This window comes from Microcebus murinus, chromosome 1 (assembly GCF_040939455.1).
Source record: "Microcebus murinus isolate Inina chromosome 1, M.murinus_Inina_mat1.0, whole genome shotgun sequence".
NCBI lineage: Eukaryota > Metazoa > Chordata > Mammalia > Primates > Cheirogaleidae > Microcebus > Microcebus murinus.
In genome coordinates this window covers 14874428-15003464 of record NC_134104.1, presented here as the reverse complement: position 1 = coordinate 15003464, position 129037 = coordinate 14874428, and the positions used below count along the sequence as shown (strand labels likewise).

General features: G+C 38.2%; 3 protein-coding genes and 1 non-coding gene across 10 annotated transcripts; 1 reads left to right on the top strand and 3 right to left on the bottom strand.

Annotated features, from left to right (window-relative positions):
* Positions 1–19335: 19335 nt before the first annotated feature.
* On the bottom strand, positions 19336–32426 carry RWDD2B (RWD domain containing 2B). The gene is made up of 6 exons (XM_012764466.3): positions 32307–32426; positions 26990–27161; positions 21772–21998; positions 21254–21321; positions 20770–21132; positions 19336–19819 (listed from the first exon to the last, which is right to left on the bottom strand). Exons 3-6 carry the CDS (start codon positions 21976–21978, stop codon positions 19585–19587), a joined length of 873 nt encoding a protein of 290 aa, XP_012619920.2. The 5' UTR covers positions 21979–21998; positions 26990–27161; positions 32307–32426; the 3' UTR covers positions 19336–19584.
* A 28-nt stretch (positions 32427–32454) lies between these two features.
* USP16 (ubiquitin specific peptidase 16) lies at positions 32455–62726 on the top strand. Of its 6 annotated transcripts, XM_012764472.2 has the most exons (19): positions 36497–36675; positions 37592–37654; positions 40167–40268; positions 42531–42709; positions 45550–45653; positions 46414–46517; positions 47405–47592; positions 48158–48253; positions 48855–48985; positions 49271–49358; positions 50379–50457; positions 51779–51870; positions 52237–52293; positions 53539–53715; positions 55682–56345; positions 57382–57476; positions 58386–58472; positions 62038–62194; positions 62294–62726. In XM_012764472.2, the coding sequence occupies exons 3-19, from the start codon at positions 40208–40210 to the stop codon at positions 62416–62418; spliced, it is 2484 nt and encodes an 827-aa protein (XP_012619926.2). In that variant the 5' UTR covers positions 36497–36675; positions 37592–37654; positions 40167–40207; the 3' UTR covers positions 62419–62726. The 6 variants fall into 6 exon arrangements, with proteins under 6 accessions (XP_075856708.1, XP_012619926.2, XP_012619927.2 ...); XM_012764473.2 differs by lacking the exon at positions 37592–37654 and having other exon boundaries at positions 47408–47592; XM_012764471.2 differs by lacking the exon at positions 37592–37654.
* Positions 40329–40432, bottom strand: LOC142875477 (small nucleolar RNA U13). The gene has a single exon (XR_012922831.1). It is a non-coding gene; the product is annotated as a small nucleolar RNA U13 (small nucleolar RNA).
* Positions 62727–63827: 1101 nt separating the features above from the next.
* On the bottom strand, positions 63828–79149 carry CCT8 (chaperonin containing TCP1 subunit 8). 2 transcript variants are annotated; one of them, XM_012764476.2, is made up of 16 exons: positions 78957–79149; positions 77023–77113; positions 76210–76289; positions 74280–74429; positions 73655–73835; positions 73481–73542; positions 72483–72620; positions 71210–71388; positions 70304–70370; positions 70100–70187; positions 69896–70011; positions 69375–69446; positions 69132–69296; positions 68407–68526; positions 64385–64492; positions 63828–64048 (listed from the first exon to the last, which is right to left on the bottom strand). In XM_012764476.2, the coding sequence occupies exons 1-15, from the start codon at positions 79014–79016 to the stop codon at positions 64397–64399; spliced, it is 1665 nt and encodes a 554-aa protein (XP_012619930.1). In that variant the 5' UTR covers positions 79017–79149; the 3' UTR covers positions 63828–64048; positions 64385–64396. The 2 variants fall into 2 exon arrangements, with proteins under 2 accessions (XP_012619930.1, XP_012619931.1); XM_012764477.2 differs by lacking the exon at positions 64385–64492 and having other exon boundaries at positions 78957–79147.
* Positions 79150–129037: the final 49888 nt, after the last annotated feature.

Here is a 129037-nt window from a genome sequence, read left to right as displayed (position 1 = left end):
ATAATGTCCTCATTCTCAAGAGTTATAGCTAGAAAACAGTTTAACAAATAGGAAACAATGCTAGACCTCATTCAATGCACTGATAATTTGGTATCACATATCAAAAATGCTACAGGAGGGGGGATTAATGTGTACATGAGTAGTTAGAAAGCCTTTCCAAATGACAAGTTCAGCCCAAAGCTTGGACAAAATTGGGAAAAGCAGAATAAAAGGGAGAACATTCAAAACAGGTACTAGAGAGGGATGGATCAGTGAGCTAAGGATTAAGATGGCATTTGGAAAGGACAGTCAAGAAAGTAGCTGACTTCAGTACATATTTATCAAGAAAAAAATAACTTGAAGGACAAGATCAGCATGATTATCTATCCTTCTGTTTACTAACTGGTTCCTAAATTCTGTCCATTCTTGCTTGAAATATGATTTCATTTCTTTCTATTCCAGTGACACTGTTCACCTTTCACAGCTTGGATCCAGCCTCCTTGTAGCCTAGTCCCTCAACTACTCTAGGCCACCCAGATCTCTCTTAGATTTTTCTAGAGCACCATTTTATAACTAGTTTGGGCACTTGAAAATAGTCTAATTTATTTAACAGTGCCTCATGCTTGTATTTTTCAGCAAGACTGTAAATCCTTTGAAGGTGAGACTGTCTTAAATGATGATACTCTAAACAGTGCCAACCAAAGTGGATATTCACAAATTCATTTTAATTGATTTATACAAGGTTTTAGAAATTAGAAAAGAATTATTTATGTCAATACAGTAGGTGATAGAAAGTCAGGGAAGATTTCTGGACAGAAGAATATTAAAAATTATGTTTAATTTTGGTCCAAATGTAAATGTTTTATATAAAGAAGTTTCATTCCTTTTAGGTCAAGATTTGAAACTCTTCCTTCCTCATTCATGATTGCTATAATCTCTTGTTTTTACAAATTAATAGTTATACATTAGAATTATAGCCTTTCCCTCCTTAAGACAACATTGGACATCTCTTATAGAAATCTGATGTTAAAATAATCTTACTCATCCAGACAAGTTTCTGAGGGGGAAAATGAGTACTTAAATCATCCAGTACTTAAAAATATATTTCCACATTCTGCTTCATTTATCTATTGATCCTGCACACCAAAGTACATTTGAAAAACATCACCACATCCTATGGTTTGTTTGTTTGTTTGTTTGTTTTTGAGACAGAGTCTCACTTTGTTGCCCAGGCTAGAGTGAATGCCATGGCATCAGCCTAGCTCACAGCAACCTCAAACTCCTGGGCTCAAGCGATCCTCCTGCCTCAGGCTCCCAAGTAGCTGGGACTACAGGCATGCGCCACCATGCCCAGCTAATTTTTTCTATATATATTTTTTTTTAGTCTGCCAATTCATTTTTTTTTCTATGTTTATAATAGAGAAGGGGTCTCGATCTTGCTCAGGCTGGTTTCAAACTCCTGACCTTGGGCGATCCGCCCGCACACCTCGGCCTCCCAGAGTGCTAGGATTACAGGTGTGAGCCACCACGCTCAGCCCCTAAGGTGTTTTTAAAAATGATACAGCTGGCTGAAATTCACATGCCTTCCTCTGAGTTCATTCACATCAAATATTTTTTCCTCGAAAATTGAAAATTTTCTTTTTTCTTCCATCTCAATGTGAGTGACACCAAGAGGAATGTTTTCTTGATGACAAATTAAAATTTTCTTCCAGATTATTCTTCTGAGTTGGAAAATAAATTATCAAAATAGACATTTTAAAATAAGGTATGTTAAGAAATATTAGAAGTAGTTGAGCTGGATGCAGTGGCGCATGCCTGTAGTCCCAGCTACTTGGGAGGCTGAGGCAGGAAGATCAATTCCAGGAGTTCTGGACTGTAGTGCTCTATGCCGATCAGGTATCCGCACTAAGTTCGGCATCAATATGGCGACCTCCCAGGAGCAGGGCACCACCAGCTTGCCTAAAGAGGGGTGAATCGGCCCAGGTTGAAAATGGAACAGGTCAAAAATAGTGGAATATTTAATCCCCCAATGCTAATAGAAATCTATTTTATTTCATACAAATAACATTTCTATTACCCAATATTATCCAGTTCATAATCTTATTCCAGACTCATCAATATTACTGATAATACTCAATAGTACTTCAGAGTATTCTTGTCCTTGCTTTCCCTTATCAGAAGTTTAGAGGAGTGGAGATGGCTGAACTTCTTCAACAACCTGTCAGTTTCAGGAGAGATAAGACTCCAGATTTGTGATGGTTGGGCTGTCCCTTTGCACAGGATTTTAAGTCAACCACAGGACTTCTAGAAAGGTATCCTTTTATGGGGCACATAACTTAAAACATAAGCTAAGATGAGGAGTCATATTTTGGAGTCCAAGTACATCTCGGAAATCATCTACTTTAGCAGTTTTATAAATCAAAGTAACATTTATCAAACATTTTCCAAGCCTTCTGATTTATAAAGAACCTAGGTCTGGAAATAGCTAAGCAACTGGCATAAGCTCCACAATAACATTCTTAGAACCAGAAGGCACTGACTCCACCTCCATTGTTGCCTTTATGATGGGAAAACCACCTTTGGCTCATAGGCCTGAGTGTGTAATCGCTTGCTTCCCCATCTATTACTCTCTCAGTTAGTACCAAACAGGCCAGTATAGTATAGAAAAGGGAAGGAAAATAAAAAAAGCAAACCTTACCCAGAATTGTTCACATGTGCCCTGTCTGCTTTCCACATGAGTGACACCAGGTTTCCCAGGCAGGTGAAACCCAGACAGGGAAAGCTCCTTTGCTAGCTCTACAGTATCCTTTCTTGTATGTCTGTTGAAGATAAGATGCCTATAGATCCACAGTCTGGTGAGACTGGAATTGTGGGTTTTTGCTGTGCTTTCTTTGGAGATGACATATTCAGAGGCATGTTCCCTAGTCCAACCCATTCTGTAGCATTCAGCATACAGACTTCCCCTCAACAATTGCCCTGCAAGTACACACTCAAATCTGTCTTCAGTGGAATCTGCTGGAATTGTAAGGCTTCTGACTTGATGAGAAAATATTACCGTTTAAATAGATGTAGGAATGGGCAGAGAATTTCTGTAACACACTTGACAGTAATTTCAGGTAAAAATTCAGATTATTTGAAAGGGAATGCACAGCCAGAGAAAATGTTACCTGAAAATATAGCACAGTACTCAAGATTTTTTTTCTTCTACATATCATAGTTTATTGTAAAAACTGAAAAGAGAGTACTATAGATCCATCTGACATCTCCAGATTTATATTTGCAAGAAGATAAAACTTTCGAGGTCTCAGCTCCTCTTTCCAATACAGTCTTCCAGTTCTTCTACAGCTACCTTGTCATTCACAGTGAACTCGTTCCCACCAGGGAACACACTGCCCAGCAGCTCTAACTCAGAGAGCTGGGCCTCTGAGTGCTAAATTTCAATCATTCTGTGGTGATTCATGATATTCTTTTCTTTTTCTTTTTTTGAGACAGAATCTCACTTTGTTGCCCAGGCTAGAGTGAGTGCCGTGGCGTCAGCCCAGCTTACAGCAACCTCAAAGTCCTGGGCTCAAGCAATCCTCCTGTCTCAACCTCCCAAATAGCTGGGACTACAGGCATGCACCACCATGCCCGGCTAATTTTTTCTATATATATATATTAGTTGGCCAATTAATTTCTTTCTATTTATAGTAGAGACGGGGTCTCGCTCTTGCTCAGGCTGGTTTCGAACTCCTGACCTCGAGCAACCCGCCCGCCTCGGCCTCCCAGAGTGCTAGGATTACAGGCGTGAGGATTCATGATTTTCTAAGGAGGCAGGGATAAGAGAATTTATATCCACAAACTTGGGAGAACTCAATGGGATAGAAATGTGGCTACTGGAGAAAATGTACCTGATTGTCAAAATGAATCACAGACTGGCTTTCACCTTTCTTCTACTTTCTGATAGATTTTGTTAAGGTAAGAAACATAGTGAAATCCAGTGACAAACACTGATACAAACTAGGCATTAATTAATCTTTAGTAAAGTTGGTGGCATGTTACCTCTGACTGGCATTAAAATGTATTTTTATATTTTTAAGCAGACTTTTTTATTTAAATAGTTTTAACACTGCAAAAGTAGCATATGCCAGGAGAGCGTTTGTCAACTAGGATCCCAAGGGAGTCAACTAAATAAATAAGATAGTTTGCTAACATTACAAAACAAACATACAATAAGAATAATTTCACTATACATCACCCATAAGTCACAACAATTGTAACTGTTTTTTTCTGTCTCTTCCATTACACATAAACTTCACTGGGCAAGAAATCACATCTGTCCTGTTCACAGGATTTTCCCCAGCACCTAGCAAATGCCTGGCACATAGTGGGTGATCAAATAAATGTCTTTGCAATCAATATATTACTGAATATATGAATTAATCAATGAATTACTGGAAAAAGATTAAGAGAAACTATCCTATTGATAATAGTAATTTTTAAAATATTTTAAAATAATAAGACATGGACATAGCATATATATTTTTCCCAAACTATACGACTTTGTTGAGTGTCATAAGAAACTTTCTAAAAATGGTGAGAAAAATCAGGTTTGGTGAGTGAAAAATTCACATTATAAAAATATACATTAGATACTAGTGAATACCTTTAAATTAATTCCAATAATGTTCCAATGAAGAATTTTTCCAAAATCCTGACAAAACTATTCTAGAGTTTAACTGAAAGTATAAATACATTAAAAATGCCAAGAAATTTGCAAAAACTAAACAGGGAAATTGCCCTATATAGACCAAAATGAATTATAAAGACACAATAATTCATACAGAATACAAATGGATGAATAAAAACTGAATAGGATGCCAAGAAACAAACTTAAATAGTTAACATATATATATTATAATAATGGTGGTGCTTCAAGCCAGTGAAAATAGGGCAGATTATATTAATAGTTCCATAAATTGTTTCAAAATCATTTGAAAATAAGTTAAAGCCTTACTAGACCCTATACACAAAAGTGTATATCAGGCTGTGACTACAGTTTGGTAGATGAATGCATGAATTGGGATTTAAAAGAAAAATATGTAACCATAAAAGGAATAGAGGAATATATAGGTGAATTTGAGTTCAAAATAGCATCTGCTAGCAGCCTCTCCCAAATTCACAGGAAAATATTGAAGAAAACATTGAAAAAGACAAAAGATCATAACAAACTAAAACTAAAACTGATGAATAACCTATTTCCGGAATCTAGAAGGAAACTCTGTTAACAGTAAGTCTGGGCTAATAAAGGCATGATGAAGATATATTAGTGTACACACACACACACACACACACACACACACACACACACACACACATGTATTTCCCTACTTTCCCACATGTCCTTTGGAACTTCAGCTCCCTGATTGTTCAATATCCACTCTCAGCACTTTTTCACACTTTGGCCAGTGACAGTGCTTCCATAGCAATTCTCTCACATGAGGTCTTTTTATTGTCTAAAATCCCATGCACCTCAGGGGCTTCAAGTAAGAACAGGGTCCTCTTTGTTCCCACTTTCCTGAAAACAAGAAATTATTTTTTTCGGGATCCTATCAACCTACTACACCTCCTTACATCTGTCCTCTACCAACTTCCTGGGCACTTCTTTATATTCCCTAAAGACTGGCACTTGGTATTTCCATCATAATTCCAAACATCATCCTGGGTGGTCTTTTTAAGTTCCTAAGTAGATCCACGTGGAATATTTATCCACTGTCCTGGCCTGATCTCAGTTATGAAATCTTTATCTCACATGTCCTTTTTCTCTATTCCACTTCATCAACCACACCATAGTCACAGCCTGATATTACTACGTAAAATTTCTCTACCTCCAATTTTACCCCACTTTTGGGTCACAGTTTCTTCTTTCCAAATTCCTTGTTTAACTGTTAATATTTACACCTAGACAGTCTTCAAACAAGTCTTGACCTTGCATTAGCCCTTAAATTTTCTCCCTAACTCTAAGGATCTTCTGTCTTTATTTTCGTCATTGTTCAGCTTAGATTTCATGATCCTTTGTTTCAATCATTCCCTTGTCAATACCACAAAGTCTCATCTGCTCTTTTAACCCATTCATCTGGAGAAACCAAACACTGCACAAAGCCAATTATTTGTTTTCAGCTTCTTTATCAGAAAAAAGTTGAACACTAACTGGAAAATAAACACTGTAGTCAACAGAGGTTTTGAACCTCTAAGAATTCATGATCCCAAGCCTCAATTGTGTCTTAATTACAGCTCAACAACTTTATTATATTTCTCTAATTTCCTAGGAATCCCAACAATTATTTCAACATTTCTTCAAAACTCTTGCCTTTCTATCTTCCTTCTTGATTTCAGCTCAGGACCTTCCTTCCAGTTTCATAGGGCAAGAAAATTATCAGATGATCTAACTTACCTTTCCAATAGCAAACATATAAATAGGGCTGGTATTCAATTATTACACACTGCTTAGCTACATGGTTGTTAAAATACTAAAATATTCCATACCAGTTGGTATTTAGTGGCATCCCTAAGCCCTCTGAAGTTTTCTCCACTGCCCTTGCTACTTCCCTAGGACTTCTCTGACCTCCCTATGATTCCTGGCTAATGTGTCAATTGCTGACTCTCATTGGGAGGCTTCTAAAACCCTGTTCCAGTGGATGGTGATCATGTCATATTGGTTGTTAAGTATGTTGTATTGCATCCATGCCCACAAACTTTACTCTCGTAGTCCCTTAGTTGACCTTCTTCAACCATAGTCTGCCGGGAGTTGGCCACCCTCCCAGCACAAACAGGTCCCAAGGCAGGATTGTTGCAAGGGATGTGGAAATAATAAGAAATAAAGAGATGATATATTATAGATGGAGAAATGATTTAGATGGAGACAAAGAGCAGTTCAATAAAAGGGGGAATCAAGGGGTTATCAGCTTCCCACTGGCTGAGACCCTGAGTGAAGTCCTGCATCAGTATTTATTGGTACAGCAAATAGTTGTCTTTTGTTAGAGAATTACGTATATAGTTCATTTTTTGAGGTTTCCAAAGGAACCTTACCTAATTCTGTCTACAAGAATAGACGGTTACATAATTTTTCTAAGATAAGCGTGTTAACCTCTAAATTAGCAACAGACCTAGCTGAGCATACAAATTAAAGATAAAATGTATAAAATGAGAACACTGAGTCTGTGTACTACTTTAATCTACTTCTTCTAAACACAGAGACACGTAGTCGGGAGTGAAGCAGGAATAGCCTTGAAGTCTAGGATAGTTCCAGCTGCACATTATCTGCTGGGCAGGCATTTTAATCAGCTTCTCTGCCAAGGGCTGAAAGCTTCTGCTTTGCAAAAAATGCTCGAGGCAATGACCAGCAGCAAGAGAAGAAATATTGCTTTGCAAACGTCCTCTGACAATGCCCCCCTTGTTGGAAGCAGCTTCTACTTTGTGTCCACATATTCCTTCAAGGCAAAGACCTGCAAAACCCCTGAAACTTCTCACATCTCTTAGCCTATTTCCCAACAATAGTCCCTCCATAATTCTATTTTAAAAGAAGCATTAAAAACACACTGGCAAAAATGTAGGGAAAAAATGAACACACAAGACCAGTCACTGCAGCGCTATTCTAAGTCAAAAGATTAGAACAACACTAATATCCATCTATTGGATACCAATTGAAAAAAATACACTACACCCACATAATGTAATACTATGTAGCTATTAAAGGAAATAAGGAATATGTCTATATACTGCTATGGAGTGATCTTTACAATGTATTGTTAACTGAAAGGTGCAGTTCAGTATGCATAGGATATTTTTATCTAAGAAAGGGGGAAAAGAGAGATATATTCACAAATTATACATTTGAATATATATATATTTTTTTCTCATACTTACAATAGAAGAATAAAGAGAAACTAATAAAAAAAAGATTACCTTATAAAAAAGGAAGGAATTGGGTAAAGGGGACATAGAGGGAAGCTAGACTTCTGTGAATATAACTTGTTTTGTAGACTGACATCAGAACCATGTAAACGATTCACATGATTTTACCATAAAATCATGATTAATTAATTAAATTAAAAGATCTCATGTGAAGAAACAGAATTAAAATGAAGCAAGTGCACCTGTTTACAGAATTGATTGATTTGTAGCACAGGGAGGAATTATTGCAACCGACTCTAAAGCACATTTGACTATCTCCAGTGGAAAATGTCATAAAAACAAAAAAGAACTTTAAAAAACCATAAACTATTTTTGGTAATTATAATACTGTAAAAATATTAGTACTGTTATTCTGAGATTAAAGCAAATAATAATTACTATGAAGATACATGAGTAATATTTTTGAGGTGATGAAACTGTTCTATATCTTTATTGAAATAGCAGTTATGACTACATGCATTTGTCGAAACTCATAGAAACCTACACTAAAAAGGATGAATTTTTCTTTATGTAAATTAATCCTTTATTGAAAAAGCAAATATATACTTATGTTAATTTCATTAGTAACTAAGAGAAAAGAAATACAAATGTAAAATCAAAGAGGCTTCAAAAACATGTTTATAAATTTAAACTGGAAGTATCAGTATAAAGTTATTTGTATACACATATATATTTTTAAAAATAGCAATTTCAAGCTTTGTTTCCAGAAATGACCTAGAAACAATGGCAAACCCAGTAGTAATGAGCACCTCTCGTTACAATGCCTAGATTTTTCTGTAAATACCATTTTTCAATAGGACATCATTGGGAAAATTGCTGATACCATGTCTGCTACAGAAAATGTGTAGGATAAGCCTGGAATATTTTATCACGAATAATGCAAGGAAGTTATCCAAAATTACTGCAAACATGTCAAAGGATTCAGGAGACAATTTTAAAGAAGGTCTCACTGTCAAAGATGGAGAAACTTGAGCATAAAAAGGAATAATATCGGCCAGGTGTGGTGGCTCACGCCTGTAATCCTAGCACTCTGGGAGGCGGAGGCGAGTGGATCGCTCAAGGTCAGGAGATCCAGACCAGCCTGAGCAAGAGTGAGACCCCATCTCTACTATAAGTAGAAAGAAATTAATTGGCCAAATAAATATATATAGAAAAAATTATCTGGGCATGGTGGCGCATGCCTGCAGTCCCAGCTACTTGGGAGGCTGAGGCAGGAGGATCGTCTGAGCCTAGGAGTTTGAGATTGCTGTGAGCTAGGCTGATGCCATGGCACTCTAGCCCGGACAATAGAGTGAGACTTTGTCTCAAAAACAAACAAACAAACAAAAGGAATAATATCCACCATTTTTATATTTAAAATAAATCACATATATTAAAATCAACTATTTCATAATGATTTTTAAAAAGAAAAACCAATTAATCAGTCATCTTGGAGACGTCTAGGGAATTAACTCATTCTTTTGAAAACTTCTAAATAAAACTTGTCATTATTTATCCTGCCTTTTTTGTATGAGCCCTACCTGAGGGTAACCCATAGTTGATGAGGGAAAGTCATTCTTACTAGTGAAACTCAAGCTAATAAATGAAGAAATAACTTAGAAAATCACCATTTTGTAACTCCTAATTAAATAATGGCTCTAGGTTATTATCAATAAAGGCAACTAAAATCATTAGGTAAAAAGCTGATGGGGATATTGTGCAGTTACCAGGGGAAAAAGAAAAAAAAGAAAAGAAAAAAAGAATTAAAAAAAAAGCTTTTTTGGGGGGGGAACTTTTATTCAAATGGATCAAGCTGAAAACATCTGATCAATCTTAACAGCATCAAAAGACCAACAATGAAGCATTATGTGCCTCTTGATATGATGACAAAGGAAGTACAAAATAACTATGAGGCCGGGCGTGGTGGCTCACACCTGTATCCTAGCACTCTGGGAGGCTGAGGCAGGAGGATCACTCGAGGTCAGGAGTTCGAAACTAGCCTGAGCAAGAGCAAGACCCCAGTCTCTAATAAAAATAGAAAGAAATTAATTGACCAACTAAAAATATAGAAAAAAATTGGCCAGGCATGGTGGCACATGACTGTAGTCCCAGCTACTTGGGAGGCTGAGACATAAGGATCGCTTGAGCCCAGAAGTTTGAGGTTGTTGTGAACTAGGCTGACACCAAGGCACTCTAGCCCTGGCAACAGAGTGAGACTGTGTCTCAAACAAAACAAAATAGCTATGAAATGTTCTTGCCAAAAAAGTCAAACTTGAATCTAATCAAGCTTTTTTTTTTGAGACAGAGTCTTGCTTTGTTGCCCAGGCTAGAGTGAGTGCCATGGCGTCAGCCTAGCTCACAGCAACCTCAAACTCCTGGGCTCAAGTGATCCCCCTGCCTCAGCCTCCCGAGTAGCTGGGACTACAGGCATGTGCCACCATGCCTGGCTAATTTTTTTTCTATATCTATTAGTTGGCCAATTAGTTTCTTTCTATTTATAGTAGGGACGGGGTCTCGCTCTTGCTCAGGGTAGTTTTGAACTCCTGACCTCAAGCAATCCGCCAACCTCAGCCTCCCAGAGTGCTAGGATTACAGGCGTGAGCCACCGCGCCCGGCCTAATCAAGCTTCTAGATCTAATATTAATAATTCACAAAAAATACAGAGTACAGATGAACATATTACACAATGACACAATCAACAAAATCCAGAATGTAGGAAATTCTAAAGAACAATCAGTTCCACTAACAAATACATTGGGGAATAAAAGACAAAGAAAGAGGAGGAAAAGGAGGAGGAAGGGAGGAAGAAGAAGGAAAACTAACCGATTAAAAAAGACCTAAGACACATATCAGCCAAATGCAATGTGTGGCTCTTGTTTGAATAATAATTCAAACAAACTAACTTAAAAAATATTACAAGACCATTGTGGGAATGTAAACACAAATTGAATTGAATATGACATTTGATGACATTAAAGAATAGTTGTTAATAATATTTAGCTATGACAAAGATATTTTGGTTATATCCTTTGTCTTTTAGAGACACATAGAAGAATTTACAAATGAAAAGATATGATGTCTAGGATTTGCTTCAAAAAAATGCTGTAGTAGAGGGTAGGAGCAAAAGTTTGAGCATATCTACGAAATTCTTTCTAGGCTACTCTGATACCATACTTTCAAACTTTTCCTCCTAATCTTTTTTCTTCAGTTTTCTATGATGACTCACTCACCCCACCCCCATTTTCAAATAATGACTATTGGAGTCCCTCAAGATTTAGTTCAGACCTTTTGTCTCATTCTCATCCACATCCACATTCTCTGCTTAGGCAATTTCATCAATAGTTACAGCTTTTTGGACAAATATATATGGACTACAGACCTCTCTTTTATAATCATGTACACAACTTCTATTAGAAGGCTTAGTTTAAATGTCTTTTAGGCACTCAAATACACATTCACCAACATTGAATAAATTTTTTTTACCTCTAAATTTAATTCTCTTGTATTTTCTAACTGGGTGAAATATCCCACTATCAATCCAGTTGCACAGGCCACATCCCTCATCCTTTCTATCCAATAAATTCTCAAATCCTAACTAGGTAACTCCTACATATCTGTCAGAGTTATCCACCTTTCTTCATCACCACTATCCCAAACAAAAATCATCACTTGGCAGTAGCCTCCTAACTTGTTTGCAAATATGCATTCTCCCACCCATCCAGATGCATGCTGTAGCCAGAAAAATCTTTTTAATAAAAATGGCCAACAAGGGCCGGGCGTGGTGGCTCACGCCTGTAATCCTAGCACTTTGGGAGGCCGAGGCGGGCAGATTGCTCAAGGTCAGGAGTTCGAAGCCAGCCTGAGCGAGACCCCGTCTCTACCAAAAATAGAAATAAATTAATTGACCAACTAAAAATATATATACAAAAAATGAGCCGGGCATGGTGGCGCATGCCTGTAGTCCCAGCTACTCGGGAGGCTGAGGCAGTAGGATCGTTGAGCCCCGGAGATTGAGGTTGCTGTGAGCCAGGCTGATGCCACGGCACTCACTCTAGCCTGGGCAACAAAGTGAGACTCTGTCTCAAAAAAAAAAAAAAAAAAAAAATGGCCAACAAGATCATGCATTACATGGCTGCAGCCTATCATTCCAACTTGCCATGGAATTTCTCTGCTCATTACTTGCTAAATACAAGCTACACTAGCCTTCTTTAGTCTCTTAAGCATGGCACAGACTTTCCAGCTTTAGGGTCTTCACTGAGGTTGTCCTTTTGGAATGAAAAGTTCTTTGTCATTGCCTCTCTCCAAAATCCTCACTTTTCCCGTGCTCAGCTTGGTCAGGTTGCATTGTATGCATTCTCATAGATAGCTCTACTTATCAAAATTGAAAATAAATAATGGTTTCAATGTTTGTCTAATGTTTTCCTCTCCAACTACAATCAAAACTCAATGAGCTGTTCAGCTGTTCCAGGGTGTGTTGTTAAAGTTATTGAATAAACAATGATTATAGGTGTTAAGAATAAATTCAGGGATTATGGTATTCAGTTATCATCATTCTTGAATGTTGTTCTGTAGTTCTAAAACAGAAATATATGGAAAAACAAATAAATGGTATAGATATTGGAAAGGAGACTAGTGGATTATCATTTGCAGATAATGATTGTCTACTTCCAAAACACAAGAATATCAGTAGAGGACATATTCAAAAGAGTTAACCACTAAAAGGTATAAGGTAGTCAGATATTAAATAACTATACAATATAAGTATTGATTAGACCAGCAATAACAGTTATAAAATGTGATAGAAAAGAGTATATTCCCAGTAGCAATAAAATACATTCCATAAGAAGGAAATAATAAAACCTACAGTTCCTATATAAAAACAGAAAGGGGCTTTCCACCCTAACAAAAAAAACTGCAAAACGTTTACTAAAGGGCATAAAAGATAAATATATATTTGGTACTTCTGTACAGAAAAATGAAATAATGGGAAAATGATAAGAGATTGTATATGTCAATGGCTCAGAAGTAGGTTCTGGGTTCATGCCATCTGAGTTTCTGGCCCAGCTCTTCTTCTGATTAACTGCAAATAGGCCATGTTACTTCTCTGATTCTTAGTTTTATCATCTGTTCCATGAGGTAACAATGTATCTCAAAGGATTGTGTAAAGATAAATTAGATAGTCCTTGAAAAAGATTTTGCATAAGTCATGGTAAGCATTGAATACATAATAGCTATTAGCATTATGTCAATTCTAAGACTGCCAAGGAACAAGACTGCAATAAGCGAAAGTACACAAGTGGACTTCAACTACACTGTAAAGGGTTATTTCTTTCTCTTTTTTTTCTTGCTTTTTATTTATTTATTTATTTTTATTTCAGCATATTATGGGGGTACAGATTTTAAGGTTTCAATAAATGCCCATTTTCCCCCTCCCCCCTCCCACCTGCCCAATACTCTATTACTGTAGTACTTATGTGTCCACTTAAGTGCTACTCAGTTAATACCAGTTTGCTGGAGAATATATCTGGTGCTTGTTTTTCTATTCTTGGGATACTTCACTTAGTAGTATGGGTTCCAGCTCTAACCAGGAAAATATAAGATGTGCTATATCACCATTGTTTCTTAGAGCTGAATAGTACTCCATGGTATACATATACCACATTTTATTAATCCATTCTTGGATTGATGGGCACTTGGACTGTTTCCACAGCCTTGCAATTATGAATTGTGCTGCTATAAACATTCGAGTGCAGGTGTCTTTTTTGTAGAGTGTCATTGGATCATTTGGGTAGATGCCTAACAATGGGATTGCTGGATCAAATGGTAGATTCACTTGTATCACTTTAAGGTATCTCCATATTGCTTTCCACAGAGGTTGAACTAGTTTGCAGTCCCACCAGCAGTGTAGGAGTGTTCCTCTCTCTCCGCAACCACGCCAGCATTTATTGTTTGGAGATTTTTTGATAAAGGCCATTCTCACTGGGGTTAAGTAATATATCATTGTGGTTTTGATTTGCATTTCCCTGATGATTAGAGATGTTGAGCATTTTTTCACATGTTTGTTGGCCATTCTTCTGTCTTCTTTAGAAAAGTTTCTGTTCAAGTCCTTTGCCCACTTTTTAATGGGGTTATTTGATTTTTTCTTCCTAATTTTCGTGAGTTCTAAGCATATACTAGTTATCAGTCCCTTATTGGATGCATAGGATGCAAAAATTTTCTCCCATTCTGTAGGTTGTCTGTTTACTTTCATGACTATTTCTTTGGCTGTGCAGAAGCTTTGTAGTTTGATCATGTCCCATTTATTTATTTTTGTTGCTGCTGTGATTGCCTTTGGGGACTTCTTCATAAACTCTTTGCCCAGGCCGATGTCTAGGAGAGTGTTTCCAACTTTTTCCTCTAGAGTTCTAATAGTTTCATACCTTAGGTTTAAGTCTGTTATCCAGCGTGAGTTGGTTTTTGTGAGAGGTGAAAGGTGTGGGTCCTGTTTTAGCCTTCTACAGGTGGCTATCCAGTTTTCCCAGCACCATTTATTGAAAAGGGATTCTTTTCCCCAGCGTATGTTTGGCTGCTCATCCTTTTATTCATTTTACCTTTCTTAACAGGGTAAATATTTCATAGCAAGATAAATAGAATAAATGTTACATGCCTATTTCACACTAAGATTTTTTAAAACAAAAAACAAGGTTATTACAAGGTTATATAGGTACATATCAAAATTACCGTAGAGGAGGGGAAAGCCTTCCCAGTCAATGCTCTATAGCGAGAAAACCATAAAAAAAGAGTGATGGATTTAAATACGTTAAATTAAAAAGTGTTGGATTTTTTTGTCAGGAAAAACAGACACATTTGGGTAATACCTGTAACATTAACTACAGGTTAAAATGCATAATGTCAAAAATATTTTACAAGTATTTTAAGGATACCCATATAAATATAACAAGTAAGGCACACAAGCAGGCAATTCATGACAAAAGAAATGTAATGGACCAGTATATACAAAAAAGTTAACCTCACACTAAAAATCAAATGAAGATAGTATACAATGATGTAACATTTTTTAATTTATTAAATGGGCAAAACAATAATCAATGTTGGAAATAATCTGGGGCAAAAGAAATTTCAGACGCATCTCCATTTTCATTTCTCAACTTTTCACAAGTACAATTTGGCAACGCAATTGCAGGTCTAAGTGCGAATGTTCACTTCTAGAAATCTAACCTAAAGAGATAATAATGGATGCTCACAGCTTTGTTGATGTAAACAAACCAAAAAAAATCGCCCCAAACCGAAATGACCTCATGACCAAAACAGTGACTTGCTGAAGTCAGTTACAGGACACTTATTCAACCAACTACAATGCAATCTTTAAAATGTTCTTGAAAAATTATTTAATGTCATAGAAATGTTTATAATCTAAATGAAAGGCAGATACAAAACAACATGGTCAGTATAATTTCTTTAAAGAAAAGAAAATCCCACGTAAACACGCATGTCAGAGATACTAGAAAATAAAGTGTAAAGCCAAAATTTAGTGTTGTTTTCTTGGACACGGGATTATGGGTAATTTTACAACCCATTTTCTATAATGACCGTCTTTTCTAATGAAAATGTATTATATATATTTATTAATATATAATTTGTTGGGGGTAGGGGCAGTGGAGAGTAGGTTTACAAAATCTGAAATGCCAAATGCTTCCGAAGGGAAAAAATGGTAAGCCTCTATTTCGGTAATTCCCTGGTTAAAATCGGGGTACACCCTGGACGTTGAAGGCACCACCCAGGTCCCAGGAAGCACCATTCCTCTAATTCTCCTACTGCAGCAACGTCTGGGAAATCCCAAGAGATTTCAGACCGCCATTTTCCCAAAAGATAATGTGAGAGAAAAAAAAGTCCATATCGGCATCAAAGCCTCGCACGGGGCGAGTCTGCAACTGAACACTCAAGCCTGGGATCAGAGGCCTTTGCCCAGACTCGAAACCCATCGCTCGCAGCCGCCATAACGCGACCTTCCCAGCAGCCCTTACGCTCACAACACCCAGCTAGCCGACCAGTTAGTGCTTCCGGGTCACGCCGGAAGCGCCTTTTGTCTTATCTCTGAAAGTGCTTGTGGAGCGCGCTGGAGTTTGGGAGCTCCTGAGGGCCCTGGAGAAGTCCTAGCTGTCAGTCACGGCCCTAGAGCACCCTGGAGCCGCACGGCACCAAGTTGTCCGTGAGCAGCCAGGCGACCGGCTTCCACGACGAGTTGGAGTCTTCCCTCGCCCAGCTCTGCGCCGCGCAGGAGTCCGCCTTTGACATTTCGCGGTGATGGCAGAGGACATTAAGACCTACATCCCTCCCCCACCCGATGGCATCAGATTGACAGACTGTGCTCAGGTGGAAGGCTCGTGGTGCACCTTTGCTGAATTTTTATGGACTCGGTTCTAAGTAGTTGTAGTCATTGCTGGGGTGGGGGCAGTGAAGTAATACGTCCATCTGCCGTTAAATGCTATTAACTCTTAGCTGCCTTGCAGCTTTTATGGAATTCCACCAATGATTTATTTTGTTGGCTTTTCCTGATAAACATCTTTCTAAAAAATGGCTGTGCAATAGTTTTTGTTTTTTTTTTTGTGCAATAGTTTTTAAGTGCTTAAAAGTAATCATGAGTTCTGCACTGTAGCAGGTGTTTTTTTTTTTAAAGAAAATGCAGTTTGATTTATCAAGTTAATGTGCGGATGACAAGACTGGCTTTGACTAAAGTTCAGCTAGTTTGGATTTGTGGGAATAACTTTAGATTTTTTTGACTTTTGTTTTTTAAAACTTGAAGAATATTATTTGTATAGCCATTACTTTTACAAATAAAAATTGACATGTGGACAAAGTTTCCTGCCCACACTTTTGTTTTTTTTTTTAGAAAACATAACTTTTAAACATAATTTGACTTGAGACTAATTGTTTTTCAGGATTTTTTTTTTTTTTTTTTGAGACAGAGTCTCGGTTTGTTGCCCAGGCTAGAGTGAGTGCCGTGGCGTCAGCCTAGCTCACAGCAACCTCAAACTCCTGGGCTCAAGCAATCCTACTGCCTCAGCCTCCCGAGTAGCTGGGACTACAGGCACGCGCCACCATGCCCGGCTAATTTTTATATATATATATATATATTTATATATATATATATATATATATGAAATTATATATATATAAAAATATATATAAGAAATTAATTGACCAACTAATATATATATATATTAGTTGGTCAATTAATTTCTTTCTATTTTTATAGTAGAGACAGGGTCTTGCTCAGGCTGGTTTTGAACTCCTGACCTTGAGCAATCCGCCCGCCTCAGCCTCCCAGAGTGCTAGGAATACAGCGTTAGCCACCTCGCCCGGCCTGTTTTTCAGGATTTATCATTATTTTTTTGTGGATGATTCCAGTTCAAAGTATGTATTAGACATTGACAAATAGTCATTGTGGAACAAATACACATGCAATCATACCGAACAATTTTATATTTAAAGATGTCTACATATCAAGTATATAATCATCGATGTCTAAGGAAGCCATATTGCTCCTTGTTAGTATAGTGGTTAGTAAAAAACAAATTTAAAAAGCTATATTGCTTAAACTGTAACATTTAACTACAGTTTATCGATTTTCCAAAGAATTTGCTAATCATGAGATTTGAAAATCTGTACTTCTCTTGCTTACTGTGGCTTAATAATCTTAAGTGTCTAAATTTGACAGGAGGTCTGACTCAAGGGAGAAAATTTATAAAGCTACTTTATTACATTCTGTTTTTATGTTACATTTGAGATCTTATGTATTATACATAGCAATGTGGTTTTTAAGATAATGTACAAAGACTGATAAAGTTATAGCAGTTTATTTCTACTTAAAGTAATACATGCAAAGTTGAAAAATCTTAAGTTGAACCATCCTAAATCCAGATGCACTTGAACTTATGATGGGATTATGCCCTGATAAATCCATTGTAAGTTGAAAATACCATAAGTCAAAAATGCATTGAATATGGTGACAAAATCATTGTAAAATTGAAAAATCCAAGTTGAAGCATTATAAAGCAGGGACTGTCTGTGTATAATTCTTTTATTGGTAAAGCCATTAAATTCCAGGCTTGTAAAAAAAATAAAAATAAAGTAATACATGCATTGTCTGCTCCCTTTGGTGGTCTCTAGGGATGTCAGATACCATGTTCTGTGGGGTATTTAATCCAAATCCGGTGGTAGCTGGAGGAGTCAGAAACTCTAGACACACAGCCAGTCCATCTGGCTGTCGGATGGCAGTCAATGAAGAACTGGGATTTCCAGGGCAACTAACAGAGCCAATGGAGGTGGGCAGAAAATCTAAGGACTTTCATCCAATACAGGCACTGTGCTTTACAAATACCATTCTGATTCTCATTTGTGTTTAAACACCTTATAAGATCTACTACATTGCCTTGTTCCGTTTTACTTTCTGTGACTGCTATAATACACTGTATTACATATCATATGCTCTATTTGACTTATTGATTCACTTAGTGATGGACATAGTTTGCCTCCGACTTTTTACTAAGATAAACAATGTATCATATCTCACCCCAACTTCATTCCCCCAACCAAGTCTGACTCTTTAAGAAGTATCCAACACGTGGTAGGAACCTGAGTGGTAGCCATTAGTAAATATTTAATGAATTCTTTTGGAACTGATTTATGGAGGGCCTCAAAAACCAAGTAGTATTTTGTTTGCCTCTAGGTCAATTTGCCAAAAATAAATTTATAGAAAGCTACTTCCAGAATGAAAAATTTGTCTAAATATAATTTGCCAAAAATGAATTCTCTAAGTTACTAATGTGATGAAATTTTGAGGCCTATTAAAACAAAGTTCATGTTCTACTCATGCCTCATCCTTCTGTGAGGCAAGCCAAAGAACAGGTGTAGAGCATAAGTTCGTAAAAATAGAGATGAAGTGCAAGTTCCATTTAAGAAAAACTTCACATATTTGTATATTAAATGGTACATGCAAAACTAAAGCTTTGAAAAAAAACTATTTGATAAACTACCTTTTAACTAATAAAGAGCTTAGAAATTAAATAAAAACTAGTTTTATTTCCTAATAAGACCTCTAGAGATAGGCAGGGTCAGCAGCTCAACATGTGGGGCCTAGCCACCAAGAATGGTTCTCTTGGCCCTTCCTTCCCTTGTGGTTGAGAGCACTACTCCAGCTCCAGCTGTTACTTCAGAAAGAGCTGGAAGAGGTGGCCTAGCTGCATCTATCACTTTAATCAGGAAGCACAAGTTTTCCCAGAAATCCGGAGGCCACCTGTAGCTGTAAAAGAGACTAAGAGGATGGGCAATTAGTTTTTCCAGGTTGTATAGTGGAGGCAGGTAAGGGATAAGGGGGGTGGGAATGACTGTCAAGTTGGACACCAATGTTACCTTCACAGATAATTTCTCTTTCAAAATGGGTAGTTTATTATGTCAAGAAATTTCTATCAATAATTTTAAGATTGTAATTTGAAACTCAGTTCTGCTTTCAATCATGACGTTTTTAACAGATACATTCCATCTATACTACTTTTTCTTGTTTTTCTCCCCTGCATTCTACAATGGAGCTAAGATAAGATTACTTAATCTTTAAAGAAAAAGTGGGGGAAAAAATCAAAAGGCCAAAATACTTTGAACTACTCTTCTACTCAGTCATTGTCCTTCCACACCAAAGAACATCTGAAAAACATCTCCACATCCTTTGGTATTTAAGAACTGATACAGCTGACCAAAGTCCATGTGGTTTCCTCTGGCTCCACTAACACTGAACACTTTTTCTTCAAAAATGGAAAATTTCCTTTGTCTTTCCATTTCATCATTTGTACCATCAAAAGGAATGTCTTCTCGATGGCGAATTAAAATTCTCTTCCAGTTTAATTTTCTGAGTCTGAAAAGAAATTTTCAAAGAAAAAATTATCAAAATGTGTTATGTATTCTAAAGCACTGAAAGCAGAAGTTATAAAACAGATTTATTCTAGAAGTAAAAAACCTGATTTTATCTCACAGGAATTTATTTTAACCAAATGTGATTCTGGTCATAATCCCATCCCCAAACTCATTTATTACCCTTATTAATGTCTCATATCAGTATATTAAAAATGTAGAAAATGGCTGAATCTCAAATTACTGAAGGACCTTAGCAGAAACTCATGTAGGATATCAGTAGACAAATGAGAAGACTGGCAGCAATTCTAATGCTTCCAGAAAGTCCCTTGTTTCACAGGGTGTACAGTTTATGACATCACTAAGTTGAGGAAGAATCAGATCCATGGAAATAGATGGGATGGTAGACAGGGTCCTGGGCAGAGGCTCCATTCAACATGTATTTACACAATGTCTCCTATGTGCACTTGGCAGGTGAGGGGAAAAATGCTTACCATATAGGATTTATGCCTTACTCACTGACTTGAGATTGAATTCCCATAAAAATATTAATACAACTCCCAGGATATACTTATTTACACATCTCTAGTACAGTCATGCATCACTTAACAACAGGATACATCCTGAGAAATTCATCTTTAGGCTATTTTGTCATTGTGCGAAATTCATAGAGCATACTTACACGGATCTAGATGGTATACATTTTTCACATGGAAAACCCATGTGAAATGCCTCAGCGCCATTACTGAATGTCAATCATTTCCTCTACTTGATCTGCAATGCCAATATCAAGTGCTATATATCAGGTTCCTATGTATGCTCCATTATAATCTTACAGGACCACTGTCATATATGCAGTCCATTGTTGACAAAAACATCTCTATGTAGCACATGACTATGACTTGTTTAGTATTAAAATTATTGACATGATATATAAAAAATGTGAAAGCAAACCTTGACCAGAATTCTTCACAGGCACTTTGTGGGCCTTCCACACAAACAACACCAGGTTTCCCAGGCATGCTAAACCCAGACAGGGAAAGCTCCTTTGCCCATTCCAGAATATTCTTTCTTTTACATTTGTTGTAGATATGATGGCTATAGATCCAGAGTCTGGTGAGGATGAGATCGACTGACTGGACTGTGCTTCCTGTGATGGGGGTAGATGAGATATCTTTGCTGACATAGTCAGAGGCATGTTCTCTCACCCACTCTGTGGCATTCAATATACAGACATCTCCAAGACAGTTCTTTCGCAGGTATGCAGTCAGATCTGTGTTCAGCTGAGTCTGCTGGGATCTATTTAATAATACTGATCTGATGGAAAAGATATGGGAAAAAATTAAATCAATTTTCTTGGAAGAGAAAAACTTGAGCATTGCTTTTACTCTCAGATTAATTTTGACCTCTAAAGTTGGCAAGAGTGCCTATAACATACCTGACAGTAATTTCAGGCAGAACTGCAGGGTACTTAAAGGGAAGAATACAGGCTATAGAAAACATCACCTGATTAAAAAGAAGAAGAAAAATGCCCTAAGTGCTATTTTATTTTATTTATTTATTTATTTATTTTTTTGAGACAGAGTCTCACTTTGTCACCCAGGCTAGCTAGAGTGAGTGCTGTGGTGTCAGCCTAGCTCACAGCAACCTCAAACTCCTGGACTCAAACAATCCTACTGCCTCAGCCTCCCGAGTAGCTGGGACTACAGGCATGCACCACCATGTCTGGCTATTTTTTTCTATATATATTAGTTGTCCAATTAATTTCTTTCTATTTATAGTAGAGACAGGGTCTCGCCCTTGCTCAGGCTGGTTCTGAACTCCTGACCTTGAGCAATCCGCCCGCCTCGGCCTCCCAGAGTGCTAGGATTACAGGCGTGAGCCACCGCGCCCGGCCCTAAGTGCTATTTTAAACCACGACACATTTTAGTTCTTCCAAATATAAAATTGAATTACCATTGCTTCCTCAGACAGGTCCAGGTTCATATTGATAGTAAAGTAAACTTTTGAAGAACGCCCCTCCATTGTCTTCTTTTCAATACAAGCTTTCAGTTCTGCTAAAGCCAGCTGGTCATTCACTACGAGCTCATTCTCACCAGGGAACATACTGGCTAGCAGGTCTAACTCAGAGAGCTGGGCCTCCGCCTGCTCTATCTCAATCATTTTTGGACAACCATAAGTTTCTAAGGAGGTAAAGAGAAAAGAGACAATTTACATACACAATCTTGAAAGAACTTAATAGATTAACATGGATACATAATAAAAATGTAATAGATTTCTTCATAAATTGTGAAAATTACTTAATCTCTTTCCCCATTATTCTACTTTCAGATGTAATATGCTAAGACCAAAAATGTGGGACAATCCTGTGAGAGCCATGAAACCCTAATAATAACTAGGCACCAAATTCCTCTGTATCTAGAGAGTTGATCTGGCATCTTCAGCTACCACAATGAAGAATTTCATTGAAGTAGACCAACTATATAGTCAAAAAGCTATATCACTAATATAGCCAGAAGACAGCATATGACCAACTTACATTGGAAACCTAGAATGAACAGAATAAGAGAATTTAGTTATATGGGTGGTTAATTTCTTCTTAAGTAAATATCAGTGTCTATTAGTTTTTAAGGAGAAGAATGTAAAGAAGGGAAAATAAAGATCAAATTATCCCATAGCTCAAGTAATCCATTAACATTCAAACAAAAAGTACAAGGTTAGAAAATTCAAATAGTAAATGAATGTTAAAAAAGGAAGATAGTCTCCTGCTTGGGGCCTCCTCCCCCACCCATCTGAGTCTCTAATCCAAGGCTAAGAGTTTCTGGTGTTTTATATCAGAAAAAATTTTAAGCATTATACATATACATATATGAAAAATACATGCTGGCATAATATGTAAATATATGGAGTGAGGTATACATAGTATACATATTTAAAGTTTATACAAAGGGGATCATATAAACTCTTTTCCTCCTACTTTCTATTCACCTCCCCACCAAGTATATTTTGGAAATCTATGCATTGTCACCACACAGTGATCTCATTCTCATGGCTGCCTGTCATACTGAATCATATAGACATGCCATAATTTGTTGCACTCTTTACCTACTGATGAGCACTTAGGCTGTTTCCATATTTTTGCTAATATGAACTGTATAATGGAAATTATTTTGATCTATACAGTGTGGTAAAATATAATATTGTATATTCAGGGATAAACTTGTAGAGGTGAATTGTTGGATCAACAGGTACAACATTTCAAATTTTAATAGATATTGCCAAGCTGCCTTCCAGAAAGCTGCCATACTTTAAAATTTGTATTTAGCCCCCTGCTCCTTTTTTTAAAAAAATTCTTAATACATTTCTAGAAGAGATCTTACCTAGCTCTTCTTTTATGGATTTTATGCCCTGATTAGAAAGGACTTCTCTATTCCAAGATTATTTTTAAATTCTTCTATTTTTAACTTGGAATATTACATTTTCTATTTCTACATTTAAATAGATTCAATCCATATGGAATTTGCTTTGGCTTAAAAGGTAGGAGAAGTTCCCAGCCTAACTTTTTCTAGTTGGCTAGCCATTTGTACCAATATACCTTATAATACATTTGAAATGCCTCCTCCTTCAATATATATTAAATGCCTGTATGTGTTTTGTTAAACTGTTCTGTCTGCAATATCATGCCCTACAACTCAATTCTTCAAATCACTATGATGGGTTAGTAAAATGCTCCTACTCCATCTCTTCATAGCCATCACTCTAGAATTTTTAAAAGAATTCTCCTGGTTCTTTTCAGATGTTTATTTTTTTCTACATAAGCATTAGAATAATTTTGTCGAGTTTAGAAAACAAGAAAAATTGGTAATTGCGTTGAAATTAAAGAATGTAGTGAAAATGACATGTTTATAACATAGAATTTTTCTTTAAGTTTTTTTAAAAAAGCTTTTTTAAAGCTCTTTTTTCTTTGTTTTCTTCTCCTCTCCCTCTCCTTCTTCCTCTCTCCCTTTTCCTCTCTACCCTTTCCCCGCTCTTCCCCTCTCTCCCTCTTTCTCTCTTTCTTCTCCACAGAGTCTTGGTCTGTCATCTGGGCTACAGTGCAGTGGCATCATCATAGCTCACTACAACTTCAAACTCCTGGCTAGTTAATCAGGACTATAGGTGTAGAAATGGGGTCTTGCTATGTTGCCCAGGCTGGTCAATCTCAACTCCCAGTCTCAAGTGATCCTCCCGATTGGGCCTCCCAAAGCAGCAGCCACCATGCGTGGCCTGAATTGTCTTCTTTTACAGGTAAGTTTCATTTCTCTCTCACTGCTTTCAAAATTTTTTATTTTTATTTAGTTTCTAGAAGTTTGTTATGATGTGTACTGGTATTGATTTCTTTGGGTTTATCTTGTTTGGAGTTTGCTCAGCTTCTTGAATCTGTAGGTTCATATCTTTTGACAGACTTGAGAAGTCTTCAGCCATTATTTCTACGAGTACTTTTTCAACCCTGTCCTATTTCTTCTCTCCTCCTAAGACTCTGATGACATAAATGTTATATCTTTTATTATAGTCCTGCATATCCCTAAAAATCTGTTTATTTATTTATGGTTTCTATTAAGATTAAGTAATTCATATTATTGTATATTCCAGTTTACTGATTCTTTCCTCTATCCCCTTCCTTCTGTTGTTAAGTCCATCCACTGAGTTTTTAATTTTGGTTATTATATTTTTCATTTCTAACATTTCCATTTGGTTTTTCTCTATATCTTCCATTTCTCTGATGAGACTATATACTTTTTCATTTGTTTCAAGTGTGTTTGTAATTGCTCATTAAAAAATTTTTATGGCTGGGCGTGGTGGCTCACGCCTGTAATCCTAGCACTCTGGGAGGCTGAGGCGGGTGGAATGCTCGAGCATTCAGGAGTTCGAAACCAGCCTGAGCAAGAGCAAGACTCCATCTCTACTATAAACAGAAAGAAATTAATTGGCCAACTAATATATACATATAAAATTAGCTGGGCATGGTGGTGCATCCCTGCAGTCCCAGCTACTCGGGCGGCTGAAGCAGAAGGATTGCTTGAGCCCAGGAGTTTTGGGTTGCTGTGAGCTAGGCTGATGCCACGGCACTCACTCTAGCATGGGCAACAAAGCAAGACTCTGTCTCAAAAAAAAAATTTTTTTTATGATAGGTGTTTTGAGATCTTTGTCAGGTAAACTATATTATTTCTGTCATCCTGGTGCTGGCATGTATTGATTGCTTTCTTCCATTTAGTTTGAGATCTTCCTGGATCTTGGTATGATGAATGACTTTTCATTAAAACTTTACATTTTGGGTATTATGTTAGGAGACTCTGGATATTATTAAATTTTCCCTTTTAGTATGCTTTTCCTGATACTCCAATAGCGGGGAAAGGGGTGCTGCCTTGTTACTGCCAGGTGGGGTAGAAGCACTGCTTCCCTACTTACTCTTTGTTGGCATCTGAGGTAGGGAAGAGGGGGCTCTTCATTATTGCTGGGTGGAGATGGAAGATGTGACTCCACAGTAGGCCTCTAATGTTAACTCCCTAGCAGTAATACCTTGTTATCACTCCCCAGCTGGCCTCCATTGACACCACGGTGGGGGGTTGCCTTGTTAATGCCAGACAGTGGTCAAAGTTCTGACTTTCCACTAGGGTGCCTTTTTACTGCTGCATCAGGGTGGAAGTACTGGCTCCCATGTGGTCTGACATGGACCTGACATGGGTCTGACATTGACACTGTGGTGGGGTCCTTCCTTGTTAGTGCCTTTTGGGAAGGAAAGGCCAGAGTCCTTACTCAGACTTTTCTGATACCATCCTGATTAGGGGGATTGAAGTGCCTCGTAAAGTTCAATGAGGGTGGAATCTGGGTTCCCTTTGCTGGTGTGGATATGTGCAGGACCACAGTATTTTCTGTGGTATTTGCCTGGTATAGAGCAATTGTTGTCTAAATGTTTTCTGTTTTGCTAGGCTGCCTCTTTCGTGGTCCTTTAGTTGCAGAAAGTAGGCTTTTGTTAGGGCTTTATTTTTTTATACTTTGCACCCTTGATGTTTCTGGCTTGCTGTTTCTTTAGTGTCAAGTCTGGGATATCTGAGGCAAAAAGCATACTCAGAAAAGTCACCACCATGTCCTTCCTTTGGTCCCCAAATCTCTAGCCAGTCTGTCCTCCTCTCTCTACATTTTGGAGTCTTCTTGTGTTTGTTTTATGTATAGTGTTCAAAATTCTTAGTTGTACTTAGCAGAAAGAATAGGGAAAAATATGTTATGTCTACACTCCATTTTTGTCCCAAAGTGGAAATTCCTACAACATTTTAACTTAGCAATTTAGCAAAAGAGAAAAAAAAATAATGCCTCGTAAATGCCACAGGGGAAAAAGTTGTTATAAGGAGAGCTGATTTAAAAATCTCAATCATATACAGGTTACCTAAGAAATAAATCAGACAGCATATAGACATGTAAAGATGTTCACTGCATCACTGCTTATAAGAAAAATAACAGAAATAATTTATGGAAGACTAGCTTAATAAATATACATCCAAAAGTAGAATATTATGAGGTCAATAAAAAAAGTACATTGATGCTGAGCATGGTGGCTCATGCCTCCAATCCCAAAGTTTGGGAGGCCAAGGTGGGAGGATCACTTGAGGTCAGGAGTTCAAGACCAGTCTGGGTAACATAGCAAAACCTCATCTCTACAAAAAATGAAAAAAAATTAGGTGTGCATGGTGGTGAGTGCCTGTAGTCCTAGCTATTCAGGTGGGTGAGGTGGGAGGATCATTTGAGCCCAGGAATTTGAGGTTACAGTGAGCTATGATAATACCACAGCACTCCAGCCTAGAGCAACAAAGCAGAACCCTATCTCTATTAAAAAAAATGTATATTGACATTGATGTTCAGGATATATGGCTACCTGAAAAAAGTAGATTGCAGAGAAATATAAATAGTATGATATTACTCTTACATGATCACATATGCATGAAAATACTCAGAAAGTGAATTCACCCAACAACAGTTGGCTAAAAGGGATTGAGGGAACAAGGAAAAGACTTTCACTTTCTAATTTGTGCGCTCTTATATTGTTGGAAGTTTTATCATTAGCATGCAGTACTTCTAAATCCAGTAGGAAAAAAATAAAGAGTACTGTCTCATTGCTGCAAAAGAAAACTTGGCTTACCTTCTTAAAGAGATTTTACTCTGTGAATCAAACACAATTATTTAGGACAGTGGTGTCTTCATGGTATTCCTTCTCATCCTCCATAGGATTTATTGAGCAGTACTATACATGGAGCTTCATCCTTCATGCTTTCCTATAGCTTTCTATTTAGTCTGAGGATCAGGATATATACCTAATAAGACACTGAACAATAACAAAAAAGCTAAGTGTTAAATGAACATTAAAGGTATTATCATGGGGATTAAGATGAGGGCCTGATCAATGAAGTGGGCCGCCAGGAAAGATATGAGGAAGGAAGCAGGATCTGAGGTGAACCTTGAAAGAAGAGAACTTAGATAAGTAGAAGAGGAGGTGTAGTGCAGAGGGCTTCAGAAAGAAAGGTCTTCCAGGCAGAAAAGTGGTATAACTAGTGGTGGGGGCTTTGCCCCCCTGAACATGTGGAAAACAGAATAAACCTGAACCTGCCCCTTTCTCACAATTCCAACTACCAAGGCCTAATTCAGGGGCTCATCATTAGCATTATTTTCTCTTGTGCTAGTTATTTTGTTTGTCCCCTAATCCCATTCTTGGTCCTTTTTCCTGCCCAGGACTCTGGACAGCTGACCTCCATAGCATACAGCACTTGACTCTTCTGCCTTTCTTGTGTTGGGTTCAGACAATGCTCTGGCAGGAAGTAGGAGGATGGGAGGACAAAGAGGCCAGGGTATTTCTTTACTATGACTTCCTTGCTTTGGTGGGATTCTGACAATGGCTATAATCCTTGAAGACCATAGCTTCTGCTGGCAGCCTTTCCTTCTCTGGTTCAAGCAGACCCTAACGACCTAGGGGTAGTAATGGTTCCTTTAAACCTGGCCACACCTTTGTAAACAATCCCTTTATCAAACAGTCTCTTCAAAGTTTCAAAGGTGAATGTGTGTCTTTTTATTGCCAGAATCTTGACTCTTCTTACCTGGACTCTGCCTCTAATGCAGGCGTCCTCAAACTACAGCCCGCGGGCCACATGTGGGTCTTTTGCCTGTTTGTTTTTTTACTTCAAAATAAGATATGTGCAGTGTGCATAGGAATTTGTTCATAGTTTTTTTTAAACTACAGTCCAGCCCTCCAACGGTCTGAGGGACAGTGAACTGGCCCCCTGTTTAAAAAGTTTGAGGACCCCTGCAATGTCTCTTTGTCAATTCACACTCCACACTCATTACAGTGATCATATGTGCTGCTTTAACAGAGGTCTAACGAGGTAGGCAAGAGAGCCCTGACTGTCTATTAGGAAAAAGGTCACACAATCAGTGGTTGGTCACCAGTGTTGCAGCTTGAGAAGGAGTGGGGACGTGTTAGGTTCCTATGGGAAAGGCAAGTTGATCACTCTTAACAGCTACTCAGTCGTGGGAACTTATCCTCAGTTTACAATCTGGCTGTTAAAGACCTGACAGCACAAAATGCCAACACATTGAGAGTGGCTCCGATTCACAAAGGCTGACTTGGATCACCTATTATCAAGTCCTTTAGGAATATGTCTTTCCCTTTATTCAAGTCTTCTTTATTTTATCCCATATAGTTGGATCATTTTTTTAATACCGGGAAATGGTATTTGTTCAACAATTTAGCTAGTTCATTGTATGGAATTTTTGAAAAGCAAACAAAGTTCTTCCACTTAAAACGAAATGCAAATTATCCACAGGTGACAGATCAGTAACTGCAATGAGGTCCTGCCAAAAGCACACTAAGTGTTATGGGAATGAGTAAATGTGGTGGGGTGTTGCATTCATTAGGATTAATGGAACATGAATCAGGAAAATAAACAGCACTCTTGCACACACTCAACTGTCTCCACAGATCCAAGTATAAATCAATGTCAACATTACATCATTCCTAATGCCAGTGTGTTATCAACTGATGTCCTTAAGACACTATTTACTAGGGTGTCAATGCCATGCTGGTGAAAAAAATCACAGAAAACATTTTGTGCTTAAATAAGCTCTTGAAATGGTGAATGACAATGAAGTTAAACAGGTTTCTTTAAGGTAACCATAGGTCCTCCTTAGCCTGCCATGATCCTGGTTTATGGCTGTCATCCTAGTGTCTTGACTAGCTTAGTTTTATCCTAGACAAAAATGACCCTATTTGGACAACAGATTATATGGGCACACTTTTTACATGTCGCTTCTCAAAATCTTGTTAGATGACCAAATGCACTGTGAACTTCCAAGAGGGATGTTCAGTATGCTGAGTATTCCAAACCTACTTGACTCCAGAACATATTTTTCCAGGCCAAATGGTATTAGCTCTCCTCTCCACAGAATAGATCAGGATTCCTTGCTTTGCCATCTAACTTAAGTAGTTTAAATATTACCATCTTCATAGAAGATGGTGGGTAGCCTTGGTGATATTTTTTTATTAACATGTTTATTAATATTTTTAAAAATTTCAAGTTATCATTTTCAAATAACTGTTAGAACTGCAAACATTCCTCCCTCCTTTAATAACAATGTTTTCTCTACTAACCATTGACTTCATATAATTTTACATCCTACTATTTTCACTTGCTATCATAATTTAAATATTGGATGTTACTTTTTTAAAAATTAAAATTCCTAGACTTAGAATTTCATAAACATCTTTTTTAGTCTGTTTTGCAGTTGAGAAATATAGGAACAACTCATTAGGTAATTATTTTTTTTTTATTTTTTTTTTTTGAGACAGAGTTTCGCTTTGTTGTCCAGGCTAGAGTGAGTGCCGTGGCGTCAGCCTAGCTCACAGCAACCTCAAACTCCTGGGCTCAAGCGATCCTCCTGCCTCAGCCTCCCGAGTAGCTGGGACTACAGGCATGTGCCACCATGCCCGGCTAATTTTTTTTTTTTATATATATATCAGTTGGCCAATTAATTTCTTTCTATTTATAGTAGAGACGGGGTCTCACTCTTGCTCAGGCTGGTTTTGAACTCCTGACCTTGAGCAATCCGCCCGCCTCGGCCTCCCAAGAGCTAGGATTACAGGCGTGAGCCACAGCGCCCGGCCACATTAGGTAATTATTAAAGGATGTGAATTTACTTTGTTTTTTATTGCAGTAGTTTAAGGTATGGACTCTGTTACCAGATTGCCAAAGTGCAACTCCTGAGTCTGCCACTTTCCAATTGTGTGACTTTAGGTAAGTGGCTTAATTTATCTATGCCTCAGTCTCCCCATTTCCAGAATGGGAATAAGAGGGTTGCTATGAGGATTAAATGAGAATGTGTGGAAAGTGCCTGACAACAGAGTGGTATACGAGTGCTTTCTGTTGTTGTTATTATTATTATTATTATTGTTAGTCATTCATTCAACAAATGTTTTTCAAGCACACCCAATATACTCAAGTGTTTTCTTTGGCACTAAGAATAAAACAATGAATGAAAGTAATGAAAAATCTCTGCTGTAATAGAGGTTTAATCTAGTGGGAGGAGACCATGAGATCAAAATACAAATATATACACCCAGTGGATAACTGTTATGAAGAAACCTGAAGGATAAGAAACAACAGTGGGGCAGCAGGAATTGAGATTGTAAATAGGGTTGTTAGGAAAGGCCCTCTTCTAAGGTAATTCTGAGGAAGAGACTGAACTGAAAAAAGAAGCTATGTGTTTACCTTGGCCAAGAATGTTCCAAGCAAAGGGGAGAGCATGTTCAAGGGTGCCAGATGATGAGCTGCCTAGAGCAGAGTGAGCTGGGAACAGGGTTATAGAAGAGGTTAGCAAGGAAATGTGGGGCTGTTTACATTGGGACTTGTAAGGCATGGCCAGGACTTTGGATTTTATCCTGACAGATATGGAAGGCCACTGGAGGGTTTTGACTTATGAAGAGACCCACACTTGCTATTATGGCGGATACTGTAGCAGAAAGCAGGAAGGCCAGACAGGCACTGCAATGATTTGAAGAGAGATGATGGTGGCTTGGATAAGGCTTGCAGTGGTCATGGTGGTGAGCAATGTTCAGGTTGTGGACAAAGAGAGCAGAGCCAACAAGGTTTACTGATGAATTATATGAGATATGTAAGAATGACTCCTAGGTTTTAAGATACTGAAATCACACTCCATCTGTAATTTGAAAGAAAAAAAAAGATACTGAAAGAATGGATTTGCCATTTATTTTGATGGGGAAATCTGAAGCCAACCCGAAAAGTATGTATAGGACAGAATGTGGTTAATGCAAAACTTAGGCTTGTAAAACAATAGCTGCAGGAGTCTGGAGAATTCCCAGATGTTGTAAATCTAACAGCCAGCTACGGCCAGTATAGCTGGCCTTACCCCCCCCCTACATAGGGATGAAGTTTATCTCTCCCTCTCTCTCCTGATAAAGAGGCAGCCGGAGCTGAAGGATGGATGTGACTGGGGCAGGTGTCCTAGGAGCTGGTTGTTTGAAAAAGAATTAATTACAAGCAGTCGTTCTGGCCCACTCACTTCCTTACTCCCCCTCCCCTCAGAAACCCTCTATAAAACCCAACCAAGGCTCTCCGCTTTTCTTTTGCGGATGCTTTTTTGCCTCCACCCATCTGCTCCAAAAAATATAAAAACAAAAACAAAGCAAAACACCTAGCATTTTGCTACACATGAGGCCTCCTGTCGCTCGCTCAGTTCCGGACCTAACAATAATGAAGTCTCTTTTAAGACACCTATTAAGTAGAGATGTCCAGCAGGCAGTTAGGTATACCATTATGGAGTGTAAGAGATTTAGCTGGAGATATGTAATTTTGTTTGTCATCAACACTTATTTAAAGCTATGTATTTGTTTAAAGTCACTTAGGGAGTGAGAGAAGTTGGGGGGGGTCCTGTTGAGTGTGGGGTCTGGAAGATGAAATAGAACTACCAAAGAAGTGTGGGATGGAGGAACATTTGAACTGATAACTACGGGAGTCGTGTTATAAGTCACTTATTTGTCAAATTATTTTCGTTGATGAGGTTTCAGTCCCCCAAAAGACCCTCAAGATAATTTTCTGACTCAAGATTTCAGAGAATGCTGTAACAACTTTGACTGAAACTTGAGATTCCTAAGTGAAATAACTCCTTTTCCTCGCTATTTTTTTTTTTTAAAGAACTGCCTAGGGCTGGAGGGACACGCCCCCTAGGTCCCCAGCGCGCAGGCGTCGGCCACCTAACACCTGATAAGGCCTCAGAGAGCGGGCAGGGTGGGCGGGACAACGCCGGGTCAGCTCTCACCAATCAGCGGATGTGTAGCGCGAAGGAAGGCGGTGTCACCACCTCGGCAAGTTCCGGGCATGTGGTACTGGTCGCCACAGCGTCGGAAAATCCTTGTCTCGTTTACCGGTGGTGCCAGCAGTTGGAAGACTCACCTCGAGTCGTACTCCGCTCGCTGCTGTAACTCCTGGTTTCTTGGCTGCACAGACAACTCAATTTTCCCAGGGGAGGAGCCTCAAAATTCCAGGGTCCGGCGACCCGAAGCTTGCAAACCGCCGCGCGGGGCGGGCTAGCGGAACTGAGAAAGCTCACTCTCGGGAGGCGCATGCGCGCGCGCGAGGCTGCAGGGCCCGGAAGTCAGAGCAGCCCGACCTGTAGGCCTGGGAATGCGGCGCTGTGTTTTCATCCGGGTTTGTAGCGACTGAGGGACTTCTTTGGTCGCGCTAGTTGCTTCTCAGTCGCAGAGTTTTCATTCTTACACCTTTCCATCCCAACCCCATCGTCATTTCTCAGCTGCTGCCACTGTCGAGTATAGCAGGCACTGTTCTGGGACAAGGATTGGGCCATTAAAGTGACCCTCCTCAAACTCGGACCCGGAGATCCTATTGAAATGCGGATCACGATTCGGTAGGTAGGGATGGGGTCCCAGATTCTGCATTTTTAATATTTTCCCATACAATGATGATCTTCCTTGTCTCTAAACCGTGGAGCTGGAAGACTTTAGGGACACGTGAGCGTAAATGGCTGGTGGCCTTGGCGGCCTTAGGTATTGTTCAATAACCAAGGAGGGATTAACCGTGTGAATGCACAGACTTATCCCTGGTAATAAAAGGACAGTTTGAAGGAGATTCCAACACAAGAGTAATTAGAAATGTTTTTTTTTTCCCCCAACCCAATTATTTGCAGTACACTCTTCTTTATGTCACAGGTTAATTTTAATGTCATACGATTTGTAAATACTGATGTTCATTGATATTAGGTATCATCACTGCGAACTTTCAAAAAAATGCATCCTCTACTTGGTATTTCATGAGCATTTTTAAAGTCATATAATTTACTTCTTTTTCCTTCAGTTTTTATTCTGAAGAATTTCAAACATAAAGCAAAGTTGAGAGAATTTACAGTGAAGCAGTGGAGCAGTTCTGAATGGAAGAAGAAGAAAAGATTTTCCCCTCTCCATTTTGCAATGTCCGGAGACATTTTGGATTGTCAAAACTGGAAGGATGCTACTGTCATTGAGTAGATAGAGTCCAGGAAGGCTGCTCAACTCTTACAATGCACAGGATATTCCCCTACAACAAAGAATTTGCTGTTTCAGGCCGGGCGCGGTAGCTCACGCTTGTAATCCTGGCACTCTTGGAGGCCGCAGCGGGCAGATCGCTGGAGGCCAGGAGTTCGAAACCAGCTTCAGCAAGAGTGAGACCCTGTCTCTACTATAAATAGAAAGAAATTAATTGGTCAACTAATATATATAGAAAAAATGAGCCGGGCATGGTGGCACATGCCTATAGTGCCAGCTACTTGGGAGGCTGAGGCAGCAGGATTGCTTGAGCCCAGGAGTTTGAGGTTGCTGTGAGCTAGGCTGATGCCACAGCACTCACTCTAGCCTGGGCAACAAAGCAAGACTCTGTCTCAAAAGAAAAACAAAAAACAATTTGCTGTTTCAAAATGTTGACAGTATTGAGATTAAGAAATGTTGATCAAGGCCGAGCACGGTGGCTCACGCCTGTAATCCTAGCATCCTTGGCCTTCCAGAGGCCAAGGCGGGCAGATGGCTCAAAGTCAGAGGAGTTCAAAACCAGCCTGAGCAAGAGTGAGACCCCGTCTCTACTAAAAATTGAAAGAAATTAATTGGCCAACTAAAAATATATAGAAAAAATTAGCTGGGCATGGTGGCACATGCCTATAGGCCCAGCTACTCCCGAGGCTAAGGTAGGAGGATTGCTTGAGCCCAGGAGTTTGAGGTTGCAGTGAGCTAGGATGATGTCATGGCACTCTAGCCCGGGCAACAGAGTGAGACTGTCTCAAAGAAAAAATGCCGATCTAGAGACTATCATAACATTTTACCAGCTTTGTCACATAACCGATCAATCTGTTTTGATATATTTCAAAGTAAATTGCAGACATTAGTACAGTTCTCCCTAGGTACATCATCAGGTATATCATTGCAATTCAAATTAAGTTTTTTTGAGATAAAAATAAAATGCATGTCTTAATATGCATTTGAGTTTTAACAAATGCATACACCTGTGTAACTCAAATCGTATTAAGATGTAGAACATTACCATTACCCCAGAAAGTTTCTTCATGTTCCTTCCTAGTCAGTCCCCACCCAACTCCCACAAGAGACAACCACTGTTCTGATTTTTTCTAACCATAATTAGTTTTGCCTGCTCTAGAACTTCATATGGTTGGATTCATATAGCAGGTAGTTTTGTGTAAGGCTTCTTTTACTTGATATAATATTTAAAAGATTCATCTATGTTATTGTGTGTATCAGTTTCTTTTGATTGTATAGTAATATTTCATAGTATGAATATACCACTTTTTCCATTCTTGTTTTGAGGGGCTGTTTCCAGTTTAGCTGTTATGAATAAAGCTGCTGTGAATATTCTTGCACAGTATTTAATTTCTAATGACTACATTTCTTCAGTAAATATTAAACACTTACTGTGTTCCAGGCACTTCTGGGTAATGGAATTATAGCCACGAACAAGACAAATATGTCTTATATCTCAAAAGAGCTTATATTTGCATATTTCTGTGCATGTATGAGGAGGGAAAATATATAGGTAAAATTGAAATAAAAATACCAGATAGTGATAATTGCTGGGTAAAATGTGATGTGAGTGATCAGATAACTTTTCCTTATATTGCTCTGCAAATAGAATGAAAATAAGATACCGACCATGGAAGATCCAGGGGAAGAGCATTCTAGTCAGAGGAAGTAGGAAAGTACCATGACCCAAAGGCTCTATTTTAGAATAGGGACCCAAACCAAACCAAACCAAAACGAGCCTGTGTGGCTGGAGCTCAGAGAAGAAAGTTTTATTTTTTTATTTTTATTTTTTTGAGACAGAGTCTCACTTTGTTGCCCAGGCTACAGTGAGTGCTGTGGCATCAGCCTAGCTCACAGCAACCTCAAACTCCTGGGCTCAAGCAATCCTCCTGCCTCAGCCTCCTGAGTAGCTGGGACTACAGGCATGCGCCACCACCATGCCCGGCTAATTTTTTCTATATATATTAGTTGGCCAATTAATTTCTTTCTGTTTATAGTAGAGACGGGGGGGGGGGGGGTCTCGCTCTTGGTCAGGCTGGTTTCGAACTCCTGACCTTGAGGAATCTGCCTGCCTTGGCCTCGCAGAGTGCTAGGATTACAGGTGTGAGCCACCGCGCCCATCCAGAAGAAAGTTTTAAATTGTCTCAACAGTAAATGGCAGGAGAGCCAGTTTCCCCCAAATTTAACCAATTGTTACTCTGGCCAATTTGGTGGGTTACTATGCTGCTATCTTAATCTACTTTTATTTGATTACTAGTAAGGATGGGCATTTCTTCATTTATTTGATGACCAATTGTTCTTTTATGATGAATTACCTGTTTACAGCCCTTGCCTGTTTTTCTTCTGAGACCTGATTTTTTTTTTGGTAGCTATTACTGTGTCTTCTCTATTAAATTAAAACTCCAGGGAAGAGAGGTCCATGTGCAATTCATTTCAGAGAGGGCTTGGCACAAAGTGTGCACTTAAATATTTTCATTTATTTTTTATTTTTCTTACTTTTCTTTATTATTATTTTTTTTCCTCAGTGAAGAATCAACGTTAGTGAGAAAAATATTTTCAACGAATAAACAAATGTTTGAACATTTTACCTCCTGCAATTTCTCTTTTACCATGTTTCAGTTCTGCTTTAAAATTCACTCTAGAGTTTTACCTGTTTATTCTGATGTGGTGCAGTAAGTATAATTCAAGACAATTTACATAGTCAATTATAGAAGTTGACAGGATTAGGGGAACTAAAAGAAATTTAAATGTTTCTCCTCTTGGCCAGCCTTCCTATGTAACGTGCTTAGGAAAGGTAACCGTCCTGGAGACTCAAAGGCTCAGACCACCAGGAGGTACCCACATTTTAGAAGTATTTAAATAACTTCATATTCCAACTCATAATGGCAGCTGAAATAAAAAAAAAAAAAAAAAATTAAATAACTTCATAGTTACACCTGAGCAGGAAAAGTGTTTGACAGCCAAACACCTGAGCAGGAAGTCTTTGACAAGCAAACACTGCGCTGTAGCTGCGCCCAGACTTCCGGGGCGGGCCGTGCGCAGGCGCAGATTAACAAACGCACAGCTGGGGGACACTGGGGACCGAGCCATTTCCCATAATGCCACGTCCCGGAAGTTGTTGATTTCTAAGGGTCACTCTGGCTTCAGTTCTGACGCTCTCTATTCGTCACCGCGAGGAAGAGGGAGCTGGCTGCTCAGCCCAAAGCCCATTAGGGGTGATGCAGTTATGGGCGCTGTCGCCGTGGGTGAGTTGTGGCCCCACTGACTCAGAGTCACCAATCGCCTGACTTCCTGTGCTTGGAGAGCCCGAATTTTCCGCCCCAACCTCGTTCTCGAAGGCCCTTTTTGAGCATGTTACCCGGCTCCTTCCCGGTACTGCTTTCTCATTGGCTGCATGTCTTGTCAATTCCAGGAGCTGGCCAATGAATTGCCGGTGCTGGCGCCCTTCTTGACCCCGTAGACTCCGAGGATCCCCCGTGGGTGCCGAGCAGTTGGAAGGGGTAGGGAGGGGAGGGGAGGAGAGGTGAGATGTGGAAGGCGACAAGCAAGTGGTGGGTGGCGCGCGGCAGGGAGCACCCTACGAGTTGGGCCTGGGTTTGCAACCGCGACCATATGGTTGTTTGGAAAAGCAGGATCTGTCACCTGTCCGAATGGATGCTCTTAGGAGAGGACCAATCTGTGCAAAACTTGACACTTGCTGACAAAGTTTCCCACACGTTTACGGGTTTAATGGAACTGAGTAGGCAGGGGAAGACTGGGAGAGCAGAGAGAGAAGGGAATTGGATTAATGTGAGAGCTGGCAAGACTGGCTTTGATTTAAATTTTGTGTGGAGTCCTGCAAAGAGTAATTTGACTAAGACGCTAATTCTCATCCGAAGACTCTACCTGAAGAATCCTATAAATTGAAGTTTTATAGCTGATGGCAATCACATTTCTCTTCTTATGACTCATTAGTTACCTTATAGTTGTCAAAACTTTACTGGAGCTCTTTCCACAGCATTGGAATGACCTACTATGATCTCAGTCTGCAGCAATTACAGTTCGTCTTTCAAGTTTTTCTTTGGCGTCCAAGCTATTGCAATCCCCAAACCAGATTTACTAGTGCTGTCTTCACTACTGCAGACTTCTGACTGCTTCATTCTTCACCCTTTTTTTCACCAGAACCTGTTTGCTTCATTCTTATGCACCTACCTTTGCACCTTATAACCATCCTTTATGCCTCAGGTACTATTCTATTTTTCTATTTCAACGCAAGAAGTGTTTCTTGACCTAATGTGTACTAACGCTATGCTAGATGCTATAGGCAATCCAGAAGCTATGCCTAAAACCATTTCTTTCTCCAGAACTTCAGATTCCAGATAGAGAAATAACATATGTCCAGATTAAAGGTTTAATAAGCAGTTCACTATAGTATCTGATAAGGGGACAGGATGAATAGTGCACACTATAAACTCTGGGGAAGTTCAGTGGAGAGGTTTGTTTGTTTTTGAGACAGAGTCTCACTTTGTTGCTCTGGCTAGAGTGAATGCCATGGCTAGAGTGCCGTGGCATCAGCTTAGCTCACAGCAACGTCAAATTCCTGGGCTTAAGCAATCCTACTGCCTCAGCCTCCCGAGTAGCTGGGACTACAGGCATGGGCCACCATGCCCAGCTAATTTTTTCTATATATTTTTAGTTGTCCAATTAATTTCCTTCTTTTTTTAGTAGAGACAGGGTCTCTATTTTGCTCCGGCTGGTTTTGAACTCCTGACCTTGAGCGATCCGCCTGCCTTGGCCTCCCAGAGTGCTAGGATTACAGTATTACAGGCGTGAGCCACAACGCCCAGCCTAGAGAGGTTTATTTAAAGTAGCATGGTTGTGTAAGGCTTCATTGAAATGAAGAGCTTGGAGGATTGGTAAGATTTGGATAGGTGTGGAGAACAATTCTAGTGTTGTGGAGTAGAGTATACTGAGGAGATGAATTTGATTTGGTGGGGAGGGAAGGGTGGTCTTGGAACCCAAAGATCTGCATTTTTAAAGTGTTGTTATGAAAATCAGATGCAATAATGTTTGTGAAAGGGTTTTGATGATCAAAAGCACCATACAATTATAACTTTAGTGGTTTTTTGTTGTTGTTGTTGTTGAGAAGTAATGAGAGTCAGGATCACCAGAGAATTGGGACCAAATTCAGGTCCTCAAAGTTCAGGAGTGTGTACTAGGAAACTATTAAATGCTTTCAATCAAGAGTGATGTGACAAAAATGGCATTATTGAAATGTTGCACAGATTAGAGGGAGTTGGATTGGAGGCAAGAAATTGCGGTTCTTATTTTCTTTCTAAAATCTACAATTCTAAAGTTATATTAAATGTTATTTGTAGAGTGGGGGAAAATGCATAAAATTTACCTCTTTATATACCCATATACTTCATGTTCCTTCGTTGTTTGTTCATTCATTTTTTTGGTAAACATTTTAGATTATAGATTTGGAAAGGTGTTCTTACCGGTTATTTCATGTGGCACTCATTTTTCATACAAACTTTTTTGACTTACCTTCAATTACACTAATCCACCAACAACTATTATAAAAGAAGAATACCTCTAAGATTCTAAGCCAGGGCAGTGATGACAGCCAACTATCAGAATTTGCTGGAAATGTTTTCAAAATATATATTCCAGGCCCTACTCTCCATTTATTGAATCAGAATTTTAATAAACATCTTAGGTAAAATAAGTATTATAGTCATCTAAGAGATATGACATGAATGAATTTTTCTAATGCATGTAAAATACTTTTCAAAATCATTATTATTATTATTTTTTTTTTAATTTTTTTTTATTTTGGCATATTATGGGGGTACAGATTTTAAGGTTTCAATAAATGCCCATTTCCCCCCCTCCCCCCAAAAGTCTGAGTCTCCATCATGACCATTCCCCCAGATGGTGCACATCTCACTCATTATGTATGTATATACCCATCCCCCTCCCCCCTAAAATCATTATTATTTAAAGTTAAGTATACCTGTATATATTTCCAGTACTCTTCATGTTTTCTGATTTTGCATTGTTGACTAAAAAGATGAAGATTTGATGTGCAGCTAGATTTGTCATAGCCTTCCAGATTGGTTTTGGCAATAATATAATGTAAGTAGTTAAGAATGCAGTTGTAATCAGTTCTCATTTAGCTAATACCCATGGGAAATCCTGGCATGGAAAATGAAGAACATTGCATCACTTTTTATATTTGGCTTTGAAATTATTTTGCAAATTTTCTAATTCCCTTTAGGAGGTTGTTTTCAGAACTATTTTAAAATTCTCTTAGAGAAATTATCAGTTTAATTTGCATAGGCTACAGAGCTAAGAAAGGTAGCTTAGAAAGAAAGGAAATCAGTCTTTGGTTTAAACGTGCTACAACTATTCCACATTTACGTAGTGAGGTGTCAAATTCTTAGTAGTATCAAGTTTTGAGACCTTTCAAGATCTGTATAAGAAGACCAAGGTTCACTCCTGACCTTTGCATTTTTTGAAAACTTCTTAACCTTGCTAAAAATGTTTCCCAAGCTATGAAAAACAGAAGCAATACATCTATCTAATTTAGAGTTCTTATTGAAAATTTGATGATATATGTGAATGGTCTTTGTAAATTATAAAGTGTGATAAACATGCAAAATATTATATGTGGCTTAGTTATATTGTTATCTCCTAAAAGAAATATAAAACTTTTTTTTTTTGGTTAAGCTAACTTTATCTTGTTTTTTAGATTGTTATTTTGTGTCAATAAGTAATCCATAAAGTGCCACCATGGGAAAGAAACGGACAAAGGGAAAAACTGTTCCAATTGATGATTCCTCTGAATCTTTAGGTATATTTCATTAATTGAGTCTTTTTTAAAAATTTATTTTTAATTAATTTTTTAAGTTCAAGTCAGATGGGTAATGTGCCTATGTCGTAACAAGGTTTGAGGGAGGCACATCTCACACATGCGAATGAAGACCCAATCATCATGCTTATGAACTACAAAAGAATCTCATTAATTGAATTTTTAGTGTTAATATCCCTAAATGGGTATATATTTAAAATATAAAAATGGGATCAAAGTATATATTATTGTTATAGAATCTGCATTTTAATGTATTGTTTAAGTCTACATAATCACTTAAATCACTTAATAGTCTTCTACAACATTTTTAATGGCATATTATTCTATTGATATAAAGGACCATGGGTGCATGTTTCATAATTTATTTAGCTAGTCCCCTACCATTAGAGATTTAGGTAATCTTTAACTTTTTAGTATTATGAAAGGAGCAATAGTAAAAACATCTTTGCAGCTAAGTCTCTGTGCATATCCAGATATTTTCTTAGTATAGATCCTAGAAGTAGAATTGCTGAATTGAAGGATATAAATATTTTCCAGGCTCTTTTGATTCTTTTGCTAAATTCCCAACTAGAAATGGTTTGCTAATTTACAGGCTCCCTCATAGCATAATAAAATGCCCATGTCCCTGGACCTTTATCAATACTGGTTAGTGTTATTTGTAAATTCTGTGCTGATTTGAAAGTTGAAAAATGGTACCTTCTTTTTTTAGTTTGTATTTCTTTGACTACTACTGGGATTCTGTAGTTTCATTTATATTTCTTCTCTTAGTACAAGTTTATTGGACATAAAGCTCATTGTGACACTTGAGTAGTTTCTATGTTTCCTGTGTCCCTGAAACAATCCAGGCTCTTTAGAGTGGTTTATAAAGCCTTTTATTTGTCTGAAACAGAGTGTTTAGTCTCGGGTCCAGCTGCTCGTTTTTACCCATTGTATGACTCTGCCATTTGCGGAGGCATCATGCACTTTTGCATGCCTTTGTTCATGGGATTGGAGATTGCCCTTTACTACGTAAGGTCATGGTTTAGAATGTGAGCTATGAAGTCAGAAAAACTCGAGTCCAGATTCTGGCATAGCTACTCCATAGTTATGTGACCTTGGGCACTAAATCTTACTTTTCTCATTTGTCATTGGGACTAATAGTGTCTTCCTTCTAGGGTGATTGAGAGTTAAATGAGCTAATGTATGTAAAACATTTAGCAAGGCTCATAGGAAGTATTTAATCAGCATCAGAAATTTTTATTACTATTAATATCTTCCAGGACTGTACAGATGTTATGTCACTTGTGAAACTTTTGGTGACTTCAGCCTTCTCTTCCTGTTTTGGAGATTCTTATACCTTAATTTATTAACTACTTCTTGCCAGAATGTGAGCTACTCAAAAGAGAAGAGCTGCGACTTAGTCAGTTTTAGGTTCCTGAACATCTAGCACAGTGCCTGGCCTGTAGTAGGTGTATTGTTGACTGAATGAAAGAACTTCTCTACAAACCTTTAAAGATAAGGAGAATCATAAATATCATAAAGGGCCTTAATTTAAAGGAAGTAGCCAAATAAATTGAAATGAATTTGTAGAGGTGTTCGTGACTATATTAGGACTTTAAAAAAGCAAAATTTCAAATTTGTATAAAATCTGTTACATATTCATCTCAATGTTCAAATATCAAATACAATTTTACATTTTCAAATTATTTAACAGTGTCTTTATAGAGTACAGTTGACCCTTGAACAATGTGGGAGTTAGAAGTGCTGAACCCTCACACAGTCAGAAATCTGAGTATAACTTTGACTTCCCCAAAACTTAACTACTAATAGCGTACTGATGACCAGTAGCATTACCAATAATAAACAGTGATTAAGACATATTTTGTGTGTTATATGTATTGTACACTACATTCTTCCAATGAGGTAAGATAGAGAAAATAAAATGTTATTAAGGAAATCGTAAGGAAGAGAAAATGTATTTACTATTCATTAAGTGAAAGTAGATCACTATAAAGGTCTTCATTCTTGTTTTCGTGTTGAGTAGGCTGAGGAGGGGGAGGAAGTGGAGGGATTGGTTTTGCTGTTTCAAAGTGTGGCAGAGAAGAAAGAAAATCTACATATAAGTTCACCTGAGTTGTTCAACCTTGTGGTGTTCAAGGGCCAACTGTAAATTCATTTTTGAAGTTTGAATGAAGGGAAAGTTTTGAGATTAACTGAAGAAAGCTATTTTTGACTTCAAATATTCTTTATTATTTATTTTAATAGAACCTATGTGCAGACACATTAGAAAAGGATTGGAACAAGGTAATCTGAAAAAGGCTTTAGTGAATGTGGAATGGAATATTTGCCAAGACTGCAAGACAGACAATAAAGTAAAAGATAAGTCTGAAGAAGAAACAGAAGAAAACCCTTCAGTTTGGCTATGTCTTAAATGTGGCCATCAGGTACGCTTACTTTTTGATCAATATAGGATTTTAGAAAACTCTTTGAACTCGTTTTAGAAGGTATTGCCTAAAAGTAAAGTATGGGTGAATAGGATATCAGCTGGCATAGGTCATGTTGTCTGGGGAACTGATTCTGAGACTGAGATGTGTGCATAAGTGGTTTATGGGGAGTGCTCTCAGGTACCACACTAGTAAGGGAGTGAGGGAAGCAGGATTAGGCAGAGGGGGAAGTTGAATGAAGAGGCAGTTGCAATAGAGTGTCAGCCAATCCCACAGTAAACTCTTGCCTGAATTGAGGCAAGGGTTCAGGCCTTTCTGCCTGTAGACTAGTTGTTGGATATGGGTTGCCCCTGGAGCGAGGGGAGTAACCTTGGGCAAGGCAGCTCCTGTTCTTGAGGATAATTCCTGGGAATAGACAGACTGGGCTATGAGCTCTTAGTAGGCCTCATTCCCTGCAGCTGGGGAAATGAGTACCTTGGTGTTAAGGGGTGTGGGGGGTATCTGGCTAGCACATCACAGTATCTCCTCCACCAGCTCACAGGTATTACCATGTACTAAAAGTTGGGGCCTCTCAGTCACCCTTAGTGTTGGCAGATTAAGTTTATATGTTAGGAAACTGGGCTACCAGGAAGTTTTGTCATGAGGCTTCAAGATGAGGCATACAGCTAATTTTTTTTTTCACATTTTTTTTTTTTTTGAGACAGAGTCTCGCTTTGTTGCCCAGGCTAGAGTGCCGTGGCGTCAGCCTAGCTCACAGCAACCTCAAACTCCTGGTCTCAAGCCATCCTCCTGCCTCAGCCTCCCGAGTAGCTGGGACTACAGGCATGCGCCACCATGCCCGGCTAATTTTTTCTATATATGTTAGTTGGCCAATTAATTTCTTTGTATTTATAGTAGAGGCGGGGTCTCACTATTGCTCAGGCTGGTTTCAAACTCTTTATCTCGAGCAATCCGCCCGCCTCGGCCTCCCAGAGAGCTAGGACTACAGGTGTGAGCCACCGCGCCCGGCCTAGTTTTTGAGAGGTTATAATTGTAACCTCTTAAGTATATGTGGCAAGCATGAATATATTTGCTTTTTCAATTTTTCAGAAACCATTTTCTATTATAAATTTATAAAAATAATACAGTGTCAATATTAACTGTAGCTTTTTCCCACTAGTTATCTTTTGCACTGTTCGCTAGTGATTCTTAAATATTGTCTCAAGACATCTCATTTTTATGTTTCAAATGATCTCAAATGGTATTATAATTTTCAAAATTAATTATCAAATTTCAAAATTAATTAAATATCAAATTTTAATTCATTTATTTTGGAATTAAATGCTGAGTATAATAAATTAAACCAATAGTGTTTTATATTATAGCTAAAGAATTAAAAGCCACTGATACATATTTCTCTTCCAGAGTATATATTTAACTGCAATAGAAACAGAACCAGTTATTGTAGTGCAGGCCAAGAGTTGGTAGCTTGCTTCAGATAGATACACGGTGAAGATGTGTTTGTTAGCAGTGATCTAAACAGCTGGGAGCAAAAATTCTGGTTATGTCCTTTTATGTATAAGCCTATGCATCTTTTAGGTGAAAGTCTCCCATTTACTTGTTCAATTAGTTCTTTTTTTTTTTTTTCAATTAGTTCTTATTGGCCACCTCCTATGTGCTAGATTTTTTGGTAATAGAAAGATTAATTGTATTAATTTGAGCCTTCAGGATTTATAATCTGGGGAGAAAAGTTATAAAAAATTAACTTCAGTGCAAGGTAGAAAACAAAGAATGCCACAAGGAATTTATACCATGTTTTATAGGAGTTTGTTTACAGGAAGAATACAGTATTTTCTCATGTGGGAGGATAGCATTGGCTTCCAAGAGGAGGTGGTTTTTTTTTTTTTTTTTTGAGACAGAGTCTCACTTTGTTGTCCAGGCTAGAGTGAGTGCCGTGGCGTCAGCCTAGCTCACAGCAACCTCAAACTCCTGGGCTTGAGTGATCCTTCTGCCTCAGCCCCCTGAGTAGCTGGGACTATAGGCATGCGCCACCATGCCCGGCTAATTTTTTATATATATATCAGTTGGCCAATTAATTTCTTTCTATTTATAGTAGAGACGGGGTCTCGCTCTTGCTCAGGCTGGTTTTGAACTCCTGACCTCGAGCAATCCGCCCGCCTCGGCCTCCCAAGAGCTAGGATTACAGGCGTGAGCCACAGCGCCCGGCCTGAAGAGGTGGTTTTTGATCACGATTCTGAAGAGTGGGTGGGATTTGGTAAGGTAGCAGTGATGATAATGGATTCCAGGATAAGTAGAATGACAAGAACAAAATTGTATAAAGCACTTTGTTTTTAGCTGGAAGTTGGTACGTGAATAGAATATGGTAGTTAATGCTGGAAAGGTAGCTTGGGATCCAATGGTGTCAGGTTTGTTCAATAGGAGTTTAAGAAAGCAGTTAATCATTTTTGGATTATATAGGAACATAACTTTGCATTAGGAACATTAAACTGAAAGAATATGTGTGTGAAGAATGAGGCTGAAGTTAGGGGAATTTTTAGGAGGCTATTAAGGAGTCTAAACCAGACCCAATGAGTAATTTCATTAATGTGCTTTAAATAGAGTGGAAAGTTGGAGAAGAAGAGTACTTTTAGTGCACGGTCTTAAAATACCTTCCTTAAATGTCTTTCATTGTTCATGGATATTTAAGTTTTAGTAAAATCCAGAATCTATAACATTTTATTCTTGAAATTGTAAGAATGGCAGAATCTCTTCAGCCAGTTCCTTATTCACGATAGATTTTGAATTCTCTCCTCCTTTGATAAATTTTTGTGGCTTTGAGGTTTATGATTTTGATTTTCTAGGGCTGTGGCAGAAATTCTGAGGAGCAGCATGCTTTGAAACACTATATGACGCCAAGATCTGAACCTCACTGTTTGGTTCTTAATTTGGACAATTGGAGTGTATGGTGAGCTTCAATTCCTGTGCCTGCTGGGTAGAAATTATTTGAAATATTGGAGAATGGAAGTGTTTGAAATGAAGAAACTTAAAATTTTAAAAATACTTGTTTAAATGTTATCATTTTCAGAAGGCTAGAGAATGTGGTGTTACGAGAAGCTTTTGCTTATTGCACAAACACAAAAATTATAGCATGTAGAAGACTTAAGAATCTTCACCCTTTTTTCTTGTGGTATTATAAAGCACATGTGGAGATTAAGATACTAAGAACAAATTTCATATGCACGAGAATATAATAAAATTTCGGCAATGAATTTGCATGAAAGTAAATGTCAGGCTGGTATGTTGTATTTTAATATCATTAAAACCAATTTTTATGTTATTAAAAATCATTTTCACAATAATTTTCACTGAACATCATCTACCACTTGTAAAATTTGTTAATTTTGTTGGTGTAGGTCTATAATATTCAGAAGTATGTATAGAGAAAACTTTTGATTTTTAACATTGTAACCAGCCCAGTAAAATGTTTGGAGTTTTTCACAGTACTATTTAAATGTATAATAGTTATAATTGTGGCTAACCTTGCTAATAATAAACCAGAGTTAATATGCATAGTCTTCTTCAAGAAAACATAGAATTTTTATTTTCAGTCTCTCTAAAAGAATGATTTGGCAATAACACACTTTGAATTTCAGAAATCATAATCTGTGTCTCATTTTTAATTGTCAGTTTGTCATTTTTCTTCTCTGTGATCTTTTGGGACATAGGTGTTACATATGTGATGATGAGGTCCAGTATTGTAGTTCAAACCGATTGGGTCAAGTGGTTGACTATGTTAGAAAGCAAGCCAGTATTACAACTCCAAAACCAGGTAAAGTGATTTCTTTATGTATCTGCTGATATTTAAATTTATTTGTTATGCTACCTACCTTACATACCACTGAATAACATTAGTGATAGTTGATTTCAAAACTATGAAACTCTTTTTGGTTTAATAATAAGGTGTTAGAATGAGAAGGGATGCGAGAAACGATCTTGTCAGATGTGGTGAAGGGTCTGTACTAAGGTAATGGGCAGTAGGCCTGTTCCCAAAACCCTGGCCTGGACTTAACTATAGACCTGCTTTCTACTGTATTCACTGTGGTACATTTTGTAATAGCAAGATTTCAGTCTGTCTGCTGGGATGATATAAAAGTAAAGTATTTGTAACTCCTTCTAATGTTCAGATACTTTCTTAGGCTCTATCTTTCCATGCAAAATTAAATTAATTGGTTGGCATATATCATTTGCTTTAAGCTTTTTCTTTAAATCTTACCATCACAAATACCTTTGTCAGAGCCAGAACTGTTTTATACTTCAGAATTAGGTTTAGACCCACAGAATTCATTTAAAAATTGATTACATGTCCATGTTCTTTACTTGATTTTTTCTACTCTAATTTCACAAGGTAATATATGCTCATTTGTGAAGAATTTTTGTGTAGTAAAAAGCAGAAGATTTATACTGAAGCATATACTGTTTGGTTTCACTTGTTGGACTAATGCTTGTATCACTTCTGAATATTTTTTGTTTGTTGGCTCTTCTTTCTTTCGATGGTAATTTACCTATATTTGTTAGGTAACATTTTAAAATCAAATAGGTGGCAAATAATGGTATTAGATAAAAGTTACAAATTCTAGTACTGTCTCCCAAGTATAACTTTGCATTTGATATGGCTTTGTTACACATTTTGTTAAATCTTTTCTTCTTCTTTTAAAGCAGAAAAAGATAATGGGAACATTGAACTGGAAAATAAAAAATTAGAAAAAGAGAGTAAAAATGAACAAGAGAGAGAAAAAAAGGAAAACATGGCTAAAGAAAATCCTCCCATGAATTCTACTTCTCAAATAAGTGTGAAAGGACTCAGTAATTTGGGAAATACATGTTTCTTCAATGCAGTTATGCAGGTGCCAGTGTCAATCCCCCCCAATCCCCTGCCCCTTTAAAAACCTAGACTTTTCCTCATAGGATCTGTTACTTAGAGTATTGAGTTTTTCCCCTAAGTAGCTTATTTCTATATATTAAAAAAAACCTGAAGGAAATGTTTATTGCATGGCAGTAAGACATTGGTAAGCTCTGGGGTACATTGGGATCTGAAACAAACATGGCCCCTGCCCTCCTGGAGCTTGCACTGGGGTGAGGGATGCACAGGATAATCTAGTACAGAAACAGATGTGTAGCTACAAGTGGTGGTGAGAGGTGGGGGGTGGGTAGGGATAGGTAGTTCCGATTGGGTGGTGGGAGAATGCCCCTCTGAGGTGATGAATAAGCTTAGAACTGAAGTATTTATGAGCCTAATAAGAGTAGGGAGAGGAACTTGCTGTGACTTTTCATTTCCCAAGTATAGATACAGTAAAGATTTCAGTGTTGGTTGTGATTTTCTATTTTGATAAAATAGATACTTAAGAAATATTTGAATGAATTGATTTCCTTTTAGATAATTTTCCTTTTCTTTTTCATCCTATATTTCAGAATTTGTCACAAACACCAGTTCTTAGAGAACTACTAAAAGAAGTAAAAATGTCTGGAACAATTGTAAAAATTGAACCACCTGATTTGGCACTAACAGTATGTTCTTTAAAGTTTTCTTTTATAATTATTAACTTTTCTCTTGTGAATATGCATATTGTAAATTATTTTAAGGAACTGACACTCATTTCCAACTTTTTGTTTGGTATTGGTTAATTTCACGCTGCCAAGTTAAACATTTTCAGGCTAACAGAAATTATAAGGAGCTCTTACATTTGTTTGATCTGGATATACTCTGTTTTTCTGTGCTTAGGAAATTGTTTAGCTTCCTTCTTGGGGATGTTGTTTATATTTGTGAAGCTCTAGGCCTGTGTTATTATTCTTAACATCTCTTAATGTGACTCTCTTAAGCTGTGTAGCCAAATGAATATTATCTCATCCGTTTTTATTGTTTACATTTTGCTTTGGCTCTTTCACTTCTTAGGTAGTAAGTTCCTGATAAGCTAAAACTAAAATAGTAGAGCTGAATTCTTCATAAGACAATCTACTACCAGAAACTTTCTGTATATTTCGATATACATTTTAAACTTTTAAATAGGGCAGCTGTGTCAGGAACATTGGTAATATATGTTAACTAATTACATTTTGTAAATGATTCCAAAATTTGACTGAAGAAATTAATTTTTGTTCTTATATTTAGGAACCCTTAGAAATAAACCTTGAGCCTCCAGGCCCTCTTACTTTAGCCATGAGCCAGTTTCTTAATGAGATGCAAGAGACCAAAAAGGGAATTGTGACACCTAAAGAACTCTTTTCTCAGGTCTGTAAAAAGTGAGTATCCACTTTGATTGTACTTTCGGTCCTTCAGCTGCTGAGAAATAATATAAAAAATTTGATAGCATTAGAGTCAACCCAGTACACATATATTTCATTTGGATTAAAAAATATACACTATGTGATAATAATTGACTCTGCCAAGGGTATGGGCTAACCAGAAATTTTGAGAAACTAAACCCCTCTTAGATTTGGGAGATGATCCTAAGATTCTGTAAAAGTGGCTTTGTATTTTAGGAGGCTTATCATTGCATATCTATCTTTGTTTTTGTTTTTCTGTAGAGCAGTGCGGTTTAAAGGCTATCAGCAGCAAGACAGCCAGGAGCTGCTTCGCTATTTATTGGACGGGATGAGAGCGGAAGAACACCAAGTTAGCATATTATGACCATTGTATTTTATAATCCCATGTTTATGAGCTTGCCTGTCATTTGATATCTTAAGGGTTATTAAAGCAATGAAAGCTGGTTATGAGGCTACTGTACTTTTAAATTTTTCCCTATACCAGCTTTTTCAACCAGTATGTTTTTTCATCATTAGAATGAATCAAGAGAATTAGAAATCTCTTTCTCCTGATGTCTTAGTTTACTTGATGTTTACAGCATTATTGTTCTTTAAGAGTTCTTTTGAACTAGCCTCTACTAGGAGAGCTGCAAAGTATTAGAAAATATTTATCCTCTAATGATTCCCAGTTCCAGAGCACCTTTACTCATTTTCTGAGTGATTTAAGTTTTTTGAATCTAGGAAGTAAGAGTCAGGGAACATTTGTTGGATTTTAAAATTTTTGTTAATTGCCAGGATATAAAATAATGTATTTGAGGATGTGCATTAATAATATAATAGTAATAATATTGATAACTAATGTTTATTTTTCACTTTATGCCAAGCATTATTCTCAGTGTTTCATATGAATTATGTTACTTAATTTTCACAATATTTCTATGAGGTAGATGCTGTGATTTTCTGATTGGATAGATCCTGAAGTAGGGGGTAGAGAGGTGTTCAGTACCTAGTTCAAGGTTACCCGATAATGATGAAGCCGGGCTTTGAGTGCTGGAGTCAGTCCCTGTAACCACACTGCTTTTAGGGCAAGGTATTTCAGTATCTTTCCAAAGGAGGTGGGCATGTTCTGAAAAGCTTTGATTTGAACGGTTTAAGATCTTCACATGATAAGCTAGATCCATTTTTCAGGGGTTAGTGATTGCTTTATAGGCATAATTCTTTTTAGCTCCTTGAATTAATTTTGAAAATGTGATTTTGGAAATATTAATTTTTACTTCAGTAAATCTGGGGAGCTACATCTTAATCACTTTCTTGACTTGATTACATATATTCTAAGGAAAATAAAATTTAAAATTTAATAGTATATATATATCCATTTTATTACTTTTAGAGAGTGAGTAAAGGAATTCTTAAAGCATTTGGTAATTCTACTGAAAAATTGGATGAAGAACTAAAAAATAAAGTTAAAGGTAATGTCTAACTTTTTGAACTAAAACAACTATAGTTGAATTCCTTTGTACCTCAGGACAAGATTGCTGGCACATGTATTTCAAATCCACAATTATTAACATAATTTCCCTTTATGACCATGATTTTTAAAAAGTATTCAGTACTCCAACAGTGAATATTTTAGAAAAATTTAACTTGTGGTATATTCTTTTTATGCATTATTACAATGAAATTCATAAAGGAAGAGCTGAGTCAAAATTTTTCAAAAGTGGAGAATTATAATTAGCAGTAATACCTGCATTATACTTAAAAGTGTGAGTTGTTAGTAGCTGACTCACGGAGCCAAATTAGTTCTTATCGTTGTTTGGCATGTAAAGATTTAGGACAGATCTGTCCAATAGAACTTCCTGTGTTGATGAAACTCTATGCTGTTCTTTTTTTTTAATTTAACTTAATCCCCACCGTGATAGTATACGCTGTTCTAAATAGAATCCACTAGCCACATGTGGCTGTTGAGTTCGTGAAGTGACTGGTGAAATTGAGGAACTAAATTTTTATTTTTATTTAGTTATAACTAAATTTAAATGGCCACAAGTGACTAAGAGCTACTGTATTGTAAAGCACAGGTTCAAATCAACTCATAGCAACTCTTTACCTCCTTGGTGCCTTTTAAAGACTGGCAAGTAACAGAACAGAATTGTTGTGCCTGCTGGCATTATCTGTCATAAAAGTGTGTTTCTGTGTAAATGGACACTTACCATTTGCAAAATGCTTATAGGGTGTTTGGAAAATTGGCTGGTCAGGTAGTAAAATTATATTTATCATGATTATTTCTGGGAACACAAAAATTAAAAGAGGATTTTGTTTGAAATATATTCCCGAGGTTTTTGTTTTTTAAATATAAAAGGAGTTCAGTCTTAGAATTCATAAAGCAAATTACATGTATTTTGTCTCTAAATTTGCTACTGTGATATCTTTCTTTAGTCCTTAAAGTTAGAATGTTAGCGCTAGAACTAGGGAGCTAGACTATCATTCAGCCTAGTCCCAGCTACTCCTTTTACTAATGGGCTTAGTGATATGCAGAGGGTCTCATTGATTTGTAATTTATTTCCCACTGACTAGATCTTGGGTAAGAACATTTTTTTCTTATTCATAAAAGGTGGTTGTGTTAAATTTTATTATGCTTAGAGGTGGAGTGTATGCTGTATAAAATTATGGTAATTATGAATAGAGAAAAAGTCTGTGGGAAAGGGAATTTAAAATTTTAGAAGTGGATACATAAGTAGTTTTAATTTTTCTTAATTATAAAAAGGTAACTGATAAACCTTTTTTTCTTTATAGATTATGAAAAGAAAAAATCAATACCAAGTTTTGTGGACCGTATCTTTGGTGGTGAACTAACTAGTACAATCATGTGTGATGAATGCAGAACTGTAAGTAGATGTAGTATGGGCTGGATTTATTCATTAATATTTATAGAGTATGGTTTATCCGTTATTTCTTTCAAAAACAGAAATGTCTAACTTCATAGGATATTCTTTGTTGAACTATCTAAATATGGCTGGTTCTTTGCTGGAAATATCAACATTCCTTAAATCTTGAAGAAAAGTTACTTTAACATTTTAGTTTATTTTCCTCAACCCAAAGTTCACCGTGTTGTATAATTTTCATTTCAAATTTTCTTAAGCTGTGTTTATTTAAAACCTACTCCCACCCCCCAAGGCAGGGAGAATCTTACTATGTAATGTTTAAAGTGAATCTTTTCCTTCCTTTTACATTTTCTTTTTTGATTGGTTAAGGTCTCCTTGGTTCATGAATCTTTCCTTGATTTGTCTCTCCCAGTTTTAGATGATCAGGTAAGACTATTTGATTTATTTTATTAAAGTAGACTTTTTTCTTCTCTGTTAGATTTTTTTTTTTTTTTTTTTTTTTTTTTTTTGAGACAGAGTCTCGCTTTGTTGCCCAGGCTAGAGTGAGTGCCGTGGCGTCAGCCTAGCTCACAGCAACCTCAAACTCCTGGGCTCGAGTGATCCTTCTGCCTCAGCCTCCCGGGTAGCTGGGACTACAGGCATGCGCCACCATGCCCGGCTAATTTTTTATATATATATATCAGTTGGCCAATTAATTTCTTTCTATTTATAGTAGAGACGGGGTCTCGCTCTTGCTCAGGCTGGTTTCGAACTCCTGACCTTGAGCAATCCGCCCGCCTCGGCCTCCCAAGAGCTAGGATTACAGGCGTGAGCCACAGCGCCCGGCCCTCTGTTAGATTTTATGGAGGTAGTCTTGTCACTTTTTTCAAGTTTGTACATTATTAGCTGTTGGAGAAATTTTTCTTAATCTATCCTAAAAGAATAATTTTTAGGATTTGAATAAAGAACGTGAAAAATACTCGTTTTAAAAAAGAGGATATGTCTAGAATTTTTTATAGGTAATTAACCTGATTGGTTTACATATAGGGAAGTATTTTCTTCATATTAAAATTACTATTTGTTTTCATTATTTAAGACCACAAATCCCTTGCAGACTTAGGTTCATAAATAGAGTATTATCTCAGTTTTAAGCCATATTAGTTTGGTTCCTTTTAAGTAGTAGTAGGGAAAAAGCATGTTATGAAAAGTTGGATCAATCATTATTCAACTTCATATGAATTATGAGTCCCTTGGCCTGTTAATTAATGATTAAAGTCTCACCAAACTTACTTTATTTTCTATACTCTCAAATTGTCATTTACATTCAAAGGAAGAAAAGAAAAAGAAGGAATATCTATATTGTGAAATCACTTATAAACAGAAAGTACATTTGAGAATGGACATATTACAGTGTGATAAGCATATTATCTAATAAAATTCATTGTATTTGTTACACTTGCATGTGAAGTTGCCTTTTTGCTGTTTCATTGGTTTGCTCATTTTCTCAGTTTGTGAAGATTGCTTTCTAGTATATGAGATTAATGAATTTTGTCCTGAAAATATTTTTAAGTATTGTGGAAAATAAAACTAGTATAAAATAGGAGTAGAAATATATTTAGGTAGCATGGATGTCTTTTCACCAAACAGTAGTGGTAAAATTTTGCTTTTGACCAATATTCTCTATATTTTAAGAGTGGTAAGAAAAGTATAAATGATAAAAATCTGAAAAAGACAATGGAGGATGAAGATAAAGACAGTGAGGAAGAAAAAGATAATGACAGTTACATAAAAGAGCGAAATGATATGCCTTCTGGAACGAGTAAGCACTTACAGAAAAAAGCAAAAAAGCAAGCCAAAAAGCAAGCCAAGGTGGGTAATTAGGAGGAAAATCATGCTTTTCTGATTTTATATTTTGAACTATTGAGTTTGTAGTGTGAATGACCTTAGCAGACATGTCTGTTATTTTATTAGCATGTACAGCACTTTCATTTGGCAATTACAGAATTAGTTCATTTAATATTCTCTCAGGGAAATTGTTTTGAGTATATGTGAAGAAAATGTGCTATTTAAAAAGTCTGGTATCATTTGTGACAACTATTTTTAATAAGTTTAGTTCATTTTTAACTTAATTGTTTGAGTTAATACATTGTTATTCACAAATTTAGAAATATATAAATGCATACAATAAAAGCCACCTTCCTACTGCTGTTCTTTAATGACATAGACAACCACTTTCATTGGTTTCCTCTGTCTTGGCATTTCTCTTGGAAAATATGAGCAAAGATAAATATGTAGTTTTGTTTTTTATCTCCCTGTTTTACTTATATACACTGTTCTGGACCTTGTTTTTTGTTTGTTTATACTTAATTAGATTCTTGGAAGCCTTTTCATTCTAAGATACAAAGCTGCTGCTTTTATTTTTTTTCAATCGCTGCATGGTATTCTGTTTTATGGGTATACCATAATGCATTTAGCCATTTCTTTATTGATTTAGGTTCTTTCTAGTCTTTTGCTGTAATGGCCAATGCTGCAGTGAATAACCTGATACATATGTCATCTGTAGGGTAAATTTTGAGATAGAGGGATTACATTTGTAGTTTTGATAGATATTACCTAATTGTCCTTCACAAAGGTTGTACCTATTTACATTCACACCAGCAATATATGAGACTTCTTGTTTCTCCTTATCCTTGACAGCTGTGTGTTAACAAACTGCCAGATTTCATTTATTTATTTATTTATTGAGACAGCATCTTGCTTTGTCACCTAGGCTGGAGTACAGTAGCTCCATCATACCTTACTATAACCTTGAACTTCTGAGCTCAAGTGATCCTTCCATCTCAGGCTTCCTAATAGCTGGGACTCCAGACACACGCTATCACAACTGGCTAATTTCTTTTTTAAATTTTTTCAGAGATGGACTGTCTTGCCCAGGCTGGTCTAAAACTCTGGGCCTCAGGCAATCCTCTTGCCTTGGTCTCCCAAAGTGCTGGGATTATAGGTGTGAGCTACTGTGCCAGCCAAACTGTATTTCTGCCAGTCTGTTGGATGGGAAATATTATCTCATTGCAGTTTTATTTTGCATGTATTTTAACATAAATGGGGTTAAACATATTTTTATGTTTCAGAGCCATTTGTGTTTCATTTTCTTTGGAGTATTTGCTATCCTTTCCCCACTTTTTATTCATGTGTTCCTGTTTTTACTGAAACACACCAGAAAATGTTTGTGTCCTGTATGCTGCTCTTCATCATTCTGGTATTACAGATTGGCCTCACAGGAACCATCCTTTCAGTTACAACAAAAGTGCTAACTCCTTTGGGTCTTTAGGCATTCTAGTAATGGGAATGTTGATGAAAGGCCTTTTCCCCCCTCTCTACCTGGAAATAGGCAGCAAGTGGCAAAAAAGATGATCTCTGTACTTGTGGCTTCCTTGCTACTTCACTAACTTTGGGCCATTGTTTTCTCAAAATGCTTTCATCCATTTCTCTGACCAAAGCAGTCCTGTATTGTGTATCCTTGAGTTTTTAGTTTGTTTTTTATCTCCTCAATGAAATCTTTACCTAATAATTGTAAATCACATGGATTCTTCTTTTATTGTGTGGGTAGTTAGACCCACCACGTGATTTAAAGAACTTTTATTTGTAATATATTTGATTCCTGCTAGTAAAGGAACTTGTAAGATTAGATTCTGTTAACTTTTTCTTACAAAATTACTTATTTTGGATTCATAAGTAACAAAACCTAATGTAGTAGATGTGCACTCTTTCATTCTTTTCCTTTGTCTCTTTTTTTCTTTCTCTTCTTCGTTTCTAATGTTTTATACTATTTACACAGAACCAACGAAGGCAACAGAAAATTCAAGGAAAAGTTCTTCATTTAAATGGTATCTCTACCATTGACCATCCTGAAGATAATGAATGTGAGGCTGAAATGTCACTTCAGGGAGAAGTGGATATTAAATCCAACCACATTTCCCAAGAGGAAGTTACACATAAAGAATACTGTGTTAACCAGAAAGATTTGAATGGCCAAGAAAAAATGATGGAAAGTATAACTGACAATCAGAAGTCCATAGAGGAAGTAGATCTGAAAAATGTCAGCATGGATAATGATCTTGAGGTTTTGGCATCTGCTCCCAGTGAATGTACTAGGAATTTAAATGGTGCCGGCTTGAAGGAAGAGAGCAATGGAGAAGTGGACATTTCTAGTGGTTTCAAAAACCTTAACTTGAATGCTGTTCTTCATCCTGATGAAATAAATATGGAAATTCTGAATGACAGTCATACTCCTGGGACAAAAGTATATGAAGTTGTAAATGAAGATCCAGAAACTGCTTTCTGTACTCTTGCAAACAGGGAAGCTTTCAATACCGACGACTGTTCAATCCAGCATTGTTTATATCAGTTCACCCGTAATGAGAAACTGCGAGATGCGAATAAACTGCTTTGTGAAGTATGTACACGGAGACAGTATAATGGACCAAAGGCAAATATAAAAGGTATTTAGATTCCCTCACTGTAAGTAATATTAATATTCAGGGTCACATCTTTCCCTGCATAGGTAGAGTACTCCCATTGTAATTGCATCAAGATTTGGATGGCATGAATGAGTGCCCTCCTCTGTGTAAATATTTTAATAAAAGGATGGAAGAAGCAAACTTTATTGAAGTGGCTAGTACTCTGTGACATCCAGGCAGCAGTTATAGTGGGGCACTTCGCTCTCCCACACCTCTCCATATGGGTAAATCATCCAATTGGAATGCTACCACCACAGCATCCTGAAAGTGGCTATTTCTTGCCTCTCAGTTCCCTGTCAGCATTCATGGTGACCTTCATCTCCCTTGCGCCAAGGAAGTCACACTTGACTTCATCAGTGTACTAATGTGACATGCCCAGTGCAGGGTACTGGGAGAATAGTGCTTTCTTATAATCTCCCTCAGATACGGAAGAGGAAGATATTGACAGTTCCCCTCCTGATCCCCTTCTTTTTGAGTTTGGATAAGTGAGGTAGGGAGGGGGCCATGGATTCCTAAAGAGTTTTACTAGAATTGTTTCAAAATTCTAGCTTTTTATTTATTTACATGTAGATACAAAAAGTAAGTTGTGTTGATTTTATAGCAGTTGTGTTCATTTCTAAAGTAGGCACTGACAAACTAAGGTCATGCATGGGCCAAATTTAACCTTTTGCCTGTTTTTGTATGGTCTCCGAGCTAAAAAATGCTTTTTTATAGATGATTATTTGCAACTGATTTGATGATAGGAAACACTAACTTCGAACCCCAAAATATAATTGTCCTCAATTATTATATTTTTATTGCATTAGTAAGAATTTATGGAAATTTTTCTCATACATAAATACCTACAAAATATCTTTGATTTTGCCTCTTTGTCCACAAAGCTGAAAATATTTGTCTGGTCCTTTATAGAAAAAGTTTGCTGATCCTTGCTTTAGGTGTTTGAAATGATTTTATAGTAAATTTGAAATGCTTTAGAGGTCTAAATTTTCACACTGCTAAAATTTCTTTCGTTCTTTAGGTGAAAGGAAGCATGTTTACACAAATGCCAAAAAGCAGATGCTAATTTCTCTTGCTCCTCCTGTTCTCACTCTTCATTTAAAGAGATTTCAGCAGGTACCACTTGTTTGTTACCCAAGATTTGTTTTAAATATATAACACCTACTTTGTTATTGTCTCAACATATTACTGCTTTGGTTTCTGTTACTTCTTAATTCTAACTTCAAAGAAGTAGGAGAGTAAAAAAATATATATGTGCAAGACAAAAATGCAGGTCAGAGTAGAAGAAAATTTGGACACAATCCTTCCTCAGATTTACTAGAACTCATGTTGCTTTTTTTAGTAAGATTAGGACTTTACTTTAACCTTAATTTCAGATGTAAAAGACCCAGTATACTATGTATATCATGTTTCGGAATATTAGTGATGTTTTTCTGTTTATGTGTGGTATAATTTTTACTGACCCTTGATAAAACAACATTGGTATCTTGGATTGTCATCATTTTGGTGACTTTGTCTTTTCTGAAAAACTTTTGCTATAAGCAGTACAATTTTCAAATTCTGTTCGCAATTCCAAAGACCTTCAGGACCTTCAGAATGTTTTCCCTCTTAGGGTTGGTATGGGTTTGACTAATTGGGTGGGTCTTAATTAACAATTCACAAAGCTTGGTTAGAGCATGATGCAGAGAGTATATTTCATACAAAAGTATTCTGCTCTTGCTGAGTTTTAAGTACTCAGAACTCCTGGTCTAATCTGTTTTTTCTGGATGGCTAATGCAGAAACATTGAGAATTTTCTCATGGGAGCAGGATTCTTAACATGTTGGTGTGTGTGTGTGTTAGATGTCCTTAGCATAAACAAACCAACTTTGATTCAATTAGTGGTCAGGAAGAATAGAGCCTCCTAAGAAAATTAAACTAGGGCTGGATGTTGGTGTTCTTTTGAGTATCGGAAGGGGACTACAGTTTACTTAACATGTATAGCTTTTCCATTAACAGAACTCAATCTGTTATCCTTCTTTTTCAGGCTGGTTTTAACCTACGCAAAGTTAACAAACATATAAAGTTTCCAGAAATCTTAGATTTGGCTCCTTTTTGTACCCTTAAATGTAAGGTAGGTAAAAATGGTCTTAGAAAAGTCCTTTGTCCTTTGAAGGCAAATCATAGCTTACCAAGTACACCAGTAGCAACTCATATGAGTATGAAGTTGATAAGAATTATTGAGTAGAGTGGGTCTTTGACCATTGTGCCTTTATAATTTAAAGATCTGTTATGAATTATTTTGAAGAGTAGGTTATGTGAGTTCAACATTTGGAACCCTCATTATTATGGTAGAATACATTACCTTGGGAGCTGAGGGCACAGAAATAAAGGGGAGCAGATATATTAATGGATAACCTCAGTTTAATGTGGTTGATTGAGTGTTAAGATTGGTATATATAGAACTAGGGTGATAAACACTTGACCTAGCACATTGGTGGTTGACGAAAGGCTCTGTAAAGTAGACCATACCTCAGTGAATACTTAAGGAGTAAAAGTTAGTATGATGAATCAAGATGAAATGAGTTTTGTAGGGAGAAAGAGTAGCAGCAGTAAAGGTGTAGCAGTGTAAAATAGCATAATGTGTGCCAAAGATTGGTAATATAAACAGTTCTAGAGCTTATGGTACAAGGCGTAGGGGGGGTTGGGAAATGAAGCCAGAGAAGTGAGGTAGGAATGAGGTTTTGGAGGGCACTCACGGTGAGGAATGGGGACTTTATTAAGTATGCAGTAGGGAGCCACTGAAGAGTTTAAAGCAATGGGGTAACATGATGAGATCTATATATGACATAGGTTACTTGCTTAGGTATGGAGGCTGGATTTTAGGAGGGAAAGACTAGAGGCAGGGAAACAAGTTAGGAGGCTATCACATTAATTCAGCTTGTAGATGATGAAGACTTAAAGCGGGGCAGGAGAGCAGGAGATTGAAGGAAGATTTCAGGAGGTAAAATTAACTGGATTTATGATTGATTGGCACTAGAAGGTGAGGCAGAGGCCTTTAAGTGGATACTAAGGGTAGCACAGAAAGGAGTTGAGGATGATTCCTGAGGTCTGGCTTGAGTGAAGAAACTAGGCAGAGTGGAGTACCAAAACTGAGGTAGGAAATACAGGGAGAAGAGCAGGTTGGAAGGTAGAGAAAGGATAGTGAGTTCAGTTTTAGATATACTGAGTGTTGAGATACTCATGTTCTTAGTCTAGAAAGCATTTAAATACACATGTCTGAGGCCTAGGGCAGAGAGATTAGGATTAGAGATAAAGATTTGGCAAACAGTATGTATATGGTGGTTAAAACTATGAGAAGATATGGAATCCCTTGTGTATAGATCCTGGAGAGGGAATGAGAAAAGGTGGCCAAGGACAGGATCCTGGCAGGTATCTGGGTGGAAGAAAGTAAGGACATCACAAAGGATCTCAAAAAATCTCCATGTTGAAGCAGAATTTGGAGAGTCAAAGCTGTGCTATATTCTAATATTCTAATCTCAAATATTTCAATATAAGCATATTAATAAAGTATTACTTTTTATGTAAAATTTGAAATGATGGGATTCTCCCTTCTTCCCTCCCAATTTAAAATTCTCTAAGAATGATATAATTTCAGAGCCGATGAGCTGTCAATTGTAATTATTTTTATATTAACACCGTAAGGCCAGGCCACTTTGGCTGGTAAATAGAAATACCTTAGGTTAGCTTAGTTTTGTGTACAAGGTCACCAGGAATCCATCTTTTACCTAAAATGTCATTGTTCAAGTTTCAAGGATAGGAGACTAAGTGGCCTCAGAATCAGAATATCAGAGAAAAGGACTGGAAACTATTTATGGATTAGACAATAAAGAGGTCATAGTAAAATTTTTCAAGAACAGTGTTGGGAACTTAAGTGGGTTGCGGAAATAAAGTATGTAAGTTAGAGGCTTTGTTGAAAAGGAAAATGGTAGATAGTGAAGTTTTTTTTTTTAAAGGGTGGGAGACTTAAGAAGGTTTGTAGGCCAAGAGGAAAATCTATCAGTTGAAGATACGGAAAAGAGAATTGATTGAGCAAAGTCCTGGGAGGCTGGCAGGGCTGGGCTGAGGACATGAAATTGGAGTATGATCTTTGAACCAAAGGGGGTATAGTGGATACCTCATCTTCTTGATAATGGGTAACTTGTAACTGGGTAGGTTGTGTCTCAGTTTTCCTGAAGTGGGGGGTGAGGTCACTGGTAGTGAAGAGTTAGAGGATAAGGAGAGAGGCAATAAGAGAGTGGTAAAAGTTTGGGCCAGTTTCTGTGAAGGGCATCTTGGAAGAGGCAGCTAAAACTGAGGACAACTTACAAGAATATAGTCACATTGAGGACCCTGACAAGTTAGATCATATAATTTTGTTTTCTAACAATAGCAGCTGTCTGGTTTTGGGGCTGAGGAAGGTACACTTGTAGGATTCAGGGTGGGGTTTTGTGATGAATCGGATGTAGCGGCAAAGTTGGTGCTGGGTATTGAGATTATTGGTAAGTGATACATGTGGTTAATGTGCATTTGAATCAGCTGGGAATCAGACCTACAAACTCTGATTCTGTGGGTCCAGAGTAGAGGTCTAAAATTCTGCATTTTAAATAAATTCTCAGGTGATGCCAATGCTGGCTGTCCATGGGCCACATTTTGAATAGTCAAGGTCTAGGTCTGCATATGGGAATGATGCCAGGAGGCTTCATAGGCTAGAAGAAAATGAGGATTGGAGAATCCTGTTAGGTTAAGGAATACAGAATAGGTAAAACTGAAGAGTTAGAAGAATGGAAGACCTGTGGACCAAGACTAGAAAATAGTAAGATTTCTGAAAGCAAAGTTTTGAGTGATGCCAGGCCAAGAGTCCAGTGTTGGTTGTGGTTGGCTAAAATGGAATGGCAGTGAAAATCCTGTGAGGATCATAGATGGACAGTTGGAATCTCAAGGAAGCTGACAGGATAGGGTGGAGAAGTGCAATCTGTACACTTCTTCAGAGGTACAGATTGCAGAGATGAGGGTAGGGATAGTACTACTGAAAGTCAGTAGTGTCCACTCAGGAGGACTTTTTATAAGAGAACATAAATAGCTGTCTTAGAGTGGCCCCTTGCTCAGAAAATGCCTGTACCTGTTGTCAGCCCTATGGCATATGAGATCTTAAAAAAATAAGCAGCATCCACTCTGGGTGGGGCATTTTCAGAGAGGTTGAGTGTCTCATTGACTCCCTAGTGAGTATTTAATTTTGGCACAACCTAAATGCTATTCTCTTCCTGTTGAGTGCTTACGTTTTAGGCAGGGACCAGGATAATAGCTGGAGTTGTTACAATATTGTGGAATTTTGGACTTATCCTAAGGTTCCTAAACGAACTGGCAAGTTGAATTCAGTTATTTAGTTTTTGTGCCAGATAACTGTGATTACATCAAGTGACCTATTGTTTATGGTTTTTCCAGTGAGGAAACAGCAGTAGTAATATTCTTATAAAAACAGAAGTATCTCAGTAGGTTGAGAAGAGGTAGAGAGAATAGTCAAGTTCAGACTCATGAATGATTTCTGCATTCTCAAAGTAAAGGTTAAAGACCTTTTGTGTAAATAGTATAAACTTGTCTTGCCAATGAGATCTATAAATAGGTTAGAACTAACTTTTGAATTCCATTCATTTTTAAAGAATGTTGTGGAAGAAAATACAAGGGTACTGTATTCCTTATATGGAGTTGTTGAACACAGTGGCACCATGAGGTCAGGACATTACACTGCCTATGCCAAGGCAAGAACTGCAAATAATCACCTCTCTAATCTTGTTCTTCATGGTGATATTCCACAAGGTAAGATGTTTTGGAGAATTCAGGCATTCAGATTATGGTAAGACCGAAATATAATGAACTTGATCTTTCCATTTATAATTTTATATTTCTTCTTGACAGATTTTGAAATGGAATCAACCAAAGGGCAGTGGTTTCACATCAGCGATACACATGTGCAAGCTGTGCCTACAACTAAAGTACTCAACTCACAAGCGTACCTCCTATTTTACGAGAGAATACTGTAACAGTATCAAAAAGTGCTTTCTCTGGAAACACATTTATGGCTTTTATAATGGCTGTAATAACAACAATAAAAAAGTAAAGACTAACTGTAAATCATGTTCACTTACCATTAAATACATGCCAGAAGAAATCATGTTTATTTAAATATCAAAGGGAAAAAATACCTAAAAATTTACAATGGTTTTGTACTGTCACCATGGGTATTATTCCTGCTTCCAATTTCTGGAAAGGAAAACTGAATTAAGTCTTTTGTGCTTAAATGTTTGGATGGTAGGTCGCAACACATCAATAAACTGACTTACCCCAAAAACTTGTTTTATTCCTTAGAAGATTTTAAGTTCTGTTAATTTCCCTACCAGGTATCATTTTAAAACTGTTTCAGACTGGCTAATGAAAGCTTCATTACAAGTGTTAATTTTATAAGCATAGATTATTTGGCATAATTTTATAAACACAGATGTTATTGGGGGAAACACATGTATCTGTAGTCCATACTGTGCATAAGATGGGGTACAGACCTCACTCTGCACTTGCTGTGCCAGTGGTCAGCTGACCCAAGGTAGACACAAGCCAATCTCATTCTTGAGACTAGGTATCAAGTCCCCCTTAATGTCCCAGTGTTTGAGTTATATGCAACCTAACAAAGCTTAAGGACACAACGCCTGCCTGAACTTCTTAAAAGGTTCTCTTTCACAATGAATCCTTCTAACTTAACATGGCGGTAATAAGAGATGTATTACGGTTAGGGTACCTGTTTAGTTTATTGAAGACCCAGCCATACTGGTTCCAAAACTCCTTTTAAAGAATACCAAAAATATACAATTTCAAAAACAATTATTCAAGAACCTTATATTAATATAACATATAGTACTATGTTCTATAAAATCAGTATAATTCTTTTATAAATATTTTTTCAACACTCCATATTGATCTTAGGGAAACAGAATCTGCTTTATGAAAACTGACTTGTACATTTCAATTGTATCATAAGTATCTCTTTTGTATGCTAGAGTATGTTTTCCATTCAACAAATCACTAACGGCTATTGAAACAAGTCACCTGAGTCAGGATTTCCAGACCTGTGAAAAAACACTCTGGAAATCTAACTCAGGTGTCAGCGGACCTTTCCTATAAAGGCCAGTTAGCAGATATTTTAGTCTTTGTGGGCTCATTAGATCTCTGTCAGAACTACTCAACTGTGCCATCCCCTTGTTAGAAAGCAACCTGCAGAAAATATGTAACTTTGAGCAATGGCTGCATTCCAGTTATTTACATAAACCACAGAATCAAATGTAAATGAGCAGACCTCTACGTAAGTGACTTGCCTTAAATCCCACAGCTAATGTGATTAACAGGGTTGAGACAAACAGGTCATTTAGATCCAGTAACAATGGTCATAAGACAATGAAACTTTGATAGTAACATGTTTATTATAACATCCAGCTGAGGATAAAAACACAAAACACTTCTTAATTTAAGGAGAATAAGAAAACATCAGGCAATTCCTAGTACTACTACAAATATAGCCTTCACCTACAGTAAAAATTAAACCATTCAATCTTTTTGGTCATCATCCCAGTCTTTCTTCCCACTTGGAGGCTTGGGCCCACCAGCTGGCTTGGCCATGATGATCTGCATAACAGAACAAAACCACACAAAAGTATGCTTACAAACTCAACCTTTAGGATGAAGAAAAGAATGTTTTTCTATTAGCCTTATTTAAGATTAAACAACCTATTTTATGCCACATATAAAACATCACAGCACAAAGTTTGCTAGCTTCCTTGTCAGGAATTAAATTGTAAACTTGCAGCAGTCTGACAAGTTTCTTGCTTTTGTGGATAGTAATAGCAATAAAATCCACACAGATTAGTAAACGACATTCCAAGACATGCACTTCAATAACCCAATAAGCGGAATGTGAATATATTTGCATGCATCACTGGTATGCATCAGTCAGTTTGGCACCTGATTTGCTATTTATATATGAGGTTCATCTTGCCAACCATCTTTATCATCCCAGTTTCCTTGTGGCTTAGGAGTTTTAGGTCCACCTGCCAGTTTTGCCATTATAATCTAATTGATACACAAATACAAAGTTCAACACTGATATTTTCTAGAACCTGTAAAAACTATTCACGGAGCAAGAAAGCAACACCCTTTCTAACAAGCACTTAGGTTCCCTGGTAACTTAAAGACACAAGCCTATCTTTAGTTTACCTAAAATGTGTTAACCCAGCATTTTCCAAGTATAACCATCTAACACTCAAAAAGAATTTATGTTAAAAAGTGGTTGTTAACTAAATCAGTTGACTTTAATCTAAGTAGAAGTCTGAGCCTCTCATATGTTCTGAATCTCAAAAATAGGAATATAGTATTCACTGCCAAAGTTATATGATTAGAGAACTTTCTGTATAAAATCAGGGAGTTTGGCTTGTGTTTCAAGCAACATAAATTATAAAACATCTTTGTTGCCACCTGATAGATTCCACCTCCCTCTTCTCAACTACTTTTTTGTTTTTAAGAGACACACTATTGGTGGCCAGGCTGGAGTTCAGTGGCATGATCATAGCTCATGGCAGCCTTGAATTCCTGGGCTCAAACCATTCCTCCACCCCAACTTCCCCAAACTAGCTAGGACTACAGGCTTGCCCCACCACACCAGGCTAATTTTTTTGTAGAGACAGGGTCTCACTATGTTGCCCAGACTGGTCTTAAACTCCTGGTCTCAAGTGACTCTCCCATCTTGGCTTTCCAGAGTGCTGGTATGACAGCTATGAGCCACCATGCGCCCAGCTCACATTCCTTTTCAGAAACATCTTAAGAAATCTGAACCTGGGCATGGTGCGGTGGCCCAAGCCTATAATCCTAGCACTCTGGGAGGCCAAGGTGGGCGGATTGCTCAAGGTCAGGAGTTTGAAACCAGCCTGAGCAAGAACGATACCCTGTCTCTACTATAAATAGAAAGAAATTAACTGGCCAACTAATATATATAGAAAAAATCAGCCGAGCATGGTGGCGCATGCCTGTAGTCCCAGCTACTCGGGAGGCTGAGGCAGGAGGATCGCTTGAGACCAGGACTTTAAGGTTGCTGTGAACTAGGCTGATGCCATGGTACTCTAGCCCGAGCAACAGAGTGAGACTCTGTCTCAAAAAAAAAAAAAAAAAAATCCGAACCTGAAATTCTTAGAACATTTTACCGACTGAGGATATGTTCAGACTGAATTAAAGGCATTTTTTTTTTTTTTTTTTGAGACAGAGTCTTGCTTTATTGCCCAGGCTAGAGTGAGTGCCATGGTGTCAGCCTAGCTCACAGCAACCTCAAACTCCTGGGCTCAAGTGATCCTCCTGCCTCAGCCTCCCGAGTAGCTGGGACTACAGGCATGCACCACCATGCTCGGCTGATTTTTTCTATATATATTAGTTGGCCAATTAATTTCTTTCTATTTATGGTAGATACGGTGTCTCGCTCTTGCTCAGGCTAGTTTCGAACTCCTGACCTTGAGCAATCCGCCTGCCTTGGCCTCCCAGAGTGCTAGGACTGAATTAAAGGCATTAAGTATAATTTTAGACCACCTTAAGTGCACCTTGATTAAAAAAAAGAAAGTACCTAGAACAGTAATTCCCAAACTGTAGCAGGTACCATAACCACCTGCAGGGTTTATTAAAACAGACTGCTAGGTCTCCTTCAGAGTTTGTTTCAGTGGTTCTGGGGCCAGGTTAGAGAATTTGTATTTCTAAAAAGTTCTTAGGTGATGATGCTATTTATTTGGGGACCATGCTTTGAGAACTAGCAAACAGTCTCTACTATACTATCCAAAACTTAAAAGCTTGATTTCCAATTCTCTTTCCAGAATATATACTGTACAAAATTAGGTACAATTGGCTTTTAAAACAGTTGTGAGAGGGCCGGGCGTGGTGGCTCACGCTTGTAATCCTAGCACTCTGGGAGGCCGAGGCGGGCGGATTGCTCAAGGTCAGGAGTTCAAAACCAGCCTGAGCGAGACCCTGTCTCTACTATAAAAATAGAAAGAAATTAATTGGCCAACTAATAAATATACAAAAAATTAGCCGGGCATGGTGGCGCGTGCCTGTAGTCCCAGCTACTCGGGAGGCTGAGGCAGTAGGATTGCTTGAGCCCAGGAGTTTGAGGTTGCTGTGAGCTAGGCTGATGCCACGGCACTCACTCTAGCCTGGGCAACAAGTGAGACTCTGTCTCAAAAAAAAAAAAAAAAAAAAAAACAGTTGTGAGTTCATTAGGCTAACACAAACTGGTAAATGTAGTTGAATGAGTTCTTCAGAAACATCCTCTATGTATAGAGACAGAAGACCAGGGGCCAACCAACAAAATTCAGAAGTGCCTTTGTGACCAAGGTTGTAAAAATTATCTTGCTTGGATAACTGGCTTTCAAAAGCCTCCTAAGTTAAGGAATTTCCACTATCAGAATTTGTTCACCTTACGCATCAGATTGCTACTTGGCTTCCTCCATCTCCTTCTATTTTTGGTTTTTCCTTTTATTCTTAGCCACATCCTAACTTCTAGAACAGTTTCTGCTTTATTTCTGATGAGAGATGAAACTGGATATACAGTTCCATTTTTGGTCATCTCTACTTACTATGAAAAAGTCCTTCCTTATACAGAGGAAAAATTTGTTTTGCTACAATTACCACCAACTGGTCTTAACTGTGCTTAGAAATAAGTCTAATTGTCTTTTCACTGATTTCCACCTATGACTTACTTCTCCCAACTTTAATTTGGCATGACTGTCACTTAATGGATTTATACAGTGCCACAGTAGTTATAATTTTCTATTAAGTACTAATTTTGTGGGGAAATGGATTTAATTAAATTTACTAAATACCTTTTTGAAAAATAATTATAAATTGTGATTTACATCTATACCCAGAATATACTCACAATTCCTCAATAAAATAAAAAAAGAAATATTATGATTTGAAATACTTTTAAGATCCTTTAGTATCTCAAGCTACATGTCATACAAAAATTTTAAATACTCAGGTCCTCTTATCTCCACAGACTACTGGAGACTTCCATTTTCCTTAAAGTTGGTAGTCTGTAATGTCTGCTTCAAGGCTTCACGGTCCTTCCATATTCCACATTAAACACACTTTTCTAAATTATTTGTACAAAGGAGTTCTAAGGCTAAAACATTTTGAAACCCATGAATCTAAATCAGATTTATCCTACCCATTCTAATATTAACCACTTCAGTACGGCGCTCACTGGCTGCGAAACCGTGCCCACAGCCGGCACTCATAGTCTGCATGATAATCTGTGCTGTGCATTTATGACAAATCCATTTTGCTCTTGTGTGATGAGGAAAGCTTTAAAGCACTGGAAACTTGTTTTACTTAACAGGCAGCTTTACGTGTAATGTAAATCAGAATAGGTAACATATACATATATGTTTTCATTACGTTATTTTTAAATGTTCACAATTTTACTTTGATAAATGAAAAATTAGAAAAGTCATATAATGGCTGTCGGCTAAAGTTGACATGCGCGTTCATCCGTGGCTATCGACTATAGTCGATGCTGGTACCGAAGTGGTTAAAACAGCAAAGGTTTCTTTCACTGAAAAGATTTCTTTTAAATTACCTATAATTAATTATTATTATTATTTTTTGGATAGAGAGGGGTTTTCTCATTATATTGCCCAGGATGGTTTCTAACTCCTGGGCTCAAGTGATACTCCCACCTGGGCCTCCCAAAATGTTAGGATTACAGGCAGGAGCCACCATGCCCAGCCACATTAACTGTAATAAACACATTTAATACAATTTAAAACTATAATAGAAGAAAAAATAAAATTTCGGGAGAACACAGTAACATCTCTAAAGATGCAAAAGTAAAGAAATAATCCTTTGAATATAATTGGAATTATTGCTATGTTCTAGTTCTGTGAAAATATGCTATTGAACCATGAAAACTAGCATTTTTAAGGATCAAAATTCTACTGTTTGCTTACCTGATCCACTCTAAGTACAGTAACTGCAGCATTAGTAGCAAGTTTGATAGCCCAATATTTTCCCAGATAAGTATCAAGAATACCAGCTTCCAACATGTCCTTTACAGCAGGGACTTCAGCCTGTCGAACAAAATTTTCATCCTTTCATTTTAAATTCTTTTATGTCAAAATGTTTATAACCCAGTAACTGAAAAACCCTGCATGGCTCCTGAAACAGTATAAGAAGAGTAACCAAGCACAAGTACTATCCTACAGAGTCCCTTGGTACTTAAGCAGGATTGGTCCAGGGTCCCTTTGGATACCATATTCAGTGGATGCTCAAGTCCCTCATATAAAATGGTAGTATTTAGAAATAACCTATGTACATCCTTTCATATACTTTAAGTCATCTCTAGATTATAATACCTAATACAATGTAAGTAGTTGTTACACTATATTTTTACAATGTGTATTTTTAATTTTTAAAATTTTTTCTCATCTACAGTTGGTTGAATCTGTGTTATGTGGAACTTGCAGGGCTAACTGCACACTATAAAAAAGGATATCAAAACAAAAGGAAAACTAAATTTTCCTCTATCAGACAAACTATAAAAACTGTTAAGAAACACATTTGCTCACAAATCAGAACACTATCTCATTGATTTTCCTTTTAAACTTACTGCTTCTATTTTTGGGTAGTGTGTTCACATAATAAAGCAATTTAAGTTCAGTGTTTTTTCAAATACCTCAATATCTAATCCAACGTTTTTATTTCCTTCTTGATGTACAGCATAAAGTTTAGAGATTACTTCATTGGCCTTAACTCCAGAATTTTCTGCCAGTGCCCGGGGAATAACTTCAAATGCCTCAGCAAACTTCTTAATAGCATACTGTTCCAGTCCAGGACATGTCTAAAACAAAAATGCGTTTATTACTGCATTTTATTCAACCAATGGGAAAAAAGTCAATTTATACAGAAAAAGCTTTACCTCTCCATATGATGTTATCTGTTTGGCTAATTCAATTTCTGTTGCTCCACCTCCAGGCACAAGACGTTTATCCTGTAAGTAGACCAAAAAAAGGTCACTAAAAAGCAGTTTGCAGTTTTCTAGTCTTTCCAGGTTCCAGTACTTCACCAGACTGGAGTTCTTAATCAATTATTACTCAAAACTGAATTATAAATTTGGTAAAAATGAATGGCCAGGGGAAATTTTCTTACTATACAGTGTCTGACATATGAAAAGGGAAGGACCAAAGTGAAGAATGGGAACAGCTCTAAGAACAGTGATTTAGCAATTAAGGTACACTAAAATCAGACACAACCATAAATGATCCCTTATCATTTTAGGAAACTATCTTATGTAATAGCAATGGATGTTTAAGTCTTAAGTAAAAAATAGGTGCTTTGCTTTAAACAACCACTAATTTTGTAGTTCTGATAATGTTCAGGAGTCTGCTAAATGTATTTTTAAAACCTTACAAATTACTAAAGATTATTGCTAGTACTGACCCTCGTGAGAACTTTGAAAGTATTAACACCGTCATCTACTGCCCTTTCTATATCATCCATCAGATTGTCTGTAGAGCCTCGAAGTACTATGGTGGAAATGGCACCATCTTCCTTTTCTGTCAATAAATTAAGTGAATTTGGTGATTAAATAAAATGAACACCTCCATTTACATTAAATTTTTTTTTTTTACCATTACTACATACCATGCTTAAAAACCACCACCTGAGTATCTCCAACTTCTGAGAGGTAAACACTATCACAATGTCCCATTTCTTCAAGAACTGGGGGAGTCTGTAAGAAAGTGACTGTTGTAATAAAAATTCAAACAGTTTCAACTATCTTTTTTCCCCCTTACACGTTTCTACGGATTCTATCAACTATCTTTTAATGTTTTCCAAAATACATACCAATCTAGGAAGAGCTGTAGCACCAACTGTTTTGCACAGTCGTCTGAGATCCCACTTTGAGTTTAGCCTTAAAAAAAAAAAACAACAAAAAAACCAAAGGCCATTATAGAAGTTTTTATCAGATAGCATATAAAGAGATTAAACAAGAAATTATACCAGCCCCCAGCTCACATTCTTCTGACTCTGATTTAAACTCAGAACACATCTGGCTTACACTAACCATTGAGGCCAGGAATCTGATTCCTGACACTATAAGCAAGCCCAGCTAGCCAATGATGCCGCACCTTCAGTCTGCATTGTATGGTACTATTCTAGACTTGATGTCACTTTAGTATGCCAGGGGTTTATAGTTCTTAACACCAGAGAAACCCTTACAGAACTCAATAGTATATAAAAAACTTTTGGTTTACTTTATGCAATCAATGTTCTGTAAGAGTACAGTGATTCACTCCGTATCTATCATTGAGTGCTACCAACAATGGTGGTAGGCAGAAATGGATAGTTAAGTTGTCTACTGTGCCCCATATATATGCTGATGGATTAAGAGGCACCTTCCTGACTCCACACTCTAGTTGACATGCACTGCACTAGGCTTGCATCTAGTCTCTTGAATAAGCTGTTTCTTTTGCCTGGAATGCTTTTCCTTTTCCCTCTTCCTCAAGTAACAGCTGTTCAGTGATCCTTTAGCGCTCAGCCTGAAGTTTCCTCAGGTGTTTCTTGTTCCCCTACACCAAGTCCTTTTGCTATTTGATCTAATTCTTATACTTTCCTTTTATTAACAGTCTTCATAGTCTATTGAATATTAGTGTTTTACTACCAAAAAACCATTTATAATATTGGTTAATAGAATGCAGGTCAAAAGGTAAAAAAAAAAAAAAAAAAAAAAAGAATGCAGCTCTCTCTTACCTCACCAACATGACATTGTATTTGTTTGCATAATGAAGAGCCATGTCTGCCACTTTGCCACCTGTTACTACAACATTTGCACCAGTATCAGCAATAGCTTTGACTTGTGCATCCATGAGATTTTCTTCTCCCTTACTAAAATTCATCAATTCTTCAGCAGTCTTTATCAATACCGTTCCCTGGCAAAACAAGTGCATCCTTTAAAACCATTTCACTTCTTCAAAGTCAAAGGATAGGATAATAGTTTACTAAAGAAATAATTTAAAGGTCTGACAAAAAATATGGGGACAAATATGCAAATATTATGAAGCAGAATACAAAATCTGTATGAAATAGACACTCAACATTCTCCTAGACACCTCTCCCAAAACATGTTCATTTGCTTTTAACAGGCACTTTGGTAGAAAAGTTGGAGAAATATTTAAATTTATCAGGCAGATGTCCTGGTATTTGTCTTTTGACAAAGGTCAACTAAGGTCACCAAAATGATGTCATGGTTCTCAACCTTTTTCTAAAATGTGGACTAAATTACCAGTAACCCCTAATCCTGTGAAACTTAAAACCATCAACAACTTGGATTTCAAGAATTCTAGAGATGTCAGCCACTACTGACTATAAACATAAACTTTAAACTTTTTAATGTGTACTTTTAAAAAACATATGTGTCATTTCCAAATCACATTAGCATATCTTATTTCAGTATGGTACAGAATGTCGTTTAAAAAAAAATGTTGTGAAGAGCACACAAAGTACTTTCTCATTTGCTGATTATGTAAGCTGTCAAGGGCTTTGTGTTAGAATATAAATAAATATCACCACCATCTAGTATTTCAAGTTTAATATTTGATAGTTCTCTGGGAGGCCGAGGCAGGCAGATTGCTCAAGGTCAGGAGTTCGAAACCAGCCTGAGCAAGACCCCGTCTCTACTATAAATAGAAAGAAATTAATTGGCCAACTAATACATATAGAAAAAAAAATTAGCCGGGCATGGTGGTGCATGCCTGTAGTCCCAGCTACTCGGGAGGCTGAGGCAGTAGGATTGCTTGAGCCCAGGAGTCTGAGGTTGCTGTGAGCTAGGCTGATGCCACACACTCACTCTAGCCTGGGCAACAAAGTGAGACTCTGTCACACACACACAAAAAAATTGATAGTTGAATTACATATTCAAATAATATAAATCTGGTATAAATATAAGTAAGAGCAAACTCGACCTCAAACACTAATCTGAAAGAGCAACCTAAATTTTTGCTTTTAAGTTCTGAAGTCTACACACCTTAGTTTCTGTTATCGTGCCATCAAAAGGGCAAGAGTACACTGCTATTTTTGCATCTTTGACAGAGGTTACATCACCTTCGGTTTCCTTCTTAAACACCATCCCATGCAATACTGAAGACGAATGGATACCAGAGCCCTAAGGAAGGAAATACACAAACCATCAGTGACCTCGTGAAAATAACATAAAGCCAAGTTGATTCTGCATGTACCAAAAATATCCTTTTCTAAGGTAAAGTAATAAACTGAGAGGCAGTGACTACTGGGATAAGGGGTGAGGTGGAAGGCATAAAGCACAGTACTCTGCTTAAGGTAAGAATCATTGTGAGAATAAGCCACTGTTATGGAGAAGAGGTCCTTCAGTTTACAGGGAACAACCAAAGGAACAGAACTGCTTTTAGCCATTCATTCACTCATTCACCAAGTACTCAGTGCTGATGTACCAGGCATACCTATCAGTACTGGACATAGAAGAGAGAACAAAGCAGCAAAGATTGTGCTCTCACAAGCTTACAATTTAATGGAGAAGATGGACAGTAATGAAGGGAGACAAACCAAAACCAGTCCAATTATAGGTTTTAATATATTGAGCACATCATTTACCAAAAATATACTTGAATATTTCAATACTAATATTAAAATATAAATCTTATTATTACAGAATAGAACAATCTCCATTCTACTCCAAATTGCACACTAAGCTTATTATAATTCAGCATATACGAAGAATACAAAAATGTAATTTATACACTATTCTCAACTCACAAGATGTCATAAAAAATGATGACTTTACAAGGAGATAATATGTCAATACCCTTTTAAATTTAAATAGGTAGTAGTAACAACTTAGTAATATTAAAATGTTATAAAATGATGCCTCAAAAGAAATCTTAAGTGTCCAAATTATGAGATAAAACTTAGGTTTAGATTAACACAATTTTTTTGCAAGACTAACTGACTTAGATAGCTAATGCAGTTAATGTATTTTTCTAAACTTACCAGAATTTTACAAACTCTGATGTTATCAACATTGAAATGGCCGGAATCAGGAAAAATAGATACTGTTGAGAAAATGAGACATATCAAAAGACATCTTGGGATAACAGAGAAAACATCTAGTCACCTTAAAGACATTTTTATTTTGGACCTTTTTATTTGCTAGTATTTACTTACCGCATGCCTGAGCAATAAGCCTGGCCAGAAATGTTTCGTTACCATATTGTTTACTCATTATGGAGGTCTGAAGTAGAGATGATACTTCATCAACATCTCGAAGGTTTTTTGCAGAACAACATACCAAATTAGGAAGAATTTCATGGGCTTTTCTGCAGGCTATTTCATAACCTTCTATGACCTAAAATACAAACAAAAAAAATATTTCTCTAATTCCAACATGGCTTACAGTAGTCATTTTGGTAACCCAATGCATATGGATATTTTCAATATAAAATGACAAAGAATAAACTGTACTTTTATAATTGCACATATAGCAGAGTCTACTAGTATGAGTGTAGGCTTTGATGACAGCCCAAATTTGAATCCTAACTCTACCTAACTTACTAGCTATGAGATCTTGGGTAATATTTTCTTAATGTTAGTCTCATTTTAGGCCTAACAGGGTCTTTGTGAGAATAAAATAACACTGCATGTGAAAAATATGTACTATAATGTGTGATACAGAGTACACTGCTCAACATATGTTAGCTACTATTAAAATAATGATTTTAGTTTAAGTTTTAAGCAATAGTTATATATACAGGCAAAAATAAAGTACATTATAAAACAAACACTCACTCACCTCTGAAACTGACAGGCCAATTCTCAGAAGCTCTTCGGCTAATTCTAGAAGAGCTCCAGCAAACACCAGAACAAAGTTTGTGCCATCTCCAACCTCTTGCTCTTGCATGTGAGAGGCCATCACAATCATTTTTGCAGCAGGATGCTGTACCTGGTAAAAGAGGTAATACCAAGATAAACATCAGATCCTTAAAGCAGCATAAAATCACTAATTTCTACTTACTAAATTAATAGACTCCAATTTCCCCATGGGCTACATAAATCCCATTTAAAAATTTTTATTTCTAATTATTATGGGTATATAATAGTTGTATATCTTTATAGGATACATGTGATGTTTTGATACAGGCATATAGTATGAATTAATCAAATCAGGGTAATTGGGGTATCCATCACCTCAAGCACTTACCATTTGTGTTAAGAACCTTCCAATTCCACTCTTAGTTATTTTAAAGTATACTCTACCTTATTGTTGATTACAGTCATTTTGTTGTGCTATCAAATATTGTTCCTTCTAGCTAATTATCTACCTATATTTTTACACTCATTAACCATCCCCACTTTATCCCCCGCCTCCTCACCGCCTTTTCCCAGTCTCTGGTAACTGTCATTTTACTGTCATTTACCTGAGAGCAATTGCTTTGAACATAACTCTCATCTGATCCCACTGCTATACACTACTTAGTGTTCTCATAAGAAAAAATCCAAGTCCCTATAGTCCTATCAATATAAATGCATCACTATAAATAAAACCTCAAAGTGCACCTTCTTATTGATGCTTAGTCACCTAGCACATACAGCTCCATAGATAAGGTTCAGCACGTCATTATATGTTCACTAAATTAAAAAACAAAATAATTACAACCACTAAACCTAGACATTTCTTTAAAAAGGCTTCAGGAGAACTAAAATAGACATCACTTAACTTGGTCATGAGTCACAACATCTACTTGTATATTCTTATAAGGGTTTAAAAAAGGGGGGAGTGTAACGTTTTTCTTAAAGTACATAGAAAATTTTATGTGGATTTTATTCTTAGGATTTAATTTTAGATACTTTTACAGAAATAAGCCAACAAGTAACAAGTGACAGCAGTGGGAAAATTATAAAATGTCAGCACTGTGACTTTATTATATTTACAATATCCCCATTATACTTTAATAACTCCTGAGAATATGAGAGTGTACAATAACATTAACATTCACAATGACAAGTCCCTTCACAAATACTTTGTGGAGTTAAAATTTTAAGTTTGTTGAGTATCTTCTTTAAGAATATATTGTTATTTGGGAAGTTAGAGAAATGTTAATTTATCTACAGTTTCATTTAAAATACAAAATTAAGTTCCAGTTCTTTTAAGGGCCAACCTGCACGAAAATTCCAAGGTTGAACTATCATTCTTTAATTACAAGGCCGCTAGATAAGGAATGGCTCTCCATGCGTGTTCAGATGCCAGAACTTCCCCATGACCCTGCTGGTGGTATCTATTCTATAGATTTTATAACAACAAAACTATAGCTAAACAAGGTAAAAATCCCATTAACTGACTTTTTATTTTCATAAAACCAAACAGTTTGTTGTTTTTAAAAACCACTGTTTTATGCAGTGTTATGCAGATGTTTCTGCATTATGGAATAATTTACTTTGGTGCCCCTCTATAAAACAAAAATATTGTATTCAATTTGATATGGTTATTAGCAAATATACTTTTATAACAACCAATCCCTCTATAAAGCAATAACTTTTTTTAGTAGCTAAAATGTTAAACCTAAAGAGGACTCTTTATATAATTAGAAAAATCTGTATAATAAATGTTTAAGTTGGGAAAAAAATGTCCACTATCCAATCTAAAATAAGATTTCTATTATGTTAAAATACACTTAATTTTGATGTCACCAAAACATATGGCTCCTTTTAAAGAAATAACTTACTTCTAGCTCTCTTAAAATAGTTGCTGCATCATTTGTCACAAACAACTTCTCCAGGTGGTTGATAACCATTTTGTTCATTCCTCAAATAGTTAAAAAAGAAAAAGAAATCATTAATCAAATCCTTTCCCAAATACTCAGGAAAATCTAGTGAAAAAAATATGAATTTGTATTTCTTAAAATAGCTTTGTAAGAACTCAACACATACTATCTATTCATTAAGTTTATCTCACAGTCCCATGGACTGTTCCTGACCACACACCCATATTATTTCTTTTCTAATTTCCTCCAAGTACTAGAGAGGATGCCAAATCTCACATTTTTGCTAACTTCTATCTTCTGTTTGCAATACTTCTTGGCATACAAGTGCTCAATAAACATGAATTATATGTTAACGTAAAGAGACTACAATGATCTACTTAACAGTGTATTTAGTTTTATGCTCATTCCATAAATCTATCAATTTCAATTGATGGTAGAAGGCAAGAAGGGGAAGAGAATTTTCTCCCTTAAACTATAATGTCACTTTTTATTAAAGAACTATTCAGTGTTTGTCACAATGAACATTAGGTACTATCGAAATAGTGAAAGTGCTATTATTTTTTCTATCTTCTCAATAGGATAAAATAACATCTTGATTCCTATTCTTCTAAAGAGATCCTAGTTGCTGATTAAAAATGCTGTATTGGTGTCAATGAACTATGAAACTAACTTTCAAATCCATACTGTAAACATAATATCCTTGGAACAAACTTGAAAGAGCTAGTACACAAAATTCTATTACTGTATATTTTAAAACATGAATTTAGAAATTACCATTTGGTCCATATGCTGTACGAGTGGTTTGGGCAAGCTCCTTGCAAGCTTGTATGTTTCTATACACAGCCTCTTCTAATCCTGAAAAATGCTGTTTAAAAAAAACTTCTCATTAGATAGGACAGTGAAATAAGAATTTTCAAATACAAGGCCTTTGCTTATCTTGCTTCTAATAAACAGGCAGAATAGCTTAGATATTTGGCACAGAGGAACTGGTTACAATTCTTAGCTTTCTGGCAAATTAACATACATGATCTTGGGCAATTTTCCAACATTTCTTCTACTGTAAAATGGAGGTAATAATAATAGTACCTACCTCATAGACTGCTGAAACAAACAAGATTTATGTATGTAAAACACAGCATTTGATATTAATAAAGAATCCAATAAAGCATGACATTTTAAGGAACTACAGGTACCTATTTACACATCAAATCATAGGGTCTACCATTTTTTAAAATGTAACATACAAGGAAGCATGCTAAGACTGATCAGATAAAGGATATGAGGTATTTTAGGTAAAATAACTTTCCAGAGTTTATCAGTATTTTCTAACTAAAAGCAGAAATGTGGTATATTTTTCTTGTTGTGTTAGAACCTGAGCTTTGTAAAGCCAGCAGTTCTATGTTCATTGGGAATTCCCACTTATGGGAATGTATTTGCCTCTCAAGTGTTCAGGGACTAAAGTACACAGATGATTGAATGAACTTGAATTACAACACAATTTCAATGGATAGATATTAAAAAACTAAATTGCTCACAATACTGAAATTCTCAAGTTTACACTTTTTTTGAGAGTTGGGATTTTATTTGGGGCCTCAGAGAGGTTTCATGAGCCTATTGCTCATGTAAACATTTTCCTAAAGTTGTGCTGCCTGATATAGTAGCCATTAGCCACTTGTGGCTAGTTAAAGTAATTAAATAAAATACTTGGTCCCTCAATTGCACTAATGACAATTCAAGTGCCCAGTAGCTACATATGCATTCTACAAACAGGAACCTAGCTCCCTACTGTTAATGCTCCCTCTACCTCCCATACAATCTTAAGTTCAACCGAAATGATCTATTTCTTTAATTAAACATATAAAACATGGAGGACAAATATAGGAACACCACTATTTGAAGAGCCAAAAAAATTACCCAAAACAAATTTATCAATAATGCAGTCAGATTTCTTTCTTTAAACCATGCTCCTGAAACTACATCAAGACCAGGCCATAAAACAAAATATTTGGGCCAGGGTATAACTCATCCTGTGGGTTTACAAAGGTTTAAAACAGAACTCAAAGATACCATCTTTTGGTCCAATCACCTCAATTTAAAGATGAAGAAAGGGGTCCGTTTTAGGTCAAGCTTGCTAAGATTAAGTTGAGACTGGAATGCATTTGGCTACAACCCACTGCTTCTGAGAACTAAACTGGAAGCCCTGTTTCTCACTTGGAAGGAAAGAACCTGTTCCTACGCTCTCCTCTCCAGATCGCCCGCTTCTTGTCCCTTCCCATTCTGTGACTCGCGAACTGTGTGCATCAATCACGTTGCAGTTACCAAAGCAATTCCACTTACATTATTCAATCTCACCTTCACAATACTCTCCTAGGGTGGAGGGCCTAATCAGCCCCATTTTGCGAATGAAGGAAAAATTCACGAGTGGCTCTATGTCTGCCCAGTTAGAAAATGTAGAGCACGAATCCTGCGGCCTTACCCCTCGACCATCACTTTCCCCCGCTCAGCCTTCCCCCGGGTCGAGGAGGAATAGAAGTGCCCGCAGACCTCCACGCCCGAGCCCTCCCGAAAACACCCCTGTTTCCAGAATCTTCCCCCGACCGCTGTGCCAGGGGAGCACGCCCAGCCCGTTAGTAGGCCCGCCTTCTTTGCTGCGGCCGCCGCAGCCCTTTGCCGACTCTCCCACCGCGTCCCTTTCCTCCATCCCTTACTTTCGCTCCGTCCTTGAGCATCTGGGCAAAGCCCGGGGCCTTGGGAACGTGAAGCGCCATGGCTAGCCTGCAGGGAGCGGTTCACGCGCTCGCTCGGAAGGCCGCGGAGGAAACGAGGGGCACCCACAGCCTTCTGGGAACTCGGCGTGCCGTCGCCTCACGCTCCTCCTCTGTCTCCAGCGGGCCCGCCTCTGCCCCAGCAGCCTAGCTTGAAGCCTCGCGAGAACGAAAGCAGCTTCCACAGCCAGAACAGAATGGACGATCCCCGATCAGGTCGATCGATGGGCCCCAGTGCAGAGTTCGCCTTCGGGCTTCAGGCTGACGCGCGCGCAGTAGGCCCGGGCCGTTGGTGCTCACTCCCGACTGTCCCCTCTGACCAGACTCAGGGTTCGGACGTTTGATTTTTACCGTTTCTGGCCTGGAAGCTACACTTCCTAAGCTTAAGTTCCCACGTACTCTTCCAGACCCAGCCGCCAACTTCAGGACAGGTGTGCCTTTTCTTCCCGAGGCACAGCATCTGCCCTCATCCCCAAAACCTATCTTTGAGCGTCAGCTCTGTGTTGGGCACTTTGGGAAGCGCTGGGAACGAGGAGGTGATGTTAAAGTCTGTCTAAGGATGGCTGCGTATCGAGGGCTCCTGTGTGCCAGGTTCTGCGGGACTTGCTTTACGTGCAGTGTCTTTGTTAATGGTCAGTCCTACAAGTTAATATTACATGCATTTTATAAAAGGGAGACTGAGGTTCACAAACGGTAAATAATTTGCCGGAGATCATAGAGCTAGTAAATGTTAAAGCTAAGATTCCTGCCCGGATCAGACTGGTCGCAAACTGCAGGTTCTTAACCTCTGTCTATAGTGCTCTTTTCTACTTCTTCCTGGACACATAAATTCCTTTTATTCTCACAGTCTTTTTTTTAATTTTGAGACAGAATTTCGCTTTTTTGCCCAGGCTAGAGTGAGTGCCGTGGCATCAGCTTAGTTCACAGCAACCTCAAACTCCTGGGCTCAAGCAATCCTGCTGCCTCAGCCTCCTGAGTAGCTGGGACTACAGGCATGTGCCACCATGCCTGGCTAATTTTTCTCTATATATTAGTTGGCCAATTAATTTCTTTGTATTTATAGTAGAGACGGGGGTGGGGGGGTGTCTCGCTCAGGTTGGTTTCGAACTCCTGACCTCGAGCAATCCACCCGCCTCGGCTTCCCAGAGTGCTAGGATTACAGGTGTGAGCCACCTCCCCCGGCCTATTCCCACAATCTTTTAAAACTTGATCTCTATGTCTTTTCACACTAACACATGGCTGATTGAAAAAAAGAAGAATTTTCACGTTGTGGAAGTAATCCACTCTCTTTGTAGAAAATACAGAAAACATGAAAGAGACCGTTTTGGTAGGACATTTGACTTGGACACGTATAAATGAACGTAAAACTTTAACTTAGGACAAATTTAGAGTGCTTAAAATAATCTCATGTCAAGTGTCTCATTGGTTCCTATTTTTTCTAGTAAACATTTAAAATAAATAATTATGAAAATAATAAACTCTTTTTTGACACCTCAAATAAAATGGTATGTGAACCACCAATTTGGAAACATGGTAAAAGACAAGCAGTTCTCAAAGTGTCTCACTGACCTCTGAGGCTCTCCAAGACCATTTCAGGGTACACCAAGACAAAACTATTTTCATAATAATGCAAAGACATTTTCTCTTATTCTTTAAGTGGGGAGTTTCTAGAGGCCTGCATGATGTGTGATATTACAACAGTTTAGATGTAAAAGGTATGAAAAGCCTGTTGTCTTCTATGAAGCCACATAAAGATTTGCAAAATGCAAAACAATGACATTCTTCTCTATTGTGGAAAGTAGAGTTATTTTTAATAAAAATATGTGTGTATGGGTTGTTATTTTTTTAAAGTTAAAAAGTTACCAGTTTTAATTTATAATACTGCAAATATGATAGTTATAATCCACATAAACAAAAGATTTTTGAGGACCTCAATAATTTTTAAAAGCCTGAAGGGGTTCTGAGACTGAAAAGTTAGAGAACCTCTGTAATAGATCAGTTCTGAACAACAGACAATTCAAGATTTTCTCATGTATTAGCTAAGAAATAGCTGATTCCTTTAACTCAAAGAGAATATTGCTTATAAACAGAGATAACACAAAACTGAAAGGGGATAAAATGACACGATAAAATTTTATTAATTAAAAATGACTGAGGAATCAAAATCTTTAAAAAATTTATAGCTAGACCATGGAAAATTGAACTTGAGGACAAAACAATGAATCAAATGTTTTGTTGAAAGTCTATAATAAAAATTTGATCTTACATTAATTTTAATAAACTGGAAATGAGAAGAATTAAAATCAATTTTAATCTTCTGTATGGTAATTTATCAAGGAATGAAATTGATTTAATTGCTAAGAATGCTTCTTAGATGAAAATTCTTAATTTTATGTAATTTGAGTTAAACTGTACTCATTATATAGTCAAGACATCAAGGGCAATATTTCCACTAGGTCTAAGTAGTAGATCAAATATTTCTCACCCAGAAATAAAACAAACACAAATACTTAATGTGGCTTTGAGGCTTATGTTCTGGCCCTTGCTTCTCTCACCCTAATCTTCTCCCTCTTGGCCTTGCTGTCTTGTGGACCCAATAACCAGAAAAGTTTATGCTGTCCACTTTCCCTCTTCTGCTTCAGAGTCTTTGTCCTCGTTGTTCTCTCTACCTAAAATGCTCTTCCTCTCCTTTTTGGCTAGGTTAATTCTACTTCAATAAGCCAGACACTTTGATTAGAAAGCCTTTGATGACCTCCCAAGACATTCCCTGTTTGTCATTCTCATAGCTTCTGTGCTTCTTCTTAGCACTTACCACAGTTATAACAGCAAAGTTATTACGTTTATCAGCAGGTAGGTACTGTGTCACCAGCACTTATACTGTAATTGGGCATTGCATGGAGTAAGAATTCAATAAATAGTTGCCAAATGATGAATGGACAACCAAATGGGTATCCAGAAGAGTAAACCAAAGAGTTGGGGAGCTATGGTCTGAATATTTTTGTCCCCTTAAAATTCATATGTTCAAATCCTAAACCCCAAGGTGATGGTACTAGGAGGTGGGGCCTTTTGAGAGGTGATTAGTTCATGAGGACAGAAATTTCAAAATGGGATTAGTGCCCTTATAAAATAGGCCCAAGGGAGCTTATTTGCCTTTCCACCATGTGAAGACACTGTGAAAGTGCTATCCCTGAACAAGGAAGTGGACCCTCAGCAGACACTGCATCTGTTGGCACCTTGACCTTGGACTTCCAACCTCCAGAAATGTGAGAAATAAATTTCTGTTGTTTACAAAATACCCAATCTATAGTATTTTGTTATAGCAGACCAAACAGACTAAGATATGGGAGATGTGGTCTATTATTCTTCTCATCCAGACATACATGCAGCAAAACCAGAGAACAACACAGAACAATCAAGATTTTTGCCCAGGAGTTTGCAAAAGGCCAAGGACACTGTAGGTTTCTCCTTTTTTGATTCAAAAGCCTGGGATCCTCATGTTACCTGCTAACTGAAAACATGCCTTGCAGCCTCCAGGAAAGAGCTAAAGGCCTGGAGGATTGGGGGTATTAGCTCCTTCAACTCCCCATTAAGAAGGAACTTCACCATGGGCTGGGGATGTCCAAGCCAACTCAGGACTCTGATAAGGACTCAGTTCACCATTTTCTTTCTTTTTCAGACAGAGTCTTGCTCTGTCTTCCAGTCTAGAGTGCAGTGGTGTGATCAGAGATAGCTCACTGCAACCTTGAACTCCTGGGCTCAAGTGATCCTCCTCTGCCTCAGCCTCCCAGGTATAATAGCTGAGACTACAGGCATACACCACCACACCAGGCTAACTTTTCTATTTTTTTTTTTTTTTTTTGTAAAGGCTGGGTCTTGCTCTTGCTTAGGCTGCTCTCAGACTCCTGGCCTCAAGCCATCCTCCAGCCTCAGCCTCACAGAGTGCTAGGATTACAGACCTGAGCCACCATACCTGGCTCACTTCACCATTTGCTTTTAGTTACTTTGTTTCTATTTTTGGCTCTTTCTTTTGTTTGCCTTAAAGTTTTAACCCTTGTACTTCGGAATTGTTTAAATGTTTTAACCCTGTCTTTATGTTGTGATTTTTTTGGTATTTTTATTTAATTTTACCAACTCCCATTAAATATTTAACTTTCTGACTTTTCTTTTCCCCCCCATTTATATTACTTACTTCATGTTACTATATCATCTTATTTTTCATTATCTTTCCATTAAAGTTTAATCTTTTTTCTTTGGTTTTAGATTTTATGATTCCTTTTGTGTTGGCTTGTTATTCTACTTCAATTTTTTTTCAAGGTAGTAACAAGATTTTGCATGTTGATATTTCAGTTTTTTTGTTTTTAAAATATCTTAACATTCCTTTTATAAATTTTCTAATCAAATTTCTTTGGGCTTAAGGGGGCCCAATAATTTATACATCTATGCCCAATAATTTATACATCTATTCCCTTTCCAAGCTTGGAAATAATTAAGAAAATGTTAGTGGGAGTCAGGCAGCTGGAATTCCATCTCACTGGACCATGGAGAATATGGCTTAGTGTAAAAGCACATATTTGCTTGTACATCATTGCTGCTTTGTGCTTAAGTAGAGTAGAGAAGCAGAGAAGAGAATGGGAGACTTTAAATGGGTTAACTCCATGCAATCAATAAAGGTAGCCCCATGTCAGTCACTCACCAATAAGATAAATCCTTTTAATGAGGAGTGGATTGAGAGGCCAAGAGGGTTTGGGGGAACCAGAGGCATAAAACTAAGCACTCTCCTCCCCATATAATTGTTACCTTTATTTTTTAATAAAGGTAGCCTTTTAATAAAGGTAGCCTTGGTGAGCCTCCCAAGCCCCGCCTTTTCTCTATGGAGTTGAGACAGTATAGGGATAGGGCTCAGGCCTCAGTTCTGACCCAGGGAGGCAACATGAGACACCACGACCCAGCTTAATTAACTATAAAAGGAAAATAAAAAGAGCTCCTACCTGCTGGAATTCAGCCCATAACCATATAAAGCAGGGCCCAACCACCTGTCTCTTGAGTAATGTTTTCTAAGATCACTGAAGCAAGATGCTGACACTAGCTGATAAAGAACTTGACCACAGGCTGGGCGCCTTGGCTCACGCCTGTAATCCTAGCACTCTGGCAGGCCAAGGCGGGCGGATTGAGCGAGGTCAGGAGTTCGAAACCAGCCTGAGCAAGAGTGAGACCCTGTTTCTACTATAAATAGAAAGAAATTAATTGGCCAACTAATTTATATAGAAAAAATTAGCTGGGCATGGTGGCGCATGCCTGTAGTCCCAGCTACTCGGGAGGCTGAGGCAGGAGGATCGCTTGAGCCCAGGAGTTGAGGTTGCTGTGAGCTAGGCTGACGCCATGGCACTCACTCTAGCCTGGGCAATAAAGCAAGACTCTGTCTCAAAAAATAATAAAAATAATAATAATAATAAAAGAACTTGACCAAAAAGATCTAACCACCTCAGACCAAAAAGGACCACCACACTGGCCTTACCCTGACTTCCGTCTCATTATAACTATTAGGAGGGGACTCATAGCTTGGTCTGAGAAAGAATTCTCAACACAAAGATTAGAATAGTTTCAAAGAAAGACAGTTTATCTTACTTCCCAAAAGTGGGAAGGGTGCAACACAAAAAAAAGGAGACGTATAGGCGCCAAAGCTAAGGGGCTTGGAGTTTTTTAGAGAAAAGGGGTAACTAAACAGTTAATGTAAGTTGATAACAGGAGGCAGCTGTGAAGCAGCTGTGTCTGTTTATCCTTTTTTCCCCCCCTCTTCTCTGTAAGGCTGCTTTCTCAGAGTCTTTGCAATATGGTCTGGCAGGAACTGAGGTGGTGAGCTTGCACCCTTGCTGTCTTCTCAGGGCTCTTCAAGGCTGTTAAACTCTTAGAGAAGTCACAGATGATTAGTCTTAAAGATGAGTTGAGCCCGAGGTGATCAATCAGACAAGGGCTATTGTGCTGTGATCTTTCCCTTCAAAGGGACAATTATGTGCTATGAGTTTATTCCTCTTTCTGTTAGATAGTTTATTTTTCTCTGTTAGATAGTTTATTACCAAGGTCACCCTATCATTCCTCCCTGGCTTTGGTTAGAATTAATAGTCTTATTAATGGGCTCAAGACTGGGGTATTTGGGTGGAGGTCTGTTTTTCTATAACTGCTTCCTGCTGATTTAGGGTCAGAGAGTTGTCCCTACCTGAGAGTCCAACTGACAGTCATTAAGGGGGAGTGGCTGAACTCAGATAGTCTTGAATGTCAGAGTAGAGGCAGGATGTGAATTACATTGAAGAGAAACTGAAAGGGCTGTTTTACCCTTTTTTCTTTAGTTTTAAATGAGTTTTCATCGTATACATTGTTGTTAGAACTGGCTGTTTTAAGTAACTTTGAATTAGTGATATCCTAGACGGTGAGTTTATCTTAATACCAGTAACTTAGCAACTGTAGATTTAAAGTAGACAGAAAATAAAAGAGTTTAACAGAAAGATAGCAGTTTGACCCTTTGAGCTCTGAACTTTTCTTGATGTAATTTGTCTGTTAATTTAAACATGTGTACAAGAACAAAACAATATGTGGAGACCAGTTGGAGTCCTAGAAACCTGACATGTCTTTAAACTTTTTTTCATAGACTGTTCATTTTTATGTCATATATTAATATAGATGACCACTTAATACAAAAAGAAATTTAAGAGATATTAAACCCAAGTCTGGGAACACCACATCAGAGAAGTTTTCATGAATCTTATCTAAAATCAACCAGTACTTAAAATACCTTTCCTGGGTCTAAATGGCATAAAAGCCCAAACAGACGAAACAGAGGGATTACCAATGTGTACACACATACATTAAATGGACTCTATTTCCAATAAAGAAGTCTAGGGAGTGTCAAATACAATCAGAGGTCCTACTCTCCAAAATGGTTGAGGCTTTTAATCCAAATGGGAATCTCTCTGGAATTCCCCAAATGGAAAGAGAGGAGTTTTCTGTAAATAGCACTCATTCATCAGGACAAAAATGTCAAAATCCAAAGGTCAAAGATCTGTTCTTTTCTGACAATCAGAGATGTGTTTGGGGTTGTCACAGTGAAGTCTATAACAGAGAGAGTTACCCTGGGCTTGGCCATCTCAGTGTTGCAAAGTGGAGCCTGTTCCAAAGCTGGGATCTGTCAGTCAGACTGAAGTAGTCCCAGAAGATCCATGGTTAAGGAGGATGCCAGCACAGGGGGCCCACCAGTTATGGAAGGCAAGTGCAGTCCCCTGTGTCTATACTTCAGTGACTCAGCTGACTGTAGAGGAAGCAGGGCTCAGTTCCTGTAGATGAGTGTGATCCTGGTGCCTTCTTACCTGGGCCTCTCAGGTAATTCTGTCTCTGAAAAGCCAGGGGGTTGTGTATCAGTGGAAGGAGTAGTTTCAAGACTGAGGCATAAAAGAAAGTTCCCCGAGAGAGAGAGAGAGACATGAGTTCTCCAAGACAGAGGGAGAAAAGTGAGATCCCTGTATGGAGGTAGCCTGTATGGGCCCCCAAATGCTAGACTGGGAACTTGTGGTACAGGCTGAGAAAGAATTCTTGACACAAAGATTAAAATAGTTTTAAAAAAAGTTTATTTTACTTACCGAAGGTGAAAGGGCATGATGCAAGAGAGAAAAAGTGTTGCTCCCAAGGCTAAGGGGCTCAGAGTTTTTATAAAAAGGATAACTAAACAGTTAATATTATAAACTATTATAGTAATAAGAGCTGACTATAAAGGAACTAAGTCTATTTATCCCTTTTCCCCCTCCTCGCCATGAGATTGCCTTATCATGTGGTCTGACAAAAACTGAGACAGTGACTCACACCTTTACTGTCTAGTCTGGACTCTTCAAGACTGATAAAATAAACTCTTTAAAAAAGTCACAGATAGTTAATCTTAAAGACAATGAGTTGAGCCCAGGTCGTAAATCAGACAAGGGGCTGTTGTGCTGTGATCTTTCCCTTCAAAAGGACAATTATGTGCTATGAGGTTATTCTTTCTTTCTTCCTTCCTTTCTTCCTTTCTTTCTTTCTTTCTTTCTTTCTTTCTTTCTTTCTTTCTTTCTTTCTTTCTTTCTTTCTTTGTTTATTTTTCTCTGTTAGATAATTTATTAGCAAGGCCATCCTATCAACCTCATTTTAATGCTAAAAATCATGCCCGGGGGTGGAGATTTAACATGCTAATGAGATCTACAGTGTATGAAGAAGCATATGATAGAACTACACAGGTGCAGGTGCACAAGAGAACCTCACCTATATATGCTTATACTTCACCCTTTTCCTGCCTAAGTCTTTTAAAAATTATCCCTGAACTCCCCTTCTGGAGTCAGCCTGAGGATTTTTCCTCTGTGCTGTCTCCATTATGTTCAAACATAAGCCCCACTAAACCCTTGCCTGTGACTCCTGTTTGGCCTCTCGCTAATTTCTGTTGTACAGAGAGCCCAAGGGTAAGAGAGTGGGGGTGAGGTTGGGGGTAGATCGGGCCTAGGACTACCATGTGGATCCCACAGCTTCACTTAGTTTCTGCCAAGCACACATGAGCCAAGGCAAGAACAAGGTTAAGTCCCAACTGATTCAACTGGTAAAGATACAATGAGCCACTTTTAGAGTCAGACAGTCTATTACTTACACAGATGAGAAGAAGATTGGCCATAGGTGTCAGCTCATCAAGGTCATTATTCTACACATTAAGAAGAAGGACACTGAAACCAAAGGGACTAGGAGATTGCAATGCATGTCATGAGGTACCCGTCGCTGAGGCGCTAACTCCAGACTGCAGCTGATGGTTTTATATACTGTCACTGTTATGAAGGGCTGGGGCAGGGAGACCCACACCACTTCATGATGAGAAACTGCCTCATGATAGCTTCTCAAGGGAGACTGGGAAATGGCCTCATAGAAGCTCTTCAAAGGCCTTTTGTGCTCTTGGGCTTTAGGAGGATCACCAGGCATTCAGCCAAGACTGATTAGCTTGGGTCAAGCCTTTGTCTGCAAATTATTTGTGGATATATGTGGGGCTCCATGGCACCATGGCAGAGCCTGTCCCTCCAGTCTCTTGGTACTGTTTCTCCCATGGCCTTCTTCAGAGGGTGCACCCCAGTGATGATTCCTGGTCCTCAGTGAGGCTCATCTTGCCCTTCCACCATTTAGATGCTTAGTCTTCCTGCCCACTCTTTTGAAGGGACACTTCTCTAGCTACTTCCTCAAGACATTTTTTTTTTTTGAGACAGAGTCTCACTCTGTTGCCTGGGCTAGGGTGCTGTGGCATCAGCCTAGCTCACAGCAACCTCAAACTCCTGGGCTCAAGTGGTCCTCATGCCTCAGCCTCCCGAGTAGCTGGGACTACAGGCACGTGGCACTATGCCAGGTTAATTTTTTCTATTTTTAGTTGTTGGCTAATTTCTTTCTATTTATAGTAGAGATGGGGTCTCGCTCTTGCTCAGGCTGGTTTCAAACTCCTGAGCTCAAGCAATCCTCCTAGCTCAGCCTCCCAGAGTGCTATGGTAACAGGCGTGAGCCACTGTGCCCAGCCTAGACATTTTGCACCCTTTGGTTACCCTTGATTATTTCCTAACTCCTACAGAATACTGGCATCACTGAGACAATATGTTGATGAGACAAAGCTGAGTTTATTCTTATTGCAGTCAGAGAGAACACTATCTTGAACAGAGTCTTAGTAGCATCTGGTGGGGAGTGCAGGGGAAGTTGGGATATTCATGAGTTTTTAAAGTCTGGCTGAGGGAGGCTTTATGCAGGGCCTTAAGTAGGTGTGAGAAAGCATTGGTAGGTATAGCAAGGCAGTGATTTTGAGGCAAGGGGTTTAAAGAGTCTTGGTGTATAATCTGTCATTTGATACTTTCTATTGAAGAATTGATGGATTTCTCAGGAAGTCTCTACAGTGAACAATAAAGTTATTTGCAACTTTTATCTTTCTGCACCAGTGTTTCAAGGAATAAAATTATGTTGATGAGAACAGTGGAATAGTAATATCCAATGCTAACGTGGACAGCAAGTTTTTGTAGGTTTCAGTTGTCACTTGGGACACTTTTTCTGGTGACAGTCAAAAATGATCCTCTCCAGATGATTGACTCTCCTATGAGCTCAATATCAGGGCTATTGTCTTCCTCCAGGTAGCCTGGGTAACAGAGAGAATGGCCTGAAAGAGGGTAAAAATGTTTTCTCTCTCTTCAAAACCCCCTCATCTTTCTTGAGAACCAAAACCTACATCCCTGCCTCAGGCCAGTGGTGGGGAGGGGCAGGAAAGAGTCCTGTGTTCTTTGCACCACAGGAGATGGCTTGGGGAATTACCTGGGTGGAGGTCACAAAATTGTCTTAGCCAAAGATGGGATTATGGGATTAATCAGAACATTTAAAAGTTCTGTACTTCTGCTCAGAGAAGGACATTGGGACTTGGAGACAGGACTCTGCCAACCTCCTCATTTGCCAGAAAAATTAATAAACTCCTTTTTCCTTCCCCTCAAACCACTTGTCCTTGTTCTTCTGATGCAGCCTTAGAGATGTGCCAAACTTTTTGTAACACCTGTACATTTTCTTTGCTCCAAAATCTGGTGTTGGGGGATATGTTTGGATTCAAAAGAGAGAGCGAGGTTGATGCTGAGATTATGACCAATGTAGCACTTGATAATATCAATCCCTATGCTATGACCAATATATTTATTCTCTATTAATAATTTCTGGTTTTTCAGCCTGATGTTGTTTTTCTTCCAATGAATAAGATTCCTCTACTAGACTGTGACATAGTTGGGGCCCAAAGATAAGGTTTCTAAATTACCTCATTTAAAAAACTTCAAGCAAAGTTACTATATCTATTTTGGCTGCATTAATCATTTGACTGCAGGACCCATAAATCCCAGGTTTTAGTTTTCTCTTTTTCCTGGTTATAGGGGAAAAATCTTTCACAGAGATAAAGATGGGCTAGTTATGCTCATTTTTTTCATATTTGTAGGGAGGAAGGGGATGCCATACCACAATATCATAGACTGGGTGACTTAGACATTTATTTTCTTCTAGTTCTGGAAGGCTGGAAGGTCAGGGTGCCAGTCTTAGGACTCTTCTCTTGGCTTGTAGGCATCCACTGTCTCACTGTGCATTCACATGACCTCTTCTCTGTGCATGAGAGAGAGAGAGAGAGAGAGAGAGAGAGAGAGAGAGAGAGAGAGAGAGAAAAGAGAAGAGAGAGCTCTCTGGTGTCTCTTCTCATAAGGACATTAATCCTAAGGTATTCCATAGTAGGGAGCACAGCTACTGCCCTGCCAAGGTTCACTGAAAAAATCACTGACATGAGGCAGAGTAATTAAATGGAGAAAAAGACACAAATTTATTTAACATGCATACATAGGAGCCTATAGAATGAAAACAACTCTTGGACGAGGTTCAGAAGCTTACATGCCTTTCTGGTAAAATGGGTTATGGGAGGGGGGAAAAGAGGAATTCTGTTGAGGGGCAATAAAAGATTACTAGGAAGGATGAATGGATGGGAAACAAAGATTAACTGATGAATAGTTCTCTTTGCAATTTGAATGAGTCTGACTGGCGTTGTCTTCTCAAAGAGTCTGTTCAGGGGTGGTCACATTTCAGGGTCTTCATAGGGAGGAGAAGAAAAGAACAAATGTTCTCCTAGGTGGGTCTAAATCTTAGATAAAGAAACTTCAACTTTTTGGGAGAGCCTTGATGGTTGAATGGGAGGTCAGAAAGAACTTGAGTCTTCTTCACTCTGTCCAGCCTGTCAAAATGATTTGGGGTGTTGGTTTTAGAGCCCCAGTACCACCCTTATGACCTTGTTTAACCTTAACTGCCTCCTTGTATGCAGTACTTCCAAATAGAATCAAATTGGTGTTTAGGGCTTTAATATATGAATTTTGGGGGACATGATTCAGTTCATAACACTCTATTCTTTAGAAATCCTTTTGTCCCAATTAATTTCTCTGATAAATCAGATGAGATTTGCCTTGATATATATTCATATATTGCCTGTGTCAGACCGTCCAATCTCTACATGGGTGTTGAGCTACAATTCTGTGATCTTTGGACTTTTATCTGTGCTAAGAACCCTGCAATAGAAAGAACCATTTAAATACCCAGTCTGTTGGAAAACCAATGGATACCAGCCTCAAATCATTGAGAGACAGAAGATTTTCCACAAGCCACTTCTCTGGGGACCACAGGGAAATGTTGAATGGCAAATTCCGCACCAACCTCATTTGAATACACAGTCTGCTCAATTTGAATGACTTTTCATGTATATCACCATAGATTGTGCATCTCTGACTTACCATTCTCATCCCTCAGCTTATTTTTGTGTCTGTGGCTTCTACCAAGGTGGCATCTGTTTTTCTTCACCTCTTTCAACTGCTGACCTCTTTTTCTTCTGTCTTAGCTTCAGCTAGCTTCCTTTTCTCTGTGGGTCTCTCAGCTGCCTCATGTTCTCCCCTCATCCTCCCAGCTGGGACTGGATGTGTTGCATATTCAAACATCCTGACAGAGAGGAGAGGATTGGTTCCTTTTATTGCTCTCCAACAAAATGTCCCCAGGTTCTGCTAAATTCTCAAGTCAAGCAACCTCAGAGGATACCACAAGCCTCCGTGGCTGCCTTGGCATAAGCAAGAATTCCTGGTGCACTCCATGGTGACTCCATGGTGACCAACTAAGGTCATCCGTCGCCTTAATGTGCGGAATGCTCTGTGGCTGTTTTGTTCCAAAGTGGGCTCTGTGTGTGGTCCACATTCATAGTTTCAGGACTAGTCTAGTCACTCTCTGAGGCTTTGCTGTAGGTAGTAGTAGTTCCCTTAAAGTCTTTCCAGATCAAGGCCAAGTAAGAAATGAAATGTATTATAGTTCATTAGCATTCTAAAAATGGATATCTTGAACTAAATGAAAGTGATTGATTTTTTTCCTTACTTTAAATATTGGTTTAGTTGCCCTGGTGTCTATTTGTGCCTTGCTGTGATTGAGCTGGTTATTTCGGGGATGAAGAGGTGAAATGGAGTGAGATGCATTTAAATTCTATTGGTGCTACCTTAGCTATCTGCAGATCGATGAAATCTCTATCTCAAGTGACTTAAGAGAGACGTTTCCTTTCAGCTTTTACGAATAGATTGTTGATACATTAAAACTGCATTTATCTGTCCTTTTTTTAGTAAAATTAGGAGTTACCTGATTGGTTGTGCTAGACTGGCCCAGGTGTGTGGTCCTGTACCGAGAGACTGGAAAGCCCAGACTGTGTTTCTCAGATTCCCTTGCAGTTGTTATTCTGGATACAAATAAGTCTCCATCAATTAGATACTTTCCTGAGAGGACTGGAAGGTGGAAGGAAAGGAACACAAAAAGAAACAAAGTCTATTTTCACGCTGCCTTGTCATTTTTGCTAGCAAATGGAGTCTTGAGATGATGTGTTTTGGGCACCACTACGCTGGTACTTGTTCTTCAGCTTTGCAGGTGAGCATGGGCAGCTGGGGGACAGTGGCAGCTGCCTAAGCCTGGTTTCTTGCTCTCTGGGTTACAGCTGTGGTTGTGTGCTCTTCATCTTAGTCCATTCAGCGATGTTTACCGATTCTCCCCGTTTCTGATGATGCACAAAGTATAGGTCCCAAGGTGGGCGAGTTCTGAAACATCTGGGATTTACCACCTTAGAGATTGTTTCTCCAGCCCATTATGCATTTTTGAATAATGTGATTCCCTGTATTAAACCCCTACTGCTTATAATACCTTGAGTGGTTTCTGTTTCCTACATGGGATGCTGATTGATACAATCCCTGTGTCTCTGGTTGTTAAGAAGCTAAAAAAAGTTATGGCTAGGCTTCTGAGCTCATGTTGAAATGCAATTCAGAAGTCATACAGAATCTTACCACATCCAGTTTTAACTCTTGATTTTAAAAATACTTTTGTTTTTAAAATTAATTTCTGTGGCTGACCCAGGCTTGGCAGTTAGAACTGAGAGTCAGGAAGGATTGTAAGATGATGCTGATGAGGAAGGTTGAGGAAGTCCCAGTATTGAGCAATAGAGGGTCCCTGTTGTTAGGCTTATAGTTTAAGATAAATTTACACTCCCTAGTACATATTGGAAACATTTCATTTCACAATCTTGCAGATTAAAAAGGCCAAATTGTATAAATTACTTGGCAAAGATTTTCTCTGTTGTTAAACTTGTTTATGGTCTGTTGGTATCTGGCCTTTCTGACTTTGTTTTGATGGACCATAATAGAGTATATTCCCTATCCTGCTCCCTTTTAAAAAAGATAAATCCTCTACTCTTTTTTAAATTATGGATTTATCCATTTACTGGTTATTCTTTTTTATGTTTTAGCCAGTTTCCCATGACAAATTGCAAGTCTGTGTTTCTCAGGTAAATATTCTGTGCAAGGAGCAGGCTTTTGGTAAAGCTATTCCACAGTAAATTACTTTCCCGTTCTGTGTATTTTATGCAGAAATCTTTCAAGAACAAGATAAAATGTTTGCAGCTTTTACTGATCTTTACTCAGTAATTAACTCTGTGCATAGGAACCATTTGTAGGCTCACCTGTATAAGTACAACTTGAATTGAATTGGTCCCTCCTCCCACTAGAATAAAATAGAGGTTGCATGCAGTGGCTCACTCCTATAATCCCAGCATTTTGGGAGGGCGAGGCAGGAGGATCACTTGAGGCCAGGAGTTCGAGATCTGCCTGGGCAACACAGTGACATCCCATCTCTACCAAAAAAAAAAAAAAAAAAAAAAAATCAGCCAGGTGTGGTGGCATACAATTGTAGTCTCAGCTACTTGGGAGGCTCAGACAGAAGGATCACTTGAGCCCAGGAGTTCAAGGTTGCAGTGAGTGATGATTGTGCTACTGTACTCCAACCTGGGTGACAGAATGAGACTTTGTCTCTAAAAAAAAATAAATAAAAAATTAAAAGAAAATAGGACCAAGACCTGCTAGAGTAATTCCTGGAACTTGATAATTAGTAGATAATACTTATTACTTTTTTTTTGAGACAGGGTCTTGCTTTGTCTCCTGAGTATCTAGGACTACAGGTGTGTGCCACAGTGTCTAGCTGATTTTTTTGTTTTTTGTTTTTGTAGAGATGGGGTCTCACTGTGTTGCTCAGGCTGATCTCAAGCTCTTGGCCTCAAGTGCTCCCACCTTGGCCTCCCAAAGTGCTGGGATTACAAGAGTGAGACAATGCACCTGGCCCTGTTTTCTAATATTACATAAAGAAATGGCTTGAATTCAGGCACTGTATTAGTTAGCTATTGCTGTGTAATAAACTCCAAAACTCAGTGGCTTAAAACAACAGCCACTTATTATTTTTCACAAGCCTAGGACTGGTGGGGCAATCTGACTGATCTGACCTGGCTTTGCTGTGTTAGGCAGGGATTGCCTATGTACCTGCAGTCAGCTGGTAGCTGGGTTGTTGGTGGGTAGGTGTTGGCAGGTTTCAAGGTCTCAACTGGGGCAATTCAGCTTTGCCTTAAGTGGTCTCATCCACCAGCAGGCACTCTGGGCTTTTTGTCATGGAAATAGGGGTAGAGGGTTCCCAAAGGAGCAAAGAAAAATGTGTGACATTTGCTACTATCCCTTCAACCAAAGTATGCCACATGGCCAAACCCAGAGTCAGTGTGGGATGGTAGTATCCAAAAGTACTACCATGAAAAGGTATGAAAATTGAGGACAATAGTGCAACCAATCTACCACAGCCATTCTAAAGCCCCAATCATCCCTTTTGGCAAGAGCTTTCCAACATTCATTTACTTTGTGTTCAACAACTTCCTTCAACAAATTATCTTAGGAAAATATTGGAACCAATTTACCTTGCGGGATTCACTAGAAAGCAATCTTACTTAAATTAATATGTCCTTTTGGTGTTTTACTGAGTTTTTTTTTTTTTTTTCTTGAGCCACAGTGGGTCACTGGAAATAACTGTATTGAGAAAATCCAATGTGGATTTTGTAAAAGTCAATGTGGCCATGGTTTATGTCATAGAGCTTTGATGTCTTACTTTCCCATTATGAATTTAGAAATTTTTAGAGGGTATGATATTAATCCTTTTTAAAGGTACTTGGATGTTTGCCTTGGGTAGTTCCTTAATTTTTTTCTGTTTTACTCTAGTACACAGAATTATCTGCACCCTGGATTCTAGTTTGAGAAGATAATTTTTAACTATGCTTTATCCAATTCTTATTAAAAGCCAATATTCATGCTTGAGGGAAATTCCCTGAAAGCTGTGCGGTACATTCTCATTTAGATAATTAATTTTGCCCTTGGATCAAGCCAGACCATCAAAAAGTTCTAGTGCTTTGGAGAATTGAGTGTGACAAATTGCATTTTTGTATCATGCCATTGTCTTATAATAAGGAAAATTAAAATGAACAGCCAACTATCATGGACTGTTATCTGTACTCTAGGCCTGTTTTTGTGGATGTGAGTCATTTTGTTATGTGATATCTTTTCTATATGACCTGTGGAGAAAAGATCTCATCATTCAAGCATTGTTTTTATTTTATGACTTCTATGAACCTTATAATTTTTTGTTTCTCTCTTTACTTTAATTGTTAGAAACTTAATGATAAATTTGTAGCCTACCTCTACCAATTCTACAGGGCTCTGGTGCAACATCTTCGTATGCTACTCTTACCATTTGCTTTTATTATTTTTCCTGCTTGTTCTTTATTTTATTTATTTTTTATTTTTTTATTTTTTTTTTGAGACAGAGTCTCACTTTGTTGCCCAGGCTAGAGTGAGTGCCGTGGCGTCAGCCTAGCTCACAGCAACCTCAAACTCCTGGGCTCAAGCGATCCTGCTGCCTCAGCCTCCCGAGTAGCTGGGACTACAGGCATGCACCACCATGCCCAGCTAATTTTTTGTATATATATTAGTTGGCCAATTAATTTCTTTCTCTTTATAGTAGAGACGGGGTCTCGCCCTTGCTCAGGTTGGTTTCGAACTCCTGAACTCAAACGATCCGCCCGCCTCGGCCTCCCAGAGAGCTAGGATTACAGGCGTGAGCCACCGCGCCCGGCCTTGTTCTTTATTTTATTTTATTTTATTTTATTTTATTTTATTTTTTTTGGCTCAAACTATCTCAGCTTAAAAAAATCCTTGTTGATCTTATTTTTTTTTTATAAGCTATATCAACTCCTTTATGGAATCAAGTGGAGTGTAAATGTGTTTTCCTAAAGTGCTTGTTTGTGGATTTATAGGTGGCTTGGGAATGACTAAAGACTAAAGAGGTTAGAAGCGTCACTGCAGAATGATTTTTTTTTTTTTTTTTTTTTTTTTTTTTACTAACTTAGGAGGAAGAATTTATAATTTGTTGCTTGAACTAGAAACACATCCACATAATAAGTAGCACATCACCAAAGCATAAAACAAGCTTGAGACCATCTTACATCATTACTATACACAGATTACATTACGAACAGTAAGGGAACTAGAGGATCAATTTAGAATTGTTTTTTCTTAAGGTTCACACACTATTTGATTCATATAAGATGGTCCCTGGTTTCTTTTAGGTACTCAGCCCATGAGCAAGTACTTATTTTTGTGGTTGGATTAGTTAGGATGCTTAAATGGTTCAAATGCTTATCAGCCATCGTCATTCTCACTTGTCCTATTCTTAATGTTTTTGCTATTTTTATTACAATGATTTCCACTAGGATTTTCATTAGTCAGTCATTAGTCTAAGTGGAATAAAATGAAGAATGAATCAATGTGTCTATTTATGTAGCAGTCTACTAGAGCAATTACATTTTCTTATTGAGATTTTTTTCCATTTTTTTTACTTCAGCATATTAGGGGGGTACAAATGTTAAGGTTATGCATATTGCCCATGTTCCTCCTCCCCCCTAGAGTCAGAGCTTCAAGCATGACCATCCCCCAAACGTTGCACATCTCACTCATTGTGTTTGTACGTACCCATCCCCTCCTCCCCCCTCCCACCCGCCTGACACCCGATAAATGTTATTCCTGTATGTCCACTTAGGTGTTGATCCGTTAATACCAATTTGCTGGGGATCTTATTGAGATTTGATTGTGCAGTTTTTTGTTCCTCCCAGATAGTCACTTTTCTGACTCCATGCCGAATTGTACCACTGAGGCGCAAGTTAAATCACATCAGGAATCCTGATGAGGAAGGAGGGTAGTGGCTCCTAAAAGTCCCTTACAAAAGAACTTTTTATCCACTGACATCATCATACAGTGATTTTTGGCAATTTAGAAAGATGTAGTCTAACAGCAATTAGAAATTAACTTTCTGAGATGAATAAGAAAGTTTTTTAGGGATTGGAAATGAGAAATGAGAACTACAAGACAATATGTTTAGAAAAGAAAATGTAATAATGCACAGTTTGTCAAAAAAAATCACAGAAGAAAAAGGGAAAAAAAGTCAGCAAGGAAAATTCCTGTCTCTAAGCCTATACACTTTCTTCTCATTTGAGATATGGTAAGATTTCTAGACCCTTTACTGGGGCCTTTTGGACTGAGAGTTATAAAATAATACCTCTTATTCTCGTAAGCTCTGTAGTCTTGTTTCTACAGGAGCAAATGAGAATAGGGGTGAGACTGCACAAGCTAAGGGCAGTCAGAAATTCTGATAGTAGCAAAAAGTGACAGCTAATAGCTAGACAAGGTCCTGACATGCTTAAAGGAGATGAGCTTGAGAAACATAAGTGAGGCTGTTTAGTGAAGCCATTGCGTGTATCAGTGCATTACACTTAAAGTGATCAGTGGCTACGAATAAACAAAATAAAGATCCTGGCCGGGCGCTGTGGCTCACGCCTGTAATCCTAGCTCTTGGGAGGCCGAGGCGGGCGGATTGCTCAAGGTCAGGAGTTCAAAACCAGCCTGAGCAAGAGCGAGACCCCGTCTCTACTATAAACAGAAAGAAATTAATTGGCCAACTGATATATATACATAAAATTAGCCGGGCATGGTGGCGCATGCCTGTAGTCCCAGCTACTCGGGAGGCTGAGGCAGAAGGATCACTCAAGCCCAGGAGTTTGAGGTTGCTGTGAGCTAGGCTGACGCCACGGCACTCACTCTAGCCTGGACAACAAAGCGAGACTCTGTCTCAAAAAAAAAAAAAAAAAAAAAAAAAAAAAAAAAAATAAAGATCCTCACACCTTGTTTAAGAGGTCATTAAACCTGTAGTATACATTTCAGTTCTATCAAAAATGATTCAAATTTTTAAAAACATCTTTTGGTTCTTGATGGGGTGAGCTTTGCTTGTCTGGAAAATTCATTTATGTAGAGAACCTCATTCCCCTGATATTACATATAAATGAAACGTTACTGTATTTAACATCAATTAAATGCCAGTAGCATGATTAGTACGTTATTTAAAGCAGTGTTGCGATGGCTTTGGCGCAGACTCATAAGTCATTATCCCGCCATGTGAAAGACAAGTTGGGCAGTTTAATCACTATCATGCAGAGTGAACTTTTAGAAGTTATCTGGGATGTGGGATGAGGTAGCAGATCTTACACTATGCCCACCCTCCCCCTTCCTGTGAGACTGTCGATGACAGTAATCCTGTTTGCATCGAAAACAGGATAGGAAAAATGTCAAAAAGCAGAGAGAAAGAAGCCCTCACCCTGTAGGTCTCTTAGCTCACTATTGCTGTTGGCAACCTGTGGGAGGTCAGGAGCCTATTTGTTAAGGTGCTGATTGAAACTCTGGGACACCAGTTCTTTCCCTTAATACAAAACCAATTTTGAGCCAAGTCATTTAAGACCTTTTGAAACTGACTCTAAAATAGCATGTGATATCCCAAGGAAAAAATAAACCATGATTTAGTAAACTAAGTGATCTATGGAGTAAAGACTGCTTTATATGGTGTTCTTGCAGAAAGAGAAGGCGCAGATGATACAGGGTGGCCAGAAAAAAATCCTTGGCACATCTGTGTGAGTTCCAGCTTGAAATGGACCTCATGGTATTCACAGCCCAGTAAATGTTTGCTACCCACCCACTCTCGGAAATGGGTGCAAGTATTCTCACCCAGCTTGGAAAATACAAAGTCCATTTACCCAGTGATGCTCTGGGGGAAATTAAGGAATGTTAGTGTCATTTCACAGTGACCACAGTTGGCAACTATTGCTCTTGGCAACCCGTGGGAGGTTTAGTATTGCTTAGTATTGTTTAGTATTGTTTAGTATTGCTCCTTCAGATTCATTTTGGCACAGTCTGGTCAAATTTTCATTTAAAGGATGAACAGTGCTAGTCCAAGATTTGACTTTAGTCTCATTGATGATAATGTTGATGGTGAAAATGATAATGATAAGAAATATAATACAGTAAAGCATTCCCCACAATGATGAGAATTTGGCCATATGGTAATTGGCAGTTGACTCTCCACCTCTGCTCAGGCCCTGTTCTCACTTCATTAATCTTGCAATAAGTTACCCTAAATTTTATAAGAATAAATATTTTTTGGATTTCACAATATTATATGCTGGGGCTTTATCCCATAAGGACAGTGGTGATGATGACATGACCCCTTCCTGAGTGTTTACTCTGCACGTTGTGCTGAATGCTTTATCCATGTTATCTCATTTAATCTTCTCAACCACCCTGATGAAAACTCTCTGATTCCTTTGCACTGTACTTAAAATAAAAGCCAAACTCAGCCAGGCATGGTAGTTCTCACCTGTAATCCCAGCACTTGGGAAGGCCGAGGTGAGAGGATTACTTGAGGCCATAACTTCAAGACCAGACTGGGGCAACATGGTGAGACCCTATCTCTAAGAATAAAAATTAGCTGAATGTGGTGGCATGTCCCGGTAGTCCTAGCTATGTGGGAGGCTGAGGCAGGGTTATAGCTGCTGTGAGTTCAGGGCTGCTGTGAGCTATGAAAGTGCCACTGCACTCCAGCCAGGGAGACAGAGTGAGACCCTGTCTCAAAACAAAACACAGTGAAAAAAAAAAACTAAAACACCCAAACAAAAACCAAAACCCAACACACTCTCTCTTTACCAGGTCCTCTAGGCACAGCAGGATCTAGCCCCTGGCTACTTCACGTTTAGCTGCTTTCCCATGTGCTCTGACATAGCCACACTATCTTCTTTTTATTCTTAGAATGTGTCAAACTCTTCTCTGTAGTGCTTTCTCACCAGCTGTTCCTTCTGCCTGGATCGCTCTTCTTCCAGACCTTAGTGTGGGTGACTCCTTGTCATTCAGGTCCCAGATTAAATCTCACCTCCACAGAGAAGCTTTCCTTGATAACTCTGTCTAAAGAATCGCCTCAATATCTCTTTTGCATCACCCTTTTTAATTTTCATCCTAAAACCTAATACTCCCTGAACATCTTCATGTTAGTTAATTTAAACAACTCTATCTCCGGTGATCGGAATGTAATCTTACTGAGAATTTGCACCAAATTGTGTCCTTTATTATTATATTTCCAGCTCCCAGGACAGAGCTTGGCACATGGTAGATATTCAATAAATGAAACAACCTCAGTGTTTGGAAGAGGAAGCTAAGGTACAGAGAGGTTAAGATACGTCTTAGGTTAAACATCTTCTAAATGGCTTATGAAGGATTTACCCAAGCTCAACTCCACAGTTTATTTTCTTAATCACTGTGCTATAAAACACTGACTAGGAGATTTCTATACATCACACCTGTAATAATGTAACAATTACAGCTTAAAACTAAACTTAGCTTCCTAATAAGGGGATTCCGGGTGTGTTTTATTTTTATTTCAGCATATTATGGGGGTACACATGTTAAAGTTACATATATTGTCTGTGTGTTTTAATCTACTCACTAAGTTAAGTGAGTGGGTAAGAGTTTCTTCATCAAACCACTATGCATTGGATAGTTACCACATATCTCAAAAGCTCTGAATATCATGTCTGTGCACTCAGGAAAGAACAGAGCTGCAAAAACATTTCATTTATGTTCCAATAACCCTGATCAAGATAGATTTTTTTTTTCTCCCTCAGCAGTTTAACTATGAGAAGTGAAGCTTGAATAAACACACAATTTAGGCTGTTGTAAATATTCTTGATTAAGAAGCTTGAACATAAGCATAGAAAAAAAGCAAATAATAAGTATTATCACTTTTTGTTGTGTTTTCCTGCAAGTGTTTATTTTAAAATAGGTAATTTGGGTTTGACAAAACGGCACACAGGTTTACAGGCTTGTATTACATTTTCATCATGTTTTGAATTATATTAAAGAAGAAATATAATTTCTGGGTTCTTCCATGCTCTCTTTCATAACCTCTCCCTAAGTTATTTCACACACTGCAAAGTTTAATTTAACCATGATAGTTTTGTTTAATAGGTTAAAAGGAAGTACATTGGTTTAAAAATAAATTATGCTGCAAATAATAAAAATGCTAATAGGAAATATATTCCATAACACTAGTGCTATATTTCTTGAGGCGACTGAAGCCCCCTTATTATTACCATTGTAGACAGTCTTAACCTGCAACTGACCAATTTATAAAATAAGCTTTGTTGACACAGGGAAACGTGTGTGTGTGTGTGTTGAAGAAGGCAGAAAAACTCCACCTTTTGTGACTTTGCTTTCTCTCATCCCATGATGATATGAACTTTTCTTTGTCCTGTAGTTTAGAAATCTTGGGGTGTGACCATCACAATGAGTTAACTTCCTTTTTTACAACATAGAGTGCTAACATGATACTGGTGGTGGGGGTATCCAGCACAAATCTCCCAGAGGTACTTCTCTCTAAATCAAGAAGTTGAGGGACGACTGCTCATACTACTTGGAGAAAGAAAGGTAAGCTCCTGAGAACCGAAGGTGGGCCTTACATTTGTATTTTCCCATAAAAATACTGTTATGTATCACGGTTCAGTAGAATAGAAATAATGATGTTATTATAGTCTATATCAGATAGATTATAGGTTAATATGTATTTGTATATTTTTAAACTGACCCAGGAAGAAGGAGAAAAACATTTCCAATTCTAAGCAACGAATATATAAATTACTTTTGGGAAGATAACCCTTTCCTGAATTGGAGGCTGCTGATTTGACACCATTAAGTTTGTAGATGGTGAATGTTTATGACCTTATTAGTTCTTCACTTTGTCAGCCAGGTCAGGTTTAGAAATATGAATGAAGAATTAATCTCATAAAGAAGCCATATAAAAATAAACAGGCTAAATCTCTAAGCTGAGTTTCGTCTTGTGTTTTCTGTCTTTACACGGAATTTGCAAAAAAACCCATGTCTGAGCTGTTCAAAGAGTGGTGGAAAAAGACAAAGGAAAGATGGAAGGATGGAAGGAAAGAAGAAGGAAGGAAGGAAAGAAGGAAGGAAGGAAGGAAGGAAGGAAGGAAGGAAGGAAGGAAGGAAGGAAGGAAGGAAGGAAGGAAGGAAGGAAGGAAGGAAGGAAGGAAGGAAAAATGTAAAGAAGGAAGGAAGGAGGAATAAAGGGCTGGAAGGAAGAAAAGAAAAAAGAGTTGATGTGACCTAATAATAGTTTCCACACTATCAAACCTATTTCCTTGCCTTTATTTTTATCATTATTGAATCAGTGGTGAAAGTGGTAAATGCAGTAATGTGAAATATAACTCATCCATTCATTTATTCACTTTACATTATTTTTACAGAACTTCACTGTGCCTATTTTTCTTTTAAAACTTTACTAAGTAGCCTGCAGAGGGCGCACTTTCCTTATTTTTTATATCTCTTCAAGCAAGACAAAAAGAGGAAAAGATGTTTTCTAAGATTAAAACATATCCGATAAAAAGAGGTGAAGAAGGCACAACTTCTCTTTTCTTTCCTCTACCAAATGTTACAAAATGAAATATGTAAAAGGCATAGGGAAAACAGATTCTATAAACTTCCTAGTCAATAGAAAATTCAATTTTGGTGACTTACTTTCTTTACGTGGAACTAGGATCATCAAGTCTCCTTCATGAGCTAATGGGTTTTTTTTTACTTGCTAGATCCCTGGGGCTTCCATTTTTTCTCACTCTTTGTGTGTGTGTTCATATCCTTCCCCTCTTTCAATACTGGCAATATCCAATAGAAATATAATGAAAGCTGTATATGTATTTAAAATTATAATTTTAATTTTTAATTTTTTTTTCTTCAGAGCACCTCTCCAATGGAAGTATTTAAATTTTTTAGGAATCACATTAAAGAAGTAAAAAGAAGCAGGTAAAATTAATTAAAAATTTTTTTTACTGTAATTTATCCAATTTTTGTCAATTCAATGTATAATCAAAATAAAAATGTTAATGAATATTTTACATTCTTTTTTTGGCACTAAGTCTTTGAAAACTGGTGTCAATTTTACACTTAGAGCACATCTCAATTGGACTGGCCATGCTTTTAAGCACTCAATAGCCACATGGGACCAGTGGCTGCTGTATTAGACAGCACATCTCTATACCTTCCTTTTTTCATCCACAATCTTCCCAGCCCTAACCAAACTAGCAAAAACAGAGTATTTACAAAATGGCACTCTGTACTCAGGAACTCTTCATGTCTAATTATCCACCAATGTGAATCATGAAAGAAACATGAGAAATGACTTGTGTGTTCCTTCTGAGAGGTTGTCATTTACCAATTTTGAGATTTTAAAAAATATAATGTAGGGGAATGTAATTGACCCTGATCACTGACTCTTGGTCAACTTTTTTTAAGAAAAACAAAACCAGTTTAACAGTTTTTTGCAATACAAGCTTGTGATTTATGCTTACTCTATAAGTGGAAATCAGGATTGTTTTAAAGATTGAAGGTTGGGTATTTTTGAACACTCAAAAATGTAACAGCAAAGTTGAGTAAAGTATAACTGTTAAACAAGTTCCAGCTTTTCTCAAGTTAGTTATATATTGTAGGATGTACTTAAGCAGTAAGTGTATTTAGGTTAAAGCAGTTGAATTACGTTAAATGTTGCTATTATACCACATGATATTGAACATTGTTTGGATGCATGTTGAAAGACAAGCTTTTTTTGTAAAACTCAATATAGGAGCTGTGTCTACAATTAAAGTGCAACATTTTGGCAAAAATAAAAAAATAAAAATTATAATGTAAATAATATTTTTAGCCTGTCAATTTTTAAGTGGCTCTAATTCTTTCTATCACAGCTTGAGGTATAGATTATTTTTTTTTTTTTTTTTTTTTTTTTGAGACAGAGTTTCGTTTTGTTGTCCAGGCTAGAGTGAGTGCCGTGGCGTCAGCCTAGCTCACAGCAACCTCAAACTCCTGGGCTCAAGCGATCCTCCTGCCTCAGCCTCCCGAGTAGCTGGGACTACAGGCATGTGCCACCATGCCCGGCTAATTTTTTTTTTTATATATATATCAGTTGGCCAATTAATTTCTTTCTATTTATAGTAGAGACGGGGTCTCACTCTTGCTCAGGCTGGTTTTGAACTCCTGACCTTGAGCAATCCGCCTGCCTCGGCCTCCCAAGAGCTAGGATTACAGGCGTGAGCCACAGCGCCCGGCCGAGGTATAGATTTTAATCAAACACCTTCCATTTGATTTTCCCAAAGTGTCCATTTTCAAATACATAATAGTAACTAGCATCTTTTGAGTACTTCCTATGTGTCAGGGACTGTGTACTAATTTTTTACACATATAACTCCATTTAATATTCACAATAGTCCTTTGGATTGGGTACTGTTATTATCACCTCCGTTTTAAAGATGAAACTGAGGATGGGGAGGGTCAGGGGAGTTGTTCAACATGACCCAGCTAGAGTACTGCAGAGCTGGGATTGCAAACAAGGCCCGAATGACTCCAAATCCTGGCTTATGTAACTTCATACATGATGTCTCCCATGTAGTGGGTATATTACTTGTAGATTTAAGAGATGTTGGTAAAAAGTCAAATTCTAGAAGTGGCAGAAGTTCTCGAGTTCTTCTAATCAGCTCGCTATTTCACAGGAGAAAACAAAACCCAAACCTGAGGCAGAGAGTCGTTTCTTCGTTGAACACCCAGGACTAGGACCCAAGCTTCTGACTCCTGGCCCAGTGCTCTTTCTCCCGATTAGACATGTTTCCAGATTTAACCTCCAGTTTATGGGACCATTAACAACCTTCTCTAAAGAGGAGGCAAGAGGTTTCAAGTTCTTCTCAGGGAAAAAAAGAACTGACATCAATATGGTTTGTGTGGGGTGATTTGTCTCATCGTGACTTTGATTTGGCCTTGATCTTTATTTAGCATTTCAGTTTTATGCTCTGCAACAAGTATGGCCATGTTGGAGGACCATCCAAAGGTCAGCTAGTTGGCTGCTGGCGATTGGATGCTCACTTAGAAGCCAAAGTCTATTAATGTGCCCGCCGTGGAAATCCCCAGCTCACCTCTGGATGAATATTCCATCCACTTTCCAGAAGTTGCAGGCTCTGAAGGCATTTTCCACACTGCTTCATAGGACCCCGAGGCTGGTCAGGCAGCACTTCATTCCATGGGGACCTGAGTCAGAGCGGGATGATGGCTCTGTGATGTTCTGGGTGTCCTTCTGTCTTGTTCAGCCAATGTCCTAGGATTCTGGTTTCATGTTGTCACTAGGAAGTGTGGTTTAGAGGACAAAGACTAATCTTGAATTTGTTTAATTGTGCTATTTTTTACTTCTCTGAGTACATATCTCCCAGACATCTCTGACTAAGGCTCACCATGACTATCACAAGACTTGTATTTCTAAATAATAGCTCGTGGGGTAATTCGTGCCAACATCTGTGCATAAGCTTATCGTAATCTTGGATACACACACATTTTTCATGTTGAACAATCTGTTTACGAATTCCTACAACTTTTATTTCTCGGCTACTATTGAATTTGTTTCAAGAGCAATGATGTTGTTAAGGGCTAGAAATATTCACTCCATAACTTATATAACAAGATAATTCTCTTAAGCTATTAAGATGAAAGATCTGGGTTGGTGTTCCAGCTCTGCCACTTAGCAGGCAATGACCCCAGTTAACATCAAGTAACCCGTATGAATCTCAGGCACCTTACTACTAATATGGAAGGTACCTGATGATGATAATTACCTTCCTCATAGGATTACTGTGAAGAACAAATTACCTATGAAAGTGCTTTGTAAACTGTGAACTATTCAAATGTTTGTTTCAAATGCTAATTTATGTCACTTTGTCACATATCTGAACACTACAGTGCATATATGTTATCAGTTCTTTTGTGTTCATATATCATAATTTAGGCTTGGACCAATGTAGGCCACAGTTATTTCTCTAGAGCAATTTTGTTCCCCTAGGAGATATTTGGTATTGGCTGGAGTATTTTGGGGTGTCACAACAAGGGGTATGGTACTGGAATCTGGTAGGTAGAAGCTAGAAATTTGTCTAAACATCCCACAATCCACAGGACAAAGAATTATCTGGCTCCTCCTAGGCAATAAAAACAAAATAGGAGGTGTCAATTTACCAGATTTCAAACTATACTACAAGGCTACAGTAATTAAAACAGCTTTTTATTGGCACAAGAACAGGGACATTCACCAGAGGAAAAGAACAGAAAACCCAGATATAAAACCATCCTCATATAGCCAACTAATCTTCAACAAAGCAGACAAAAACATACACTGGGGAAAAGAATCCTTATTCAATAAATGGTACTGGGAAAACTGGATAGCCACATGTAGAAGGCTGAAACAGGACCCACACCTTTCACCTCTCACAAAAATCAACTCACACTGGGTAACAGACATTAGGTCTGAAACTATTAGAATTCTAGAGGAAAATGTTGGAAATACTCTTCTAGACATTGGGTTAGGCAAAGAATTTATGAAAAAGACCCCAAAGGCAATCACAGCAGGAACAAAAATTAAAAAATGGGACCTGATCAAATTTAAAAGCTTCTGCACAGCCAAAGAAACTGTCAAGAGAGTAAACAGACAACCCACAGAATGGGAGAAAATTTTTGCAAGCTACACATCCAATAAAGGGCTGATAACTAGAATTTATATAGAACTCAGGAAAATCAGCAAGAAAATATCAACCTTATCAAAAAATGGGCAAAGGACATGAACAGAAACTTCTCAAAAGAAGACAGAATAATGGCCAACAAACATGAAAAAATGCTCAACATCTCTAATCATCAGGGAAATGCAAATCAAAACCACAATGAGATATCACTTAACTCCAGTGAGAATGGCCTTTATCAACAAGTCCCCAAACAATAAATGTTGGCATGGATGCGGAGAGAGAGGGACACTCCTACACTGCTGGTGGGACTGCAAACTAGTTCAACCTTTGTGGAAAGCAATATGGAGATACCTTAAAGCGATACAAGTAGATGTACCATTTGATCCAGCAATTTCACTACTGGGCATCTACCCAAAAGATCAAAAATCACTTTGTGAAAAAGACACCTGCACTCAAATGTTTATAGCACCACAATTCACAATTGCAAAGCTATGGAAACAACCCAAGTGCCCATCAATTCATGAGTGGATTAATAAAATGTGGTATATGTATACCATGGAGTACTATTCAGCTATAAGAAACAATGGTGATATAGCACCTCTTGTATTTTCCTGGATAGAGCTGGAACCCATTCTACTAAGTAAAGTATCTCAAGAGTGGAAAAACAAGCACCACATGTACTCACCAGCAAATTGGTATTAACGGATCAACACCTAAGTGGACATATAGGAGTAACATTTATCGGGTGTCAGGCAGGTGGGAGGGGGGAAGAGGGGATGGGTATATACAAACACAATGAGTGAGATGTGCAATGTTTGGGGGATGGTCATGCTTGAAGCTTTGACTTGAGGGGTGAGGGAGGGCATGAGCAATATATGTAACCTTAACATTTGTACCCCCATAATATGCTGAAATAAAAAAAAGAGAATTATCTGGCCCCAAGTGTCAAGAGTGCTGAGTTCGAGAAACCCTGCCGTTGAGCAGTGGGTTCTCAAATGTTAGCATGTGTCAAGGTCACCTGGAAGGATTGTTGAAACACAAATTCCTGGATCCTGTCTCCACATTTTCTGATTCAGAGCAGGGCCCAAGAATTCGAATTTTTAAGAAGTTCGCAGGTGATGCTGATGTTGCTGGTTTAGGCACTACACTTTGAGAACCATTACTAGAGACAAAGTCATCAATATACATCGGATGATTTGATAGACTGCTTTGCTTAGCCAACCAAGAAAAGTAGTGTCTTGTTAAATCGTCAGGTCTGTCTCTTTGCTCTCCTCCTCTCCTCTACTTCCCTCTACATGCTGGTACTATTTTCTGCCATTTCAAGGGAGCTTCAACCACATAGCTGGAAAATGACAGGGCACAATTATAGACAATTATAAGCCCAAGACTTACAGCATCCCAGTTTTGCTACTGCAAAGAAAAGGGAAGTCTCCTTTCTTCCAGAATGCATAGAAAATCCTAGGTAGGAACTCTGATTAAAACTTGGATGAGGCCCGGCGCGGTGGTTCACGCCTGTAATCCTAGCTCTCTGGGAGGCTGAGGCAGGCGGATTGCTTGAGGTCAGGAGTTCGAAACCAGCCTGAGCAAGAGCGAGACCCCGTCTCTACTATAAATAGAAAGAAATTAATTGGCCAACTGATATATATAGAAAAAATTAGCCGGGCATGGTGATGCATGCCTGTAGTCCCAGCTACTCGAGAGGCTGAGGCAGGAGGATTGCTTGAACCCAGGAGTTTGAGGTTGCTGTGAGCTAGGCTGACGCCATGGCACTCACTCTAGCCTGGGCAACAAAGTGAGACTCTGTCTCAAAAACAAAAACAAAAACTTGGATGAGCACCATGTATAATCCTAGGCCAATGAGTGTGGTGCAAGGATGAGAGGAGTGTCATCATTGGGTGTCCCCCCAAAATTACAAGTTAAGGGGAAGGGATGTCACCTTAGGGGGAAAGGAGTTGCATTTATCAGAGAAAAGGGGAAAATGTGATGCTGGGCAGAAAGAACAAAAAAATATTCACTCAAAGTATCCTGTAGGAATTTGGAGGACATTTGTATGCCATGATAAGAACTTGTACTTTTTCCTATCTGTGGCTTAGATGATAAGTTTAGTTTGGAAGACATTGTTGAGGTATCCATAGACTATATAGTAGCAGATAGATATTTGGAACTTGCCTAAGGAAAATAAGAGAAAGGAAGAAAAGGGAAAAGGATTTTTATAAATTGAAAACATTACTATTGTGCATAAAACATAGGAGATAGAACAAAATTAACATTTATTTTCAATTTTTTTTATTGCTACTGCAATTCCCCGTGAGTCTCCCTTGAGATGCCTGTTAAGTATCTGAGGTATGATGACAACTTCAGTTCTTAGGCTAGCAGACAGTCAGGTGTACCCCCTGTCCATTTAGGTCTTAGCTTTTGAGTTCTTTTGAAATTAATCATTTCTCCTATAGACATTATGATCAGATAACATATGTAATCACCATACCAATTGATTTCACATAAATTGGGCAGAGAAGCAGTATTGCAACTTAATTAAAACATGCAAGGATATAATTTATATAATGTTTACTATTGGTCAAAATGGGTTACCCATTAACGTTATAATATTGAGATTAATAGAAGTAGAAAGAGTCTTGATCATTATTTTTTCAGATTTTAGCTCAATTAATACAAGCTTGTTGAACAGTTAAGATTAAACAAGATCATACAAGTGTCTGTGGAAGCAAATTGTGGGTTCTATAGATTGTTGTATCTATATAATTTGAAGGAATCAACATAAAAAATGAAAAAGAAAATCTTAGCATACTTAGGGAATTACAATAAAAAGTAAAAAAAAAAAATTAAAAAAGAAGAGATTGGCTGGGCGCAGTGGCTCACGCCTGTAATCCTAGCACTCTGGGAGGCCGAGGTGGGAGGATCACTCAAAGTCAGGAGTTTGAAACCAGCCTGAGCAAGAGTGAGACTCCGTCTCTGCTATAAATAGAAAGAAATTAATCGGCCAACTAATATATATGGAAAAAATTAGCCGGGCATGGTGGCACATGCCTGTAGTCCCAGCTACTCGGGAGGCTGAGGCAGGAGGATCGCTGAGCTCAGGAGTTTGAGGTTGCTGTGAGCTAGGCTGATGCCACGGCACTCACTCTAGCCTGGGCAACAAAGTGAGACTCTGTCTCAAAAAAAAAAAAAAAAAAGAAGAGATTCTAGGGAAAAACATCTAGGCTGTATATTACCTAGACCCATGCAGTCCAATATGGTGGATGTATAACTTTAAGCTAATTAAAGCTAAATAAAATAAAAATTCTGTTTCTTGCTCATACTGACCACACTTCAGTAGGCCCAGGTGGCTAGTGTCTACCCTATTGGACAGTAGTTATCTAGGACTATTTTCATTATCACAGAAAGTTTCACTGGGCAATGCTAATTTAGATAGCATTAATGGTCCAGTCCCTTTTCTTTGGGTTGAAATAAGCTACATAGAAATTTTGGTAGGGATTTTTCTCTCCTCATGCCTCAGAGTAAGTACTGTCAACATTTAAAACATCCGAAATCTAACCACTTCTTTTTCACTGCTACTCTCTGAGCCTGAGCCATTTTTATCTCCCATCTGGACAACTTCAATAGCCTCCTGACTCACCTCTCTATTTCCATTCTTTCAATTTATATATGGTCTGCATAGCGCAGCTGGAGTGATTTTTACAAAACATATCAGATTTAAATTTATTGAGAGAAAAAGGAATGTGAAAGAAGGAAATAATATTTTCTGAATTTCCACTATTTTGCACCACTGTGCACTGTTCTACCAAATAAGTAATCTTCTTTGTTATGATAATACATGAGGGAAGTATTGTAATTCCTTCCTTTTTTGCGAGGGTGGAAAATAACGCTCAGAGAAGGCTTGTCTGTGTTCACCTGGCTAATAAGTGGCAGAGTGGTTGGAGGAATGAATGGATGACCATAAACTTTCAACTAGACTGTCTTGCCAAACATTGTTAAGCACTAAAGGAGATTTGTTATTGAGCTTTCTTTTGAGGAAGAGAGAGACTCTCTGTATCTTTATCTACCTTATCAGTTTGTTTATCTGGACTTTGTGTCCATGGTTATTAGTAGAGCAATCCCTCATCAGGTTAGAGTTGAAGGTCTCTATTCTTTTAACTCTCAAAGATGCCAAAGTGGCAGGTAGAGTTTTAACACAAATGATAGGGAAAGGATCCCTTCCTCCACCAAGTTGGGCCTGTTGTCCATGGATTTAGGGCAGTGGTTACCTCTTCCTTAGTTTTGATGCACAGTTTAAAATTTTAGAGTTTTGGTCCGGCGCGGTGGCTAATGCTTGTAATCCTAGTACTCTAGGAGGCCGAGGTGGGCGCATTGCTTGAGGTCAGTAGTTTGAAACCAGCCTGACCAAGAGCGAGACCCCCTCTCTACTAAAAATAGAAATAAATTAATTGGCCAACTAATATATACAGAAAAAAAAATTAGCCGAGCACGGTGGCGCATGCCTGTAGTCCCAGCTACTCGGGAGGCTGAGGCAGTAGGATCGCTTGAACCCAGGAGTTTGAGGTTGCTGTGAGCTAGGCTGATGCCACGGTACTCACTCTAGCCTGGGCAACAAAGCGAGACTGTGTCTCAAAAATAAATAAATAAATAAATAAAATTCTAGAGTTTTGAAGGCACAGTTGAAAGAGTTGCAAGATTTGAACAGCTCACATACACACAAAGCCAGTAATAAGGATAATAAATCCTAATAAAATAAAACAACATCTTAATATAGGTAAATACAGCCACAGTTATCACATAGTTGATCTTGGTGTTCCTCTTCGACACTATGTCACCCCCTTTCCCTGGATTGTTCCACACATTCCTTCTGTTAGTCCTGACTATTGAGTACATACTGTGCTGTATTAATATTAATAGTGAACGTAAGTTTTATTACTTTTATTAAATATTACATGCATTGCAGCTGGGAGGAGCTCTGTGAGGATATTGCAACGTAAGAGTTTTTCAGAGTAGGTTAGAAGTCACTTCTGCCTTTCCTCTTAAGAAACATCTCCTCCCATGTTTATTCTCTGAGAGGCAGCCCTGGGATGTCCAGGAAGCTGTCGGCATCAGCTACAGACACAACAGGGAGTCACAAGCCTCAGTGGTTTTCAACTTGGCTGCGTTTCTTCAGCTCAATCAAATAATCACCAAATCCTCATTTCCCCCTTCCACATTCCTTAGTATAAAATTCTTGGACTGTGAATAAAACAGAAGAGGTATATGAAATTTTAGAAAAATAGGATGAACAATTTCTTTCAGTCCCTCATTTTATTGCACCTACTAAGAAGCTGCAGTAATTTGCCCAGGGGCATATATACCTACTTGAGGGAATAATTTAGTGTGAGTGGAAAAGAGTGTGGACTTTGGAGCCACGTTGGATTTAACATTCCAATTCTGTCATAGCTGTTTTGAACTTGGGAAAGTCATTTAAATACTCTGTGTCTCTATTTCCTTATCTTTAAACAAGGCTGATAATAGTTAGGTGGGAGTGTTGTTGGTTGTTGCAAATTTAGAGCTGCCTATTACAAGTCACCTAGAAGAGTGTGTATTATCTATTGCTGTATTACAAATAACCCCCAAATTTAACAGCTTAAAACAGAATACATTTTTTTTATCTCACAGTTTTTGTGGGTAAGGAATCTGGGTACAGCTTAGCTGGATACTGCTGGCTCAGGATCTATTTCAAAGATGTGTGATATGTCATACAAATGTCATTTACACGGTTGTGAAAAGCAGGAGGAAGAATCACTGGGGACCATCTTCCAGGCTACCTAGCACACGGTATCTGCAATGTAATGGTTGATCTGGAAATAGATGCCAGGCCAAATTTTAATGGTACTCAGATAGATTATTGGATCAATGTTCACCTGAAGCTTCTGCTCTCAGCTTGGTCTCATTTAGAATTTTTATCAGTAATGTAGATGATGATATGCAACAACAGTCTCTACTTTTTCTTGATTGTGTGTCAGTAAAAACTTCTGAGTGTTTACCTCAATATATGCATGTTTATTTAAAAATCAAAACATCTGCTGGTGTTTATTAACTAACAGTACGGCTTAATTTCTTTCTTTAGATTAAAAAAATTACAAATAGAAGTTCCATTTTTTTTTTTTTTACCAGCACCCCAAGGGATTGTCTTATATCATCTCTGGGTGTGTGCAACCCACTGACAGAGAAAGTGACTGAGAGATAGAGAATGAGGTGGATGCCAGAGTTAGGATCCAAATAATACATCAAGATTGGAGGTAATTCATGCAAATGATCAACATCCCAGGAGCATCACTGGCATATAAATTAGCTCATGTGGATCCTTGCAGAGGTGACCCCTCTAGGCAGAAGAAAGAAAGAAATTATTTTCTTCCTCTGGGAACAAGGCTTGGTGAGCGGAGTGCAGGTTGGATTTAGACACTGCTTTCCTTCTCACCTGTGCCTCTTCTGGTACAGTGCACAAATGGTACAACCATGCACGGCAGACCTATGGCTTCCCATTAACAAAAGGGCTCCTGGGAGTTTCAGGTCATTTACTTAACATGGTTCAAGAAAAATTAAGCGTATGGTGGAAACAGGCCTCAGGAATAAGGCTAAATCTCAGCTTTTAGATCACACATTTGGCCAAGACATCAAGATTGATTTGATTCCATCTCCTTCTTCATTTGATTTTCTTATCCTTCAAAAGGGGGAGATTAATTATGCTTGAGTATAGGCTGGATAAATGACTCAATTCTAAAGAATAGGATATGGCAGAACAGAATATGTATGATGAGGTCATAAAATGCCTCATGGCTTCTTTCTTCCTCTCGCTTTTGGGTTATGTACTCCTAGGGAAGCTGCCATGTTGTGAGGACACTCAAGCAGCCCTATAGGGAAGTCCATGTAATGAGGACGTGATGCCTCGTGCTAATAGCCATATGAGAGAGCCACCTTGGAAACAGATCCTGCAGCCTTGGTCAAGCCTTCAGATGACTTCTGCCCCAGCCAACAGATTAACTGCCACTTTAGGACAGACTCTGAGCCAGAACCACCTATCTAAGCTGCTCCCAGATTCTTGACCCATAGAAACTGTGGGAGGTGATAGAAATTTGTTATTTTAAGCCAGGGGTTGGCAAAGTATAGCTCCAAGGCCAAATCCAGCCTGCTGTCTGTTTTTGTAAATAAAGTTTTATTAGAACACAGCCATGTGTATTGGTTTACATATTGTCTATGGCTTCTTTCCCACTACAAGAGTAGAGTTGAGTAATTGTGATAGAAACTATATGACCTAAAAAGCTGAAGATATTTACCATTTGGCCCGATTTTACAAAAAGAAAGTTTGCCAATTTCTGCTTTAAGGCTGCTAAATTTTGGAGTACTTTATTAGTCTTAAACAGCAGTAGATATCTAATACAGAGGAATCTGGCAAAAGTTTTAATTTGTATTGAGAGTTTCCATTGACACAAACTCCTGCCATGATATTGATACTCACCCCCCAACCTCCCCCAACCACCCCCCTCTTTCTTGATACACATTTTTTTTCAAATCAGTCTTAGGCCTTGCGTCTTCCAGGCCCCTGCTACTCAGAGAGTGGTCCTTGGACCCAGCAGTATCAGCACAACCACAGATAACCCTTTAAAACAAGAGACCTATCTTTTTTCTCAGGGTTCTTTCTGTTCTCCTTTCAAAAATATTCTCCATTTCTCCTCTTAGCTAGAGTATGATTTACATGTAAACTATTGCTGTCTTAGCAGGAAAAAAACAACACTATCCTCACTTCTAAATGAGTTGCCTTCTACTCATCCCATCGTATGTGGTCTATGTTGGTGATGTGCACCGTGATTGTTTTATTTCCAGTTGCACAGTAGATAGAACAATAAGCAAATCCTCCACATGGAGGCAAGCTTCGCTGCTTTCAACTCTGTGCTAACCGGCCTTACCCACATACCATGAATTTGAGAACCTCCTTTGCCAAAGTAGGGGAAGCTTGTCTGAATTAAAAAAATCTTGCTCAGAAACTTGACACTGTCCTGAGCTGGAGTATTTGGAATCGCACACAGGAAAGGACTGGGTATCTGTTGACCTGCCTGAACGGCAGAATGTGTGTGCAGCCGTCTCCAATTACAGCACTCCAGGAAGCATCACCCCAAAAGTGCGATTGCTATGACCCATAGCGTGTCCTCTGGCTAATCCTCATTAACCGAGCTGGAGATTCTTCTCCTACGTGTACCGTCTTCTCTAAACGGTATCCTTCCTGCAGTCTTTTCATGCCTTGGCCCAAGACTCTGGGCACACAGGCCTAGCTCTGCCTCTTAAACCAGATACATTTAAGAGTTATTCGTGAACTGCCTGCTGTCCTGGGTGAAACTGGCTTCTATTTATTGATGGACCATGCACAGGGGGCTGGAGACAGTGGTAAGATATTCTCATACAAGAAAGCATGTGCTTCCTGAGAAGAAGGGAAGAAGCTCTCATTGGAAGCCCCTATCCCACCAGGAGCCATTTGATTTCCACACAGGCATCCAGCCCCGGCTTAGTGAGGGGACCTGATTACTGATCCGTGTCTGGGCCAACCCTGATTTTGGCTGTCTCCATGGCTCCAACACCGGAAGTAGCACTCGCCCTGGGGAATTTTATGGTTAAGGAAGGCCTTGCTCTCTGATCTTTCTCAATCCTCCTACAGGTGTTTGTCCCCTCTCTTCCTCCCTTCCCCCATGTCACACTGATGATTAACCTTCACCAGATTGGATTCTGCCCTTTATTCTTCCTGTTGCTCAGGCCATTAAAGCTTCTCCAGCTCTGAGCTGCAAACTGAAATGGTAAGGATGAGGTCATTGGCCCTGAGGAGGAGTTTCCTGCTTAGTGGTTAAGTCATACCTGTAAACTGATAATCCCAATAACATGTGATTAATGATCTAAAGGACATACAAGGGCTATGGGATTCTTGGAGAAGGAGCATTTCACTGTTTAGCTGAAGGAGAAGTGGGATGGGGGCAGGAGATACTAGGCAGTGGGGAGAAACATCACAGTGGGTCACAGGTAGAGGCACAGAGGCATGAAACCACAGGGGGAAGAGCTTATAAGAAGTTCACTTAGGGCTGTGCATGGTGACTCACACCTGTAATCCCAGCACTTTGGGAGGCCGAGGTGGGAGAATCTCTTGAGGCCAGGAGTTCAAGACCAGCCTGGGAAGCATGATGAGACCCTCTCTTTACAAAAATTAAAGAAATTAGATGGGTGTGGGGACTCATTCCTGTAGTCCCAGCTACTTAGGTGGCTGAGGCAGGAGAACTGCTTGAGCCCAGGAGTTCGAGGTTACAGTGAGCTATGATTGGGGCACTGTGCTCCAGCCTGGGTAACAGAGTAAGACACTGTCTCTAAAAAGAAAAAATAAATTCACTTAGAGGGACAGTCTTTTCCTAGAAGTTCTATGTGGAAAAGCCAGTGGGGGAGGAAGACTAGTGACATTCAAGAGTATTTTAAATCACTTCCCATGCTACATAGGACTGAGGGTGAGTTCTGTCCAGAACTGCTCCTTGTCTAGGTGGAATGCAGATGGCCCTGCACTCTGGCTGTTGTTGCAAGAGGGACACTCTGTTTTAGAGTAGGACAGAAAGAAATTTTTCTCTCTGTGAATCTTCTTCATAAAAATATTGCTGAAGGTAGCTATACAAAAATAGGCACTAGCCAGGCCTTGCCTGGTTCCTGGCCTTTTCTTCTCACAACTGGGATCCCATGAACCTCTTTGTCTTTTCATGGTAGACTCATCCCAGGCCCCAGGCTCTAGGATCAAGCCAGACAGGGTTATAGGAAACCCATATGGGGTTTCCATGCAAATTAAGAAAAGCCATCTTCCTTTGAGTGGTCCAGGGCGTGGCATGGCTAAGGCTCATTGGTGAGTACCCAAAAGGTAGCATTTCTGAAGAAAAAGGCACCTGCTTTTCCAGTTTTTCAGATTTGTTGGAAGTGCTCTCCCCCACCCCACTCTCTTCCCTTCCTCCACCCCAGACATCAATGTGTTTAGATTTATCTTCCTGTCAGAGTCCCCTGAGAAGAATCTTCAGTCTCCTGCCTGGAAGGTAAGGGCTTGACCATCAGCATTGTGGATGTTGAGAAGGACAGAAAGACTTAATCCTCCCATGTCCAAGCTAGCCTAAGGCAGCCTCTCTTCCCCCTTATCCAGATAATAGAGCCCTACTGTTTTAGTGGGGTGAGGAAAAGAGTATGGAGTAGAAGAGGGTTCAAGGGCCTGACCATGTCTTAAATGGATTTCAATCCATCCTTAGTTTCTCACTTTGCCTCCACTTCCAGAGGTACCTGGGGCCACCAATTCCTGAGTCTCTGGAGGACTCTGCATTGCAGAGCAAGCTGTTCTTGGCCTTCCCCGCTGATGATTTAAACCCTCTGGTGTGCTAAGCCATCCACCATTCTCACCTCTGCTTCCCAAATCCAAACTTGGTGTTGCCCCCCTCCATGTCCTTAAGGCTCTGTGCCCTTTGATTACAAAATCTTTTGCTGTAGGTTTGGAAGGATTGAAATCAGATGTACTTCTCTATCCGTGTAGAGGTATGTCTTTATCACTTCATCTTGTGTGTCTTTCTTATAATCAGTATATAGCTAGGATTTGTTTTTTAATCCAATCAGACAGTCTCTGCTTTGTAGTTTAATGATTGATGTATTAGATTTTATTCCTTATATCTGATCTTATATTTGTTTCATTCATTCATTCATTCATTCATTCATTCATTCATTCAGGTTTAGGAGGTACAAGTGCAGTTTTGTTACATGGATATATTGTGTAGTGGTAAAGTCTGAGCTTTTAGTGTAGCCATCACCCAAATAGTGTACATTGTACCCATTAAGTAATTTCTCATCCCTCACCCCCTCCCATCCTCCCAGCATTCTGAGTCTCCAATGTCTATTATTCTTCATGTCTAATGTGTACACATTATTTAGCTACCATTTATAAGTGAGAATATGGGGTATTTGACTTTCTGTTTCTGCATTATTTCACTCATGATAACAGCCTCCAGGTCTATCCAGGTTATTGAAAAAGACATGATGTCATTTCTTTTTATTACAGCTGGGTAGTATTCTGTAATGTACATATATATGTGTATGTGTATATATATATTTTTTTAATTCACATTTTCTTTATCCAATCATCCATTGATGGACACTTAGGTTGATCCCATGTGTTTGCTTTGTGAATAGTGCTATGATAAACATACAAGTGCAGGTCTCTTTTTTTATTTAATGATTTCTTTTCCTTTGGGTAGATTCTCAATATTGGGATTGCTGGATTGAATGATAGTTCTACTTTTAGTTGTTTCAGAAATCTCCATACAGTTTTCCATAGAGGTTGTACTAATTTACATTCCCACCAACACTAAATGTTCCCTTTTCTCTGCGTCCTTGCCAACATCTGTTATTTTTTATTTTTAAATAATAGCCATTTTGACAGGTATAAGATGGCATCTCATTGTAGTTTTAATTTGCATTTCTCTGATGGTTAGTGATATTAAGCATTTTTTCATATGCTTGTTGGCCATTTTTATGTCTTCTTTTGAAAAATGCCTGTTCATATCCTTTGCCCACTTTCTAATGGTGTTATTTCATTGTTATTGTTGTTGAGTTGTTTGAGTTCCTTATAGATTTTGGATATTAGTCCTTTGCCAGATGTATAGTTTGCAAATATTTTCTCCTATTCTGTAGGTTGTCTATTTACTCTGTTGATTATTTCTTTTGCTGAACAGAAGATTTTTAGTTTAATTTAAAAGTTTCATTTGTCTATTTTTGTTTTTGTTGCATTTGCTTTTGAGGTCTCAGTCACAAATTCTTTGCCTAGGCAAATGTCCAGAGAGTTTTTCTTAGGTTTTCTTCTAGTATTTCTATAGTTTCAGGTCTTATATTTAAGTCTTTAATCCATCTTGAGTTACTTTTTGTATATGATGAGACATCAGGGTCCAGCTTCATTCTTTTGCATACGGCTATCCAATTTTCCCAGCACAATTTATTGAAAAGGGTGTCCTTTCCCTAGTGTATATTTTGTTGCCTTTGTTGAAGATCAGTTGGCTATAGGTATATGGCTTTATATCTGGTTTCTCTATCCTGTTTCATTGATCTATGTTTCCATTTTTATACCTATACCATGCTGTTTTGTTTACTTTAGCCTTGTAATATAATATGAAGTCAGGTGACGTGGTGCCTCCAGCTTTCTTCTTTTTGCTTAGGGTTGCTTTGGCTAATCAGCCTCTTTTTTTTTTTTTTTTTGATTCATATGAATTTTAGGATTGTTTTTTCTAACTCTGTGAAAAATGATGGTAGTTTGATAAGAATTGTATTGAATCTACAGATTACTTTGGACAGGATAGTAATTTTAACAATATTGATTCTTCCAAACCTTGAGCATGGGATGATTTTCCATTTGTGTCATCTACAATTTCTTTTATCAATGTTTTGTATTGTTCCTTGTTGAGAGTTTTTTCCTTCTTGGTTAAATGTACTTCTAGGTTTTTTGTTGTTTTTTTCTTTTGTAGCTATTATAAATGTGATTGATTTCTTGATTTGCTTCTCAGGTTGATTGTTATTGGTGTATAGAACTGCTACTGATTTCTGTGCATTGGTTTTGCATCTTGAAATTTTACTGAATTCATTTATCAACTCTAAGAGTTTTTGGCAGAGTCTTTAGGGTTTTCTAGATATATGGTTACATTGTCTGCATACAGATAATTTGACTTTCTCTGTTCCTATTTGGATGCCTTTAATTTCTTTCTCTTACCTGATTTCTCTGGCTAGGACTATTATTTACTTTACATTGTTATTTTCTTTTTTTTCCTTTCTTGGTAGGATTGATCAAGTTGTAATTAATTTCTTTCCCCTTGCTAATTACTATGCTTTTCCATTCTATCATCTCTTCAAATTATGTATATACTTCCATACCATTTTTGAAAACAAGATATCAATTATTTTCCTTATCAAGATGCCGTTTATACTTCCCCATGCTTTCCTCCCATCTTGACTTGCCGACTCCTTCAGAATACATTTACTCTTCCTTCAGCCTTTTCTCCCAGCAAATGAGATCTTGGGAACCTTTACTTTATATCTTCCTTATCCTCACCTTCAACTCTCAACTCCAATACTTTGGTGAAACAGTTGAAAACTTTTGAATCTATATTCCTATTAGAATTTCTTCTTGTGGTCTTCTTCTTCTTTAAGAGTTCCTATTTGAGAATAATCCAAGAATATTGTGTTTAAAAACTTTGCTGGAGTCAAACTGCCTGCATTTGAACCCTGGCTCTGTCATTTTCTGATTTTGTGACTATGGATTCATCACTAAAATCACTTTGTCCCTCAGTTTCCTCCTTGGTGAAATGGAGTTAACACTAGTACCATCCTTGTAGGATTTTTGTGAGGGTTAAATTAGTTACTTTATGAAAAATACATAAAACAGAATGTTAGTTTACTAATACTTTATATACATTCTCAGGTATTATATCATTATTCACTTATATATATTGTCAGGATATATTTATATATCTATATGTGTATGCATATATATTACCTATCTATCTATCTTTCTCTCATTTCTTTTTCTTCTTTTCATCTTTTTCCATGCTTTGGAACTTCTATTATGATTTATGCTGGCAGGTGATTTGTATGGGATTCTTGGATTGTAACCACTTCCTTTCAAAATTCTTTTTCTTCATGAATGCCATCTGTTTATATTTTTACTTTGTGCTTTAAGATATTTATTCCATTAAATATTTTACATCACCTCTTTGGACCTCAATGTAGCCTTCTTTTCCTACCATTCATCTCAGGCAATATTAATTGGAAAATTATAATTTTTAGTTCCAGATAGTTTTTGAACCTGTATTTGGATTTCCTTCATTGTTTTTCCTTAGGCATTCTCCTCCATCTCTGTTTCTCTTGGCATGTGTTAAATCTGAACAATCTGACTGATTTATCTCTCTCTGACTGCTTAGCCTCCTTATATGTGTGTCTATTGTGTGTGTGTGCGTGTGTGTGTGTGTGCACTCATTGTGATACAGTTCTGCTTGTTGGGGGTCTCCAAATGGTGGCAGCCAAGTCTCATGGCAAGGCAGAGGAGACACAGGCAGGCTATCAATCCATTGCTGAGATGCCTGGAGGAAAAGGATCTTTCCTTTTCCCTTATGCTTTCCCAGCCTCCAGGTCAGGGAGGTTTACTTCTTAGAGGACAGGATTTCCCTGGGGGTTTATAGATCCCTGAAGGCCAAGTTGGGTTTTTCAGTGCCTGTCTCCAGGTCCTCTCAGCTCAGTGGGGAGAAAGCCTTGCACTAGTTCTCTCCTCTGCAACTCTTGCAGAACTCAAGGCCTTCCTTGCATCTAACTGCTTGCTACTTGGCATCTGTGTTGCAGAGGAGACAAACAGGTTGGAGTTGGCAATGGAAGGGAAGGGAGTACTGCGTGTTGGCTCCCTGAAAAGACCCCTGAAATTTCAAAATGTTGATAAAGCAAAGCAGAGTCTAAGTAGCTTCTTGGGGACAGGAGGGCAAAGCTAGCATATTTATGGGGTCTGGATTAAAGTGGGTCTTTCGATTGTGGCAGGGGTTGATTGGGATTGGGCAAATCATGTTATATAATAGTTCAGGATTGGGGGCACAGTGAGACTTGTAAAACCAGTCATGAAACATAAATAATCATTTGGCTGGGCACAATGGCTCACACCTGCAATCCTAGCACTCTGGGAGGCAGAGGTGGGCTGATCGTTTGAGCTCAGGAGTTCAAGACCAGCCTGAGCAAAAGTGAGACGCTGTCTCTACTAAAAATAGAAAAAATTAGCTGGGCATGGTGGTGCATGCCTGTAGTCCGAGCTACTCGGGAGGCTGAGGCAGGAGGATAGCTTGAGCCCAGGAGGTGGAGATTGCAGTGAGCTATGATGATGCCACTGTCTCCAGGCGACAAAAGTGAGACTCTGTCCCCAAACAAACAACCCAAAAAACAACAACAACTCCCCCTCCCCCCCCCCCCAGCCATTTAATGAGCTTTGTTGAGAGATCTATTGTTCTTAGAAGGGGGTATTTTACTCCAGTTAAGACTAGTGCATAGTCTAATATTTGGATAAATAAGTCTGTGGGAATTTCCTGAAACACTCTTTCTGATCAATAGTTTCCTGGAATAGTAAAGTGATACTAATGTAGATAGTGAGCTGTGTGGTTGTCTGTAGCTTCAATGTTTAGAACTCAAAGTAAAACAGTATCCTTCCATGCTCCCCTGTTGCCATCCAGGGCCTCCACAGGGGCATCTACTTTGTTCTTTTTTTTTTTTTTTTTTTGAGGTAGATTCTCATTCTGTTGCTCAGGCTAGAGTGAGTGCCATGGCGTCAGCCTAGCTCACAGCAATCTCAAACTCCTGGGCTCAAGCTATCATTTTGCCTCAGCCTCCCAAGTAGCTGGGACTACAGGCATGCGCCACCATGCCTGTCTAATTTTTTTTCTCTGTATTTTAGTTGGACAATTAATTTCTTTCTATTTTTAGTAGTGATGGGGTCTCGCTCTTGCTCAGGCTGGTTTCAAACTCCTGACCTTGAGTGATCCCCCTGCCTCAGCTTTCCATAGTGCTAGGATTACAGGCGTGAGCCACTGCGTCCGGCCTACTTTGTTCTTTTAGGACTGATATTTCTGACTTTTGGTTGCACACAGAGTAATGATGCTCTTGAAAGGAATTCCAGGCGAGATTTCGGGGACAGTTTGCCCCGTAACAGACAAATGCAGAATGGATTTAGGGACCGGGAAGGCTTTTTTGTGAATCCTCACCTGGTCTCTGGTACTTCTGAGCAAGAAGATAAATTGGCAGACTTGTTAAGGAGATAAGGATTGGCTAAATATTTAAAGGCATAGAGGCCTTTATTGGCCAGTCAGAAAATCATAACAGTCTAAGAACTATGGGATCCTGTTGGCTTGACTTAATCCAATAAAAAATACAATGCTATTTTATCAAAGGACTCTAAGACTTTTTAAAAATCATTCATTTTCATATAATGCCTACTTCAGCATCCATTACTGGGTTTGTCCTGTGTTGCTCACGTGGTTCTGGTCTGCACTGGGCAAGGACATTTGGTAACATGGAATATGGTTGGTTTGCATAGCAGCATCCCTGGTTCTCTTTGGATGTATCAGTTTGCCCAAATCTGGGGGTCCATTTCATTGGCCTATATTTGGAAGTTAATTTTACAAAAATAAAACAAAAAAGTTTCATTCCGATTTTTAAAAATCAAAAGCATGGTGAAGATGGAAACCGGAATGACAACAAATAATGGAAATAATCATAATAATAACTCTCAGAGACTACATGGTGTAGATCAGGCCCCAGAATAATGGAAAATTTCCACATCATTCCGTCCTCTTGTTTTTTTTTAGACAAAGTCTTGCTCTGTCACCCAGGCTGGAGTGCAGTAGCTTGATCATAGCTCACTATAACCACAAACTCCTGTGCTCAAACAATCTTTCTGCCTCAGCCTCCCAAGTAGCTGAGACTACAGGTGTGTGCCACCACACCTTACCCGCTACATATTCCATCCTCTTGAGCTTAAATATTTTAGTCAAAGTGAATCACCCAAGGTTACCTTAGATAAAAGGTGGGCATGGAGAGGGTTGGACAGGAAACTTTTCTTTTTAATTTCAAAATATTAAGAGAGTACAAACATTTTTGTTATATGGATAGCTTTTATAATGCTTGAGTCAGGGCTATTAGTGTGTCCATCACCCGAATCGTGCTCATTGTACCTGGTGGATTGGTTTTTACCCCCTACCCCTCCCCTTCTTGATTTCCAGTGACTTTTACTTCCTCTATTCCCATGTGTGCCCATCAATTAGTTCCAAATTATGAAAGAGACTATGTGGTGTTTGTTTTTCCATTCCTGAGATACTTCGCTTAGGATAATGGTCTCCAGTTCCATCCATATTGCTGCAAAGGAGACTAATTCATTTCTTTTTATGGCTGAGTAGTACTCCATGGTACACAAATGCCATATTTCGTGAATCCACTCATGGATTGATGGGCACTTAGGTTGATTTCACATCTTTGTGAATTGCACTGCAATGAACATTTGAGGTGTCTTTTTGATAAAATGACTTCTTTCCCTTTTGGGTAGATGCTAAGTAGTGGGGTTGCTGGGTCAATTGGTAAGTCTATTTTTATCTCTTCAAGGAATCGACATACTGTTTTTCCATAGATGTTGTACTAATTTGCAGTCCCACCAACTGTGTATAAGTGTACCTTTCTCTCTGCATTCACGCCAGCATCTATTGTTTCTTGACTTTTAAATAATAGCCATTCTGACAGGGCTAAGGTGATGTCTCATTGCGGGTTTAATTTGCATTTCCCTGATAATTAGTGATGTTGAGCATTTTTTCATATGATTATTGGCCATTTTTCTATCTTCATTTGCAAAACTTCTGTTCATATCTTTTGCCTGCTTTTTAATAGAGTTGTTTGTTCTTTTCCTGCTGATTTTAAGTTCTGTGGCCAGAAAAATCTTGAGAGCCACAGGAGGCCAGATTCTTCTCTCCATGGGGACTTGAACTTTGACTCAGAGGCCTCAGGAAATCTTGACTCTTTTTTCTAGTATTTGATCCTCGCTGATGCAAGCCATTTATTTATGTTTGCCCATTGGACAGCAGGGTGGTTCGGCTGTTTTCACATCTATAAAAGGCAGTGCGGAGAGCTCCCTTTGATGTGTCGTGCCTCTGTTGTGGCCTCCCGGCTAACTTGGTCCTCCCCATGTAGGGCTCTGGATCCTACTCCTAAAAGCTCTAATTTGGGGATCAGAGTCTGAAATAGCCCCAAAGGTACCCACCCTGTTTAGCTCATCATTTAAATAGCTAAGCCCCTGCCATGACCATTTAAAACCCTCTCACCTTTCGTTTAGCTAAGCAGTTCTTTTTTCAAATTAGGCTTGTTTGTGAACACAACATTTCTTTTTCTTTATCCACTGCAATTCCGCATCTATAAAAAGCATTGACGGGAAGGAGGAAAGAGTGAAATCAACATAAAGGGCCTTAGGTGGGACTGCAGAGCTATCAGGGAGCTTAGTGGCTTCCAACGTCACCCCTAAGTATAGAGAGGCAGAGTGGTCACAGTCATGGCCTGGCCATGAAACCTGACTCCAAGAATGACTAGCTTTTGGACAGCTGGCAAGTTACTTAAACTTTTTTTTTTTTGCCTCAGTTTCCCCATCTGTAAAATGAGGGTGATAATAGTTCTAACTCCTAGGCAGGGCTGGTTCTATAAGTTGCAGAACCCCTTGTTCAAATTTCAATGAAATGAAAATGCTGACTGGGTCCCTTGTTCAGATTTCAAGGTGGCAGCAGCGTAGTATTAAACCAAGTGTGGGAGCCCTCAGAGCTCGGGCCCTGTGCTGCTGTCCTGGATGTTTTCTCTGCTCATAGGGTTGTTGTGAAGACTAAATAAATTATTATATTTAAAGCCCTTAACATAGTTCCTGGCACATATGCGAATCTATGTAAATGTTAGTTAAATCTAAAAAATGACCATGGAGTAATCCGGGAACCAGAGAGATTGTTGCCGTCTCAGGATGACACAGTGAATTGATGGTAAAGACTCGATCTGTTCTGTGGCTCCCTGTGTAGTTTATTCACATGTACGCTACTGCTTTCTTCAGTGAAGTTCATTCATTCAATCAGCATTTTTGAATGCTTTTCTATATTCCATGCACAACAGTAGACAATGGCAATAAGTAGCTCATGAGTTTTGTTTTTATTTGTTACTTGTTTTTTTTTTTATCTATAGTACCATAGTGTGCTAGAATAAACCCCAAGATATACTAATTCCTGTCACTGAATAGGCCATGAGATTGTTACCTTATTAAGTCATGTGAATTTAGAAGAGTTAAGTAAATGACATTGGGATTTTGGCATCAAAATATGAAGAAAACTTAAAAGTATAAACATTTTAAAAATATAAATGATGGATGAGTTTTCTCACATGTTAAAGCAGAGTATGATTTAGATGATCTGAAAGACACCTTCTAGCTCTAACTTTAGTAATATAGTCACATCGCCTCAATTCTCTCCTACTGCCTACGTAGTCACAAGTTAAAAGCTGTTAAAATGAATAGGTTTTTTTTGTTCTTAATGTACCCTTAAGGAAAATTATTAAAAATATCTCAGATCAATGGCAGATACAATTTTCTTAAAAACCTTCCTTTATAAAACCCAAAGGGAGTACAAAATACTATTCCATCTGGATTCTGATTCATCTTCATTGACTTTTTCTTGGTAAAAAAGGAATGTCATTCTTGTTCATTGTGAATTTCAGAATCTAAATTTGCAGAGAAAATTCTAAAAGCATGCTAAGTTAGACTCTGCAGAGAGTGCTTTAAAAGTTTGAATATATAAATAATTTTACCATTCAGGGTGTGAATCAGCTATAGTTAGTCCAGAAGGCTTTTTAAAGCACTACACTTTTTTTGTGTCCAGGAATGATTTCCTGATATATAAATAACGTCCATTTTCATGGTACTCAGACCATAAATGGACCCACAGTAAAGACTTGTCTAATTTAAATTGTTTGGATTAATTTGGCAACCTGTGAAATATCCCTTTGATTCTTTTTGTGGTCATGCTCACCTCAAATAAGTCTTTATGTTGTTTAATAATGCATACTCTTACCTCAAACACCAAAGCATCTATGAGGTCTGTGTTAACTATCAATATGTTTCTTCTATTTAATATAATGTAATTAATAGTAGTATAAATGATAAGATTTGAGATTCTAAAATCTCAAAAGAAGATAATCTTCTGTCCTTCACTGGAATTTTTCCATTCCAGGAAAAATGTCATTTTCTATTTGCGGACTCTTCTAGGAAATCTCCTTCATTCCTATTTAGCCAAAGCAGTGATGGAAAGCTGTTTCTTCTCTGATGGACTTAACAATGCTATTTTTGTATCTCATTTGAGAGGCTGGGCAGCCATTCATTCGTGGTTAATACTGTAATTCTTAAAATGTATTTTTAAGAGGTGGATAGAAATATCTGAAGCTCCATTTTGGTTTAAATGCTATCACTGCTCAAGCGCACACAAAACTGTCAGCAAAACGCTGTCTGTGTTGGGCAACTCCTGTGAGTGGAAAGTAGCGAAGCTAAAAAAAGGGAAATTGACAGGTGTCTTATTGGATCTTAGCTATTAGTCATTTTTGTATCTGCACAAGTAATTGACACTCTGCTTCTAAACAAGGACTGTGCATTTGCATGCTTTCGGAAAGAAGTCCTGGTGGGTGATTCTAATCCACTATTTTAGGATGTGATGGCTTAATTTGAAAAATGTTTTTATGAACAAAACATGATCTCTTTCTTGTCACTTTTCTGGATGTCCTCAGGTTTCATAGTACAATCAGGGACTGAATGGATTTTGCTCGGGTACCAAATATCTGATGACTAAATGGTTTTGGCAGTAAAACGCAGGGTTGTATCAGTAACAGGCTTCAACAGGAAAAAGAAGAGGGATTATCTTCATTCTGTTCTTTTCTTGACAATTGCTGTAAAGTGTATTTTTGGTTTATTACAAACCAGTTGACTCTTTACTGAATCAAAACCAGGGAAGAAATTCTGTGGATAATTATTTTTTTCTTTCTGGGGCTGGCTCCACCTCCTAAAATTAAAGAAGAATTGTAAGGAACTTTAGAGAGTGTTAATTTTAAATCCGTCCCTTCCAGATGAAGAAATTGAGGCCCAGAGATGTGAAGTGACAATCTTAATGTGGCACAAAGAGTTAGAGACAGAACCAAGATGGAAGGATATGAAAACGGTTTGGTGCCATTCATGAAACTAGAGTCCTCTTTCTTATATCTTTGTGTTAATGACTTTTTCCAATAAAAGGCGAATGGCTAAGGTGTTCACACCCTACTACACCTCCATGTCATTTTACTTTTGATTCTTCTTCTAAAAACATCGAACATATCTAAATTGATAATCAAATGGAAAAGTTTAACTTGGCGACTTCATTAAAAGAGTACCGCCACCACTATGTTTCCTTATCAGCAGTTTCTCCTCATTTAGGTGATTGCTGCAGCTTTCCACATCATTGGCTTTTGTGACACTATTCAGGAATAGTGTCATACCCCCAAAGTGATTGTACCCTTTGGGTGGCCTCTGTTGTCACCCCATAACCAAGTTTGAGTTCAGACACACTACTTCTTTATATCTTCAAAACACACAACTCCAGAATCATTGGAGAACAATGTGGATTTAATGAATGTTTCATAGGGATGTGGGGAGGACAGTTTCATTATACGCCGTTGTCTTTTGGGACACTCCCCTTTCGCATTTCAAGTTTCTCTTCTCTCCCTGTTCCCCTTTCTCAGCTTCTTTTTCCTCACACAGCTTTTAAAATTCCCTTCATTTTCTGTAGCCACCCAGCTCCGGCCTGAAAAATATACACCCCTCAGCAAAACAACAGCCTGTGGGGAACAATGAGCATGTATGTTCCCCCAACATGGTTTTTGGGGCCAGAAGTGTCTCAGTTCATTTGGCCATACCTGTGGCTTTGGGGTATTAAGTCTTCACAAAAACAGATCTAAAGATAAAAGGTTAGCTTGGATCTAAGTCTGGCAGTAGACAAAATTAGAGCTATTCACAGAGTAAACTGGCATCTCAACTTTTCTCCTGTGTCCTTGGCTTTCATGGGTGCCTTCTCTACCGTGCACTTGCATCCCAGGTTCAATTTAGTTCCAGAAATAATTATTGAGCCTCTGCTATGGACCAGGCACTGAGCATGTGTCTTTGCTCTAGCAGGTGAATTGGGCGTGAGGGGTGGCATGGTACACCTGTGAAGAGATGGAAGCAACATGTGTGCTGCTGAGTGCTTTGGCATGAGCATGAACAAAGGGCTGTGGGAGGACAGAGGTTGGAGTGGTTGCATGGAGGAGCTGACAGCAGTGAGGGGCTTGATCTGCAAAGGCACCAAGTTGGCACTGAAGCTGTAGGGCCTGAGGACATGAGGGAAGTTCACTGTGGCCCCATTGTAGGGAGGGTGGGAGCATGAGATGGGCACGGAGAAGAGGACAGGTATGAAGGGCTTTGAATGCTAAACTAAAGGCATTATTTTCTAGGTAAGAGTGAGCCAACAAA

Bases quoted from the DNA above. Each gene is read 5' to 3' on its own strand.
- RWDD2B (XM_012764466.3), bottom strand. From the start codon at position 21,978: ATGATTGAGATAGAGCAGGCGGAGGCCCAGCTCTCTGAGTTAGACCTG. The intron at 21,322-21,771 runs GTAATTCAATTT...CTTTTTAATCAG, and splicing joins ACCTGTCTGAGGAAGCAATG to GTGATGTTTTCTATAGCCTG. The intron at 19,820-20,769 runs GTTTGCTTTCAC...ATTTCTTTTCAG, and splicing joins TGTGAAGAATTCTGGTCAAG to ACTCAGAAAATTAAACTGGA.
- USP16 (XM_012764471.2), top strand. From the start codon at position 40,208: ATGGGAAAGAAACGGACAAAGGGAAAAACTGTTCCAATTGATGATTCC. The intron at 50,458-51,778 runs GTAATGTCTAAC...TTTTCTTTATAG, and splicing joins ACTAAAAAATAAAGTTAAAG to ATTATGAAAAGAAAAAATCA. The intron at 62,195-62,293 runs GTAAGATGTTTT...TCTTCTTGACAG, and splicing joins TCATGGTGATATTCCACAAG to ATTTTGAAATGGAATCAACC.
- CCT8 (XM_012764476.2), bottom strand. From the start codon at position 79,016: ATGGCGCTTCACGTTCCCAAGGCCCCGGGCTTTGCCCAGATGCTCAAG. The intron at 77,114-78,956 runs GTAAGGGATGGA...TTTTTTAAACAG, and splicing joins TGCTCAAGGACGGAGCGAAA to CATTTTTCAGGATTAGAAGA. The intron at 68,527-69,131 runs GTATTTGAAAAA...TTTGTTCGACAG, and splicing joins ACGTTGGATTAGATATTGAG to GCTGAAGTCCCTGCTGTAAA.